General features: G+C 39.1%; 2 protein-coding genes across 5 annotated transcripts; one reads left to right on the forward strand and one right to left on the reverse strand.

The window, feature by feature from the left end:
- The first annotated feature begins 672 nt into the window (after nt 1–672).
- Nucleotides 673–55,095, forward strand: GLCCI1 (glucocorticoid induced 1). 4 transcript variants are annotated; one of them, XM_082499557.1, is made up of 8 exons: nt 673–1,161; nt 20,668–20,819; nt 29,653–29,739; nt 35,830–35,946; nt 39,013–39,165; nt 45,692–45,902; nt 51,015–51,135; nt 52,207–55,095. In XM_082499557.1, the coding sequence occupies exons 1-8, from the start codon at nt 702–704 to the stop codon at nt 52,553–52,555; spliced, it is 1,650 nt and encodes a 549-aa protein (XP_082355683.1). In that variant the 5' UTR covers nt 673–701; the 3' UTR covers nt 52,556–55,095. The 4 variants fall into 4 exon arrangements, with proteins under 4 accessions (XP_082355683.1, XP_082355684.1, XP_082355685.1 ...); XM_082499558.1 differs by having other exon boundaries at nt 35,833–35,946; XM_082499559.1 differs by lacking the exon at nt 51,015–51,135 and having other exon boundaries at nt 52,207–52,390.
- Nucleotides 55,096–69,021: 13,926 nt separating this feature from the next.
- ICA1 (islet cell autoantigen 1) lies at nt 69,022–131,205 on the reverse strand. Its single transcript, XM_082480109.1, has 14 exons — nt 131,168–131,205; nt 126,328–126,499; nt 124,288–124,360; nt 122,268–122,391; nt 119,799–119,997; nt 95,256–95,381; nt 94,970–95,068; nt 87,361–87,455; nt 85,253–85,302; nt 81,505–81,567; nt 81,343–81,384; nt 77,126–77,407; nt 71,824–71,919; nt 69,022–70,041 (listed from the first exon to the last, which is right to left on the reverse strand). Exons 1-14 carry the CDS (start codon nt 131,182–131,184, stop codon nt 69,920–69,922), a joined length of 1,560 nt encoding a protein of 519 aa, XP_082336235.1. The 5' UTR covers nt 131,185–131,205; the 3' UTR covers nt 69,022–69,919.
- Nucleotides 131,206–144,179: the final 12,974 nt, after the last annotated feature.

Consider the following 144,179-nt stretch of genomic DNA (forward strand, 5'->3'; position numbering starts at 1 on the left):
CCCGCCGGCGGGCCCACCCCGCCCCACCGCCCCGCCCCCCGCCGCGCGGCACCGCCCTCTCATTGGTTGAGAGACGAGAGCGACGGGGCCGCTGGACAATGGAGGCTGAACTGGCGCGGCGGCGGCGCCCAATGGTTGCTGGCGGCTGCCGCCCCTGCCCGTCGCGGCCGGGCGTCGGGGCTGCGCGTTGCCATTCGGAGGCAGGGCGGCGCGGGGAGCGGATGGTGCTGGCCGCGGCTCCCGGACGCTGGCGGGGGCAGGAGCAGGAGCTGGCTGCGAGCGCCTCACCTGCTCCCCACTCCACCCCCTCCGGCTGCCTGCGCCCTCGTCGCGCCCCGCCGCCCACCGCCCCCTGAGCCGGCAGCGCTGTACGATGTGAGCGGCCGCGGGGCTCGGCAGCGCCCCCGGTGCCCACGACGCTGGGGCGGGCAGCGATGGCCAGAGCCTGGCGTGGGAGCAGCCGCCGTCGCCGATAGGAAGCGCCGGGGGCAGCTGGGCAGGCGGCGCGGAGACTCCCTCGGGCCGTGAAGCGCTTGTCCCGCCCCGCCCCCTCCCTCCTTCCTTCTCTTCCCCCCCCCCCCCCCCCCCCCGCCCCCTTTCCCCCCCCCCCGCGGCCGGTGCATGCGGGGCCCCGGGGGCCGAGCTCGGGCCCCCCGCAGCCGCCGGAGCGAGTGACCCGCCGGGTCCTGCGCATCCCCGCCATGTCCTCGTCCAGCTCCTCGCAGACCCCCCCGTCCCACCACCAGCCCCCGCCGCAAAGGATGAGGCGCGGCGCCGCCGGGTCCCCCACTGCCGGCGGCGGCACGGGCGGGGGGCCCGGTAACGGCGCCGGGGGAGGTGCGGCGGGGACCAGCCGGCTGCTCCAGCCCATCCGGGCGACCGTCCCGTACCAGCTTCTGCGGGGCAACCAGCACAGCCCAACCCGGTCCCCCTCCGCCTCGGTGGGCAGCAATACCGGGCCGGGGGGCGGCGGCGGCGGGGGTCGCGGCGGAGGCAGCCCGCCGCCGCCCAGCGCGACGCCGCCGTTGGCGGCGGGCGGCGGCGCGGCGGAGCCGGGCAGGGTGAAGGGCAGGCAGCGGCGCTCGCCGGAGAGCGGCGGAGGCGGCAGCAGGAGGAGCAGCTCACCTGAGAGACGGAGCCCCAGCTCCCCGGTGTACAGAGGTAAAGCACCGGGACAAAGCCGGCCTCCCGCTTCCCTGCCCCCCGGGGGTGCTGGCCGGGCCGGGGCCGCCCTGCCGCCGGGCACCCCCGGTCCCCCTTTCCCTCCCTGGTGTGGGGGGTGCGGGAGTGGGAGCCCGGGGGGCTGCCGGCCCGGCCCGGCCCGGCGGGAGCACCCCCGCTGGAGTCTCAGGGAGCGAGCGGGCAGGGGGTGGTGGCGGCGGTGGTGAGGGTGAGCCCTTCAGGGCTCCGTCCCCCCCGCGAGCGGGGCAGGTGTCGTGCCCGGGTTTGCCCTGCCAAGCGGGGGAAAGCACTTCGTCCCGCTGCCTTCCCCTGGGGAGGCGGGGGGGCCCCGAGCCTTTAAATGTCATCCTCCTCCTCGGGCGAGGTGGAGATCCAGCTTGGGAAAAACATCCCCGTCCTCCCCCCCGCGCCGCCTGCCAGCGCCGGCACCGGGAGGAAGTGCCTCCCCGGCGGAGCGGAGCGGGGGCCAGACCTGTCGCCCTCCGGGGCCACCGGCGGCTCCCCTCCCACCCCCTGGCCCCGCCGCGGAGGGCAGCAGCCGGCGGCTCCAGCCACAGTGCTCCTGCTCCCCCTTGCCCGTACGTGGAGGGGTGCCATAGAGGAACGAGTCCAAAATACACCGGCTTCCCCGTCTACAGGTGTAATTATTTAGTACGGGTTGTTAACGGGTTAGATGTATATCTGTGGTGTCATAACCCAGTTCCTAAGCGTGTGTTAAACCCAAGCCTCAAACGTTCTTCCTTTCTGCAGAACTCCGTTTTTTAAAGACTTGCATTTCGGTAACATCTTGGGTTAAAATACGTAATGTTTTCAAGCACAGACTCCAGAACAAAAAGGAAATTCCCATATTGAGATGCTTAAAAACAAATAACACGACCTGCCTCCTTGTGACATTTAATACTGAATCCTTGAGACTGTAAAATAAAAACCAACCCGATGTAGCCAAAATAGGCCTTTAAAGTTTAAAATGTAAAAATGATTTGCAGCAAGTCCAACTTAACCTGCGTCAGGTTGTCTGTTAAATTATTGAATGTCTTAAAGTGGCAGTAGCCATCTTACCTCCCCCCTCTCTTGCCCCCCCCCCCCCCCCCCCCCCCCTTCTCCCATCACTTTAGCAGCTGAATGAATCAGACTAAATGCACTTTTTATGTTATCCTGCTGTAGCTATCGGGTATCACACATCATCTCTATCTGGGAACGTTTTATGTGGTTCAATACCCCTCACTTGTTCTGTCCCTTCCTTAAGTCTTACTGTGTTTCATTGCTGTGGCAAACTATGGTCTGTGGTTGCCAACGTGTTTTGTAGCAGCAGAATCTGTTACCTTCTCCCCCCCCCCCCCCTTTCTATTTTAATGTGTAGTAAAACCTTACAGTCTGTAGTATGTGTAACTTTGGCACATCTCTGTCATCAGAACGATCCTAGTACATGGGCAGCATTTTGTAAATGGGCAAAATGTCACTGCCAGTTACGCATGGAGTTAATTTACGCTACACAGTATTTGTGCTTATGCAGATGACTAAATTGGTTGTGTTATAATCTGAACAGAGACGCTACATACCTTATTTCTCAAAAAGATAATCTATCCAGAAGTTTTTGCATTTGAAAATGGAACTTCATCCAAGCTCTGCTTAAAATTTTAAAGATCATATTTTTCCCACTGTATGAAGTACTAAATGTAGATTTCATTTTTTCCTCCTTCTTTTAACCTTTGGAAAATGCTAATGGGAAACTAGGCAAAACAAAAACAATTGGTGTACATGAATAGGGATGGTGCTGCTGCTGAATACTGTAAATTATTTAATTATGGGAACCCAGAGCAAAACATTGTAGTGGTGCAGTGTGTAAAGGTCTGCGCTTCAGGTGTATTGAAGAGGGAGGAATGTGGGCAGTTACCTGCAAGCAAGGAAAAATACTGCAAAGCTGTGAAGTATTTCATTATTACATACGAATTTTTTGTTGGAGGGGAAATTTTAATTTTACAAAGTGGTTTCAGTCATTTTCATCTGTGGGCTATTTTAGCCTTAATAAATCAGACTATAAATTAGTACTGAATGACTTTTCCGTCATTAAACTTGTTTGAGCTTGCCTCACAATGAGACGCCTTAGCGGCATACACGGCTTGATTTGGTTTAATGAGCGCAGTGTATAAAATCATAAATGGTCCGTCAAGAAATGCACCCTGTAATCTGTATGCGCTGCGAGGAATTTGTTCCCCCTCCTCCAGGTCAAGCCAGCTGCTGCTGCAGAAGCTGACATCCTCCAGCAAATCCTGAATGAATGAATGAAAACAACGTGATCGCCCTAATAATGACCACAATTGCACACGTCAACAGCTTTATTTTACCGAAATACAGGCACCATTTTCTAGCAGGCGAGGGTAATAAGATACCCTATGTCTTTGGTCTTGCAAATGAAAAAAGGTTACCCCCCACCCCACCCCAAAACCTAGGGCTGTTTTTACACAATTTGGAATATAGTTGCATGCCACGGGGCAGGATTTTGTCTTTGTTTCCCTGCTTGTTCTCAGCATTTTAGTATATTATGTATGGATACTAAAAACGCTGTTTGTAGTCTATACAGTTGTAGTAGTATATAGAAAATCAATTGCTGAACTAGAGGACTGCTGCAGTAATAATGGAGGACTTGAAAAAAATAAAAATGTTCTGTTTTCAAACATAGACCATCTTGCTGCAGCTTGTTAAAACAATGTGCTACTCCAGCTATTTATAGTTGTTGTCAGTATGCAAGTCTTGGGGAAGCGACTAGATTAAGTTTTCTTTTTTTTTGTCAGGTTTTTCAAAACCATTTCCCACTGCTGTAAAATGTGAGCTAAGGCTCTAGGTATAATCCTGTTGTTTTTCTCACCAGTGCAGGAGATCTGTTTGTCTTTGGCTCTGCAGTCTGACTTAGATTGTTTCACGAGTATGCTTGTACTGGAGGCTGTTTATGATTCTGATGGATAGATGTTTTTCTCTTCTCGAGACACCTGCCCCTTCCCCACCTCCTTTCAGCCTTTTCTAGTATAGATTCCTTGAATTGGCTATCCTGCTAAGCCATTTTGTTGTGGATATTTTAGTGATTTGCCGGAGGTTCTTTTCATAAAGGAGATTTGAGCCTCTACAGGTCAGAGCAACTATCATTGCAGGCGTTGACATCATTACTACAGGAATGGAAGCAGCATGCTCTGTTTCTTCTCCCATCATCATCTTTTCTCTCCCTTCTCTCTAGGATGCTGTAAATGGTTTTGTTCTGCAGCAAAACCCTGTGTGTTTAGAACGGAAACCTTAAGAATTTGATGATGTTTTCTTTAAGCAAATGTGGGGATTTGTAGTTCTTCAGAAACCATCGATGCCAGTACTTGTATTTGGGTAGTATTGAAACTGAATGGATGAGAAATCATGAATGCGATGTACTAATTCCAGGTTGCTAAAAAAGGAGAGGGGAAAATCTTCTGATATTGTAACCTGCAATGTGTGAGTCTACTCCTTCCCTCTTTTCTTAAACATGTTTATTCCTCACTAGTACCTACTTTTTTATAGCCTGTATTCATGTTTTAGAGAGTTGGCAATGTAAAAAGTGCCTGGCTGAATGTAATAACACATGGTTTTCTAAGAGCGAATGTATCTGATAGATCTCTAATCGCATGAATCTAATGTCAACAGAATGTGAAGCAGTGTGGTTTATGACAAAGGACGTTTCAATAATAACGCAAAAACATCCTTTCAACTGGTGAAATACAACGTATTACTTGCTTACGAACACTTATGTTTTACAGAAAAAAAGCAAGTTGTTTTCTTTCTTGCCTTACCTGAATAAAATCAGTAGTTTCTGTTATTATGTAAAGTAGCTTGTATAAATATAAGAGAGTGGGTTTCCTGTTTAGTTTGTTTTTTTCACATGGTATGCAATGTTTTGTATACAAGGAGGGTGTAAAAAAATTCTGTATGATTCAAGCTCAATGTTGCTTTCATCAAATGCTTGGATTTATTTAGTGTTAACTCTAGTGGTACTGTAATATTATGTTTCATATTTTTCTAACTTGCACTTACATAGTTTATAATATAAACTTTTTTCCATGTCAAATTTTGGAAGCAAAGGTTAGTTTTAAGGACATCTGAAAAATACTGTAATCAGTTTGGCTGTTAAGGGTTCCCAATATCTTTTACTTCCCCAAATAACTCCTGAAGCATTGCCAATGTTAGTAAGAGAAAGGAATTAAAAAAGATGCAAAACAACTGCCTAACCCAGTTCTGAGTAATAAGTATGTGTATCTGTTATGCTAGTAGATAAAAGGCTAATGGAGTGAGGAGTTGAGTAAGGCAATATTGCTGATCTTTAGACTTGTACGGGATATTAGTATTTTAAAAACCCAAATTGAGACTTCAAAAGGCAGAACTATTTTAATATCCTGGATTCAAGCCATCCAATATTTTGGCATCAGAAGTATTTATACCAGAGATCAAGATGATCTTTCATTTATTTCTAACAAATGTAGGTAAGGAAGCAATTTTTGTGGCGCTTCCTATTTCCTGATGCCTGAATAGTAGCAGTATTCCTATAATTGTATGACCCAAACAGTTTTTCTCCAGCTTTGTCACTCTGTCTTCCAAAAATAGCTTTCATTGGAATATAATATGGTGAAATAAAAGACACTGGCTAAATTTGAACCGGTTGTCTTAAACTCAAAGGCTCTTTAGTTACATGTTTTAACATCACTTTAAATGAGGATAGTATATTAGATGTCCTCAATAAGTATGTTTCATAAGACAGATTAATTGAACTCCTTTCAGGTGTTAAAACAACTGTGGGAAAGAAAGATGGAAAGGTATTTTCTCCCTTGAAGCTGAATATTGTAGCGAGGCATTAGCTATTAAGAAAGCACCCACCTGCCTCATGGAAAAAATAATTTACAAAGTGTATGTATATATCTATTTTAAATCACTACCTGATCTTTAATTCTTACTCTTTGGACATATGCAAGTATTAACATGTTATATATGGCCAAACTGAAGTTACTTGCATAGTAAAATAGTGGCTAATACTGGAGCTGTGTTCTGAAATTCATGATTCTTGGTTTTTTTTGTCCTTTTCCTTCCCATGGTGGTGGGGTGAACGGAGGTTCTTAAACTGTATCTTAAAATGCAGGCAGAGTAGGTCAAGGGAATGTGTCTTAGAATCTTACAAAAAAGTCAGTGTTTGCCAAGTATAGACTGACACATAATGAGTTGTTGAGCTTTGCTATATTGCTAACATTCACAGTGGAAAGCTAGTTATTTTTAAAATGAGGTTTATGCTACTACTCTAGATATCATGCAAAAAAAAAAAAGATAACTGATGCAGTAATTCTGAAATTTCAGTTCAGCCTGGACTTGAAAGCAATAGTTGTAACAATGCAAAACCTATTGGAAATGAAGTATATGCTCAGTCTTTCAGTTTAAGTGAACATTTGAAATTCTTTTTTCTAAGGGACTTCATCAGTTGAGTATTTATCTTCATCTGAAGAAAGTTATAGTTGTTTTTTTCCTCGGTGAAAAATGAAAGTACCTGTTTAAATCAGTTGGCAATATCTTCAGTAGAGAAAAGCATTGCGAACACTTGACACAATAGTTAGTTCTCCATGGATTTAGCATATGTTGAAGAAAATTTGTTAATATAGTAGAATTTAAACAGAGTAGCATTTTTTAAAAAAGTATCTTTTATTGATGGAAAAAAGGACCCTGTAATAAAGATAGCTGAAAAATTTTGCTCAAGACTTGAGATAGTTAACTGTGTTAATGATCATCATCTTGCTTTAATGTTAATATTTAAATGCGTTGAGTTCTCCCTTTCAATGCTGCCTGCCTTGTAAACCTGTAGTGTGTAAACAGTGGCTTCAGGCATTTTTGGGCAACTAAAATAATATTTACCTCTCATCATTAGAAGGGATACATCCACAGTGACTTGTCAGTCTGAGATTATCCTCTTTTCCTTTGTGTCACCATTTTTAAGGTGCGGGCAATTGCAAAAATGAAGAGAATTGGAGATTAAAGGAAAACGGGTGTTTGTACTTAGTAATCTAATTCTTACCTTTTGAGTGTTTATTTACTTCTCCCAGATTAGATTGTTCTTCAGTTATGCTTTAGTTTTTCCCCTCCTTATTTGACTCAAGTTCACCACGACTAATTTGTATTATGACTGGTTTTGAATCAGAAATTAAATCCTAAAGCTTGAAAATAGCTGATGGGTACTGAAAGGGTTCACAATTTGAGACTTCCGCATTATGGATACCACACAAAGTACCATGATACAGTGTGTAACAGCAATCCTTCTGAATGGCAAGTCAGTCTCCCCAAGTCTTACTTTTCCAAAGCTAGGATCTCATCCATGGAAATACTCACCCATGGTTTAAGCTAAAATACATGCTCTCTCAGCAACCCTTTCCTGCTCTCCCAGCTGTGTGAATGTAGACTTAGGACCAGAGCCCTTCCCTTACGTGGTCCCCTTGGACTGGGTGACTGTGCTCCGACTACGTCTTCTGCTGCTAGTAAAACAGAAGAGGGCATGTAACTTCTAGAAGCTTATCTTGGGGAAGGAAACCCAACCATGCTGGGGAGTGCCCTCAGCCTGCTGTCTCTGGCCTTGTAATGCTGCCTCTGCCCCGGTCCTGTTCGTTTGTTCTCTACAGCTTTCCTGCTCCTTTGGTATCTGCGCCACTGTCTTACAAGCTGCTGCTGCAGTATCCTGACTGCCACAACTATTGACTATCACCCTGTTAAAAACAGATTAGCTTTTTCAAGTGTGGGGGGGGAAAAACCACCCAGAACGTGTGGATGTCTTTACTCAAGCCATAACCGTTTTCTGCAGAAACGATTTGTAAATAGGGATTAACCTAACCAGTTGGTGGTGGGTCAATGGAAGATGGTTTTGATGGAAAATTTTCTTTTTTTGTGGTAGTAGGTCTCTTAATTAGCTTTCCATGTTAGATATTGCTGCTTTGGAGACAGTATCTACTTCCCAGTAGGTCATAAAATGTTATGAGCTTGGGTTTTGAATCCTTAATGCAAGATACTATATTGGTTAGACCTTCTTATTTAGTGTTGCATGTGACACAGATGTTGTTTGTAAGGATTTAACTTGTACTGCTGCTACTATTAAATTGAGAAGTAGCTGTTTGCAGTGGATATTATTCTCTGAATCAAATACAAATGGGTGATTAACAACACTGGTTCTTACATGCAACTTGTTTTGCACAACCTGAAACTAGTTTTACCCAAACTACACATTCTGTTTCCTCTTTAGGAAAAATATGTCTTGTATTTTGGTCATAAGTGTGGTGACTAAGAACATTACGATAGCAGTTCTGTCATGGTTTTTGAATAATCTAAAATCCACTGTGGAATATTTTCTTCTCACTCTGTCTTGAAATATGGTCTAAACTGGGATAATGATGCAAGTGTCCCATTCCTTCAACAGCGCAAGTCATGTGTTTGAACAAGGTTAGCTTCATCCTCCTTTCCTACACTCTCACCACAAGGCATTAAGCAAGGAGATTAGTGGTAGACAGACTTCTGAATTTCAGGAATTAACGCTCATATCTAACTGTCTTGACTGGTCATTGCAAGACTACTGGCACTCGTACTACAAACTTGAAACTCATTTCTGTAGCTATATGAATTTTAATATTGTTTTAGTAAATCTGTCTTTTGGAAGTGTTTCTGTAACAGTAACGACTCAGTTGTGCACTGATTAAATGTATGGCAAAATGGGTATTGCTATATAGTGTGTCTTTTACTCTCTGGTGTTTCTCTGTACAGTGCCTATTCTGGTGTTCTGATAGAAAGACTTGTGAAGGTTGGCTAGCTGGATTCCCTATATATATGCATTTTTTTAGAAGGTTTTGTGGTTAGAAAAAACCTAAACACTTTAATATAGGTGCATAGGCTGCAATACTAAAAAAATTCAAAACTGTAATGATTTGTTGACATCTGTCAGCATTTGGAAGCCAAACTGTGATTTGGAAAGAATATGTGTTCTTACCAGAAAACAAATTCTGGTTATTCAGTACTTGATTACTAGCTAATTCTGTTAATCCTAGTCTACAGAAGTTAGCCCGTAAGTACAAAGCCCACTTCTTCAAAGTATGACATGCAGTCAGCCATTGGCTATTTGGAAGCAGATTGCCTAAGTGCAGATATAAATGCCTAGGGTTGTGAACATATGGCTTCCAAGGATAACAGTAGAGTTGCTTTCATTAGATGAAGCGCTGAACCCATGCTGGATCAGAAATGTTGCTGGATAAACCTTGAAAGTTTTTCACCGTGTTCCCAGAACTCAGGCTACTGACACAGCGTGGAGTAGCCAGTGAGTGGCTCTACAAGACCTGCAGGTCTCTGTAGTTATTTAACGTGGTCTCACTACAGCTCCTTCTGCACATCACAGCAGACCTCATTAGCCCAGTAGGACTAGAAGATGCTGATGATTATAGCAGGTAACGGGGTGGTGCAGTCTGTGCTCTGGAAAGGTTTGGTGAGTGCAGTTCTCACACGCGGAGTCAGCTTCAATTCAACGCCACATGTCAGCTAATCAGTCTTACTGGAGTCTGAAGCACTGGAAAGTACATTGCAAAATCCAAGTGGCTTTGCAGTGTTGACTCTGTGCAGTTAAGTGTTATACCTCTGTATCCAGTATGTCATATATAATTCAAAATCTTTGTTATACATGATATCTCAGCTTTCTATTATTAAAAGGAATGAAGAGTTGACTTGCTCACTAAAAATTAAACCCGAGTTTATGCTGAGTGTCCCAGAACAGACTTTGTACAGTGTGACTCTAAAAATACCAGCTAACTGCTGAAGAATGCAGAATAAGACTTAGGTTTACACAGCAGCTGGGAAGCTGCCAGGTTAAAGGAGAATCTGTCTTCACGTAAGTAAATTTCAGTTAAGGTCTTCAAATTTTCATTCTTAACTGATAGCTGTGTTTGCTTAATTGTGGCAATCGATAGTGGAATACCCTTACACATCCTTTCTCTCGTGCTCTGATTTCTCTGGTATTTCACCTACAGTGGCTGCTTTGTTGTACCTGATACCCTGCCCTGAATAATCATCTTTGCAGTGTTTTCTTCCCCACAAAGAAACCATAAAATACCTTTGGAATACTTGATATTCTTTTCAAGGGCAAGAAGAAAAATTTCTCATGGGCAAAAATGTAATTAAATCATGCATGTTCAAAAGTAATGTGTGTTTGAGAAACATCCATACAAGGAAACGACCAGAGGGACATATTCAACTTTGAATCTTTAGTGTGGACAACTTCCTAAGAACCTTTGGGCATTACTGTAGAAACAGAGACATTCATACTTTCAAGTTGTGTATTGAAGTGTGCAGTCCATATATTGTTTAAAATATAAATTTTGTAAAACTGTTGTATACATCTACCTTAATTTCTTCAAAAGAAGGAACCTAGCCTATTAAGATTATTGGGGTCTCATGATTTTATTTAGTGGAGTGTAACCTTTAATACAAAGTTGGAGGATGCAGGAAGGTCTTTTGATTGCAAGAATTATAGTGGAAACTCAGTTTGGCTGCACCGAAGATAGGATTTACCAAGTCTAGCAACTCAAAATCTGGGAGAAGCAGAAGAAATGTGTGTGCTGGCACTGTATATACAATAGATGTTAGATGTTTTTGACAGCTAGGCCTTTTTTAATCATGCAAGTTTACATGCATATACAGTGAAATAAAAAATCCTACATAGAGGTATGTTCTAAAATTCATAAATCTGAAGTTTCAATTTCAGAAGGAAATAGTTTGAAAATTTGGCTAAACATGGTTTCTCTGACTTGAATATAGAGAGGATCTGTTTTAATGAAAAATGTTAACACTATTGAAATCTTTTAAACATCAGAAAAACTCAAGGGTGTGATCTTGATTGCATGGACACTTACCTCAAAAAGGCTGCGAGGAATAAGCAGAGAGCCTGTAAGAAACAGCAGGAAGAACTGAGAAAAGAATGTCACATTATCAATCAAAAAGTGAATCTTAGCAGAGAATTGTTAAAACCTGAACAGACTTGGACTTTGCATGCTTTAAGACAGACATTAGAAACACGCAAATAGAAAAATAAGGAATAAGGAGTTGCAGCCATTCAGTACCAAGAAAAAAGAGATTTAGGATAATCTGAAGTTGATGTGCTGGAATGTATGGTTTCAAAATCAACTCCAAGGAATAGTAGTGAAAATCTCAGAGGAAATAGTGCAGATACTTATTCAATGCTTTGTGCTCACCAGGACAAAGTGAAAGTGATCAGTTTTCAATAAGGACAGTGATTTTTAACCAGGAAGATACAAAAGATGACATTTTAAGGGAGAGGGTAATTTGGAATTACCAAGACTATGATAAACACAGATTGGAGATTTTAATGAAGTCAGTTCAGTGATCTCCATTGCAGAATTCTAGAAAAGCCCGCTCAGAAGTTCACGCTTACCTCAACTAAGGCAATATTCTGAATAGGCGGTGACATCATTTGAGAACACATACCTGACTATAGCAGGGACAATGCTGATGTTTTTAAAAAGTGAAAAATTTTGAGCCCAGCTCTAAAATGTAGAGATCCCTTGGTCTAACTTCAGCTATAGTTGAAACTTCAGAAGAAATTCTAAGGGGTGGTGGAAAGCAGCAAGAAATGTTAAAGTGCAAAATGAGCTTTCCAAATTGTGTCATGCTAACCTGGTGGTTTTGATAAGAGAACTGATTTTCTAGACGGGAAGTAGATCTTATCTGCTTAGGCAAATTTTAAAATTAAGGTGATGAAACTGTTGATGAATTTTGAGAGGTTTAATTAGTACACAGGAAGATTATGCAACAAGAGTTGAAGGACCTTGGGAATTGAAATAATAATTTTTGAAATTGAGATTTAAAAGCAAAAAATGGAAGTTAATTTATGTGAGGTTGTACTTGAGCAGTATATCTTTTCCTCTAAGGGAAAACATGTAATGTGAAAATGCTGGAGGGTGGATTTGCGTGATGGTGGGATCTCTAAACTGACAGCATAAAGTGACTGAAAAAGTACTGGACATACATCAGGTTTTTCAGAAATGAGCAGCCCGCTGTGTAGGGGCCTGCTGAGACATCGTCTGGGATACTGCGCATGGGTTTGGGTGCTCCGCAATTGAAGAAAGGTAAAATCAAACTCGGGTAGCCTCAGAGAAGGACTACTAGGTTAGTTTAGCCACGCAATGATTAAAAAAAATCTGCTCTGAACAAAAATGCAGTTGCTTTCTCTGAATCCAAGTGAGCAGGGAAGGGGATGGAGAGGCGGGACGAAGGAGCTGTAAGTTGGTGCTGGGACATGAATGGGTGGATTGGTTTGACAATGTAAATGTTTTTGTGGAAAACTATAAGAAGGCCTGAAACCATTAGAAAAAAAAATATCTTCCTGGAACGTTTTTCCAGTAGGAATTGTGGGGGCAAAATACCAGGTGCTGTAGGATTGAGTTTGTAATCTGTTTTTAAGTGATTATGTGTGCTTTGTCAGTGATAGCTGAGAACTAGTCTCCTGATTTAGGAAGTTGTTTCTACTCCTTAGTTTCTATGACTTAACTGATAATGAAAAGATAATTTATTTAATCAGCAAAATTGGGCAGCCTGATTTAAGCAATCAGTTTTAATCTGGTTTTACGATTCTATATTTCAGTATTTTTTTCTGAAAAAATAGTATTCTTGTTTAGTATAATTAGCTGTAGCTAGGAGAATTCTTTCTATCTCTGATCATTGGTGATCATTATGATGGCATTGTATAGCCTACTGTGCATTGATTACAGTTCTTTGTGTATTTTGATTGTGAAAATGGTGAATCATGCCTTCTGATTTTTCAAGTTTTTTTTTATTCACAATTATGGCCACCTGCATTTTGATGGAAAGTGGAATTACATTAAAGGTGTACAAACCACTCACGTTTCTACATTTTGTTAAATTGTAAGTATTATTATTATTATAACAAAAACCCCTTTCAGAGTCATCAAGTTTATCCAACAAAGGTGGTATTATCTTTAGTTACTGAATTAATTGCATGCATTTATAATTTCCTTCAAGATTTTAATTACTAATACACTGGAAGAAAAAAACCCCAGCTTTAATGCTCTCTTTGGTTCCCAGTTCATTTCTAAATATTGGATAAATTTATCATTCAACAGATCTAAATTAATGAACTAAAATAAAGAAAATTCTCTGTACCTGCTGAAGTGCACAACAGTTAATGGTTGTGTGTTTCTGTGTGCTCTTTTTCCCAAATACTTAGCTGCTGAGCTCTAATCAATTTTGTTTAAACTTTTTAAAGTAGGAACATTTTTTAGAAACTTTATTAAATGGTACTAAGTTTATGTATTTGCATAGTGTTTAAGTTTGAAGTGATAACCTGGCAAAGAAAAATATATTATAAAAATGTGAAATACATAAAAATCTGCAAGGTTTGGAATTAAAGTTTTACCTACCTGGTGTCCTGTTATAGTGCGAACGTGTAGGTTACATTTGTTGAACAAAGCAGGCTTTTGTGATATTAAATGCTTAGTCTTTTGTATACAGGTCCTGTACATGCCAGCAGTAATCTCTGTTAGAAGAATAACTTAGCTTTAGAGGGCTGAAACTTTCTTCCTTATAGTTTGTTTACTTCTCTTACTGAGATTAGGTTGTTCTTTCTATGCTTGATCTCTAAGGATAATTGTAATTTTAAACACGGGAGTTTTGCTGTGAACAAAACCTGACTTCTGAAAGGTAAACGTAGTCACGTTTTACTTGACCTGTAGTTGGGTGGAATAGGGACATGAGGCAGAGACCATGTTTCAACATATATGCATAGGCGACCAAGATTTTGAGAGTCAACTGTAGGTGCAATGAAATTGGTATGCCTACAGATTCATCCATCTGTCCCTCTTCCTCTGGTATCTATAGCCTAGCTCTGGGCACTGTGCCTTCCTGTGCTCTTAGGTGAGTAGGGCTGTACGTCTTTGAAGAGTCATGCATAAAACCCCCTTGATGGAGGGAAATGCCTTGATCTACCTCTTGGATTCAGTGACTAATCAGGAGACCTCTTGCCTTACTAGGTGGCTTAGTCATGGCTACAAAAGATAACTCAATATGGTTGAATACCAGAGCCCTTACTGTAGGTCTTTGTCTACAATTTTCCTTTAAAAGAGCAAACTGGTTTTGTTTCGTTTTCTAAGTACAAGCTACCTCTTGTATTGATAGACTTGCTGTTTCATGCAGTTCAGTTTGAATTCTTGTAAACCTTGTCAAGTACAAAATCGAATTTGCCCTGACTAAAAAACTGTAAAATGTAATTGCCTATGTGGAAGACTGGTTCCCCTCATTTTGTTCCCCCCCCCCCCCTTTTTTTTTTTTTTCTTTCATCCTCTCCTGAAGAATCTTGGATGCAGAAGCACATCATTCATAGACCTGAATCTCTGAAAAGATCTCAGGTTTCATGAAGTGGACTGCTTTCTGCTTGCTCAGTTTAGTTGTTGGATTGTTAGTCTTGGTTAGATTATGGTGCTTTTTTATGCCCCTTTTTGGTCAGCTCAGTGTTATGGATAATGAGAAGAAATTAGCTTGGATTATGTCAGTCTGTTCAGAGTAGTTACTTCAGAATGTCATCCCCCTTCATTTTTAGTCATCCTCTGTCTCAGTTTCTGAAATAGAAATTTGGGAATAATTTCTGAAGTTGATAGAACTGAATCAAAACCAATGCGGTGCATGTAATGAAGACGGACATTTTACAGAGCTGAATGTGCAGCATTTTTAGAGATGTATCAGAAGGTAACTTAAAATGACCATCTCATGTTATGTCCCCTTAGGAATATCGTTTTGGTAGCAAAACACTTTACTGCGTTTTAAATGTTTGAGCAAGCTAATATTTTGCTTTATTTTAAGCTATTAAAAAGATTAAGCTGTTTAATTTGAAATTATAGAAGGGAGAGTGCGTAACTTCATCTTTTTTCCATTCAATTATATATTTGGGTGTTGTGTTTTTTAAGCTGCTATTTAAAATCCTATTTTGGGTTTGGTTTTTTTTTTGTATGAACAGTACATGGCAAACAGTGTGCTCTTTGTTGTTCTGCACCACACTGAAGCGTTAATGCAGTCATTCAGTCAGTATGCAGACTGGGTCAGAAACAAGTCCGTTCAGTCACTGGCAACTGGGAAATGTCTTTTGAGCCAGTAGATCTATCCTGTGGAGTAAAACTTCTAGGGACCCCAAATCCCTCGTTAATCCTTTTCTTGAGAGATTTTGGCTCCAGTTACAAGAGAAAATCCTTCTTGAGAATGAAGATTGAAATATTTTTTTTGAGTGGCCTCTAAATCCCCATTATTCAATCTTTTTTTTCCTCAAAATGTCATAGAGACAAATTCTGCACATAAACATGCACCAGTTTGTCCATCTACCTATGTAATCGGAGCAGGAAAGACCAATCAGATACACATTCAGGAATTGGCACAATATCACTATATACTCATGTAAAAAAAACAACAAGGGGGTGGGGGGGCAAAAAAAACCCTTGACCAGACTCTTCGGAGAATGTTCCTCCTCTTGTATCTGAAAATCTTTTTTGTAATACTCAAGGAACCTAAAGCAAGCAAGAGCAGAAGTATCCCTTTTCATGCTTGTAGAAGGTGTAACTAAAGAGGGGACTTTTGCCTAAGTATGTGTGGGTCAGTCATCAGCAGCCACTGCTGTGGTAAAGATGACCTAAGTGTTGGACCATCGTTCTTAGTAGTTGCTGTGGGCCACCATTCCTTAATATTCAGCTTTCCATTTCTAGTTCATGATGTCCCATGCAGCGTTCCTATGTACTTCATTATTTAAGAGGCATTCACACAGGCACTTCTGAATCAGTGGGTTTGTAGATTGTTGTAAATTCGTTGTCATCTCTAGTAGGAATGCGCTAGAAATATCTGATTCTCCTTTGTAATGTGATATCTAGTCTCTGCATCTCCTTCAAGACTGACTACTTGAACCCTGACTTGGGGCTCTTAAAAAGAGTCTCAAGCAGACTAGGATGTCCATCGAAGTGAGTCCTTCCAAGAGTCTAGTAATTTGGGAGAAAATTCTTTTGAAGTTAGTATTCATTTCCTAGGTGAAATCTGAAATTCTTTAGGAACGGATGAGATCTGAGCTTGGGACTCATTTCACTAGTAGCTCTGAAGGTGAACCAGAAAAATTCTGTGGAGCGTTAGCAACTGAACTGAAAAGAAACAACATCTTATGAAACTTTGTTGTGGAATTTAGTACTGATCTTTCGTGGTGTCATGACTTGGCTGTCTTGGATAAATAGTTTAAGTTCTAGGTGAACTTTCAAGAAAAAAAAATCAAGATATTACTGCAAAAGTTTTGTCTATCGTTTTGGCAGGAGAGTGTCACAGCTGACATTGATAGCGAGATGACAATATTAATACTCCTACTTTTAGGGAAGAATTAATTTTATTTTTGTGTTTTTCATTCAACTTGAAAAGAATCTGTGTCATCTGAGAAGTTCTTAGGATAATTTTAGTCTTTTTAAGATGGATATATCCATGCAAGAATGTGAGTGGAAAAATTTTGGCCAAATTTGAACTGCATCTGTTAACTGCTGAAAGAAAGATGGGAAGAAAAGATGCTGACAGATGAGCTCTGGTGGATTTAGCTGAAGCAGTTTTTATAATGGTACCAATGGTAACTGTCAGTCTTGTTCTTTTGCTGCAGGTGATTTTCCTCATTGTACGCATGGCAGAAAGCATTATTTAAGCTAAAATGGACTGTGAACATGCTTTTGAGACTGTGTGCAGGTTAGCTGCCTCTATGTTGGATGGGAAGGCAATCTCTTCATTTTAGAGCTGTAGCAGATGGTTTTATTTGAGCCCTATGTCCTTTTCAAAAGAGCTGTCATGTGTTAGTCTCTTACTAAATTACATTTTGCTGGCAGAGAAATGGAAACCTTTTTTCAGTCAGTCTAGGTGGTATAACTAGAATTCTTCTGGCGCTCAGTGCAGCATGCAGAACCATAATTTCATGATTTCATGCAGTTTATTTTAGTTGATTCCTGCTGGGAGCTGGGATCACGCTGAATTTCACCAGCTGTAGTATTCAGGTGGACCCTTGCACCATTTTAAGTAAAATAATTTATAACTAGAAATGTGTAGCAATAGCTTCTAAATACATACCATTAAAACCTGTGGCATATTTTAAATAAAACATGAAGTATTTTGCTTTCCTGTGAGCATACATCTTGCTTTTGTAATTTCTAGCTAACTTTTTCAGGTAACATTATGCTTCTTAAGTACTATGTTCTAAAGTTTACTTGCTCTGGCGGTAGAGCTGAGCTCCTTGTGAGATATGTCACACATCAATGAGAAAGAGAAGAGAATTATTCTGACTTACCACTGCAGTAAAATCCACTTGTGCACTCAAATACTGTCAGAGGTGGTAAAATCATTCTGTAATTTTAGAAATTTCTGAATATTGATGAAGCCATTCTGAATGCTGAAGTCTGTTGGCTAACCTCAGGAGCTGTTGAAGTGCTTCAGATATCGGGCAGCACTTGCTAGCCTTTCTTTTTTGTTTTTTGTTTCTGTGAGAAAACCAGAGCGTGAGGTTTCCATCTGGACAACCTGTTTGGGGCTGGAGAAGGATATGCATGATAGGGGCATCAAAATCCCATTGATAGTGAAAGTTTGGGGAGAAGTGAAAGTTCTGTAGTAGCTACTAGAATAGCAAGAAGCCAGAGTTATAATGAGGTGTGAAAAGCAAAACTAAGAAATAAATCGTGAGAGCAGTTTTAATATTTAGAAAACAATTTAAGCTGATCTGAGCCACTGCTGTCGTGGTCCAGTTCAACTCTGCTCTCTGTGGCATCCATTCATCTTTAAGTTTGTTACTGTAAAAGACAGTTTGTCAAATGCTAATTTGTAGAAATTCTTTCAAACTTCATGCTTGCAGTTCCCTTTGCCTTTATGTTTTATGGCCTAATGATATATATCATAAAAGGGTGAGAGCCAAAACTGTTACTGAGCAGACCTCAGCACTGCTGCAGCCCTGTTGTTCCTCCTGACTCTCATGTGGTTGTTTCTGCCCATTATATTATGCCAATCTGCCTGTAATGGGGGAAAATATGGGTTTATGACTTTTTTCAGGTAGGTTTTAGTTTTCTTTATGTTTAACTGGGTGAATCACCTTACCAGGTGGGTTCAGAAATCTGCGCATGCCATCTCAAAGTAAATGGACTGAGCGCAAACAGCAGTGGAGCAGGGTAGGCACTACGATAGTGCTCACTTGGATTGGTTTGTGCGGTTGAGAAGTGGTGTCCTTGGTTTGTTTCCTGTGATTCAAAAAAGTAGTGAAGAGTAGTAGGGACTTAGGAGACTGTGTCTTGAACTTTCCTTCTTCTCGCTTCAGGGTTTGACGGTGTCCTGCAGTCCGCTTCCAAGGTTACCGTAGAAAAATACAAATGTGACTTCTGGTGGTGTTTGTGTCGGTTGTCATTGTAGTGCAATTATGCGAGTTGTTAATGCTGAGATTGCTGTTGCCTTTCCTTGGGGTGTAGACAAGACACAGACCTTAGATCGTTCTCTGGGTGTATATATTTTATTTGTGTTTTGGACTTGTGTATTCTTCTGGGTTTGTTTAGTTTGGTTTCGTTTGGGTGTTTTTTGCTTTTTTTTTTTTTTTTCAGCAAGGCTTCTTAAATGTAAAGTTTGCAAAGGTAAACTTTGCTTAGTCCTTATTTCCCTGTCTTCAGACATTGGCTTGCCAGTTTGTCTCTGTGTGGTCTCTAACTTGTTTTAAAAGGTTCTTTTTTTAGAACATACGTAATTACTTATATATTTAACAGATTCCTGATAGATTTTCCGCATGTAATGTATTTCTAATGAACAGAGCTTTTGGAGGAGTTTTCAAAACTCAGGCTACCTGGGGCAGTAGCGTAGTGCCATAGCATGGCAGTGAAGGTTGGAAGAATGCTTTGTAGGTATGCACCCTTTAGGTACTTTTGTGTTTCAGTGCAAATGTAAATACTGGTTTCATGTTTAAAGTTTGTCACCTTTCTTCTGGATTTTAGGCTTTCTTATAGTTCAAAAATCTTTCTTAGAATGTCAATTTGTCACAATTGAAATCCTATGAGGATAGATGTGTTTGAAATTGTAGGGATTTGGTTTATAGATAACATTGCAGTCAAAACAATTATATTATAAAAAGGCAGTATGATATACTATCATGCTTCCAATTCACAGCATTATTTAGAACCCTTCACCTAAAATTAGTTGTTAATGAAGTGTTTCAGCAGCTCTACATTTCTCTAAAATGGTTTGTTTTAACATTATCATGTTCCCATATCATACTATAAGCACGCTGCATCAGTGCAAGCTGTACCTTAATCATTGTGCTGAATGCTATATAAAACACTGATGATGGAGTCTGCCTTTTGAGATCCAGCAGTTCTAGATGATGTGCAAAGAGAAAATGCATGTGGAGGTCAGCACCCATGTTTGGTCTCAGGGGTGTGCTAGCAGACCTGATCTCCAGCTCTGAGGAGCGAGTAGGGTTTTGGTGGGTCGGATCAGTGCATAACGTGACTAACTTGAAAGTAATCTCTCTTGCAAACTTCTCTTAGTAGGGGTGAGCAAGATAGACAGTGGCTGTAGTGCAGAGCTTAGGTTGGCTTATGTAAAGTCTAGAAAACGAGTATGTGAAGTAATTTTGCCTAAAGGACAAAGTGAGATGATCCAGAGAGCCTGCTATAAAACTCTGATGTGGGAAAGAACAATCTCATGAATCACCCTACTCTCCGCTTTCCAAATGAAATGCAGGAAAAAGCATTCCATGATCTAGGTGTACGGGGAGAGAAGTACAGGGAGGAGTCAAAGATTGCGGGCGCTGTGATGAGTGAAGGCAAACACGGTAGCTGCCTTGACCTGAGCTGTGTCGGAGGGAAATACACAGTCACACGCTTCCAGCTTGCTAAGGCCTGTATTAGGATCTTGTAAATAATATGGAATGACGTACGTGAGAGCATGAAATCAGATATGCATCTTCTTAAGAGTCAAAACTTTTGTCATGGTTTGTGTTTTAGTACTTAGACAGCTAAGCAAGCTGACTTAAACAAAAAAAAAGTAACCCAACACTGATACTCTGTTCTGTTTTCTGTTTCTGTATGTGTGGCTTTCCTGAGTTGCATCATCACTGTATTTAAATTTGCTTGATGCTTTTTGTTGATGAAAATATATCGCATAAGTAGCCTGGTTCTTTGCAGATATGAACACTTTAAGCGTTGTTGGGTTTTGTAATTTAAGTTTTCCCTTTTGTATTTTTTTCTCCTTTGTCTGATGTTATTTGCTTTGATGTGATGGCATTCTTTTCAGCTTGACATTTAGACAAAGGTTTCTGATGTGTTCTTGCCATTGTGTGTCATAGCTAGCTTTTAACATTTCATATTAAATTTAGCCTGACTCTTTTGTTGATTTTGTTCTGGTTTTCTACAGTGGACAGGCCAAAATCCCAGCAAATCAGAACTTCTGGTACCATAAGGCGAACTTCTTCTTTGGACACAATAACAGGACCTTACCTCACAGGACAGTGGCCACGTGATCCCCACGTACACTACCCTTCATGTATGAAAGATAAATCTACTCAGGTAAAAAGCTGTAAAAAAAGACAACAGAGATATTTCATATAATGGATGTCTTCCTGATAATAGTTTTATCACCTGGTCTGGAATCTTGCCTCAGCTTAATTCTGAAGATACACGGGTTCATTTCATTCTGTTATAAATATAAAACCCTAAAAATAGGGTACAGTAGCGTTTTTTAATCAGTGTCAATTCAGTGACATGGTATGCAACATATAATATTTTTATGCTTTTTAGAAAACAGTTGTTAAAAATAATTTTCTGTGTGTGGGCAGATCTGTTGAGGCTAAATAAGCAGATTTCAATCTCAGCCTTGTATCTGGTTTATTTTGAAGCTGCTATATGCAAAATTGTGCTGACTGCTACTTAAAAAAAAAAAGATTCCATAATAGTAGGGGCTGACACACTAAAGATTTTACTAAGTTGTGGTAACAAATCTGTGACTCTCAAAAAGTGTATTTGCATGGGGGAGGAGGAGAGAGGTTACTGTTTAGAAAGATTGATCAGTTCATCACGAGAGAGGAAACCAAGAAGAGGAAGCTGGGAGTGAGCATGTAACGTGGTCTTGAGATGTTCCCTTTGCTGCTTACTAGCAAGATAAACAAAAATGCTCTGTGGAAGAGGTGCCTTTTGAAGCCAGACATCAGAATGAGAGCATTACCACCAGCTACAAAGGGAAGGCTACTGAGATTATTTATGGCCTGATACCCTTGGGTCCTCCACAGGGCTCCATCCTTAGCAAGAGCCTCTGGCAGGTAGGCTGCTGTGGCATTCATGTGCTCTTTGGCTGGAAAGCTGAATGTTTTTTCTTGCCCGATTCCTCCTCGTGCTGGAGCTTGTTGCCCACAAAGATGATAACTATCAAACAGGTAAAAATTACCTAATTCTAAACCCCCCAAATTATTAGGAAACGGGTTGCATGCTTGGTTTTTCAGTAGCGTTATTAAGATGTGGAGTAAGTCACGCGAGTTTGGGTTCTAAACTAAATTGGAAACTAGAAAAAAAACTATCTTCGGTTATATTTTCAGTCTACAGGCCAGGTAGGGGTGGTTGCTAAATCAGTTTTTTATCTCTTGTGCCATGATCCTGGCCCATTGTTATAATGGGTGTCCTGCAAAGAAAAACGATACTTCTGTCATCCTACCTTTTGCTTATAACTTTCTTGTGCTATTAAGAATTGTTTTTAATGGAAGCTTATGTTGTCACAATGCATATAATACCTTTAAAATATCAAGGATTTTTTGTCATAACTTCACTTGTAGGTCTATAGGTTTTGGTTAGTTTCCACTAACTTGCAACATACTTGTCACCCGTTCTGTCACCATTGCTTAGAGCAAATGCAGCAGCTCTTTAAATTGATTCTAGGTTTTAGTCTTTTGTGTAATACCGAATTTCTAAGGACAAGTTAAAATGTATAAATAATTTTCCACATCTCTTTAAAAACTACTGTAATGCAATGCAGGAAGCCCTCTGATGCGGGAAGGATAAGTGTAGAATGCTTAGAAAAGAAAAAAAAATCTGGCTGTGTGATCCAGAAATCCTATTTAATGAATTTGGGAATCTTATGATTTAAATTGTTCAAGGAAACTTATAGGAACTGTGGTGGGACCCTTTAAGAAAATGCTCTTTTCACGTCGTACTCATTCATTTTGAAACCAACCAACCAGCCAGCCAATTTTAGCAAAAAGAAGAACAAGCGGTCATCTTTACTGTCACGAAAGACCTACCTAAAAAGCTGTTAATCCTGGATTTACTTCCAAGGTGCCTTCCTCTCACAATACCATGCCTTGAAAGTCTTTCTGTTTGAAACTGTAATTTCCATTCAAGAGTTTTATGGTAGCATGCTTTGTAGTTACTGTATTTGTTAACCCCTCTCTCATAAAACATGTATCCATATCAAACTTCGCAAATACCCTTATGAATAGAAAATTCAGAATATTTAACCATTCACAAACAAGCCTTTTCACTAGTTACAGAAAAGAGAAACAAACTTGTTCTATAAATATTTGAGCTCCAAGCATTTGGCAGTAAAATTGCTTTCCTAGTGAGCTCAAGTAAGTGTTTAGGTTATTTGACCTGTTGGCTGCCACCCTTTGCTTCATTCAGAAACAAAGCTCAGGGAGGGGAAAAAAAATAAAAATGAAGTTTTACCTTTTCAGCATAACCAAATGTAACAGAGAGGAAAGGCAGTACCGTTGTCATTACAAGGTGAAGTACTGTTTCAAAGGGATAAGGGCAGGGAAGTTTCATGGTTTGGATTTGTGTGGATGTCTTCTAACAAGGAATTATATTAGCTGTCTTTTTATTCAAATTATGCAAAAATCAAGCATTTAGCAATATTTAAGTTGAGTTGAAAAATGTGTTTCTTGAATGCTTAGGACTATATGAATATGTAAAATGTAACAAGCATAGTGATTGGCACAGCGAATTTCCGTTTTTTGAAAATTATATATTCACCAGGGAGGCTTGTAGATGAACTTGATCATAAAATATTCACTTGAGTTATGTTTTGGTTGTGTGGAGGGATTTTTTTGTTGTTTAAGCTCTGTGTAGTTTGAAGTATATCTAATTTCAAGAACTAAGGATGAGTTCCAAGTCGTTGATAGGATGCATGCATGGCAAATTAAGTTAAATTAAATTAAAACCTTGTTCTCTGCCTGAGTACCCGCACAAGTACTTCCCTACTTCATGTTTGTTGGCTAAGTAACAGTTTAGCTCATGGGAGTTGATATAGTTTACAGTAGCTAAAAATAATAGCACTTGGTAGTTTAGCAGAGTGGAAGATGGTAACAAGCAAAATGAATAAAAACAAGATAATGAAAATCAATAAACTTTTTTTTTTGTATGAACGTGTTTCATTGGAGAATAAATTAGCTCTTGTTTTACTTCTAAACTCATGAACAATACTGTGAGTATAACTTACATTGTAGGTGGAATAATTATTTCTCTTTCAAGGGTACTTTTTGTCCCTAATTAAACATTAATTTAAAATCCAAATTTTGTGCAGTTTCGTGAAGGTGGTGATTATGGCTGTTCCAAGTTTCTTAGAATTCTTGTATTAAAAAAAAAGTCAGATTCTGGTCTTTGCTGTGATCAGATGAACCTTTAATGAGTTTTATTCCAAGTCCTTGTTTCCCACTTAAGTTCTTTGAACCTGTATAGTGCTCATGAATAAAATGTTTCTTCTTTCTCTAAAATCAAACTAGGATTTTTACAAAAGAATGCAATGATATCTTCTTATTTAAATAGAGGAAACAGAATTTTGTTTGTTTTCGTTTCTGTTGCATCTCGGAGAATAGTAGCTGTGGTTCATATTTCTGTCTCTCTCTTACCCACCTCAAGTGTGTTGGCTGAAAACACTGAAGAGAAGTGAGGTTGTTATGTTTGCTTTTGGAAAAATATACTGTGCCACTATGCATTGTGACATTTACACAATTTCAGATAAGAATTCTCCATGCGTTTATGCTTGTTTATGTATGCGTATATATGCATACAACTAGCTGGTCTTTAAGGAGCAGCAAGTTTTGGATAATCAGAGGTGTGCCATTTTATTTAGTAGTGTTTTAAGTGTTTCAGAAATGCAGGAAAACTTACCGTTATAGGAAGTTATTATATGTGTTGATATACTTTGTGATCCCCTTCCCAAGTTCCTCCAATGTCCTTCTTCCCTCTCGTTTTCATTAAAATTTGAACTTTTCATTAAGGCCATTTAAACTCAGTATAGCTTCCTTCCCCATTTTATCCATCTCTGTTGGGAGCACTGATAGAGCACTTTTGTATACTTCTCCTTCATGCTATATGTGTAAGTATTTCCCCTTTCCTCATGTAAGGAATAATTCAATGTTGAAAGGGTTATGCCTAACCTCAGAATCTTCAGAAACATTTGGATAACTGTTATGGTTTATTAATATAATTATTTGGCACTATAGTAACTAAATCTTTTAAATTAATTTTATAAAATTAAAAAGGAGAGATTAGGGATAAACATATGATGTTGATGTCATAACAAAGATAATGCCAGTTAAAGTTCATCTATGTAACCTTTCTTGATCTAAATAATACAAAGAAAAGAACAAATGACCAAGTGGAATATGATTCAGTGATTTCATGCACCACCACTACCCCAGTTGACTTCTTAAACTGGATTCCAGTATGCCTGGATATGCCGCCTTCATTGTATATAGCAATTACATATTACACAAACAGATATGAAGAAAGTTTGCAAAATGCCTTTCAGAATTTTTACTCCTCTCTGGTCTAAAGAATAACACAGAGTTATTAAACTGCAATACTTGGCTAAAATGTGGTTTTGTTCTTCTTGTGTGTGGGTCAGTTACTTCTCATTAGTCACCTGAGTAATGTTTTGTTTTCTTTTGGGTAGAAATTTTGTTGCTTGAAAATGAAGATCATAAACCAGGAAGCTCAATTACATGAAGCTTTTTTATTAGTGTATGAGTTATCGTTGCTTTCATGGAGTATTTTAATGATGAACTTTGGGGGGAAGGGACAAGGAGGAAGGGGTATGTGTCATGTAACTATGAATTTACCATTCTAATTTTTCTTAACCTGTTTGATGTTTAAGAGGAGTTACCAGCTATAGTCAAATTAACTTCTAACTCTTTAGACAGTTTCTGTAAAATTTCTAAAGGGTCTTTGAAGACTTTAGAAACATCTGAAGATTCATCAGACTTTATCGTCTAGTGCTGTTGTTGCATTTCTTTTTGAGTGTGGAAGTTCTGTTGCTTCCCCTGTAAGACCTAGACTTGTGTTCTTAATCTTTGCACCCATCCCCCAAAGTAGTTAATCTGGAATGCAGGCTAGATATAGTAATTAAAGTGGAGGGCTGGCAATAAAATGTGAGATATTTAGAGTAATTCAGTCTTATTTTAGGTTTAGGTAGGTTGGTACTCCATGGAGTCATTCTGATCTAAATGAAGTGGAAAGAATGTAGGTGTATATCCCTGACATGGGTGGAAAAGCAAGGCAGAATTACCAAACGCGTTGGAAGAAATGCTAATCTCTACAAGGTTGGGTGAGTTAGAACAATGGTAATTGTGATTTACATTAAGACTGAAGAGAGCAACCAGATGTGGCGTTCTCAGCATGTCCTATCCCATGCGTGTGCTTTAAGCATTGTGTCAGCTGATACTGGGACCACAAACCTTCACATTTTGAAATATCAGTGATCCTCCTCTTGAAGCTGCAGCATGTGTTACTTAACCTGTTAAAATGTTTTAAATCTTAGTTTCTGAATATAGACTTGCAGGAATAATCCTTCAGTTTCATGAAATTGAATTCATACTTAAGTGATGCTGTAAATTTGTTTCAGCTCTGAAATATTACCAGTTTCACAGATAGTGCCTATGACCTCTCTTACTGTGTTTCTGACTTGAGGTGCAGCAACTTTGGTTTTGTTTATTGTGATTCAGGATTTTTTTTTTTTCAAATAGTTTTGAGTTACTCTTTTACTTTCATTATTTTTTAGTAGGTTTAACACATGGGACATACGCTTGCAGCTTCAAATGAAGGCTTCTATGAATAAACCTGTTTTATAGAAGTTTTAAGTAAAGATGGGAAAACCAATTTTCATGAAATGTGGCATATCAAGGGTGCTGTACACCCCCGTCTTATTTGTGATGTAAATTACAACATTCAAATGAGATATGAGGTGCTCATACATGAGCTAAACTTACAAAAGCAGAATTTCTGTTTGAATGTAGCAACTGTAGGGTTGTATTTTTTTTGTTGTTTGTTTTTTTTTGTTTGTTTTTTAACAAGGCTTTTGCTTGAATATAAAGATTTTGGGTTACAAACCCAAAACTTAGCTTCATATAATGTGGGTTACAATATATTATAAGCAGCAATTTCTAGGGTTTGAAGAAGACTGGCTTGCTATAATATTCTAGTAACTGCTTATGTTGTGTTATTTTTTAACCTTTTTTCCTTTTTCCATCTGAATATAAATAGCACATTAATATAACATTGCCTGACTTCAGTACTGTGCTAGAAACATCATATAGTATTTGTAATCTAATACTGCAAATAAAACTGAGGGACACAAATAGTCTGCCCCCTGTATACTGATACTTGTATGTATATTTTGAAAGGTTGTGACTTGACTCAATTTACCAGAGATTGAAAGCAACTGTGGAATCCTTGTCTCAAGGGAGATAGTATTTGTGTGTAAGAGAGTGTCATAGCATATTTGAGAAAGTACAAAATTTAGTATTAAGTGAATGGATGTTTTATATTCATTATTTTTTATTTCTGATTAATTCGACTGCAACATAAGGATTCCCACCTCTCTCTACTAACAGTCACCGGTGTTGGTGATGAAATTCTTAAGGGTGTTTCTGTTGGTTTGTTTTTGTTCTTGCTATCTGGATCAATATCTGTGCTTATTAAAAAATACAGGGAAGCTCTTGCTTTCTACATAATATTTGTTTTGTTTTTTAACAGTTTACTTCTCATTCTTGAGAAATTCACTTTGGCATTTTAGATAGTCATTAAGCTGTAGTTGAAAGACTGTGAACTTGTAGTGATCTCTGGTACACCCTCCTGCACCTCCTAAGCACCTGAAATGCCTGTTTCTACTTAATCCTAGAGTTGTTCCCCAAACTATGGAGCAGTGTTGTATTCAGAATATGCTCTTTGGAATATAAATTTTCAAAGAATTCCCTTTGCATTGATGTTTTCAGGTTTTATATGAGGGTATGGTTCCAGCTGTACTTGGGATATAGTAAAATACTTTAAGAAAAGAGCGATTTAAATTGGAAAGTAAATTGTAATAGATTATGAAAGCCCATGCTTCTGAAAAAGGAGCGAATTTTACCCCCATTTTCTCTAGTTCTTTAGAAACCTGCAGGCCACTTCAGTGTTCAAAAAAAAAATTAAAAGCGGTAACAATGTCTTTCACACAAATTTCAGGTCTAAGAGAACACTTAATTATTTAGAATGTGGCTCCAGTAAAATACAGAGCAAGGGAATGCATGCACAGGTAGCGCGCCTGGGGCAGAGGCTCTGCTTTGGGTGACGAGACTTGTGGGTTGCCTGGCTGAGGGACTCCCCTCAGTGTTTTAAATAGCTGGTTTAACTCCACTCTCGATAACTATTTTATTTTTTTTTTTTTTCATAAACACATTATCTTCTGGCTTCTTCCCCAGACCCACACAGAGAGTCACGTAATAAATACGCAGAACCCTAACTTTTATAAAGAGTTGTTTTTTCTTCCCTGGGAACACGCAGCAAAAACTTTGTTACTGATTTTTTCCATTTTGCTTTCTAGTCGCCCACACAGCTTGCTGTGCATTTGGTGGAAGTATTCCTGGTGGTGTAAAAACAGTGGAGAAAAAAAACCCAACACCAAAACCATGGAAAGTGCAGGGCTGGCAGAAAACAGAAGTGGGGATATGTAGGCCTGTGCACACAAAGTAACTTAGCACATTAAACATTAGCACTTGTGAGTTAGGTGCTGGGATGTAGGCCATATAATAGTATAGGTATAAAGGTATAGCCTGTGGTCTGAAACTACAGTTCAGGGCTTAATGGTGCCTGGCCTGGCATGCTTGGCTGGAGTGGCCTGGCCCTGGAGGGCTCTTCCACCTCCCTTGGCAGGGAGGGTGAGGAGCTGCAGATGTTGGTTTTGTGGTGTTCTCCAAGGCGATGCCCGGCCTCCTTCCTGAGCAGAACAGTGTCTGCTACATGTGTGGGCACCACAGAAGTTGCTAGACCCTAGAGAGAAAGCAAGAGGAAGGAAAGCTGTGGAGGAACAGGGTTCCCATGCGTGAGAAGGAAATCCCTCAGGGAGGTGGATCCCAGATCCTACTTGTCCCTGGGCTGGGGTCCCTTCTCCCTTGGAGAAGTATCAGCAGTGGTCCCCTCCCTGAAAAACCTCACTGCCAAATTCTCGTCGTTTTCAATGGTACGGTTTTATTTTTTGTGGCCTTACTGTGAAGGATTCAGCTAATACTAGTAGGAATTGTTGAAAAAAAAAAAACAACTTTTTTTTTTTTTAATTCTTTTCACAGATTTATATATCTGCCTATAGCTCTGTGTTTTGTATGGTTCATACCCCAAACTCTCTCTGGATTTTAGGTGTCCCCATTACTCCTCTGACAGCTGGTGTCTCTCTTGTTCAGAAATGCTGGTGGATACCCTCGATTTTTGTAATAGTCTTGTGGTGAATAAGCATAGGAGTTGGAGATCTGGCTTCCAGACCCTTCTTAGTCTTTGGGGTTCAACGTTGTAACTCCTACATCCAAGGACAGTGCCCAAACTTCTAGGCTTGCTGGAAAGGGCTTGCTCTTCACTGTTCTGCTCCTGTAGGTTGGTGCCAAAAATAATAAAAGGTGTATCAAACTGTGTCAAGTCAGGGTTAGCAAGAAGGAATTAATTTTGTGGCCCAGTGATTAAGGAAGACAGGTGGGTGAAGTGAATCCTGGGTTTTGTTTTCTGAGTTTGTTTGTATATTTTTTTTAAATCTTGTGGTTTTCTAAACTGAGTGAAAACTAGAATTGGATACCAAAGCACAGATGGGAGTAGCCAGGTAAGGGGTTTTTGTGATTGTCAGGCTTCTGATTCCTTCTTCAGTAATGTGTGTTGTCCTCATCCTTTGTAAATGCAAGTTTACAAAGGCTTAGTTTTCTATATTGGTTTTTTGTTTATGTATTGAGACTATTACTGCTGCATATCAGATTCTGACATTTATTCTTCATGTATAATGCCTGAACTCCAACACTGCGGAAGGAGTCAAACAACAATCTGTGCCAAAAGTTTTTCTTACCTGGAGAATTCAGGATAGTACATTTTCTTTTTTTTTTTTTTTTTTTTTCCCCTCTAGACACCTAGCTGCTGGGCTGAAGAAGGAGCAGAAAAGAGATCACATCAGCGCTCAGCATCATGGGGAAGTGCTGATCAACTAAAAGAGGTGAGAAGTTTTGCAGAGTGGAGCCTTTCAAGTTTTGCTATGCCCAAGACTTTTTTTAATCCCTATCTGGAGTTCAGGAAATTGCACCCTTTCCCTCCCCTCTGTTGCTTTTGAAACAGGTTTTACCTCCAACGTAAGAGTTGTTGCAAGAGTGGTTGTTTTTTTTTATGCCTGTTGGTTTTCCTGCCTTCCTACTACACAGTGTTGGCTGTGAAGGAGCGGCTGGAGTGAGTGCTAAGGAACCAGCTTGTTGTTGCTTACTATTTTTTCTGTTCAGAGTTACCTTACCTAGCTTTCTGTTCTTCAACACTGAAAGAGGCGGAATGTAAGTTGGTATGTTAGCATATTCTTGTTTAGATATTTTGTTCAATGTAAGTTGGTACGTTAGCATATTCTTGTTTAGATATTTTGTTCGAGTTTAAGGGTGGAATTAAGAGAGGACATCACTTTCACAAATGAAAAAAGAGAGTAAGTGTTGATAGAGTCCCTGTTTAATAGGACATTCAAAAATTAGAAGAAATGTATAGGTTGTGTGAGGAGCTGCTATTACTGGCAATATATAGTTCTCTTCCTGACAGCCGTTGATAGGAAAAATAGTTGTCAAAAGGAGTGATGTAAGTTTAATTACTTGACTTTTAAAATCAGATTTGACAAATATGGAATAATCTTGCATTCCAGTGGTGGCAATAGCCTCATTTTTAAAGGTGAGTGCCTGGGCCAAAGAGAGGTCAATCCAAAGAGGGTCATCTGTTCCCATCTCATTGAGTACCTGTTATGAAACTCATCATAGCTGATTTATTAGTGTATGGGCCTTCAGTTGCCTGGGTGACTTCATCTGCAGCTGTGAGGGGAAGCACTCAGAATCACAGATTAAGTGTCCAGAAATAAGTGCAGAAGGAATTTTATGTCTGAAAAGTTTTGGCTTAAAAATTCCCTGCCAGCACAAAGGAATTGTAGCAGGAGCAGGAATAGCATCTGTATTTCCCGGATAACGCTTGCTTGCTTTTACTGAAGGACCATCCTTCATCTTCTGGCATTTCCCTATCAAGTTCTGCAATGAGCAGCTTTTCTTCACCACAAGGCTGTGACTGTCAGTGATAGTGAAACCTTCAGCATGTAAGCAAGTCTCTGCCATTTGATAACAGTGATCCATTGTCCAAGGTTGTCATCCTCTTTATGGACTGACCACAAGAGAAAGATAAGAAACATGTGGCAACTTGTGGCCAATGAGTTTCATTGGCTCCTTTTACAATAGAACACAGTAATGGAAAAAATGGGGTGTGTGGAAGGGAATTGTTTCTATCCAAATTTTGCAATGGTTGTTCACCGTAAAACCTGCCCTTGTCTTCTCCAGTTTATAGTTCTTTCCCTTCCTTTGTTTTCCTTTCTCCAGCTTCTCAAACCAATTTTCTTACCTTTTGTAGTTCCCTGGGTTCATAGTCCCAATGTCATTCTCAGCCAATGTGCATTATCCAGCCGATTCTCATCTGTCTTCCCTCACCTGAGCTGTTACTCAGTTACCTTCCAGCTCCTTGTCTGATCTGTCTCTCCATTGTTTGGCTTCTATTTTATCCTTTTCGTTTTCCTTTCCCTCACCTGTAAGTCCTGGTTCCAGCTTCTCTGCCTGTCTACTTAATGCCTGTGTGCTGGGTGTTAGGAGTTTGTTCAATACCAACAGTATCTGTGCACTCAGTTTCTTTGTGCCACAGTAATCTGCAGTTTCTGGAAGGAGAAATGTTTTGGGGCAGTTCTATTCAAACTGTAAAGCCCACTAGAGGCAAAAGTACTGGCAAATGTAGCTGCCAGTTCCAAACGTCTTTCTTGAATGTGTGCAAACTGAAATTTTTGTTAAAGCTTTGCCAAATGTAAAGATTTTTCTGAGGGAATAGAGGGTCACATTCCCAGCATAAAGGATCCCCAGACAAATGTTTTTGCGTTTTCTTCCAAAGTACGGGACAACAGAGCTTCCTGGGTAAAAACTACAATAATGTGTTTTAGCACATAATATGATAAAATGATTTCCATCCCCCTTTCATTTTAATCTCATTCTTAAAACAATTCTAATACTTGTGCTGAAATATCTGATGGGAAGGGGATAGGAGAACTGCAGTCGCATGGTAGACTTCAGAGAAAATTTGACAAAGCTATGGGCAGCTGAAAGCAAGAGCTTAAGTAATGGAAATAAAAGTATCACCTTTCCTGGGCAACTGCATTTGTTATGAGTAATATTGGTAACTGTAGTTCTACTCAGCAGTTTGAATTGCTTCCCATAGCATTTGACAGTAAACTAGTAGATAGCTGTTTACAGTTTCCTAGGCTTGTCTTAGCAGTTCATGTTCATGTTTTCTTGTTCCAACAATTAATGGAATGATTTCTAGGATGTATTTTTTTATTCTGTTGATACTGTAAACTAGCCAAATACTTGTATGCATAGTTTTAATTGGGTTTGATAAAAAAAGATTAAATGTGCTTTTAAGTTTTTTAAAAAATGGGTTTTCCTTGGTTAGTTTGAGAGCTATTAGAATCAAATGCATTTATTTAAAACAACTGGAAGCTCTTTCTAAAAGATTTACATTTAAAAACCCAGTCAATCAGTGCTTAGACTTCAGATAACAAGCAAGCAAATGAATTCTGTATTACCACATAAAAAAAATAATTCACTTTGGGGCAGTTGAAAATTATTTTGCCCTTGAATTGAAAGAGGTGGGTGTCAGGATTGAATCTGTCTAGCAGTGAAATGGGCAATGCTTGCTTTCTTGTAGTGGGTCTATTAAAAGATTTACAACTCCCCAGCTCTCAGTATGAGCTTTGTAATTACAGAGTGTACCGTTTTTGTCACCTCCTAACAAGACTTACATTTTGTTTGGTTTTTTTTTTTTTTTTTTAATTCTGAAGAGATCTATGGCTTGTTTTTATGAAGTCTTGAATGTAACTTGTTGTTGATAATGCCAGACTGCTTTAACATTATTTTAATAGATACACATCTTGACTAGGAGATAAAGATTGCTCTCAGAGTCTTTGTCCTGGACACAAACCACGTAGTGGCTTGAAGCACTGGTATTTTTTCCCCTTTCAACCTGAATTGTTAGTTTGAAATTCTGTTGAAGTTGAATAGGGACAATTTTAGTTATAGCGTATGAAATTCTGTTGAAGTTGAATAGTGACAGTTTTAGGTATCGCTTACCTTGAACTGGACTTTACCCAGAACTGGAAAAAGCCTGGATTTAAAAGGTTTTCCATTTGTCTAGGTGGTTAAAGACTTATTTCAGACAGCTGATTTTTCACTTCCCTTAAGCACCTCTGTATGCTGTATCTGTTACGCTGACACCAGCAACCCCCTATTGGAAGGTCCCTTTTGCTTTTACAGACTACTTGAAAAGGACTTTGGAATAAAAGAGAATCGAATATGAGAGCTTGCACTTTTTATGTGCTTTCACATACCAGTCAGAAGATTGTATTCAAAGCTTTTGGGTGAATTTCTAATGCTTGTTTTAGTCTTTGACCTACTGGTTAACTTGTTTATTAACAAGTGGTTCATGAAAGAGTTAGAGCTCGCTCTCATTATTGAGGAGTTTGACTTGCTCAGCAATAGGAAGTTGCTCTGTTGTGTAGCCTGATTTGTAGAAATACAACCTATTAGCTGGTTATTATTAATGGGCATTTGGACAGGAATGGTGAGATGTGACATGTTCCTTCATTATTAGTAGTCTGCATCTAGGTCTCTTCAAATGAAAAATTATCAGGATACTAAGATTATTCCAGTGTTGTAAAGAACTCACCTAATTTGCTTATTTCTCAGGTTTGTGCCATTAGACTGCATGCATATTACAAGTGGTATAGACGAGATTCATGTTTATTTCAAGTACACTTCTAGCTGTAAAAATATTCATGAAGCAAAAAATGTATTTATGTTTATTTTTTCCTAACTTCTTATTTGTTTAATAATCTTTGATGGGCATCTTGTAGTAGGCTGTATGACAATAAACCATGAAGGCTGAACTGCAAGTTTGTGTCCTGAGTGACCCGATGTAGGGTTATTACTGTCAAGATGCGCTGATCTTCATGTTTTCTTGTTGGTTTTTTTTTTTTTTTTTTTTGGTGGTGGTTTATTTTTTTATATATAAGTAACTTTAAAGTATGTCAAGAAAAGAGTCTTTCTGATATATCAACAATATTGCAGGGAACAGTCAATGGGAGAGGAAAGGCAACAACTTTCTTAATTTTTTGAAATATGCACAGATGTGTGCTCTGTGTTCCCCTCCCATACAGTCAGATGAGAGTACATTGCTCTCCCTGCTTTCTGATTATTCTTGTAGCCAGCTATCTCAGTCCACAGCTGTCTTCTGATCTGGGCATCATTTTTACATCTTCTGTTTTTACATTTTTAAAGGGGAAGATGAGGATTATTTCCCTGTTCTCCTCATTTTCCAACATTCTGATTCAAGACATAAATCTTTGTAAATGTATGTATACTTAACAGACTGGTTACCTGCTTGCTTTTTCATCTCTCTGTGGAGCTATGTTTCCTAACTGCCATTACTCCTACAGGGAGAATGGGGAAGTTCTGGACAATTTTTGTTGTTGTTTTTGTTAGAGATGAAGTATCTCTTCAGACTCTCTCAAAGTTTCTTCCAACATGGTGCCTGAGTTGCACCTTTCATCAAGAGATTAGTCTCCCAGTTCTCTAAATTTAGCTTATCTGTGTTAGAAACGGAGTCGTATTCAGGCTCTGTCTGTCTTGATGTATTCTACACACAGACCCTTGCGGGAATCTGAACTGTTTGTCTTGTTGCAAGATCAAAGTATTCAGCCATTTCTGAGTAGCGGTTCTCTGAATATGGGTAATGAGCTGTGGTAAGACTTGATATGAAGTCTTAAACGTGGATCCTTCTTTTGTGAGTGATACCAGAAACATAACAAAGAAAAGTCTGCAGCCTGGAGCAAAGCTCCATCCAAACCTTTTCACCAGGCACTGTCGTCTCTGACACTGTGAAGAGTGATGTGAAGTGATTCTCTACCACAGAGTTGCTTTGCAAGAGCACTAGTGATATATTTAACTACTTGGAGTTAACCACAGAGTGCATGTACTTGTAAGCTGTCACTCAAAACGAGAGGTTACTTTCCAGCTGATGAAGTTTTTGAAATATGAATTCCATGTGCATTCAGTTCTCCTTAGTTGCCCTTCAGGTTTTTAAAAATTGTGTCTCTAGCTGAGTTAAAAATGAAATGGGGCCATGCATGCTTTGCCTTATATGCCAGTGTGCTGAGCATGAGGAAGAGTGGGACTTGAGCCCAAAGGAAAAAATTATCCAGTCTTAAGGAAGTGTCTGTACCTGTTGTGTGAATTTGCACATAGTCTAAACTTCTGAGGCAATGCTTATAGAGGTAAATACTCTCTTTCATGTTGAAATTATCGTGGAGGAATCCCCAAATGAAATTCTTTGGTTTCTGTCAAGGAGCAAGTCAAATGGATAATGGCTTTAGTTGTGTTTGACCTTTAAAATATGTAACTTTTGATTAGACATCTTTGCAGCAGACAGCAGAAAAGATAATTCTGTCTGCCTGAAGGAATCTGACAATTTAGCCTGCAGGGAAATGCTATTAAATGTATTAAATAAGTTCTCCAAGATGAGCAATGCACATTGATTGCTGATTGGTTGTGAAGGCTTTTTGCTTTTATGATTAATTATCATTGGAAAACTTTGGTTCGGTTTAAGATCAAATAAATTAAACTGTAGGCTTCATAGTCCCCAGTTTAAACCAGTTGTAGGCCAGAAATTGCTACAAATGTCATTATGACTACTTTTGTTTGCATCACTTGTTACAGGGCTTGTTTGTAAATGAGGAAGTTGAGTAATTAAACTAAGCCTGCTGTCATATTCAGGTTGGCAAATAGGGCAGATACTTTGGAGAAAGTAGGTAAAAAGCAGAAAGAAGCTTTAATGCTCATGCCTCAAGGGAAGGCAATCCTGTATGCTTGTAAAATCTTCCAAAGAGGACTTCAAATGTCTGTGATTCACTTTATACAAGAAGATTTGAGCAGTTATCCATTTGATAACTCATTATCACTTCACCTGAACTTCTTTCCAGCAGATTGCCAAACTGAGGCAGCAGCTTCAGCGCAGTAAGCAGAGTAGTCGTCACAGTAAAGAGAAAGAACGTCAGTCACCTCTCCATGGCAACCATATAGCAATCAGTCAGACTCAGGTAAGTAGATAGTTACTTGTATTAACTGCCTTCTACCTTATCAGGGTTGAGTGAATAGCCTGCTGTTCCTTCCTGTCTTTCTACTGTTTGTTTTCTTATGTGGTACACTGAAACGCTTAACAACCTGATACCATTGCATCTTCACTAAAATTTATCTGATAGTCATCATATAATAAAATAAAGAGGGGTTGGCAGCAGGATAGCAACTAAAATATATTAAGATGCTGGAAAAATTCTGAGCATGGCCAGATAAGACTGCATTTCCAGGAATACATACTCGCTTCCAAGACTAATTTTTATGGTACACTTTCAAAAGTCTCTGCTTCTCTGGAAGGTGTTTGCTTATCAGTTTCACAACCCAATTCCATCTGAGCTGGTTAAAAAAAAAAAAAAAAAAAAAAGAAATTCCCGGGGTAAGCAGTCTGGATTGGCAGCCCAACAGTTGATTAGTCTTTGAGCAGCAAACAGAACACTAACTGGCTTGTTACAAACAGACTTGTAATTCACCTTACCGTGTATTCATCAGTAAGAGACGGCAACACTGTATCACCAGAGGTTTGAGGGAAAATCTCATTTTCTTCTCCCTCTTTAGGAATCTTTCTGATACTTTGCTTATTGGTCAGTTCTTGGCCAGAGAGGCGATTTCCCCATGACATCAAGGAAAACAATGTTGCAGTGTTTACTTTCTAAAAAGAAAGTGATTATTCACCTTGAATTTAAACTCAGCTGAAATCAAGATGGTGCTTGCCACAGTACCCCATGCCCAGTGAATAGAGGACTTGTCGCACTACGAGATAAAAGTCTTTTTCTTCATGGTTTTGTCTAGGACATACCTGTTGGTTATTATGGTAGTCCAGAATCATTGTCAATACAGGATCCTGCCTTCTAGCATGAGAGTTTGGTGTTGCAGTGGCTATGTTACAGTGCAGTTGTTACTGTATATTTTGAGCGTTTCCATTATATTAAATGGAAAAATTGCTATCATCACCAGCCTGTTCTTGTTCCAGATGCTATGACTCACTGTAAAACCTCAATCAGACATAATCTTTAGGATGCAAAATCTTATATCCGATCTATGTTGGCCATTCTTGTGCTCTATACCAATGGCCGTAGTGATGACAGTGCTTCTCTCCAGCCATCAGTCTATGGATTTGATATCCTTCTCTCTGAGACATCTGACATCTTCTGGTTTCTGTTGTGTTATTTCTTACCTATTTTTCAAAGTGAGTTTAGGCAAATTTTAATATAGCTGATCATTTTAACACTAGCCTGGCTAAGACAATTTCTGTTTTCAGGTCATTTTCGTGTTTCGCGAAGTTATAAAAATTTGTATGTGCTCTGAGTATATCTGTGTTTCTCCTGTTATAAAGATGCTGACACATATGAAGAATAGCTTTGGACAAATTACCTGGCCAAATTACCTGACCGTGAACCATTCTCAGCAGTGTGCAATGGAGGGTGCCCCATGCAGTGTCTGTTCCAGCCATTACAAACTGCCAGTGAAACTGAAACCCAATTACGAGTCCTAAAGCTCAGGCAAGGTTCAGTCAATGACTTCGTGAACCTTAAGCCACTTGAAGAAAGCAGTTAATCTTGTCTCATTTGACAATGCAGACATTTGAGTCCTGATTAAATTTTACCTACAGTGGATCCTTAACTTGGACCCCATGTTACTAATAGGCCACTGTTTGAACTCCTGAAATGTTGGTTCTATCATTGTATTTCCCGACTGCCTTTTTAAATAGCTGGTGTTTTAGAAAGAAGAGGTTGAGCTGTGATGGCTGATCCTTTGTGTTCCTTCTTCTGTTTGGATAAAAACTTGTGATTAAAACCTAATCTTGTGATGAAGACGTACAGGAAATTTATATTCTTCCTGAAACTTTTATGGTTCTATAACAAAGGATCCCGCTACATTTTGAGCAGAAAAGGGTTTTGCTTTCCATCTCAAAGTAAGCTGTTGCAGATACCTGTGCCACTCTTTATAGTCACAGTAAAAACATCTTTGACACAAACTGAAATCCACTTAGGGTATATGCTTTGAAGGAACATTCTTAAGTACTCGGAGCTCACTTTGTCATGGCTCATGCAACATTTTGATTTCTCAAGAAGGTGTTCTCTGATGAGGCTGGTGAAGTTTTCAGTTCTGGCACCGTTGTGGCAAGCTATCCTGCAGGCAGTGTGTTTTTTCAGAGCCAGAGAATGCCTCCGCACAAGTGACATGCCCCTTTGGAGCTGCACATTGTGCAAAGTTCATTTGGCACGAACTCAAAAAAAATTTTTACATTTTGTCTTCAGCATCCTGTGATTCAGTTAACAAGAGGGAAAACGTATACTGGGAAGTGAACTCTGTTCATGGCTGTCAGTGTAGGTGCATCTATGCTATGTAGACGCTGCCAAGGTAAAGCCTTTGAGGTTGACTGCGCAAGATGCATGTGCACTCTTGTGAATGGTTCCTGTTGGTAACAGAGCTCCACTCCAACAGGTTTTTCTGAAAACCATACTCGTATTTATTTACATGCTTGATTCTTAAACTCCAAATGATTTCTTTTAAGACCTTTGACATAAAGTTCTGAAAAGCTGTAAGCTAATGAAATTACACGTTCAGAATGAATGCTTTATTTTTCATTCACTGAAACCAACCGAAAGTCAATAAAAGCGCATTAAGTGAATATTTCAGTTGAGTGTTTAAGCTTTAGGAATGTTGGGAAATGGCTTTTGGATCCCAGTTAAACCATCGATATCGGCACCCTGCGTGCTTCCCACCCCTCTACTGAATATTTTGTAGTCTGTACGTCTGGAAAGTACATATACCTGCCTACTTACTGACAAGTGAAGTAGTAGAATGCTTTTATTATAGAACACTACTTTGAGTTAAGTAGAGGTGATTTCAGTGGCTTTTGATTTATGCAAGCATTTATTTTTATTTAAATTTGCCAAGTAAAGATGGTCTTCTGATAACAAAATTAATACACAGCTTCCTACTTTTTAGGTTTTTTAGTTCTGGTTTTGGACTTCTGTCTTTATTACATTTTCCAACTTTAAATCATGTTGCTCTCTACCTTCTAGGCTTCTATTTCCAGATCAGTCCCTATGCCACTGTCAAACATTTCAGTGCCAAAATCAACTGTTTCACGTGTGCCGTGTAATGTAGAAGGAATAAGCCCCGAACTGGAAAAAGTATTCATTAAGGAAAACAGTGGAAAAGAAGAAGTATCCAAGGTATGCTTATATTAATGTGTTTATGGTTGTTTTTTCTTCGTGATCTATAAACACATGGGAAACCTTCCTTGTGACAAACCTTCTTCGTGGCTGAAATTACAAATAATTTTCTTCAAAGAACTTTGTTTAAAAATTTTGTTTCAGTGTTTTAGGGTGGTATTTGGTCTTTTTGGTTTGGTTTGTTTTTTAGTTTGTTTTTTTAAAAGGGCTTCTAGCCGAACTTACTTTGTTTAAAATGCCCTTTCTGTTGAGAACTTGAAAGTTTTTTTGTGTGTGAAATGCAAGTGCTTGAAAATTTAGATACTTCAGGCTACAGTCGTAAGTAATTAGAGGTTAGAGGAGATGAATTTATTTACTCCATTTTGCATTCTTCTTCAGCAAGACTTTAGTTCCCTGTGCTATGCTCTGCTTTTTGGTTTTAATGCTTTTCTTCCATAAACTGAATGTGAAGCATTTTACCTCCGTGAAACCACTGTGATCTGTCATGGGAAATCTTCTTATGGGAAATATTGACAAATGGGACAGTTTTGCTTATGTGAGGGAACTGGAGTATTGGAATTTTCATTGAGGAGCGCTGGAGTACTTGGATGACACTTAAAATGTGAAATATTTGGTTTACAGCCACTGTTCCCTAAATAGCCAATGAAAGTTTTCTTCTGTGGGATAAACTGCTGTTTTTTCTAGTCTTCTCTAGGATGTAGATTCTTTTCTGGTGAATGGTCACGTAATAGTAATTCAATGTACAAGTCAAGCTATAAAACTTTAATCAAAGGTTAAGATTCCAAAACCTGATACCTGTAGTTCTTCATTTTGGCAGTAAAGTTGAAAGGCTTTGAAATAATCTTGGCGTCTCCAGAGCCTTAGTTGTGTGGAGAAAGCAGTCTTAAGAATGAAATACTGTAGTAGTATGTTTTATGCTAAGTTTGCTTTCCTAAGTCTGTCTCATCCCTTTAGAAGGGAATGTGTGTTGTAACAGGGAAATAAAGAAAAAAACAAACGCACAAACTGAAACAGAAAGCCCAAATCAATAAAACTCGTTGCACCATCTCCAAAGAGAGTATTAAAAGGTATGTATTACAGTGCCACCATTGATGTTGCTATGGCTAGTGTTTTAATCTCCTATGGTTAGAGGATATTTCATTTATTTATCAGACAAATCATCTTCATAAATGTTGTCCTTGGGCTTTAACAGCTTATTACTTGGGATGCAGACCTCAGTCTCATAAGTTACTGAATGTACTGGCTCTGATCCAGCGCAACAGTTAAGCACATACTTAAGTGCATTGTTGGATCGGGGCCAGAGCTGCTCAGCAGTTTACGCAACCAAGGCAATAGTGAACCCTTCCTCCAAACATCTAGCTGGGGAGAGACAGTCTTCAGACACAAAGGAAAGTCATAAGTTAGACATTGCCCTTGAAGTCAAGTCCATCTTTGTGGGCAGAGGGTTGTTTCCTGCTATGTAACTGTTAATTTCTAAGAAGTCTGGTCGAGTGGGACCTAAAGTGTCCTAGCACTGTCTTTGAGCTTACTAGATCTCGTAGCTTACTTATGGAAGGTCATAGTAAGAGTAATTTACTCAATCGTAACTGCTGGTGAACTTCCTCCTAACATGACAACTTAGTTTCTTTTTAGCCTGGGGGAGTTGGGGCAGCTGGGTTAAAGGTTAGGAATTACTGAACAAAAGATAAACCCTAGGAAACCACGCTTCATTACTTTCACTGCTAGTGAAACAATTTGTTTTTCTTTCAATTTTCTGCCATTATTTCTGGCTGTAACATTATGTATTTTTAGAAAGTGTTTTAAAATAGCAGCCAAAGGTGGTTGGTTGCTTTGGGTGATGTGTGAAGGATAAATTATTCTATAGACTCGCTTGTAAGATTGACATGCATCTAGACTTTCAGCTGGTTTCTCTTTAACCGGTTTCCATGTTTACTTTGTAGTTTTAACAGTGCATGTTCAAACCTTAATTTTCGTATTAATCGATTTATCCAGCTGCATAAAACACTTTGTGCCCTATTGTGAATGTATATTCATTTGCCAGGAAGGATTTGGGGAATAACATACAACCCGCTCAAAACACTGAGAAGGAATATTAGTGTTACTTTAGGTGCAGCTCATTACCTTTTTTTTCTTTTTTTTCCTTTTTTTTCTCTTTTTTCAAATTTAGGTGATACATTAGTAGCTTCCTGATTTCTTACATTTCATTTTGATAAGCATGTTTGGGCTGTCCCAAGTAAAATAAAATGCATTTTAATTCTGTTAACTTTTAAAATTTTATTCTAGCATTCTTGTTTTTTTTTCTATTAGTATTTCATCTCTTTGGTATAAACTTGTGATTTTATTTTTTTTTAAACAAATCGTTTCTTAGATCATATATTGAAATCAGACTAGGTGATATATAGGACAAAAATAAGGTTAAGGTTAAAGCAGTTTTATGGATAGTTTTATGGATGTTACTTGAATTACTTTTTAAATTTATCTCCCAGTTAAAATGAGTAACCAGTGAAACTTTCCTCCCAGTTTCATATTTCCTTGCTTAGACTTCAGATATACAAATCAACTGAATTTATTTTTTAGACTGTTTTTTTTTTTTTTTTTTTTGTAGGGTATGATGTTACATACTTTGTTTTCTCTCTTGCTGACTTGAATTTTTGTAATCCTACTTCTTAAAAAAATGTTTAAATTGATTTGGATATGTCTTCTGTCTTACCTTGTGCTGATGTAGGTTTTTTAAATAATACGTTAAAGATTATAGAAATTGTACTTATAGAAGTACAATTACTTATAAAAGTAAAAATAATTATTATAGACATTACTCTTGTTATTTTTGTGTTTCACAAAGATAGTTGGTGCTACACTAATGTTGTTAGCGTTTAATAATCTAATTGGCCATAAAGTTTAGAGGGATTGCATTGTAAGTAGTCAAAACATTCCAAATATTCCATTCTTTTCAGTTTAGCGATGTATGCGTATGTCTTTTCAAATCATTCATCTTGCTTAGTTAGCTGAAGGTGCTCTCTTTATTTCATAAAACAAAGTTAAAGTTGGCTTTTTTGAGTCCCTACTTAATCACCTCTTTCTCAGATTTTATTAATAAACTTTAATTCATTTTCTGATATATTTATTCAAAGATCCTGGATATATTTTCCTTCCTGTTTTATAACTTGTCGATTAGCTTTCCAGGAAATTGTGGTGGTGTGTCCCTGTTCCCATCATAACTTGTAAGGAATCAGCTTTTGGTGAAGTTGTGACAGGCTTTTGTTCTTAGCCTGTTGTGACTCCACAACACAAACATTGGAGACTTTGGTACACTAAGATGATGAAGTTTTGTAGGGAATGGGGAGCAAGAGGTTTCCTCATACAGAATACGTTGCAAAAATAATGGAAAGTGTCCTGTAGCTGGGCATGGACACACTCATAGCTCTCTTTAAATGAAAGCATTGAATGCTTTGCTCTCGAGAAGCTGCGTCCCAAGCAGATGTAAAGCTTAGGAAGAACAGATTCTTTTTAATGCTCCCATTGGTATATCATAGTAGCATCCCTGTTGCGACTAAGTACAGCGTGCATGTTTTTTTCCAGCAAAAAGATTGATACTGGAAACAAAGTGAATTTTAACAGCGTATTGAGAAATGGGTGCTGTTGTCAAATTGAGCATTTCCATACCTTTGCAGGGAGATGAGGGTAGTACGTAACTATGTCCAAGAACACACTGTCCCATAGGGGTTGGCAGCTGTCCTGTCAAAATGCATTTGGCATAAGGTTAGTACATAACTGGACACTCTTGCAAAAAAACCAAACCAAAACAAAACAAACAAAAAAAAACCAAAAAAAAACCCCAAACTAAAACCCACCAGTATATATAGAATGCACCAATTTCTAGTTGTTTTCCATGCATTGAGTGTTATGAAAATTAATAGCAGCTGTACCAGATTAGTTACCCTTCTTTTTATGTTCAAAGGTTGTGAGGACTTCAGTTTTTAGAATAGTTTAGGCATGACTCATGGAAAGTAACTTCTAAAGTATTTTTTTTTAATGTTGATCAGGTTTAATACATAAACTTTTAAAAAAGTGGAATACTTTTAGTTGATATTTTCACGAAGTTTTTTGCATTTGTCAAAACTTGGATTCAATGTTAAAGGAAAGATCAATACAGAAGCACAGTAGTCTAAAATATTTGTTGGCATTTCCTGTGCCTTAAAAGTTATTTTACTTGGAAAGAGTGATAAATATTTAGCTTTTTCTACTTGTGTGTATATTTAGAGGCATGTCTAAAAATACGGGTAACTTTTTGTACCTCAAATTTTAATTCAGTGGAGGTTGAAGTATGTGATTTGTGATATACTTCCTGACAACACAAGACTACGTTGTTCCTCCAGGTGTGGAAGAACATCTGTGTTATCCCGAAGTCTTTAATTATGTGATCACTGACTGGTTTTTTTCTCCTTTCCTGGAATCCTTGCTTTACCTGTTATGTAGAGCGTAGTGTATGCACTTAATGAGCAGCTGTTCAGTGTTTTTAAGTGTTTGTTTTCTCCTTGGTAGATGTGTCCTAATGCTCACTACTAAACCTTGCTTTCAAGTCAGAAATCTGAATTTCTTCCTGGGTTTTTGCTTCTTTATAATAGGGGAGTGTCTGAAATTTTGTTCTCTTTTTATCACGCTTGTGTGAGAAGAAAGATGATACTATCTACACTTTATGGATGGAGAAACAAATCCATCAGGCTTCTATAATGTGATTCTTCGGGGAGCTCAGGGTACTGACTGCATGCCATTTTAGAAATTTAAAGTGTAGCTTCCATAGTCTCCTTCTGCGTCTGTGAATGTTGAAGACTTTTGCGAATCAGTCCTATGTAGACTGGGCATCCAGAAAAGATATCATAAAAGAGGAAGGTTGGTTCAGATGACTTCCTGGCATCTCATAGAATTTTTGTGGCAGAGACGGAAAGGAAAACGCTGTTCTGCATGGCAGTTATTTTTTTGCTTACATTAATTACGAGGCTTTTCTTCCTACAGCTTCAGTCTTGTTTTCTACCTCTCTTCTGTTGGTGTAACAAATGATATAATGCTTCAGGTCTATCTTGTGCACTGAATGAGTCACGGCCTGTTGGGGGTGCTGGGAATAGCAACTTGTAGTCATGTTGTAACGCATATGCAATGTGAACCGAGCTGTTGGAACAGACCACACAGCTGTGTCCAAACTTTTCAGCATTTGATGTAGCAACTGTAATGTTCTCTTTATAGGGTGTTTCTTTGCTCTTAATTGAAACGTGAAATGGTATGAACTGGAAGGCTCATAAGAAGAAAAAGATCTTCCTGCTTTACTACATCTGCCTCTTTGTCTAATATGCGGCGGTTTTCTGGATGTGCTATTGCTGAAAAGGGGATAATGTGATACTCAGCCAGTGGGTTTCGTGTCCTCACTGCTAGCAAAAGTGTTGGGTTGAATTTTAGGCTCTGGAACAAGCTGTTACAGTTTTGTAATAGATGGGGAAGAATAAAGCAATGAGATAAAAATGTTCGCTTGAAGTGAGAAGGAAAAAGACGTATTTTTTTTTGTAGCTAGAACGTTTAAGCTGTTCTCTGTGGTTTGAATACAATCCTCACTGATGTGAGGATAAAAATGATACTTAAATCTTGCAGGCATTTTTCCTCTTCACTTTTAAGCAAAACTGTAATTCTGATTTGATTTCTTACATTTAAAGCAGCGCTGCCTTTATGATAAACTTAATTTTCCACTGGGAAGGACAAGAAAGTGGAGCGTGCCAGTCTACTACTGTCAACGTGTCTATGCAGTATATTGCAGAATGAGATGCGAGATCACTCTGGCCAGTGCCAACTAGGCTGATACGAGCAGCCAGCGCTTACCAGCTTTGGTTCAAGACAAAGCTTGTGAACCTTGTATAAGCCTGTGCATCATCTACTTAATTGCCATTTTGTCAGAGATCACCTATAGAAGCGAAGGATGGAACGTAGAGGTGTACGAGAGAATTAAGACTTCCTAGCAGAACTTGGATGGTTTAATTTATAATTGTAATTCAGTTGGTTGTTATGGCAATAGTATGCCCTTGCATTTGGCATTTTCTACTTCCCCTTTTATCCAAATGTGATCTCTGTCACAGTACTTGTTTTTCTTTTGTACTAACAGTGACCTTTATTGAAAATTGTATTACTAAGTATATGATGAGAGATCTATTTGTTGGGGAGGTTTGCTTTCTTAAACTATCATAAAAAATACAAAAACATAACACTAGCATGTGTTGAAGTGTAATCTGGTGTTATCTTTGCATTAAGAGGATATAGTTGGCTTGGAACATCTGCACATTGTCCCAGCATTCAGCATAATTAATGTATGTTGTGTCCACCGTACGTTGCATTATTTTCTTGTGTAAAAGTAGTTTTTTCAAAAATGACTTGTTTACTGTTCTTAAGGCTTTACCTCATCACTTCGGTTGTGAGTGCTACAGGCTGATGTTGTTTAGGAGTTTGGTCTTTTTTCTGTAACCTGATTTGCTTGTTTCTCTTTCAGCCTTTGGATATCCCTGATGGTCGAAGGGCCCCATTACCTGCTCACTATCGTAGTAGTAGTACACGAAGCATTGACACTCAGACTCCGTCTGTCCAGGAGCGCAGCAGCAGCTGCAGCAGTCATTCACCATGTGTCTCTCCCTTTTGCCCTCCTGAATCTCAGGATGGGAGTCCTTGCTCAACAGAAGATTTACTCTATGACCGTGATAAAGGTGAGAGTAGAATGGCCTGCCTTTACCTATGGGAGGCATGTGATGTCCTGCTTTTACAACTACCTTCATTTTACTCATTACATCATTTTTTGTTTTTGTTTGATGGTTGTGGAGGGATTGAGGATTTATCTTAAAATTGGTTTTGTTTGTTTACATATCTTTTTCCCTCTTGTTTGTGAAACTTCACAAACATCTTCCATAAATACGTCAGAGGAGCACAGCAAACAGTCTTAACTATTTATGAAGATTCTAATGTGAAGAATTCAGAGTGTAACATGTTTATGTTTAAAAAAAGGTTTGTGTTAGACTATATGTTCATCGTGGGTGAGTTACTGATCAAAATGGTGATGATGAAGTTTTGGACTGCTTTTAAAAGTACTCTGCTGCTGAACTCTTACATTCCACTTGAAGCTGTTTGGTGAGGAGCTCAGATGTGACTTTGAACAATCTGATGGAGAGTAATTACTTGTCTGTGTGTGTTACATAACAACCCAAAATTTCTTTATAATTTATGTGTTTATATGCCAATATTCTGCATTTTTTTCAAAGTCTGTAAAACGTCATTTGGTTTGTAAAGGGAGTAAACTGGAGTTCCAGTCATTTAAGAGTTAAGGATAGAACATGTAGTATGAAAATACAGGCACCAGTGTAAAAAGACTGATATATTTTTTTTTTTTTTTTTTTATTGGACAACTGTTTATTAATGTAATTATACTTGGGCTTCTGGTCAGCTAGCTGGAAACATGGACTTTAGTTTGGAGGGATGCAGGGTTTGGGTAAAACATGCAAGCTAAGAGTAGTAAGTTTCACAGAGGAAATGAAAACTTTTAAGGTTTAGCATAGATTTACTAATGAGCTTAAGACAGCAGTATTTTGAGTTTATAAGTGAGGTTAAACTTTTTTCTGTGAATATTCTCTTTTTGATAATTCTTAAAGTAATTTGGGAATAAGATTGGGGAGAGCAGCTGGAGAAATACTAGCTTTTCTTCGTTTCTGAAAAGTAGTTCTTTCCCATCGTGGATTTAAAAGGAAGTAGTGGAAAATATATCCACCTGCCCAAATCCTGAATTGGGGGTGGGTGTGTGCACGTGTGTAAGTTAACCACGTCAAAGTCTTAGGTCAACATGATAGTTGGCCATGCTCCAAAAATGACAAAGATATTAGCTCCCCATCCCCCTTCTCGTTCTTATAGTATGCATGTGAATTGTAATGTGTTGTCAAGACTGAATCACATCTGTTGTTGATGTTAATTGCTTTATAAAACAAAACTCACAAAGTTTTTCGCACCTTCATTTTAAAGTTTTTTGTGATGCTCGAATAACACTGTCATGAGTTTACTGTGAGGCCTGTTAAGTTTTGAAAACTGCATATACGTATAACCAAATGTAGACATTTTAAACCCAAGATATTTTTCTGTTACTTTTCTCAAGTTGAGGTTTTATTTTCCTTGCAATGGGAATAACTTGGCTTTGCCATTAAAAAATACAATTATCAGCTTTATGAATGCTCCTGACTGTGTTGCTGAATAGGAAAGGAAGGTTAGTAGCTTGACTGAGAGGCGTGAGCAGCGAGAGGAGCCAGGCCTCTGTACAGACACAGCACTGCTTTACATTTCTAAAGCATCTTTTATTTCTTGTGCAAAGCTGTGCCTTGGCCTGAGGCCCTCACAGCTGCTCTTTGGACTGTATCAGCTGTTTGGTTTACATTTCTGCAAGAAGCTGCTAAATCTATTGAGTTTTTCAAAAGAAAGTGAAAGCTAAATTTCAGAAAAGGCCCATAACACTGGTCCAAATGGAGCAGTAATACTACATGGTATTGATTGGAGCACAGAAGGAAGGGTAGGAGAGAAGGTGTTTTAATGGCACCTGGCTTTATGATTTTGTTTTCAAATATCGGGCTATTGCAAGGTAAGTTACTGCCTTTCTGCATTAAAGCTACCAGTATTTTATCAGAGTATTTTATGATATTCTGGTCCATGAGACTATAACTCGGAGTGCTACGTAGCATACTTAGCAGCTGTGACAGAGGTAAAGTTCAAAGGCATCCTAAGGTATAAGCAGATGAAAATCGGGGTTGTTTTCCATGCAAAAAAATAGATAGCGTAGCCTGGTTTTCAGGGATTTTTATGTAGGCGCTTTTGTGTAGCGTTGTGGATTCCCACTGTTGCTGGCAGGCTCTTACAAGCAACATGTTCATGAAGATAAACTGAAGATATTTTTTAACTTCTGGGCATCTGATTCATAGTTTTTAAAATGAAAATTGTATGTGAAATCTTTGGAAAGTCTGAAGAAACAAAAGTATTTTTGAACCTATCAAAACAAATCCTAAAGCTCGCTGGCGAAGTTTCTTGTTGCCTTTAAGTTTTGTCACTCAAAAACTTGTTTTACAGATTCTTTCTTAGTTTGCCTCTTTCGTTGCTGTAATATATGCAAACTAAAATTTGTGGTATTAAGTCTTCTGGTTAAAATAGCATTTTTAGCGTTCAATTACAATCTTAAACATTTTCGAAATAGCAGAATATATCCATTTTGAATATGCTTAGAAATTCTGTGTAATAAGTCTCCATATTGTCTGCTGTGTGCTTATGGTAACAAAACTCACTTTAAAGGTTACATCTGTTAATCTTCAATCATTGTCATCTTAATGAAATTTGATTAGTTGGTTGAAATACGCCAGCAGAGCACACCCTACTGGTGGAAGCGTGGAAGATGCAGATGTGTCCTCTGACACGAAGGCTCACGCATTGCAGCCTCTGAGAAAGTTAAAAAAAAAAAAAAAGTGTAAATAGCTCCATTTGAGAATACACACTTGCAGTGTCATTAAGGATTAATAATGTGACAGTTTAGCACTTAGGAGCTTACAGGATACACAAGTGGAGACTGGCTTAAGCTGTAAAGTCCACCTCTTACCACTTTAACTCGTGGCCTATTTTCCCAGTACCCTTCTGTTGTCACACTGCTGCTGTATGTGTAGGACCAACACCAAGCTTGTACGTGTGAGCCTCCTAATAACCACATGTATTTTTTAAATAGCGGTGTGGGGTGTGTTTGGTCAAAATGAAAAGCTAACAACTTAAAGAGCTTTAAAAGCAGGGAGGGTAAAGAGAGAAACAGAACAGTTAAATTATACAATACAATTTTTTCTACTCGTTTAACAGCTGTCTTGTATAGAAAGTTTCAGCCAGACAGGGCTAAATAAACCGAAAACTTGATTGAAAACTGAACTGGCTAGACAAGACTCTAAATCTTCCAAGAACCGACTTAACTTTGAATTCAGTTTGATTCTTTCCTTGGATGTACTGCCACAGTTTTCCACTATTTGGTGGAATGAATAGTAGCACATTTTATGTCTCAGAGTTTTTAAATAGAAACTTGGATCTTCAATTTTAAATATTAGAAGGAGGAAACAAACTGTCTGGGTTCTGTTAATGATTTCTGTGTTTGGAATGAGCTGCGTGGGCCAACAGTGGAAAGATGCCAACAGGACCATCGTGCTCCCAGCTTGGCAAATATCTGTATTGTCTCTGAGGTTTTTCTGCCTTCATACAGTTAACACCTAAAATTCCCTAAATAGAAGTTCTGTATTCAGTTTACAGCAGGAAAGAGCTGAATAATCGATACGCTACTGAGGTTCACTTCAACTATTTTTTTTTTCTTGTATCTTTAGTAAATCTCCAAAGGGAAGTGTTACATTTGAGTTGATTTGTGTCTTGTACAAGGAAGCAGAGATATTTAAAAACCTCTAATGATTAGCCTTTGTATTTGAGTCATGGTTATACAAATGTTTATGTAGTTACTGTTTGCAAGCTATGAAAGACAATCTTATATGCTTCAACGAATCTAGACCATAGTACTTGAAGTTTTGGTTGGTTTTCCACTGTTGCTGAAAAGGCACACATGAACAACAGCAGAATAAACAACGGTATCTGAGTTAAAAATGGTAAGGTACCACACATCGGTGGAAAGATTCAAAAGGACCTAAAAGAAAAGCAGTTATTTCTCTCCAAATAAGGTGTGTTTGTAACCTGGGGGATCCTTTTTAACCTTGGCATTTCATTTTGTTTTTTAAATTGTAACCCCGAACAGAGAATAGGGAGCCACTAATACTAGCCTGAGATAGGTGTTGCTCTTGGAAAAGGTAGAAGCCACTGTAGAGAGATAATTTTCTGTGAGTAATTATCTTTGTGCTTACTTTATTTCCTTAATGCATTGAATATCATGTTGGCAAGATGAGTGTTTAAAGTGAACCCTCTCATAGTCTTGATTTTTTTCAAACTGTTGTGCTTTTGTCATTACCAAGGGTGGAGTCTTATCTCGTACATTTTCCAAGAATTACAAAGAAATCTGCCTATTGCCTTGTGTCATAGATCTTCTCACCTTTAGTTCTACGCATGTCTAGTAGTCATCTGTAAAATATACACAGACAGCTAGAGTTAGGAAGGATACTTACATCATGTAGTTAGTAATAGTGAGTGAATTGAGTTGTGGAAGTTTTATTTTGGATACTAAAACAACTTCACAATTGCAAAGCAAATAAGCTAGGGCATTGTAATGATGAGTTATCAGTACCTATATTACAAGTGGGTTTTGTTTCTTTACAACTTCTGAACTATTCATGAGATGAATGAATATTCCAGTGAAGAATTCAATATTCCAGTGAAGAATTATGTTTTAAAAAAAGATACATGCTGTATATACACATTTTCAATAACTGTGTTTATACAGTGAGAAGGCGTATTATCATTACCACTCATAATTCTTCTGCATGTATTACTCATATTACCTTGTTCATTTATGTTTTTTTGAAATACATAATAAAGAATGTATTTGTTTCCAGGATCACAGCTCTGCTTTGTTCCGATGGCAGTGTTCTGGATAAAAATATCCTCCTGTTCTGTGTTGTTATATGATAGATTACTGCTGCACTGAAGCTTTTATTCAGAAGAAATGTGCTATACTAGGGTGTTAGAAATAGCCTGCAATAAAGGAAGCATTGTGGTAGAAGCAAACCAGCATAGTGGCTAAATTGTGAAAAAAGGCATCTTGTTTGGAAAGCGAATTTAATTAAAAAGCACTCTCAATCTCTAGTAATATAACTGCTTTAAATTTTCAGACAGTGGGAGTAGCTCACCGTTGCCCAAGTATGCCTCATCTCCCAAACCAAACAACAGCTACATGTTCAAACGAGAGCCCCCAGAGGGATGTGAGCGAGTGAAGGTCTTTGAGGAAATGTCGTAAGTAATGCCTTTTATATCAGCTGGTATCTGCAAAGCAGTAAACCTGTTTACTGAGCCTATTCAACTGCAGATGAATAAACTATTCCAGCTGATGAGTTTTGCAGGAGCAAACTATTCTTAGAGTTTGTACAGAAGAGAAGTTGAAGTGTTCACGTTGGTTTGAAGAGGAAATGGAGTCTTTTATACTTGAACTCTTTTTGTGCATTTGTAAAAGGCAACAAAAAGCCAAGCAGAAAGGATAAGGTACCTTTGATTTCCTAAGCATTTATAAATCTCTTTTCATATATTTTTTTTTATTAACGTCTTAAAATTTCATGGCCTAAAACAAAAACTCTCCTTGTCGTAATTCTTTATCAGTTTCAAGCATAGGTTACATTTTGATATGTATAAAACATATAAAATGGAATGAAACCTATGTAAAGTGTAGACAGTGGTATACTTATGGCATAGACTTTGCTCAATATTTTTGCTGAGCAAGAAGTCAGAAATGAAACTCTTGGACATCGTGTCTTTTTCCCCTAGACCCAGCAGTATTTGAGTACATGCTGTCGAGGTTGCATGCTTAGCTCCTGTGGATAAAAGAATTAAGGAGGGGACGTTTCTTGCTCTAACAGCATTCATTGCCTGCTGGATGGTGAAGGAGCAATGTTGGGTTGTGGAGGAAGCCTCCAGACAAATTGCAGAATATGGGAAAGGAGAGGTCTATTTCATGGAGGTTCTCAAAGGGACTTAATATGACTAAATGTGTTGTTGCTGCATTGTTTTTATTAAAGAAGAATTTGTGCCATTCTAAATTACTGCGGCATTTTTTTCATGTGCATATGTACTGCAGATTTTTCTTGCTGGAAGTTGCATGTTTATCCAGTAATTATCAAGTCATTTTTGTGACGGTACTATTTTTAATGCTGTGGATCAGTTAGCTGACTACCAATATGGAAGATGTTTGCCCCTCTGTCCAAATAATCCCATTCCTTGTCATTCACATTTTAGCAACGTGTAGAACCACAAAGTTCATGACGTATAAAACATCTTGGTTGCCCAGGTATATAATCTTTTTTCTTGTTGTAGGTCTCGTCAGCCTGTCTCAGCCCCTCTCTTTTCATGTCCTGACAAAAACAAGGTTAATTTCATCCCAACCGGATCAGCTTTCTGTCCTGTAAAACTTCTGGGACCCCTCCTTCCCGCTTCAGACCTGACACTGAAGAACTCTCCAAACTCTGGTCAAAGCACAGCTTTGAGCACCCTGACTGTTGAGCAGCTTTCATCTCGGGTCTCTTTCTCATCTCTGTCAGATGACACCAGCACAATGGACTCTACAGAGGTCTCGGTACAGCAACCGTCCCAACAGCAGCAGCCGCTTTTGCAAGAAATTCAGACTGAAGACCATTCCTCTCCTCAGAGCTACGTGTTAATCTAGAGCAAGGTGGAGCAGGCCTCTGCCCTGAAACAAGGATATAATAGTTCAGATACATCTGCATGAGGTGGCAACCTTTCAGAAGAACACGGAATACTTAGCAGCATTTGAAAAATTATCTCAACGCTGTTCTTGGCAGGGACAGAATTCATATTCAGCATTTTTTGTGAGAAAGCAGTAATGCCTGCAGAATCCATATATCATTTAGCGTTTTAAGTGGAGACTATGCATTTCATAGTATGTTTGACCAGATTAGTACTGTGTCCTGTGTTCTGTTTCAAATTCTACAGTATAAATAAGCTCTATATATATATAAAAAAAAAAAAAGTTGCCTGTCTGAATAGAAAATGTCTTGCTGTGTTGTGTCCTATGGAAAATACTGTACTTCAGGATTATGTTTACAATTGATCCAGGTGTTTATGTTTCTAACTTCTGTAATACACACAATGCAAAAAAAAAAAAAAAAAAAAATGGCCACAACAGTTGCACAGTGCCCACCCTATGGCCTAGCTTCAGGTACTTCTCTCGAAGTGTAAACTCAGGTAACTTGGAATGTATATCATATTGGGATATAAAATATTTTACAGCTACAAAGCTAAAGAGGGAACATCGCTCTTTTGCCTTTCCTTATTTTATGCATTAATATTTCCTCATTACATTCCACTTTCTTGGAATAAGTGCATTCAGTTCCAGGTGAATGATGACCCTGGACATGGGTGAACATGAGGAGAACCAGCAAATCTGTGATGTATATCACTTTGTCATGTGCTTACAAGTAAAACAACTGTTGCATTTACTGTCATTTCAATATATGTAAAAATGTGGCATTTAAAGGTTTCAGGTGTTGCTCAGTTAATGACTGTTAAACTGTTGCAAATAAAGTGTTCAGTACTAGGCTGTATACATGAGAAACATTCCACGTTGTGTGTGAGAGGATTTTGAAAGACAAGAATGTTTTTGTTCAAGGACAGAAATTCTTTCAGGTTTCGCAGGGGGCGATGGGGATTTCCTCTCATGTTTTTGTTGGCAGTTAAGGATGTGAAATGCTACTGTTACCGTCTAAAAGTCAAATTAATGTTTAGTTTCTCTTTTGGAAACGTTTGTTCATTTGCTGGTTGGAAATAGGTTTTCAGATTTTGTCAAGCAGTGTTAGATGAGCAGCATTTTATTTATGTAGTGAGTAATTGTGTTTGGATTAAAGTCCAAAAGTAGCAAGTGGGTGTTCTAAGAGGGGTGGGGAAAACAATAGTTTTAAGTTCATGTTACTTAATCAAAGCTTCTCCCATAATTTTCAGTTACTTAAGTTGTGTGTGTACAAGTGTGTTTTCCCCCCTCCTTAAGTGTGAATAAAACCAAATCCTTGTAAAATAATCCTGGTTTTGCAGGCTGGACACTTTCTCAAAATGGTACACGGCAAGAGCGGGTTAGTGGTGCTCTTCTATTGTACTGGAACAAGAGGAGCATTGCTTTCAGAGATAATTTCCTGTCATACAAAGAGGACCCCAAAGGCAAAATAAACTTAATGGTCTTGCTCCATTGCTTTCAGCTCAGTGGAACTACATTTATGCGGTCTGCTCCTAAGAGAATAAGGTTCACCTTTTCCAGGAATTGAAGAGATTAGTAGCCTGCAGCTACTGAGCGTTTAAACTTGCTGCATGATGTTTTTTTCCTCTTTTGAAGATGAGATTGGAGGGGGTGAGAGTGAGCCACCAATAACTACTCACTAAATATGTGCTTTCTTTGGAGATAAAGCATTGTTTCCTTTTTATTGCTGAGGCTTTGTTAGTACTATCTTACAAGGTGGAATTTGCAGCCTATAAAACAATCACTGTTTTTTGACTCCCCATGCAGAAAAAAAATAGGAGAGGTGTCTGTGTCTCACTATTTTCATGTGAAAAACCTTCTTGAAACACAACAGCCATCTTTAACCCTACTAATCTCAGGCCTAGGTGAAAACACTATATATTTTATAGACTGAAGATAAAGGGGAGAAAATACTCGTGATGTAAGTATCGATTCCTTTTAATATTTTTCTTTCTAGATTAACATTGCAGTATGATGACCTTTTTATGCTCTGGTTATGTCCAGATAAGAAATTGTAGTCTCAGTTATTGGTGTTAGGTTACCAGGGAATATGATGAATGGGGTTTAGATCAGTGATAAACTCTGTACAATATTTGCAATGCCTTTATCTGTTCTGTTGTTTTGGGTTTTTTTTCCACGAGAAACTAAATATTAATTAAATTGCACATTTGTTCTTAGCAGATTTGAAGGTTTTGAACCAAATGTGTTCAAGCTAATGCTTTGCCATGTAAATTTCCCAGCAGTTGTTTATCTCAATTGTATTCTACATCCAGCTGTAGAAATTTGTCAAATATTGTTTAAAGTTTTGTACATAGTTGTACTGTTATTTCTAGCCACTGTGCTGAACAGTATTCAAGTTATCACACAATATTGCTTTACACAAGGAAATGTGTGGCTTTTGTTTTGTATTTTTTTCGGTATAGAAGTTCCTGTGTCTTATTTAAATAAAAATTATAGTTAAAAAAAAGAAAAGTGGTGGGGATGACACACAGAAGCAGTGGTTCATTTATTTGTTTTGGAAACTGCATATGAAATACCTACCATAGAATGAGATTAAAGTTTAACATTGTTCCAAATTTACATCTAGAATAATCTCAACCAGCTATCTTTATGACTAGTATGCTATGTCTTGTTCTAGAACAAGATAATCTCTTATTGATTGTTTTTTGCATAATGCTGTTCTAGAAAGGGGGGAAAAGTTTAAGAATAGCTGAATGCTTAAATATGCTTAAAAATAGCATATTTTATGTCTGCATATAATGAGCTTGTTCTTTCTTCAGAGCATAGAGGGAAAAAAAATCAGTTAAGCGTTATTGGAAACTGTGTATCCACTGCTGTGTTTGTGGTATGGCTAATTTCAAGCTATCTGTTGAAAATTCTGAAAGCCATTAGATGTTTCACTATGTGAAACTAAACCGAAGCCCTAAAGGATGTGGTATAAATCTACTGACGGTCTTGGGTTCGTGTTGTTTTGTATGAGTCAAGTGATTGTCATTTGACTTGCAGAATAATTCTTTCCAGATGGGGGGTGAGGGGGAGGGAGGAAGAAAGAAGAATAATATTTAAATACATGTAAATCCTCCGAAGTCAGTGTTTACTGAAGAGCGCTATGGCAATAACCAGCTAGAATGGTTTAGTGCTTATCACCAGGAAGTGGAAATGTAAGTTTTCAGCATCCCAAAGATTACAAGGTTTCAATGTGATGATGTTGAAAACCTGAACTGAAAGTTAACTGTAAGTGCTGAAAGTCTGGAGCCTCAAAGGATGTCATATCCCACCCTGCTATGAAAATGCTTGATGTCCTTCAGTCAGAAATGGCTTGGTTTTACCCATTTCGTCATCAGTTTGTAGGGCTTGCTAGGAAAAGCTTTCTGACTGCCTTGTCCTCTAAATGATTTGGCTGCATCAGTTTTGGGCTGTCCCTGCGTGGGAGGGCATTCTCAAGAATTAGTTTGACAGAAGCATGTGGCTCACCTTGAAAATTTGTGATGCAACTTGTACCACATGTAACTTTTTCACCATCCCCGTGAACCTATAGGCCTCGCCTGGTTAGTTATGGTTGTGGTAATGTGCCGCTTCCACATAAACCACACTTTGAAGTTTTGTGCTTGCTGTAATTCACTGTGTTATGTCTTCCTCAAAGCCAAGACAAGCAGTCTGAAAAGCGCTGAGAGTAGAGAGCTAATGAAATGATTTTGCTTTGTGTCTCTGCCTTGTGACTAAAAGATCTTCCTCAGCTTGAATGTTGCGGTTTCTAGCAATTCATGGCTCTAGAAATGGACTATTCAGAGACTGGAGGACGGTGTAAGGGGAGCCCGTGGCTACGTACGCGGGGGGTAGGGGGCATTGGGTAGTGACCTGTTTGTTTTAGGAAGAAGGGTGTTGTCAGGGAGATGATTTACAGCTTCCTGAGAAATCAGCTCTTGAGAAGGGCCACGTATTGGGTAGAGCCTCAGTATCTTCACAGTATTTAAACATAAGCCTGGAGTAATACAAAATAAACACAAGAAATTGAATGAATTAGAGATGTTGGCTGACATCGCAGTTGCAAGCGAAGACCACTGAGGTTTAGCAATCTAGCTCCTGGTGTTACTCCATGTAATGGATTGGTACCTTCATCTGTTACTTGAGGTAAAATCCAAGCAGCCTGAAGATGACATATGACTAGTAGAAGTAGAAATCAATTACTGTTGTGAAACAGCCTGGCTTGCTTTGCAAAATCCAGCTATGCAAAGATGAATTTGAAGCTACATAATTGGGAGGGAATAACCATCGTTTCTGCAATGTGTTTCCACAACCTAAGTGCAAGGAAAAAGTAAGTGAAAGCTGGGAAAGTACATCTGTTACGGGGATGTACACATACAGCTATTCATAGTTGGTGCTTGGCTAAAAGAAGTTGTTTGATCAAAGATTGTCATGCAGTTAAAGTATGTGTCTCTTGTCTCTGTTTGCATTTGTGTAACTGGTCCTGGGAAATGATCTAGTTCAGGAGAGACTGTAAAAGGTTGGAGAAGGCTCAGGGAAGAGCTACAGGAATGAGTGAGGTACTGGAAAAAAACACACAGCAAAGTTTTGTAAGGAACACAATGTGTTTCGCTTGACGGTTGAGGAGTGACTTAATTCCAGTTAGTAAATACCTACACAGGAAATACTTCGTAACGAGCTCCTTAAATTTAACAGACGTGGAATACTAAACTCAAGCAGTAGGAATATGAAGCTAGATTAATTCATACTAGAAATATAGATTTATTTTAGCACTAAGAGTAATTAGGTTGCAAAGGAGGATTTTTTCAAGTACTGGTATGTTTAAAATGAGGTGATTTTACAAAGGATAGGCTCAAGAAGATGTTTTTATAAGCCTTACTAACTCATGATGATTTGGAGCTTTTCACATTTTGGTTGACTTTAAAGAGGTAGGGTTTTTAACTACCATAAGTATTCTTGTCTCACTAAAAAAGTAGCTTGCTGCAATATTTTTAACTAGAGGATTAACACTTTTAAAGCAAAACTGTCTGGAATAGCTCTTTGAAGATAGTTTCTGCCTTCTGAAATTTTTCAGTTTGTGTCACATGTGAATGAAGTCTCCAATAAAGTAGAGGTGGTTGAGTAGGTTTATAGTAGTTTTGATTCCTGTCACCTCCTCAATAACACTAATTTTGGAGAGGTGGCAAGAAATCGGGGAGTAGGTGGTGTCCAAAAGGAGTGCAGTAGGTCACAGAAATAATGAGTCACTCAAGAGGGGCCAATAGGAAAATGCTAATTGAGAAGGTAGAGGAGTATTTCCTCTGTAAAGAGCACATTGGAGGTGAGCGAAAATGCAAATTAAACTGCTAATTCAATTGACAGCAAGAAAGAATAGCAATGAAATTAAGCTGGATAGAGACATGACCCCTTTTCTAAGAAGAACTTGAAATTTTATCTCAGGTTGTAACAAGTTCTGATGTTAAATTGGCTGCCTTGAGCTGTAGCTTGGAAGCTCAGATGCAGAGGAGCTGGAAACCTGGGAGAAGAGGAAGTTGTGTAATCTTTCTCTTTTTTCCCTCTTGAATTAGGGACTGAGCTTGTTAATGAAGCACAATTAGACTAATAACTGCCTGTAGAAAAATAAGTTCTGGGGTTTTTAAATTTCTTTTTTCTTGGGTGTACGTGCATATGTGGTTGAGCCTTACAGTGATTTGTACAGCTCTTGGTTGAGAAACAGGGTTTGCTCAGGGCAACGTATGTTTAGTGATACCCATGGTAATCTATTTCTTGTACCCTTGTTTTTACTTTTATGTCTCCAAATAAGCTGTAGGTAAACAGCGTTATCTAAATCCAGACTGTTAGGCATAATGGTCATGTTAACTAATTCTGGTTGTCTAACTGCTTACTGCAAGAGGAGATGAGATCTGAGAACTCGAGATTTATGTGGAAGGAAGTTCTTTCTCCAAGGAGGAGAAAATTAAACTAGACTCCCTGTTAAGGTCTGGTGCCAAAAGGCTGGGTGATGCAATTACTCCTTTCTGATTTCTATTTGGATAAAAATGTCTAATCCTGCCCTATCTTTACGATACCGAGGTTTCTCAGGGAGTAACAACCTCCCTTTCCATAAGGTTGGTGGTATTTTTGGGCTTGTTACACAGGCAAGGAAGAACTCATTCCTGTGAAAAAATAAAAAAGTAAAAATTTTGCCTTTGGAAACTAAACCTTGGTTTTAGGAAATAATAAGAAAAAAAAGTTTGACTGCTTTTGTGATTCCTGTGGATTCTAATTCCTTGTACCTCCTGAAAACGCTCTGAAAAACATTCAGCATTTCAGTGTCAGTTGCTGAAAAAAGTAAGTTTTAGGTGTAGCCTTGCATCTCTCTGACAATGCAGAGATGGAACCATGCTGTAGGCTTTCACTGCATGGTTTTATTTTGGATGAGGTGTATGCGTGTGTGTTAAGGATTGCCACCTCATTCCAAGGGCTCTTGTTCATGAAATGAAGTTGGGTGCAATAGTGGACGTGAGTGTTGTCTGTTCTGGTGAAAAATGCCAAGGAGACAGTTTAGACACTTTCGGTGTTCCGTACTTCTGAAACCTGCTTCGCTCAAGGGAGAACTCTCTGTTTTGACCCCCTTCTGGAGGGGAATACCTAAACAAAACAACAACAACAAAAAAAAAACACACAAAAAAAAAAAAGATGGTGGTAGTAGGTCTTTTATATTTGAGGTAATTGGAAAGCAAAGGCATCCTAGGCCTTGCCTGTACCTGAAATGGAGGGTGATCTTACATGTGCATATTTGTACCTACAGGATGCTCTTTGGTTTGGGAAGACAGTGGATGCCTTAATACTCCAGAGAAACGTAAGCCTGGATAAATGTATTTCATTCTTCAAACCAGGCCATCTACAGATTGCAATCTGTCTCTCTTTGGTGGCATCCTAACTCAAAGGCTGTTGAATGCAGCACTGTAACATGATTTGGGTTTGTATCAGTAAATGACAAAATGTACCTACTAGACTGGACAACAAACTAGACCCTCAGGAGAAAAACAACAATGCACTTTACAACTACCTGAAAGGAGGTTGTAGAGAGGTGGGGGTCAACAACTTCTCGCTAGTAACAGGTCATAGGACAAGAGGAAATGGCCTTAAGTTACACCAGGGGAGGTTTAGGATGGCTATTAGGAAAAAGTTCATCACAGAAAGGGTTGTTAAGCACTGAAACAGGCTGCCCAGGGAAGTGGTGGAGTCACCATCCCTGGAGGTATTTAAAAGATGGGTAGATGGGGTGGTGAGGGACATGGATTAGTGGTGGTTTTGGCAGTGTTAGGCTGATGGTTGGACTTGATGATCTTAAAGGTCCCTTCCAACCTAGACAATTCTATGATTCTATAACTTGTTTGGGAATCCTGTGAGTACTTCAGTGTGGAGCATCGGAGCAGCCTGGGGTCTTTGGTACTTGTGTAGTTGTCCTGTGGTGCCTGTGGAAATGCATTGAAGGAAACTAAATGTCTAAAGATTTATGCGCCTTCAGGATTAGGGACTGTTGAATAGAGTTGTAAGAATATTCTGAATGCGGAAAGTCAATTTGTGGATGTAACCCTTCTGATCAAAAATGTCATAATTGTCATAAATGTCAGCTGGAGCAGGTTGCTCAGGCAGTGTCCAGTGGGGTTTCGAGTATCTCCAGGGACAGAGACTCCACGACCTCCCTGGGCAACGTGTTCCAGTGTTTGACCGCACTCACAGTAAAAAAAGTAGTTTGTTACATTTAAATGGAATTTTGTGTATTTAAGTTTGTGCCCATTGTCTCTGGGCACCACTGAGAAAAGTCTGGCTCCATCTTTTTTGACACCAATCCCCCTCCTCCCATTTCAGATATTGATCCACATAGATAAGATTCCCCCCTGAGCCTTCTACAGTGCTGAGTAGAGAGGAAGGAGGACACCTGGAGCAGGTGATACATGAAAATCAACCAGGTGTCCTGGACTCCTTTCCAGGGCTGTATCCCGTGGGATTCTTCCAAGCAGGCCCCTGAAGGGGCCAAAGTCTGCTCTCCTAAAGTCCACAGTTGTGATCCTGCTTTTTCCTTTTCCTTCTTCCTCTCAGGGTCCTAAACTTTACTGTCTTGTGGTAACTGTGGCCAAGGCTGCCCCTAGCCTTCATGTTCCTGACCCGTTGTTCTTTGTAGGTATGAGATCTAGCTAAGCATCTCCCCTCACCAGCTCCTTGACTGACTGTGTCAGGAAGTTATCAGGGTACTGCAGAAACCTCCTGGATTGCTTGTCTCCCTCTGTGTTGTCCCTTCAGCAGATCTCAGGGGGGTTCAAGGCCCCCAGGGAACAGGGCCTGTGAATGTGAGGCTTCTTCCAGTTTTCTGAAGAAAGTCTCATCTACTCCCTTGTGGTCAGGTGGTCTTGTAGCAGGCACTCACCACAATGTCACCCGCGTTGGTCTGCCCTCTAATGCTGACCCACAAGCTCTCAGCTGGGTCCCCACTCATCCCAAGGCATCCACGCCTTCCCACATAAAGGGCAGCTTCAACCTCCTGACCATCCTGTCCAGCCCTACCTAGAGAGCCCATATTCAGCCATGGCAGTGCTCCAGTTGTGTAAGATGTCTCACCACAACTGGGATCCCAGTGAGATGGTAGCCCTGTAACTGCATGCAGCCCTCTAATTCCTCCCATTTCATAGAATGGTTTAGGTTGGAAAGGACCTTGAAGATAGAGTTCCATTTGTTCCCCAGGATGCGTGTGTTAGCATACAGCCCTTTCAGGGAACCTCCCTGGTCTCCCAGAAACGCTAGGAGAGCTCCTCACACTTCTGTTGTCTCAGCACTTTGCTTATTTGGGCTCACTTGGGGTAAGCCCCTATTTTGTCATCTCTGAGGTCTATCTTGACCACACCACCCTGCACCCTTTGTTTGCCAAACCTGGACCACCACTTTGTCACTTGACCAGACAGGCCTCAGCTGTGTCTCCATAACATGCGGTCTCAGAGTCCCTAGCAAGCTGCAAACCTCCCTAGATGACAGGTTGTGTAGGCAGCAGAGAGTTGCCCACTGCTGTCAGTTGCTGCTCCCTCCTAGTACTGCTGCACGGCTCAAGCTTGGGACATGCAGGGGCTTCATGGGACATGGCTCCCAGCCCCCTGCCTGCTACCAGGACACTGGCCCTGTTCTGCAGATCTGCAGGTGGAGCAGGAGCCACCCTCCTGGTGCCAGAAGCCACCAGCTCCCAGCCTTCACCATCATGGGAGTCTCCATTTCCCAACCCAATAAGCACAAGATCTGTCTGCCTCTCCTGTGTGGGAGTCTCCTTTCCACCATCTCTGGTGACTGGGAGAGGTTTCCTCCTTCTCATTGCAAACCAAGAGTATGCGACCTGGTCTCCTGCAGCCTTCAGGACTTAAGGCAGGCAGCGTCATGGTGGTGCTTCGGGCTCTGGCAGCAAGCTGGAGACAGGAACCGTCAGGAGCCCACGGGTCGTGGTAAGACTGGCCCCAAGGTACTCCATGCTGTCAGGTGTGGTGTTTTTTTTTTTTTTTTTTTTATGATGTGCCCTGGTGCAGAGACTTGAGCGCCTTGATAGAGATTTTGTCAGTGCTGATGGTGTGTATATTGGATTGTCTTCCCAGCGGAAAGGCGCTTGCTTCACTTTGGCAATCCTCCCTGTGTGGAAAGGGACTTGTTTTGTTTTGGCAATGCTGCACAACAGGAGAACTTATTTTGGGGCCATAAAAGCATTTTCCTGTATCTTGAAACACTTTCCTTTTTTTCACTTGGGTAACAACCATCAAAGAAAACAACATTACGGACCTTAACCTCAATTAAGCCCCTCCATTAGATACTTCACGTGTTTATGGGGAACAGAGAGGGAACCCAAACCACTTACAAGCAATCTGTACTGTTCATTAAAAACCACGTCAGGACAGACAGTTCAATCTGCTCCTGCAAATCCCAAGTAGGAAAATGACCCGTTATGGATTTTTAGTATTTCCCGATTGCATTTAATGTTTGCTAAGAGGATGGGCTGTTAGAATGGGGGGGAGGGAGTGGAGGGACCTTGAAGCAGTGTCCGTGCTGCCTTTCTTCCTGAATGTCTCTCTTTCCTTTTAATCTTGTTTCCCTTTATACTTTGTTTTGGCAACGTTCCCGTGGCTTAAACTGCAAGCTGTGTGACGGACCTGCGCTCTCTGAGGTCTATCCAGCCTTTGAAGCACAGCGACAATAACTAATGTACGTGGCAAAGGCCAGTGAAGCCAAGAGCTCCCCTACCTCCAAGGAGACCTCGATCACGTTCCTTAAAAATGAAAGCAAAAGCTGCGAAGTGCTCAGTGTGGGAGGGGGAGGGAGGGTTAAATGTGGACAGAAAGAAGATTTGGTTTGATTAAGGCTTTTTGTAATTATTGTCTCCCCACGTGAAGAGCAGTGACGGCAGTGTGTATCTTGCAGGTAAGCTTGGCTGTGGTATGGTAACAAGTAGAGGTGACCACAGGCGCTGCCCAAAGTCTCCAGTAGCGCTACTGCTGCTGGATGCCCCCCCCCCCCCCCCCCGACTCGTGTGCCTGTGTCACCTCTGCTGACACAAACATTTTTTTTCTTGCTTTTTTTCCCCTTTTCCTTCCAAGTTTTCAGCCAGCTCAGTGCCATTACAGGCTCTTCTTTCAGTTGGAAAGGGGCTGCCAGGACACCACAAGACTGATGAGGGGAGGCCGGTGGCCCACATTTTGGATCGGTTTGGGATGCTCAGGCACCCAAGCCCTGGGAAGGCTCTTGTGACTTAACAGCATAGGCTGGTGTTTTGGGGGAAAAGCCTCAAATCGCTCATGTGCCTGTGGCTCCTTTGCAGCCCTGGCTGCTGTCACCAAATCCAGGGACAGCCTTGCAGAAAGGTTAGATCAGCCCAAGACCCAGCTGAACTGCGGATCAGAAAAATCCCTCCGGGGTTTGTCTCATTCTTCAGAATCTCTGTTGTCTTCTAAAAATCAAATCAAACTGTCTCCCTGCCGTGGTCAGGGCCACTCTCTCTTGTCAGATTGTGGTGTTCTGAAGCTCTGGTACTCAAGTTCAAGGCAGAGATGATCATGGAAGACCACACAGACCGCTTAGCCCAGGAAAATATGCAGCTGTAACAGCAAAGCAGCAAAGCCCATGATTTTAATTTCTGTATTTTATGTGTCAAGGGTTTATTCTGAGGATTGCACTTGGACTAATAGTAGGAGTTTGGATTTTTCTCCTTGTTGGATCCTGCTCCTGTTACATTCAGCATGTTTGTTTCCTGCAGCCGGCTGTTATCCACCCACCTAGATGGAGACAGGGTGGATGATTTCATTGTGTAGCACTTTTAAATAATTTTTTTTTCCTCTCTCCAGCCTGTTGATGAAGCAAGAATATGGCTTCCAGCACCTGTCCTGGGGCCTTTCCTACTGCCATAATAGCTGTGGAAGTCCAAAATAAAAGAAACACCCTACAGAGTAGGTTTCTGGACTAGATGAAAGACTTTCATTTAAAGGGAAGACTGGCTGTAACATCTTTAATAACTTAGGTAGGTCTGTAATCACTTCTAAAATCCCTTATCTACTTTTTTTTTGATATTCATTACCCTATAAGGATTCCAACAGCAACCAGTGTAAATAGCTGGCAGGTAGAATGAGCCAGACCTTCACGTCCAAGCTACAGCATGCTTCTCTCTTTTTAATTTAAATTTTGTAATTTTTTTGAAAGCAGCCAAAACTTCACACCCTTCCACTATGGGTTAATTACAAGGTTGGGCACATGAAGCTTTCGCTATGGTAGAACAGAGTTAAAAGCTGATGCAGTTGATGGGAGTTGTACACTGCTCCCTGGCAAATGGCAGCCTCCTCACTTCGTGATAGACTCACAGAACGGTTTGGGTTGGATGGGACCTTTAAAAGGCTTTGAGTCCAACCCCTGCTGCCATGGACATCTTCCATTAGATCAGGTTGTTCCAATCTGACCTTGAACACTTCCAATCATGGGCACCCACACCTTCCCTGGGCAACCTGTTCCAGGGTCTCACTGCCCTCATCATAAAAATTTTCTTCCTCATATCTGATCTAAACCCTACCCTCTTTCAGTACAAAACTGTTGCCCCTTGTCCTAAGCCCCTGGTAAAAAGGCTCTCTCCTTTTTTCTTATAGCCCCCCCTTATAGATTGGAAAGCCACAATAAGGTCTCCCTGGAGCCTTCTCTTCTCCAGGCTGAACAACCCCAACTCTCTCGGTCCTCCTTCAGAGCAGAAGTGCTCCAGCCCTCTGACCATTTCCGTGGCCCTCCTCTGGACCTGCTCCAGCAGGCCCAACACGGTGGGCTCCTGTGCGGGCAAATACCTTGTGTGACTTAAAGGGAAGATTATACTGGTTTCTAATTAGTCAATGAGGGGAAAAGTCAATTTTCTGCTTAGGAGAGCACTGTTAATGAACACCTGGGTAATAGGCTGATTGACTGCAAAGCCAGTCCGCCTTGCAGCTGGAGGCTTGATGGTTACCCAGGGCCAAACTTGCTGAACCTGCAGGGCCTGTTTGGCCATGGTACCCTTGTTTGCTGTCACTGGAGAGTGTGTGTCTCTGCGTGTGTGTGTGTGTGCACAGTATGGGCCTCGCTCGCTCCGCGGCACCGCAGCAGGGCTCTGCACACCCGCCGTGCGCCGAGCGAGGACGGCAGCCCCAACAGTGGGAAGCAGCTGGTTGGTACCCAGTTTGCCAACGCGGCGCTAGACTGTCTCAAGCATTTCTGCTTCTCAGCGGAGGCAAACCCTCTGCTGCCTGGCTGTTGGCAAGCCGAGTTGTTGCTCTGCTTCCTGCCTTCCCATATGGTGGCTGGTTTAAAAATAAGAAGGCACTTACAACAAAAGCAGAAATTGTTTGAGTAGGCTAACCAGAGGGGGATTTACAGGGAAACGCTAGATGAGGTAGTGCCTAGATGATGATGTGCCTAGGTTGCAGTGAGGGCTTACCTTCAGGTTACTTACGCACCTGTAGAGTTAACCCACCCTCCCCCCCCCAGAACTACGCTGGTCTCTGGCTGGCCATGGCTTACTGTGGCAGAAGTCCAACTCCTGCAATGAGTCCTCACGGATGAAGTGAGTGAGAGTGGCCGCAGGCTGCCCAGCCCACAGCACGGCAGGGCTGCCCTACGCTGCCCAGCTCCTCCTTGCCGGCCTGCCCCGGTGCCTCCCTGCCAGGGAGGAGAAAGCAGCTGGGTGCTGGATGAAGTGGGTGGAAGCAGTAACTGCATGCTGGGCAGAAGAGGAAGGGAGCTTGAAAAAGTGGGGAGGGACACAACACTGGCAGCTGCACCTTTACCATGTCAATGTCTCGCTGCTACTCTGAGTCTTTGGGAACTGCAGTGAGAGAAGGCAGGACCTTCCAGCTCTACTTCCTTTGCCCTGGGGCTGTTTCACCCCACGTGCTCTCAGGAACAAGCACAGACAGTACAATCACCATTCATTCCTCAGTGGTGCTCATCCAGTATCCCCTGGCACCTGTGGTGGGATGCGATGGCAGATGGTAGTGGCAGAGGCCCCAGGGAAACTCAGCACGATGCACAGCACCTGGATGTCACCTCCTGCTCTACTGAGCCTTTCCAGGCTCAGATCCTGGAGCTGTCAGGGTTTGTAGGCCTGCTGCTGTTCTCACTCAGAGCAAAGCTGCTGGTGGTGCTGCTTCTCCACTCACGGTCACCTTGTTGCTTAGGTGGTCCCGTTTTTTTCTAGCGTGTGCAGCCCCTAACGTTTGAAGGGCACCCATTTAGGAAGGGGTATTGGGGGAAAGCAGGTGGCTGCTCGTGGCCAAGTGGTCCTGCTTCAAAGAAGTACATCATTGTCATGGCCATGCAATGTTGGATATGGAAACAACAGAAGGGGACAAGGTAAGTCATATTCTGCTATGTTGGAAGTAAATTCTGATCACTTCAGAAGGGCAGAAAAGTTACTTGGAAAAGTTATTTGTTCGTTTTTCTCCATGAGCTGTTGAATTCCCAGGGCGTGCGCTCCAATTCCCCTGAAGCAGCTGTTCTTGGATTTCTAGAAACCTCGACTCACCAAAATCAATTACATAACTTTACTAAACTTCCCGATAAAGACAGTTAATCAATTACCACTGTTTTCATCTGCCATAGGGGTGTTCTGCAGCTGTTTTTGTTTTAAACCAATCCACTACTAAACCAGAATATGCAACTGGAATGAAGCACATTAAATCAAGATGAGCGTTATGTGTGTAGAACAATCAACCTGTAATTTTACCAGGGTGACGAACCACCCTGTTGTCCCAACTACTGCTGAGTGCCTGTACGCACGTCGCAGAAAATCCTCTCCCGACGGCACCGGGGCTGGGAGCGGCTCTGCAGCGCAGGCGGCCGAGAAGCGCACGCCAGACACTTCATTCGTGGTAGGGAAGCATTGTTTGTAACTCTGTAATTAAGATTTTTGCCTGAAAAACTGCCTATTTGCAGGGTGTTAACTTTCTGGCTCTGCTTTTCAGCTTCAATAAATGCTCATGATAATAACGCATTGTACACAGGGATTTCAACTGCTTTTCTTTAAGCAAAATTAATTATAGCTTAAATACCTCTGGCTCCTTTTTCTTTCATTTGAAAGTGTGAAAAAATTGCAGAGGCTAAAGACTAAGAATTCAAAGCTAACATTAACTTCCAAAATTACATATTGCAAGAAATTAATGCATAACATGAACTAATCGATAGTGCAGTTTGGGGGGGGGAGAGAGGAAGGAAAAACCCCTGCAGCTGTGGTTTCTCGTGTGTAAAAGGGATGATCGTTCAGCTGGTTTTCTACCTAAAAACACGATGAGGATTCAGAACATCTTTGGCTGAACTTGTGCAATGTCCTCAATTGTGCTAAAATTGAGATGGTTTTGTTTGTTTTTTTAAATCCTGGAAGTCTAGAATCTGTGACCTAAAAACCAAACGCAAACCGTTTTCTGAATCTTAAAGAACAGTTAATTAGCTGTTTTGAAGTCACTACAGCCTCCTTTTTGCTTTTATCCTAACTAACTGCTTTAGCTACGCAAAATACTAGAGCGGATTGTCCACAAGTGTTTTTAACAACTAGTGAGACAAACATAATGCAGAGCAAGTTTAGCAACCACAGACTTGCTTAAAGTTGCAAGAATCTGTTTAATGATTTCAGTGGTAACCAAGTTGGGCTGAAAACGCCAGCAGCCTCTCTATCCCTTGAGCTCCCAACACATTTTTGGCATTGCAGAAAATTACAATTTGAGATGAAGAGGATTTGGGGCAAACATCCTGCGTTATGAGTGCAAACTAGCACTCGTAAGTGTAAGTGCACCCTAGCGTGAACCTTGGGTATTTCCCAGTTAAGCCACTTTGTAGACGCCTTATTTGCTGCCAGAGACTGCAACCCAAAGTCAGGAGGAGTTCAGGCTCCCCATCTGATGCTCAAGAAAGATACACATCTCAGAAAACACGGCTTATTGAGCAAGGAGCTGCCAGTACCAAACAATAGGAAATACTGTGAAAGAAATCAGGTTTTATCGTTAGAAACAGTGAGGCATCCATGTCTAAATCAGCTTCCATGTCTTAATTACCAGCCTCAGTGCTGGGGACCTGGGTGGGCTGGGTACTGTGCAAAGAGAAGACCAGGCCCTCCTTTCCCATTATCCGTGAAAATACAGCACTAAACACCTGAAGAACTTCTCTGGACCTTGAGACTTCCACGCTATGAGGTGGGATTTTGAACACTGCAGTTTTGGACAGAGGTATTAAAAACTTGCTGAGGATTCAGTCAGATGAACTCCAGTCAGTCCACCCGCCCCATCCACTGATAGCACGTCACTTTTTAGCTAGGAGGTATCAAATGCACGTTAATGCTGCTCAGTGCGGCCATCAAATGATGTTCTGCTGTATTAGAGAAGAAGCAGGTCCGTTCGGTTAACTTCTGTATTTATGTAGTTATATATTTTTATATATAAACATATAGTTATAGATATTTTATATTAAAATATGTATAAATATATAATATACAATAATATAAAAATATACAAAACATATTTATACATATTTATATAGTTATGCTTTTCAGGTTTCCAAAGGATTTACTTAGTTATCTAATAGACCACGAGGCAAGGATCAACCGAGTGCCCAGTTAACTGATAGTGAAGAACTTCACCACCATAAAAGGAAAATTAACCCAATTAAAAAAGGCCAGACACAATAAATTGCAAAGCAGGTCTTATACAGCACATAGAGCAAATGCGCAGAACTTATAATCTTAAGTAGGTGCTGACGCATCCTTTTTACCTTCCTTTGCTGTGAAAGGAGAGCAGGGAGGCAAAGGGACACCGAGTGAGTTGAAGTTTTCTTACTGTCCTACCGGATTACTATTTGGAAACACCGTGAGGTAATGATCCGTATTACTTGGTACTGTCTAAAAACTGTTTGTCTGTTTTATCTTCAGGTGCTTGTTACATACCAATTCAACAGCATACCAGCATTCCAGCGGGAATAAAAGGTCTTTGTTGTCAAAATCATTTTATTAAAGAGTTAATGTCACAACAAGCTCAAAATAACACATGCTTCAGAAATAAACTGGATGAGAAATACTCCCAACAGAAATATGAACGCTTTGAAGGCATGGTAAAGCAGCAGTTGCAAGAAACTTTTGCAAACGGGTGCAAGTTCTGTCGGTACAATGGAGAAAAACCCCAGAAGAGAAGCCTGCTGTGCACGACTTCTGTTTATGTAGTGCAGTTTGCCTAAGAAGTTAAATCAGAAGGGGCACAATTTCCATGGCTGCACAGACCCAAATGTAATTCTTCAATAATTAGCCCCAGCACAGATTTTTCGCTGTGAGTACTAACAAAACAAATTCAGTTGATACCTTAACATAGCAGTAATATATATTATATACATGATAGAAGTTTGTCTCATGCAGCCTCCTCAGTTACATGATTTTTTTTTTAATTTACTCAAGAAACATTATAAAAAAATAGGTTTGCAATTTGTATTTAACTCCAGTTTTAGCTCCGCGTCACCTCAGGCAAAGACATTGTTTCAGCAGATAATTTAATTTGGCAAGAAATCTGCCCTAATTCTTAACCTCATTTTTGTAAATCCACGTAGAAAATAAATGCGAACTCTTTATACAAAACAAGAGCAAATAATTGTACCTATATAAAAGGGGATTCATTCCCTTCAGTTTTATTATCATGGCACATACTTTATAGTTTCACAACAGCATACTAATTTCCATTTAGTTTTTTTTAAACCCCAAAATAGTGTTGATGAATGGAAGAATGTGAGTTACCATAGGCAGCTGACTCATGCATTAAGCAATTCATGTTCTTTATCAGTTTTCCCAACAGCATCAGGATTGGATAATGGGTCAAGGTCAGCAAAGAGACTGAACCAGGCAGTCAAGTCTTTAGGATTCTTTGTAGGTTCTGGAGAAAAAAAACACAACAAAGCAAACAAAAAAGTACAGACTTGTCAGCTATTTTAAAACAAAACTGACTGAATGTTTGACTGAGGTCAAATAAACGCCATGCTATTGTTTGATTTATTACTAAGGGCACTTCTGACACGAAAATCAGAGTGAGCGATGGCATTTTAAAACACTACCTTTAACTGAATACGGAACTTTAGTAAGAATGAATGTTTTACATCTGTCTGCCTGTGTATTTTATATGGCTCCTGCCATGATAAGTACAGGAACACTTTAATTAAAAATAAAAACAATCTCCCTCTGTCTAGCTTTGTTTCATGAAAGGTATTTTATTTGCGCGTGCACATGCATGCCTGCAAAAAGTAAAAGGAAAGCGAAGGCAAATTTTACTTTCAACCTCTCTTACAGGACTACATTCCTTTCCCTAAATCCAGTTCATGTGACTGTTCTGTCCCCGCTGTATACGACCACACAAGGTCATTACTTATCTGGAATGAAGTTTTAATGGGAAGGTATTGGCTGCAGAGAGAGGGTGTACGTTTGATAGCCCATCCCAAGTACAGACTGTAACATCAGGGTAAATTTTTTAATCAATATAAAAAAAATGTGAACCAGGAATATGTTCCAACAGCAGCTGGAGTATTGCATCTATGTGTCTATATTGACATATAGCTGTCACAAAGCTCTCCTACCTTCTCTTATTCCAAAAGGGCAGACGTTCAAGTTAAAGAGGAGGTGAACTTTGGCTGCTATAAAGAAGGTACATTACCACTTGCTTTGGTTTTTGTGACCTTGTGCTTATTATAGCACGTGCATTATATTGACAGTGAAATAAGATGTGCTCTTCCACTCAGAGAGAAAACGTTGCATGAAAGCATTTGTTGAGAAACAAGGAATTTATGGGCAAAATAGGCTCCGCCTGGCACGACTTTCATCTTCACATCTGCAAAGCTGGAGCATTTGCCATTTTCACAAACACAGATTTAGAAGTAGCTGAAGGCTGTTCCTTTTTCTGCTGAAGGTACTGTAGCTGTGGCATCACACTCATTTCCAAAACAGTTTCCAAAAACACTTTAACCCTCTTTTTCTGATGGCTGAAACATGTCAGTCTTTTAATTCTGGGAGGCAGGGGAAGGAATACATATTGTTCCTTTCTTCTGCACCGAACATCTTTGCCTTAGCTACAAACTGGCAACAAGGATTCAACATATTTCTGGTTCACTTATCCAGAAAACCCCAGTCAAAATCAGCAGGGCTTTGTCTCGGTAGATGGCAGGACTATGCACTCTTGAGTCAGTTGCTAGAAGTGAATTAAGTTTCGAAGAGATGATTACTGATATGGTGTATGTTATCAACAAAATTTGCAATTAGGGCTCTTCTGCCTTAGCAGCGGCCTGTATTTTAGCCACAATGTACTCCTAGAGCTTCAAAACACTGCTCAGCTTAGCCAACGTGCATGCTGATGCTATTCTGCGTGACTCAAAACTAAAGCAGTAAAAGAAACTAGTTTCAGCTCCCTCATTATATTGTTAATTACTCTTTTGACATACTACTAGCACTGAAGCCTACCAAAAACATACTCATACACATCCATATCCTGCACATGGTCAATGCTGAAACAGAGTAATTAATTAGTGAGCACGTGATTCTTGGCATGTAACTACTACAAATTTTTTTTTTTTTTTTTTTATGATAGAGTAACTGAGAAGACTGGTAAGATACGTGAGTCACTGCCAAAAGGAAAAGCAAAGAAACTGGAAAAATTACATGACTCTATCACCTTTCACGGGCGTCTTGTTAGCGTTGACATTCAGGCTGTTTGGTTTCTGGGCTGGCTGTGGTATAGACGGTGGGCTCACGCTGTCAGCTGCCCATCCTACAATTCAATAACACAGCAGCATTAGCGTGAAGAATTACTTTAACTCTGACACCCCGCTGTCTGGCAGCACAATGCTCACACCAGAAGATGGAGCAGAATATTACGTTTACGGTTATGGCTCTTTGTACACATCTTTCCTCGTACACAAGAAATCAGCAGTCAGATGCTGCAGACAAGCATCATCCTTGAGAGAAGAGTATCTGTGGATCAGTTTCATCATCTCCAGATTCAGGCAACTGTTCCCTTTTCAAACCATTAACCTGGCTAAAAAAGATTTTTTTCGTGTTTCTTTCATCCAGTCACAGTTAATACTTGCTCACGGAGAGGCCAGTACAGTAATCGAGTCAAGCATAGCAGTGGGGAGAAGAATATCACTTACATTTGGGTGAAAATATCACACATACTAAACATTTTTTCCACCTTTCTTTACAGATCCAAAGACTTTCATCAACTACTCCAGAAAAAGCATCTTTAGAGACCCCAGATTTTTTAGTTAATTTTGAAATGATTAACTCTGAAAAAAGTAATTTCTTGCAAAACACTTTGAAGAATTAAATTCAAGATGCACTACTTTCAGTTAACTTACAACTAGGTTTTAATGGAGTATTTTTTTGTTCTTCATTTGAGAGAGTAACTATGCAGGAAAAAGTGCAATTGGCTATTCACCATTTTTTTTGCTCTTACATGCATATTCCATAGCCACAAAAGAGTAATGATAAATATAGTTAATGAGGCCAGATGAGCCAGACTGGCAAAATGAACTGCGGGCGGCATACCACAGGAAAATATTAGGAAAAAAATGGACCATTTTTGTCCCTAGCTTAAGATATTTAAATTCTTATGCTTTATCACATTTAAAGGACTGGAGGACGTATTTCTAATTTCAATAACATCTCCTTTAAGTATGGCCTTATCAACTATCCATCCATCTCAGGAAACTAGTATATCTAATTCTGCAGTATCACCAACAGGATCTTCATCTGTGTAGGCAGCCAGTATTTCCTTTTTCAGGCTCTTTTTTTCTACACGTTCATGCTCTCTCATCCTTTTCTACTCTTTTTGTCTTTCTCCCCTTACTTTCTCCTCTTTTGAGACCCCTGTCAGATACTGGTACCCAGTGTCCTGACAGTTACTGTAACAGCCATATAAGTCACATAAACCCTTCCTCTCTCTAATAGGTTACTCTCATTACTTTCTGATCTTACCTTGACTAAAAACGGTCTGAAGCCCAAGCTGTACTATTAAAAGGAGGCAAGAAAAGTGTTTACAAAATCACATGAATTAGGAAGGAAATTTAAAGCCACAAACATCCTCTGTATCTCTAAGGAAACCAACCAAAAACTTATTCAAAATCTGGACGCAGAAGGCTCACGTATATTTTGTTTTATATATATATAAATATATATATATTTATATATATATATAAAATATTATATATATATAAATATATATATATATATTTGTTCTAGGCAAAGGTCATAAAAGCCTAGGAGCTAGTCTGTGCCCCCTGAAAATGAGATTTTTAGAGTTTAATCATTCAAATAAGCAAATTCGAATCATAGATAATAAAAAATATGGCATTAACGCTTCAGAATGGCATGCTTTTTCAGGCATTTTCTCTGCCTGTGTTAGAACAGAAGAGAACTGAAGTGGACATTACACACAGCTACAGAAAACTGTAATGCTTTCGTTTGTTTGGAGATGTGTTGCGAGAAAATGTTTTAATGCGTCAACGGATGGTAACGGATAAGTTGAGTGGCTTAAGCAAACAGGGCCAAATCCTAATTTCATAGAAATGAATGGGAGTGCTGCCTGGAAACTTTCTGTGCAGTTCCCAGTGACTTCAGTGAGATCAGGAGTTGGCTCCTCGAGACCTCACTGGTGTTCATTTACACTGATGCGACAGACAGAGCACCGAGCGAAACACGGCAGAGCAGTTAACTCCTTTGGAGTTCTCCTTTTGAGTCCCTGGACTAAGGCTCGGTAAGCAGCGCGGCCGGGAGAGATGCTGTGGTCTGGTTCGCTGTTCATTGAAATGCAGGTGGCTCAAGTACCACTTAGAAAACAAAAAGAACCTAATGACAGCGACAAAAACATCCAACCAAAAATGCTCCAGAAAACGTGTGATGCTTTTGTCACGAACTTATCCCTCTATGAAGGTATTGGCAAACAGAATTTTTATTAAATACTTTCAGGAATTATGTCTTTAGTGAGCTACAGAGAACAACTTTGCCTTTCAAAAACAAACTGCGGCCTGTCAATTTGAAAGCAGTTGTTGGCCCTAAGCCTGTTCTGGTTTGCCTCTTCACAGGATAGCTTCGTTACGTGACTAGACAAAAGATTATCGCCGGGACAGCAAGAAAACCAAACATCTTACTTTTCAGCTAGCATCTTCACAAACGTTAACCACAATTAAATTTAGAAATGGAACCGGCGAGCTGCACATTTTTCTTACCAACTAGAATATATGCACATGTAGGTATGATAAAGAGGCCCTTAGTGGTATGAATAAGTAAGTAAATGAGGCCATAAAGGTCATGAAAGAGAAAGCCAATGCTCTCTGTAAAAAAGTGGAAAGGCAACCAAACTGCAAAGCTGTATCTGGAGGGGAATCTAAAAGATTTGTTGCGACCATGCTTTGTTTCTAACACATATATACATTTATATATATGTATATGTGTATGTTAAACCAGCACCTGGTAGTCCCATAGCAATTCGAAGTCCCATTGTGCTAGATCTCGCCTATAAATACAGCCAGAGAAAACTCTTGAGCTCGGAATTCCTGACCGTAACAGTTTATAACCTGCATAGCACTGTGCCTGTTTTACAGATTAAGATCTGAGGCAGAGAGAAAACAAAGCCCCAAAGATTTATGAGCGTGCTTAACGTAAAATAAGTGAGTAATCCCACTGAAGTTAATAGAAAAGTTAATGTGCTTAAAGTTAAGCATGTGAGTTTTAAGAATCTTTATGGTCTTAAGGCCAAATTCACACAGGAAGTATGTAACATCGAGGCTCCAGTGTAGCACTTCCCACTGAATAATTATTAAGCAATCCTACCAATTGGGGGTGGGGGAGGGAAGTGTAGGATTTGTATCAATTCCTCAGTAAAAATATCCATAATTCATATATTCTAGTATTTTCAACTTGTATGTTTAGATATGTTTATCCTGCAGTTAATATTTTGGGCTTTCTTTTTTAAAAATGTCTCTGTTTCCAAATTTATTGACAATGTCAAATCATGAAAGAAGTGCTGTGAAATGAAATGCAATTTAAGATTAAAGTTGAGATTTCACAAGATATAAAATGGACAGAATTTCACCCTCTGTTGAAAAATAAGAAACAAAAAACTTAAAAATAGTCTATTGAAAGCTAGTTTAAATAATGCATTTTACTTGGCAACTAGAGTCAGCTGGGAACATGCTAATTACGAGATACAATCATTCAGCTGATCAACTCTGACTTTTCAAATGCCAATATTTCAGCTACAATGATCTGCCAAAACCTGGGACATCCATTTGAAAGCAGCAACATATTTTGTTCTTCGAATACATATTATACTCTTTCTTATTCAAAAAGATTTCGGTGATGCCATGTTGACTGGAATGGATTTTCCATTTCTGGTGTTCCTTGAATGCAACATACTTGAGTTTTGATTTCAAAGTGCGAACAGTGCAGCCACTGCCAGTGTCTTGTGCAAATCAGAGGGATAACAACCACCTCAGAAAGGACACCCAGCCCTGTTGGTCATTTACACCTCAAAAATATTCTTCCTTCAAAAACATGTTTACATTTAAAAGCATGTAAAAGCTCTGAAAAAAAATCAATCCCATAGTATTTCTGTTGCTATTTTCAGTAATTTGCTTAAAATCTGTTTATGTCTCTCTATCAAAAAAGGTATTTTTCATTGTTCCTTTTTCCCCTTTCAATAGATACCACGTCTGCTTCTGGTCACAAAACGTTTAACTTGACAATGAAATGACTAAACCTTATGACTTTTTTAGCTTATATTTTACAAGGTCAAATCCTATGCTCTTCCAGTCCCTCTTCACGCTGTCAATCATACTCATATATGCATGTACCTCACCATAAAAATACATCTAAAACTGTGCATCACTGCAAATGCCGCTCCCTCAGTTTCCATCTAAGCGTTGAAGTCAGTGAACCCAAATATCTTGCTTTAGGGGTGCTGGTGGTAACTGTATTAATTATAAGGTAAATTTTACTTTCTCATTTTTGCCAAAATGCCACAGGTCATTTTACATCATGTACGATTGTACCAGTCGCATGGATTCCAAGAAGTAGTCTTCAGGATGGAATCAGTCTGCTAGTCTTTCCTACATCACTCTTCCTCAAATGAGATTTAAATGAATTGGTACAGAGCCCCCAAAGGCAAGCTCCTCCTCCAGCTCGCAAAGCCCTAGGAGAAATCTAGCTGGACTGTGGGGAGGATGAAGGCAGCTGCCGTTGGCTGGTTATCACCAGCCTGCCTTCCTCCCTTCCTTCTTCAAGGCCAAAGCAGCCGCAGGAAAGCTCTGCCCAAGTTCCCCTCTTTCCTTTCCTCCCTCCCAGCAGCAGCTTGGAAAGCCCAAGAAAGTGAACTGCATAGAAGAAAGGGGAGAGAAAGAGTTGTTACCTGCATCAGTAGATAACCTGCCTGCAAGAGGAATCCACCTGCGTTGTTGCTAGGATGAGACAACCCATTCTACCTTACCCATATTCCTACACACAACCATATGGGAGGATTGAAAAAAAAAAAAAAAGAAAATGAATGAACGCAATCGATTTTCACTAAGTTATTTAAAAATAGTGTTCCCAGACAAAATACAGTAATCATTTTTTGTTCTTTGGCCCCTTAACAGAGACAGAAGTGTGATTTAAACAGTAAAACCCACTCAAACAGATTTTCTGTTACCAAAAAAGAAATGTCTCAAAGGCCTACAGAAGATTTAAGGAAGCTCAATGAAAACATTCAAGGCAGTAATTTTGACTTAAGGCCTTCGGGTACTTCGTTCACAAAAACTGAATGAGCAGGCCTAGAAAAACAAATACGCTACCCATGTTCTTCTCCAGACCACTCCGCTTTAACTTCAGCGTTTCTGCCTCTATGGCACAACATAAGCTGTCACCACACTTCTGCGCAACAGAAAGCCATACTCTAAAACTTAAACCCAAAACACTAACAGAACAAGATGAGCTCTCACCATGTAAAGATGACTGCAAGTCATTCATGTTTTGGTCTAACAGCTGTGAGGGTAAGAAACCTGATGGTGTTGGTGCCACAGACGATGAAGTGTTCTCCACGTCTCCGGTCGAAGAGTTCATGGTGAGATCAGCAAGTGCAACCTGTCCAAAAACAGCTGTCCACTCTTTGCTGAATTCCCCCTCATCCAGGGAGGAAGCGTTGAGGATCTCATTCAGTAATACCATGTCATCCTTATCACCAGGTTCTGACTCCAAGGACCTCACAAACTGATCCTTTGAAGCTGTCTCAGAACAAGAGTCAAGACAAATCACGTTTTAGACAAACAAAGAAAAGAAGGAACCTTTTAAAATCATCCAATCTGGGGTTTGTATGTTAAGTGAGATGGAATATTTGCATGAATATTTGTTGTTTTCTCTTTTAGACCCAATTCTCTTGGACGTCTGGGCTTGTAGCTTACACAACAAGTAATTAATTGGTTATCTTAGATAACCTCACTGCTGTAAAGACTCATTTCTCATTAAAAACAATGCAAGTATGCTTAAAAATCTATTAAACGCCACACCAAAATCATTACATAGTCTAATATTTAAAACACCGGAGAAGACTACTTTTATGTTGCTTTTTGAAGCATTATATAAAACCGTCAACAAAAAAATCAGGTTGGCATAAATTGAAACGAAATAAGAGTTGGGGATTATTCTAGAATTTTGTGAGAATGTTACTTAAGATGGCCTTTATGACCTTCTGACCAACGCGTGAATTACTGGGGTATTTCCCCATGAGAACAGGTTACTCCACACAGAGTGACATTTCTACACTGCTCAATGCTGTAGCAGCTCTTTTTTGCCTCGCTTAGGCTGCCGAGAAATAACTGGGGCCACTTTCCTTCCGATTCCCCTTGCTAATTTTTCCAGCACCAGAACTGCAACAGAAGAAGCTCTTGGATCAACTTGAGCCGTTACTCCTTAAAAGCAATTTTTCCTATTTTAGAAATGTTAAATAGTTAAAATACATGAAGTTTGTAACCAGGACCGTAATCCTTTTCTCTAGCTTACAAAATATTTGGACAGTGAAAGAACTTTCAAGGAACCCCAAGTGTTATTTTACTTGGAAACATTTAGAGCTCCACTGTGGGAGTATGCAGAGGACAAAACCGGTGGTTAACAATGTTGATAATGTTACGTTATTGAAACCCAGATCAGTTTATCTTAATTATGCTTGTTTCAAACTTGTGGTAAGGCACAGAAGCAACTTCAGTTTTCCAAAGTTCAGACAGATCAGCTGAGCTCTGCGAGCTGCATACAACTTGCAAAGGTTTTTAACCCTTTTGGGTTGGGATAAAGATTTATAGTAGCAAAGTGGTTGCAACAGGCCATTTTATTTAAATGCAATGGCCTTCTCAGGCAGGTTCTCTTTAAAGAGTTGTAATAATTTATAATGAAATGGCTGAAGTTGAGTCAGCGGAGAAAAAAAAAGCACAAAACTGTGTTTTAAAATAGGCTGATGAGTCAACATACACACCTACGTGCTAAGAAACAAATAAACCAACACATAATATAAGGATTTTATTCATTACAAGACAGCTCTGAGATTCAGCTCCTTTCTAATTCACATTTTTATATATCCCTGTACTCCCTGCCAGGGTCCAAAAATTAGAAATAGAAACATCACAAACAAGACAATTCTCCTGACGTTCCCACTTGACTATAACTAAAACGGCATAGAAAACAATTTGTTCTCATGAATTTTCAGGCTGCTTTCCCATCTTCAGATAAACAGCAGAGAATGCTAAGGTTGTCCAAGCACCTACAATTCCCCCGTGTCTCTAAGCTATTCAGCAGGTGAGGCAGAGAGGTAAATCCTTCCGTAGGGGAAAGACACCTGCTATTTCAAAGGCACTTAAGAACTCTGCTCTCTATGGGGCATCACCACCTCAAAGCTGCTTTCAGGAGGCACCTTCAAGAACTTGGAAGGCTTACAGAGGGAGATGCAAAGAGAGCATCATTAGTAACAGATCTGCTAAGGCATACCACCAATGCTGTATCTAACCACGAACGACATTTACTGTAATGGCACAAAGGCTTTGCAGCAACACAGCTCAGAGCAAAGCTCAGCTTCATCTGGGTGTCTCACTGCAGTTGTCCCATTTTTACTGGGGGAGAAAGTACGACACACAGCTTTACATCTGAAGAGCAGCTAGGTCTTGCTGTAGTGCGTATGACCACCAAATATCAGAGGAGTGACACGCTTCTTGTCTCGGCAGTCTTTCTGATCTTCCTGCAGGGACGATGCACCCGGGGCAGGGGAGGATGGGGTGGTGCTTATGCTCAGGCTGCCTCGAGTAAGCAGCAGTAAGTTCTAGTCTTGTTTGCAATAAAGGTTATCTTGAAACCAGTCTTGCTTACCAAGATATTACTCGTGTGGTATCTCTGCTAGATTACTAGAATGATACGGACTGTCTCACCTCATCTGTAAACTTCTATTACTTCTTTTCCTGTTTCTCTGTTTTCACTGCCCATTTTCACAGTCAACATCCTTTTTTTGTCTGCACATGCTGCCCCTAACCTTATAAATGTCCACAAGAAAAACCCCCAAACTCCCCATGAAACACTGAAAAAACAATGTCACTATATTCTTTTTGGTAGTTGTTTGAACAAGCCTCTAGCAATGCTCATATTCCTTTGCAAACGTGCCTCATTTTGCTGGTATTTAAAAAAAAAAATAAATGTGAAGATAAACTAAAAATATTTACAGTGATACATGTTTGGAAACACAGGATGAAGACTTCCTTCTGAAACACACACAAAAGTGTACCTCTAACTATACTGCTGCACGTAAAATAATACAATATTCCTTAGCCTAAAGCTAGTGTGTAAAATTAGGGTAAATGGCTAATACTGTAATATTAATATAACCATCCTCATCTGATGAAGCCGCCCCACAACTGCTGTCATATGGATTTAACTATTCGACTAAAGGAAAAAAAAACACCAGCCTTCTAACTGACATAACTAAATTTATATGACCAACAATTGTATGATTATCTGTATCTCCACCAAGAAGGTCCAACAAGGAACGGAACTGCGTAAGAAGAAAACCAGAAGAAAAAAGGCCGCTATCAGACACGCACTGACCTTTTTCATTAACCACAGAAAAGAAGTCATCACTACCTTATCTATCCACAGATTAGGGGTGCTTCTGCACAGGCAGCTGAGGAACTTTCCCTGTTTCTGCCTTCGTGGGTGATGCGCCACATGGGTAATTTCCCAACACTGCAAGAGAGTGCCTGTGACAAATCCAAAGTCGAGGCGTTTGCAAATGCTCTCTTCCTCACCCACCATGAAGGCAGTGCCTTAAATACCCCAAATAACACTCTCAGTCTGACTGAGAAAACCGCACAAAGGGATTTTTTTCTTTGCTGATTTACTACTCGCTTTCTGAGTTGTCACAGTTGTTGTTGAGGGTTTTTACTCATTCTTCATAAATGAGCGAAGAGCAAATGAGAAACTGTATGCAAGAATCTTACTGCATATGAAAAATTATAAAACTTTCGACCTGCTCTTTCATGTGTTACATAGTAAAACAGTACCCTTTAGAAAAAAAACACACATCCCCTTGAGCTGCCACTGATCTAACAAAAGCATAAAGATAGCAGTAGAGCCTGGAATGAAAGGTTGCTTTCTCATGTGCGTGTGAGAACAGCGCAGCAGATATAATTAACTATCTGTTTGCAAGACGTCACCCGTTCTTTCATTTTTTTAAGAGGACTAAATCATTTGTTTCTGATACGTAAATTTCTGATATAAAATCTTGTGGTTACTAGCATATTGCCAAGGCTTGTGATACAACAACTAAAGAACCAAAAAGAAAAGCGTGTGAAATGTTAAAGGTTTACAGTGTAAAAATGTAAGGTTTACAGTGGGACCTCCTTCAGTGGGGCAAATGCAATATAGTCTAGTACACCTAACCTTGAATCACCTATTACAATGAGTTTTATCCCCAGTAAGGTTTACTTCACATTATAACATTAGGAATAGTGCCTCTGCATGTATATGAAGTAGAGTTTCCTTTAACACTGTTTAAGTACTGCAGCTGAATAATTTCATTCAGAAATACATCAACCTTTATGAAAACAATTAACATCTAAGATTAACATTATACTTGGTGCTTATAATTGAAAAGCAGATGAAATACACATGCACAAATGTTTCATACCATTTTCTTCAGGTTGCAGGTCTAATAAGTCATCTATGGCACCTACAAGCAAAAAAGAAAGAAAAAGGAAAAAAGAAAAAAGAAAAGCAACAAAGGAAGATCTGCAATACACCGACAATCACTATATACACAGCTAAAGGTAGTTTTCTTAAGTCTCTTCACCTGAGTTCTGCTTGTGATTACAGTTTCCTTGTAACGTGGATATGGCATCCTTGCCATTGTCAGCTGTAATCAAAATCCATAAACAGGTCAAACTCCACTTGGCACGAGACCATGTTTATAAACAACGTCACTGTAAGATCAACATGCAATGGTGGTTGGTATGCACGTTTAAAATGAACCTGGCCACAATGGATGAAAGACCCAAGATATAAGACCCATTTCTAAGTAGTGGGGCAAATTTCTGAATAATAACCTGGGAGGGATCTTCATTTGAATCACCGTCTGCCACACCAGGCCATCTCCAGGCTGAGTGCACCCAACTGAGGCAACTGCAAGAATCAGGCAGGTCTCTGCTGTCCTCCAGAAGCAGAGACAATTCTTTCAGAAGCTTGTATTTACACAGGCCAGGAGAGAGCACAAAAGTGCCTTCATCACTCCTAAAAACATCTCATCACTGCCTAAATCACCTTCCTTGGCAATATGTTCTTCCTCGTGGCACCAACTCTGGGATGGGGGAAAAGGTATCTTCCCCTCAAAGCACTCCAGGTCAGAATAAAAATACCACCACCTCCTCTCCCACAGGGAAATAAATAGGCTAGGACCAATAGAAGGGGAATTGTGTAGCTGAGGGTTAGAGACTATCAGAGGTGAAAAAACACCACTGTACCCCAACTATAATTATGTTAAGTTCTGAGCAAGTTTCTTAGGTTAGACATGGAGTCAAAACAACTGTCTAGATTCCATCTATCAGTGAAGAGAAAGGCACATCCCTCAGGTAATTCATTGCATTTAAGACACGTAGCAAACCGGAGGGATGAGTTACCTGCTGAACATGCCTTTCCCCATTAACTGTTGAGGAAATCTAGCTCCTACACAACTAAGTCTGTAGCTCTAAGGGTGAATGACGTATCGCCAGAACTGGAAGGTAGATGTGCTGGAAGCCTCAAGTTTGAGGCTGGAAAGGAGACAAAAATTCTCTATACAGGAATAAAAATTGACAGCCAAACCCTTTCAGGCGAAACTTCAAGGTGTGTTCAGAACTAAATGAAACAGAACAGCTTGCTTAATGTTTTAATCATATTATTTTAACAAGGCTTTGGCTAGCCCAATGGCGTGGAAATCTGCCACCAGCACTAGAATCAGCTGGTCATTTAAGGACCCACGATCACATCTGATTACACCCTATATAGACAGGAGAGGCATAGACACACATGGATGAATACACACGATGCTTCCATACAAGGGCAATGCACAAAGCAAGAGGGGAAAAACCCAACACTAAATAGACTGGCAAGGGGACAAAAAAATAAGAAAGCGAAGTTCAAGAAAGATGGGATATGTATGGCCACAATTCTGTAATGAAAAAAGTACAACTGCTGCTGAAAGACTGCCTTGTTCAGTGGTAAACACAATGGAGCGAACCTTAAAAACACCTATAGTATTTTAAAGGAAAATACAGAGCAAATGATAAAAAATGGGAAGTTATGAAGTAGTAGCAGTTGATGAGGAAAGCTAGAAGAAACACAGCTCCATCACTAGTAGTGCTACATCTGTCTTACTTTAGTCTGTACAGAATACTTTAAGGAAAAAAAAATATCTTTGCAATGGCACAGACCCACTAGTGTATGGAAATGGAAAAATTTAGCAGAGCAGGCAGAAGTATTCCAATACTTCAGCTCCTTTTAGGGGCGATGGAGAAAGAGACAGAACGAGGTATTTATATTATGGACGATGGTGAAATATTTTACAGCCCATAAGTAACCGAGATTCTAGAACACATCTGCTAAGAAAATATAAGTCAGATTTTGTATCCAAGAATATTAAAATATCTTGTCAAAGAGATTTTGTATCCAAGAATACTAAAATATTTCATCAAAGAGATAGCCGATCTAATTAATTGCAAAATGGGTGAAACTTCAAAACACTGGAAAAGTCCTAATATTGAGTCATTATTACAAAAAAACCCACCCAAACAACAACAATAATTAACAGGGTGACTCAAGTAATTGTAGGCAACTGTGGGCTGGTAGCTCAGCATTACTCCTAGGCAAAACATTAACCGAAGCCCATTCGGTACTGGATTCAGCAAAAGCATATGAGTATAAAAAAGGCTCCTATAATAAAAGGCGTTTTCATAGAAAGCAGACCTAATTAAATAAATAAAAAAAAAACAACAAAAAACCTAATTTCATTCTTTGATAAGACTATGAGCTTTCTTTGGTAAAGATACTTGTTTAGAAACAACTTGACTTTGCACTGCATAGCCTTCCAGCTAAAAAGTTAGCACTGCATAATATCTATAATGAACATATTGAATGGATTAGGAACCTGACAACTAACAGATGTCAAAAACCAGTTGTTAGGAGAAATAATTGCAAAGTAGAAGTGTTTCTAGTTTAGATCTGCAAGGTTCAGTGTTATATCCATTGCTATTCAATGGCTTTAGCAGTCATCTGGAAGTAAACACAAAATCAATCTCGAAAAAAATGTGCAAACAACTAACAGACTATCAGAGGTGGTCATTCAGGCCAGTCATTCAGTTTCTGGAGTCAGGTCTGGGAGAATTTAATACTACTAAGTCATAAGTTATATCCCTAGGAATAACAAATATAAGCCACACGCTGCAGAAAGGAAGAATGAGTCCTGGAAAGCTGTGACCAAAAGGAACTGAATCTTGATAAACAACAAATTCAAATATGAGCTCCTAACTTGATGTTGCAGCAAAATGAGATATCCTTAATGAATGTAGAAACAGAAATGTGATTTTACCTTCTAGAAACACGGTGGGTGAGACCAACATCAGAAATGTCTTGTACAGTTACATATTTCACATTCTAAAAGGGATGTTGGAAAGTGGAATGGAAACAAAAACTTAAAAGCCAAAGGACTAGAGAAGATGTCTTCAAGACATCAATACGGGAAGTCTATTGAAATGAAGATGCGAGGGGTGTCTTGATTTTAATGTAGTATCTTTTAAAGTACCTTCATGGAGGACAAAAGATAACTTATTAAAGGGATTCTCCACAGATTTAGTAGAAGAAGGACCTCTGGGGGTTATCTTGCCCAAGCCCTTTGTCAGAGCAGAGCCAGCTATGAAGTTAGATCAGGTTTCCCAGGGACGTGTCCAGTTAAGTCTTGAAGATCTCCAGGGATGAAGATTCCACAGCCCCTCTGGGCACTTTTTCCAGCACTTCACCACCCTCACCATGAACACTTTTATTTCCTAGTATGTAATCAGAATTTCCCTTCCCGTCACTTGTGTCCCTTGCCTCCCACTCTTTCACTGTGCACCTACAATTAGAGCCTGGCTGCGTCACTGGGTAATAACCACCCGTCAGGCCATTGGCAGCAGCTGAGTATGACTTTGCCTAGCTTTTAGGCAGAAGTTCCACTGAATTAATAACAAAGTACACGTTTAATCACTGGAATAAACTAGCAAGCTAAGTGGCATACTTTTCCTTGTCTTGACGCCCACTGATCTGTAGATGGCACATGCCCAATGTAAGAATTATGCTTTGGAAGACAACCTGTTTGACACATCTGAGAGTAACTGAATGAAATGCAATATATATTATACATAATTATACATAATATATAAGAAATTAGGTCTAACAGATCTCCCTGGCCTTAAGTTATATGCATTTGTAGGCATTTGCCAGGTGAAGTTGAACCTATGTGAAATAAAAAAAAAAATTAAAAAATATGTATTACAGCACTTATGAAGTTATGATAACATGAAATAAAATACCTGAATAGTTTGATTCCTTGGTATGGCTCTCCTCATCTAATGAAATCAACCTTAATTTGAAAGAATAAGAAAAAAATTGAGAAAATAATTCTAAGGGCATAGAATAATAATAAATGTTTCTCTTTTTGGTCACATCATTACAGAATCATATCAATAACAAACAAACAGTAATTCAGATGGACTCTTGCATTTCCTATATACGCTTGTCTGTTGTTAACTTTTATTGTATCATTAGCAGAAGTCTACTGAAAAAACAAAATTAGATTGAAGACCAACTATCAAAACCTACTACCTTTCCTTTTTTAATCTAACTAAATCTCTGTAATGAAAACTACAGTGTATTCTGCTTTTCCAGATTTGCTCTTTCATAACTATCAAGAAGGAGGTACAACTGTTCCAAGAAACCCCCCCAAACCAAATCAAACCAAACCAAACCAAACCCTCTTTGCACTTCTCTTTTTAACAGCAACTAATTAAAAATCAACAATCAGGTGAGTTTTGTTCCACATCAGCAGATTTCTAAAAAAACCAAATCAGCAGTGCTGACGAAAGAGCTCTTGACAGAAAAAAAACCCTGTGATTTACATGCAATTCTTAGACAAAGGTAATCTCCTCAGTGACGAATATATATTTTCTAACTGCTATTATTTCGTGTAAAGCCATTCAACCAGTAGGGAATGAAGCAGCCACAAGGCTGATGTGATGGTGAAGAGGACCGTGTAGGTGCATCCTTCCTATCCTCTAGTGATAGGACAGGCGGAGCCACCTCCCCTGCTTTTGAGAATAAGCTTTTGGGGAGCAGAGACAAATTAGTTTCAGGTCAAATTCTAGTACAATGAATGCTTACTGTGAATGCAAAATTCACGAGGATTTTAAAAGCTTTGCTTTGTGTAATTCTTCTAGAATCTTAGATGTTTGTTTATGGTTTGGTTTTAGACAGAAAATGGTGACGTATTTTTTTTCCCCTCAGTTTTATGACAGACAAGGAAAAGATAATTCATAAATAAAACCAAGTACAAACACGACAACGCATCCGATGCATTTGCCGGTAGGTGCCAATGCACACATCTTGCATAAATAATGCATTGATTTTAGAATTTATATTCAACATTGAGGAAAACAATTGTTTACTAAATTCTTTATTATTGTCACAAGAGATGCAGCAGATTCAAGGAACTGCTGCGGAGACAACCGCCTGCCAAATGGTACTTGGCCAAGTGCTTTCTAATCTTCTCAGCACCAAATCTGACCAATTTATAAACTGGTTTTGGTCAATGGTTCTGAATCTAAACAAGTAAAAGGACTGGAAAACCAAACTCTTTAAAAATCCATTAATATAAATAGCCAAGCAAAATCCACTAATTATCAGTCAAGCTGTTCTCTGCTTTTTGACACCTGATCCTCTGCTGGGTGCTTCATTTAACCAGGGATAGTCAAAACAACAGGTGGCAGTAGGATTATATCAATGTTGCATCTCCTCGCAACTGAATCCTGATGGTCCCGTTGGGGAGGGATCACATCTCGTTCTCCTGTTCTCCTCTCCCCATAGCAGCCCATTCATAAGTCTCTCTCACCTCAGAGCCACAGGTAACTCAAACCTTGACAGCATCAGCTCACTTAGACGTCCTTTTTACTAAGTACCTACTGCTTCATTGGATTACTAACCAATGCTGTATACATTACAAAAACTAATCGCTGCTCAAAGCAATCAGGAATCCATATCCTATTCCCAGGTGAAAGGAGATGCTGCTGAAGGGAGAAACACAATGCTTATACATCTTCTTCCATGTGTAGTAGTTTACCATTTGTTTTACTAAAGAAAAAACGAAGCAAAAGCTGAAAAGTAAAGAGAAGGCTAGGAAAGGTGAAAAACCTATAAAGGTTTTATGGGTATTTTTAAAGCTCTTAATTTCCCAGCGAAGTTTATTAGTTTTCATGTACACATCGCAACATTTCAGGAATTCTCGTATTAAGCTGACGATTAGCTGGTGTGATCAGACTACTTGTGTCTGTATTTCCATTTATAAACGTTTGGCGACTTTAGCAACCAGAAAGCAGATTATAGACAAAAATACTTATTATTTTAATATATAGGCCATGTGACTTACTGACTCTGCTGATCTTGTACTGATTTGGTGCTCTCAATCTGCAGGTCCTCCTTTTCGGCTTTTTCTGTTAATTTATTCACAGGATCTTGTAAGCTCTAGATTGTAACCAAAATATAAAAGAAGAGAAGGAAATAAAATAGAATCAGGGAAGCAAAAGTGTGTCATTTAAGGCCAAACCACACTACAGAACCTGCATAAATTAAGCAAGAATGATTTTGAGCTGTATCAAAACTATATCTGACTCAAAAAAGCAAAATAAAAAATGTCAGAAGATAATCAAATTGAGTCACATGAACACACTTTATATAAGAAGGTGACTTTTGGCTACTTCTAAACTCATGTCCTTTTATGAATATTTCTAAGTAAAACCACCTAGACTATGTTCAAAGCAGGCACTAAAAGCCTGTTTCTTTGCCATTTGGAAGGTTTACCATTTTTTTTTTTTTTATTTTCCTCCCTTTTAAAAAAAAAAGATGAGGAAAAATTCATTCTTTACATCTGTTTGTTCCATATATACTGCTTCTTTACTTCTTTATTCTCTTTTTTTTTCCCCGACACAACTATTCACACGACAGTGTACTAGGAAGGTACTACTTGTATCCTGAATCTGAAAACACGGGTTAAAATCTTGGATGATTAGTTAGATAGAGGCCAGGTCTGGTATTATGAAACCCTACTGTCCCTTTGCAATTTGAAAGCTATAACAATGTACAGTTTCATGGTCAGCATTTTTGTAACCAAAATTTGGACATGTGATCAAGCCAACACATACAGCATTATAGACTGACACTTTGTGATTACAGAAGTGATAAATAACTACTGGTTGTCCCTGTTATGCATTAATTGGGATTTCTGTATGAAAAATTAAATAACTGAAGATAGTAATTAAATAATTACAGATGTTAGTAATGTAAATATTTGGCTCTATCAAATGTTTTTGCTGTGAAGGTGAAAACATGTTCCTCTTTCCAAAGTCCAACTCAGTTTCTGAAAAAAATCCCCATGTTTCATGTGACTCGTCCTGGTCACTTGTAATTAAGTTTATTTATGTCTCACTGATATTCATAGTAGTGCATTTCACCCACCTTCTCCCCCCGTCCTCCAAGAAGCTGAGGCTAAAACAAATACACCCCCTTTTGTACAAAACATAATGAACACAAAAATGTAGTGGCTTTGCATCTGGTGTTTTAACAAAAAGGTAGTATGTTTCAACAGAATAGTAAAACAAAGAAAAAAATGCGGCTGCGAAGTTGATCTCATCTATTGAATAAAAGTTAGAGTCCCCAGCCCATCTGGTACAAGAAAGTATTCCCAGACATGTCGTAGGTCTTGTTTGCACTGCCCAGTTATCTGGGACAGATGAGTCCCCAGAAGGGGCATTCCAGTTTCCGCTTGGGTCCGAACTTGCCAGTATGAGGAAACGTACACTCCAGTGTTTTAGAAACCAACCTAACGGACCTGCCGTATACTGCAGTTGAACGTTTTTTTTCCTCTCAGTAAGTTAGTTCTTCTATCTAATACCACAAATTAATTTCTCATAAGCACCTAGAGCACTGCAGACACGCATCAAAAGATGAGGGATCACGAAAGCAGTAATAATAAACAGGGGCATTAAAGAAATTTACCTTATTCTGTGGTTGCCACTTTTTTTTTGGAAACTGTACCGGTGCTAACCACTTGGAAGTGTACTTCTTGTATTCTGAGTAATGGACACTAGGCACCTCAGCTTAATCACCTATGAATTAATGTTACCCATTAACTGCATTCGTACCAGGTATTGATTAGATTGCACTTCTTGTACTATTAAAATTGATGAGAATTATTCCATTGACTCCAAGAGGCCCTGCATTATTGTTCAAAAACATAAGAACGTGCACTATACTTGCACACTAGTGTGGTGCAGAGAAAGACAGCAGAGCTTTGCGTTACGGGGACTGTGGTGCTTTGGGCACTTGAATCATCTTGGACACCTTCGTAGCAGGGCACGCAGTTTACCGTAATCAGAAGGTGACGGTGCAACAGTTGTGGTGTTCTGCCTGCAGCACAGAGCCTGCCCCAAGAAGGATGTCATGGTTTTGAACAACAAACAGAACTATTTTAAGTACTGCCTGAGTATACAAGTCAAATAAAGTTATCAGAAGTAAAATCTTCTGCATCTTCACCACGAAAAATACAAAGAAATTAGCGTTCTTCTTTAAGGAACTACATTTTATGATGCTTCCTTCATGGGTGTTTCAGGAAATCCATATTTAAAGGACTGTGATCAAACCACGGAAACAGCATATAGAAATGGAGTTCACAAGTACCTTGGGAAGGAAATAGCATGATAATAATGGCAGTTACTATTTCCTGTATTAGAAAAATAAATATAGCTTGAAATATAGCTTCAGTTTCAATGGAGATTATGATAAAAATTGTTAAAAAACACCAGCTGTATTTTAATGTAATAATTCAATTTAGCAATTTAATTTAGACAATATTCCCTCCAATTCTGATAGCAAATAAGAAAATTATTTTCTTCTCTCCTGCCTCTCTCTACTCCACATCCCAATGTATACTACAAAGAGATATCTTTCTAAAAAGATTAAAAAAAATTATCTACAAAATGAGTATGAAATAAAACTGAATGTTAAAAAGCAATTGTAAAGTGTTTTCTAAACAAGAACCCATGGTAATATGATCGCTACTGTCAGCATGCGTAGAAATGAAACTCACATTCTGTTTATCGTTTCAGGTTACATCAGAAGAAGGGAAGAAGTCCCACCATGTAGAAAGTGTAGTGATTAAACAAGGCTATGAAGACACAGACTGAGTTCAGACAGAAGCAAGCACACTTCCCACTTCACTTGGGTGTATGAAGCATCCCAGATTTCGTTGGCTCAGAGCAGACAAATGTGTAACTTCACAGCACTCGGCCGGTTGCTCGTGTGGACTCACATGGACTTTGTTCAGTATGTGCCTGAAGGTAGGATTTCTCTCGTGTTTAGAAAGCTTTCTTCCCAGCTTCAGTATTTCTCTTTTACTATAAAAATCAGGGTAAGAGTACACCCGCTAGTAGAGCAAGTTCACAGTCATTCACTCTGCCTGTCTTGTCTGGCTCTACAACCACAAGTCACCCAGTGTATTTTGTTTGCTCCCAGTACTCAGACTAAACATGCAAGCCGACAAGGGGTTCCTCCGCCGCAGAGTTAACTCCGGTTCCAGCTCAGGCACGGTTCCTAGCCAGACTGCTACTCACTTACAAAATTCCTTCACCTACATCTGCGCTGCTTTCAAGTCAAGCCAAGATCATCTGGACCGCACACAAAACCTGCCCTTTACAGTTAAATCACCGCACGTTGGCAAGGTGCTCAGCTCACCCACAGTTCCCCCCAAGTGTCTTGCACAACTGATGCGCTTCCTCGTGACTGAGAAAGAATCAAAGCAACACAGCTAAGGGCAGCTCCAGGGGCCAGGGATACATCCCAGGATGTCACAACACATACGGAGAAGTGCAACAGCACTTAGGAGACAAAAACTTGGATATGTTTCATGTGGAGGGAGAGCTAAAAGGGAAGAGGAAAAGCAGGTAGTCTCCGAACTTCCTCATGGAGATTCACCAAAAAAACCCCTCCCAAAACCCAAAAAACCCAAACAAAAAAACCCCAGAGATATAAAATTATAGGCGATCTTGCCTACGAGTAAAGTCACGGTGCAACAAACAGAAACAAGAATGGATACCAGACTACAGCAGAGGTCAGCAGAAGGCAACAGTGGTGTAGTACCCGTTTGGACAGAGGTCCCCAAACCATGTAAGGAGCACAGGCAGCAGTGTTCCACTTTGCATAGAAATACATGGATGCACAGAGATTTACACCTTTTAACTGCCTTACAAAGGCTATTAGTATTTCCAGGCTCATACAAACTCTTCAGGAAGTTTGGTATTATAGCATTAAAATGTAAAAAATGCAACTAAATATTTATTAAGTAACTTAGGCAAATAAACAGAAGCAGAAATTAGGAAGAGTTATCATTCATGTAGGTAGTCCCTGAAATAAATTTCACTTCATTTTGATATACGATAATTTCAAGCCAATGAAACCTTACAGGTTTTACCAAACCAGCAGCCCATCGTCTTTAGTATTACAGCAATGGATACACTAACGGATACTTTCACATCACTAAACATAGAGTTGTTAGCACATTAATAATCATCTTTCATCAAGCATAAAACTTGCAGTTAGGAAATACAGCTGCAATAGCACAATTATACTACTCTCAGCATATACCCCGAAGCAAAGAATACAAATGGGCTGCTTTTCATTAAGGGACTTCAGCAAACATCTCTAAAGACAATGTTTTCTTTCCAGAAACAATCCCGAGAGGCGTTTAAGAGTCTCTCTTTCCCGAGGTAAACCTGGTACATGAATATATTCAGACTACAAAACACAAATAGTAATTTTCCAGTACATAGCACCTTCTAATTTTTCAGTAAGACAATCTACGTCTAAGTCAAATAATAAGTTTCTTTAAATTCTTATTTTAAAGTAAAACGCTTATCCTACATACATGTATGCTTAGTTTAATTCGCAAGAATCACTTGTATGAGCAAAATTAAGCTGCTAGGAATCATAAAAGACAAAAATGATTTGCAAGCACCACATTTAAAATTTTCTTTTCTTTTTTTTTTCTTTTATTTGAAGATATAAGACAGGGAAAAATATTCTAAAAGAGGTAACTCCTGACTAAATGTAGAAATGGGCACACTGAAACATTTTATGTATGTTTTAAACAATTACATATTGTGATTGTATATTTTTAATGCATAAAGTCAACAGCAGACACGGCATCTTCGCTGGGTACATTTTTAGACCAAGAGTTTCTCCTCCATCAGAAACTACACTTACTTTAGATCAGCTATAACCATTTATTACACTTCATAAAAAAATAATACCATGAAATCTCAATGTAGAATTAGCTTGCAGGTCCCTCTTAATAAATAGTTGCTCTGGCAGAACGTATGAAATGATTGGTAGGGATCAGTTCCCTAACCATAAACATCTACTGTTATGCCACAGCCAGGTCTAGCGGAGGAGACACGGGACTCGTGGGAGTCCCACACCCTTCGGAAATGACAAGTAGAGGTGAGTTGACTTACCCTAGGAAGGCTTCTGAAGTAGCAGCAGACACCTATTCTCTTAGGCAACAGAATCTCACCTGATGAAACCACCAGATTTTCCTTAGCAATTGTTTAACGTAAACAAACAGAAACTACTAACTGGGGGAAAAGAGGTCATGGAGGAGACTTCACTTTGGTATAGAAAATAATCCCACACTCTAGAGACCGAAAGAAATAAAGAACTGACACTAAAAAGCAGTAACAGTCTTATTCCTGAGCAGCTGCTTTCTGAAAGCACAGACTTCCGTGAAATTCGGTAGTATAAAACTACCTCCTGATTAGCATCATTTCTCAGCACACGTATCACTGCAAAACCAGGAAATCGCATCTTTTCAGTGCAGGAGGCCAACAATAAAAACGGTTAAGGTTCTCATAACAGAGTTAGGCTGCATCCTGAACGCACTACAATACTCACAACCATTTTTACAGTTACTCTTTGCTTCAAGGGAGTGCTTGTTGCATGTGTGTGGACTCAATATAGACTGTATTTCTTCATCAACCTAATTTCACATGTGGATTATACTAAAATCTTTCACAAGACGAAGTTCAAAAGATAACAAGCATCCCTAAATCTCTCACATCCTCCATCACAAGGGTACTTCACACGGCAGAACAGGTGCCTTTCCTGTACAAGTTTCTCTCCAAGGTGTCCAAAAGTTACTATACGTTTTGAAGCATAGTATGTCTCGTTCAAATAATCACATTTTTAGATATAAAAGAGAATAAAGAATAAAAACCCAGCAACAATACAGGCTGCCTACACAAATTAGACTGAAATTGGTTTGTATCAAAGCAAAGGGAAAGAATTCCTCAGAAACCTTCTAACACGAGGAAGTTATGAGAACAGCCCACCAACACGGTGCTTGCTGCTGAGCAGGACCCCGGCCGTGCTAAACCCGGGCTCTTAACTAGACATTGCTGCAAGGGGAGGCAATGGGAGGTAAATAAGGAGAACTTTCTGTTCTGGTTTGGAGTTTAATTGGTGAGCCTGTAGGCAATTACCAGCAATGTCAAGGTAACTATGCCCAACTGTCTCCTGCTGAAATCTCGACGTAAGCTCTGGCTCAAACCCATCTTCCATGACGTGGACTATGCAAGAAAGCAGCTTAGAGTTATGTTAACTTCACAGCAAGCGAGGACTTCTCCTGCAAGACAGGATTCTTCAGAGCCTGGGTAAGATGAAACGGTTTATGAGCCTGCTTTTATTTTTGTTCTCGGTCAGGAGAGATTGAGCTTGAAGTTTGTTCATTTTTTGGTCTGTTGGGATGTTTCAAGCTGCAGTAGTAAGAGTCTCCACTGTTTTGCACTTCAAAGTTCAGAAACTGCCCCCTCACAACCCACGTTCTAGAAAACAACTTTAAATATAGCATAGTCATGTACAGACAAGTTTGGTAGTCTGGGATGAACTAAACCTTACACCTTCAGGTGCTTCTTTTCCAGGAGCTCTGGGGTAACCACAGGCTACATAGCATAATGCAGCCCAGCTTCCACTTCTGTGTGTCCTATGCACAAGTGCACAATATGCACAAGCGTGTGGACTGAGGCTATGACTCGTAATTGTTTACAAACTGGGTTGTCTCTCCAAGCAAACAGTGGCTTTGCCGCAAGCTGTTCATTCCTCACTTTCCTCCCGATGGCAACCCTTCCATCAGACCTCCTTCAGACAAATGTTATTTTTCTCCCATGCAAATAGGATCAGGCAATCATGTTGCACAAAATAACTACAGGACAAAGACATCTATAGGGATAACCTGAAAGCTACCAAATTTTGTCACTGTTTTCCCATTCCTCTACTGAACCTCGAATTGCAATGGGCAAAGTAACTTCTTACGCAGGGGCAGGCACGAGCAGGAAAATACCCAGTGCTGAGTGATTATTTTTAGATATCCGGTGGAATTCTGAACTCAGACTTCAGTCAGATATTGCACATATTCCATATTTAAAGATTACAAAGGACCAGCAAATATAACTAGTCAAGCAAAACAGTATTTCCCAGACCAGTTGAGGGTTAAAAAGTCTGAGTACAAGTGTGGGAACCCTGAGCATCCATGTATTCATATTCAGCCCAGTAAGGTGTTCTTAAAGAGTGTGAGTTTTTAAAACCAGATGCAAAGGCAAAATAGTATTAATTCACTTGCGGGATTTTGGAGAGCAACATAAATGCCTAGTTCTGCTTGATTTTCTGATTCTTTAGGAATAATCAAACACAATCCCAGTTAGAACTTAAACACATACTGAATTGCAGCCCTGAATAATGTCTTCCTTTGAAATATTCCTCAGTCACTGCACTCTACATGCAGTTTTTGATCCTACTAACCAGAAGTACATCAAAACAGAAAACCTGTATTTAAATTGAAAGACAGGGCAGGGATAAAATTGTCAGACAATATACGGACAAAATGTGAGTGTGTGTTATCACTGGGCAAACAAACATATCTATATATTCCTTACCTTTAACATAGTGAATTCATATGGCTGATAACCTTTGAAACTTTCATGGATAGCTGCCATCGTGTGCGAAGTTTTTTCCCAAAAATGAAGTAGTGTTGTCTGTAAGGTAAGATAAAATTTCAATGCAATGTTAGTTTTAACACCAATCTGCTTTCAGTGCAAATTTCACATCTCCCCTCCAATACTAGTTACATATTCTTACAGTTTAATATTGCCATAGTAACCTCTTAAAAAAAGACATTAACAGGAAATCTTTCTTTTGGAGGTCAGTGTTTTCTTTGCATACCTGATATGTTGTTAACACATGAGAAAGGAGGTTGCATCTGCTCGCTCCCAAAAGATCCACTTTTTGACAGACATCAGTCTTCAGTTTGTCAAAGTTGAGTTTTGCATGTCGCACTTGAGCTTGAACCTTCAAACAAAGGGACAACTGTTGATGTAGGGATTTTTTTTCTCCAGTTTTCATGAAAGAGCAAACTAATACAACTTTTAGGGAAAACAGACAACTGAACAGACTTGATTAAAATTTATATAGAACTTTATTATAGCATCAATCCCATTGAAATTAAGATATGGTAGGCCGATATATGCTAAAATATGGCTCTTTTATCTTCTATGTTACTATTTTTCTAATATCTTCAGTGAGGAAACTGTGTTTTCTAACCCCTGTTTATAAGATGAATATTATTATTATATATACACTGAGAAGATAATTGGAAAACATATTCATTTTGGTATCTCTTTACAGAAATACCAATTCAAAGCCTGACTAACAAATTTGGAACTAAAAGTTTACTATATAATACACAGGCGAACCGGCAGAGACGTCTCCGTGTATCTACAGTAGGAGACAAATTACACTGTCAAACTGTAAAGCTGATCTGCAACTCTTGTTGACTGCTGAACTGCTACAAAAGTTTCGTGCATTAATGTTTTCCTTCTAAAATGGAGTGCTTTTCCTGTCTATTGCTATGAGAAAAAATATCAATTATTCAGTTCCAAAGGGTTCTAGTTTTTCAAATTATTCTTCTACCATTTGTAAGTATGGTATACAAGACACTGTTACAGAAGCTGCACGTTTGACAATAATACTGGCATTTTCATGATGAAGTGCCAGGGTAGAAAGTTGACGTAGGCATTTTGTACCCAGGATCCCCCATTTTTACGACAGGTTTGTACACTACCCGAATACTATATTAAGAAATATATTCCAGAGGTGGTAGAGTTCTTGGGTAGTTAGGACATGTTTTGGTGAGGTGGAGACAGATTTGAATTCCCTTAGGAAAGAGGAAATTGCTCCCCTGGCTTCCGCTCCTTAGGCAAGCACGACAAATGTTAAACTATGATATAAAAAGCAAGGAGCGGCTACTACCAAGATATCCTCCTACAAAAGACATTATTTTGTGAAAAGCCTCACCCAGTCAGAACCACGCTGGCACGGTCTGAGGCTGCCTCTTAGTCTGGGATCCTCAAGGGACTTTACGCTACTTCTTTTAGCTTGTGGATCTGTGCTTGGCTGAAGCCCCAGCGGAGGCACCATGCTATCCGTGCCAGGAGAAGTCCCATCCCGTGCACAATCGTCTCGTCAAAACAGCAGGTGGACGAAGAGCTTATGGGCCTCCAAAATTAGGTAGTAATGGAGGAGGATAGGAGCAGTGGCAGAGAGAGCATGGAGGCTTTACCCAGTGCTGGATAAAACACCTTTGTCCTGCATTAGGTCCTCAAATCCATTTCCTTTAGTTCTGAGCGACCGAGAGCACAGATTTACAACAAAAGGAGACTTGTGAAGAAAATCGTGGGCTTGTGTAAAAAAGGAGCTTCTAACTGAAATCCAAACATGAGATTACTTACATCTTTTGCCAGCAAGAATTGCTACAACAGGAAGGTATGTAAGTAAGAGATGTTGCAGGGCTTTGAAAAACCTAGCGAGACTTGAGATCAAATTCGGATCTCAGTTAGAGTCATGAAAATCCAGAGAAATCCAACTGATGTCAGTGGGAACGTGTCAAATATAAACCTGTATTTGACAACGGTGCAGCTGAGATCAGAATCCCTTTCCTATTCAGTATAACATAGCACTAGTGAAAGCACAGTAAGAACAGCTGTGGCATTGTAGACTGACAGTCTACGTGAGCGAAAATGTTAGTTCAGGGAACAGAAATACTGTGTTGGAGACGGTGGGCCACAGGGAGAAAAAAGTACCAGCAAATGTAGTTATTAATTTCTACAACTATATGTCTGCGCAAGGACTTCGTACAACAGACTGGGATTTGGGTCTACCTCAAGTCTCAAACTCCTTAAAAGAAATGAAAAAATCCAGAAACCAAAAACCTGTAAAGTTTCCCATGGCAGTCTTGCTGCACACCGTCTTCAGGAACATTTAGCAAGAAACAATGTCAGCATTTATCTTAATTTAACATGTAATCAGCATCTCTCTCAAAAGCTAGAGCATTCATAAAGGGTGATCCACAACACAACGTGGAATACAAACCTGTATATTTGACATGCCCATACAGATGATTCAAAATACCCAACGTAGTGCCGTGTTACCAAATGCCATAAACTTCTCTTGCCAAGCCGAGAAGATGCAATACTGTAAGAACTATTAAACTAAGGATGGTCTTAGGTTTTTTTGATACACTGAAAGTTTATTGAGCAGAAGTACTCTCCATTTTGCAGTAGTAGTGCAGGGCAGCTGAGAAAGAACACCACATACTGCATCAGCGTGACCTTTGCCTTTTATGTGTGCCAATAAACGCATTTTCAATTCAAATTATTATCAGACATCTTTTAAGATTAGTTGTGGCTTCAGGAATTAGGTATAAAACCTTAGTGCTTACAAAGTGTAATCTACTTAATACCATACAAGTTATCAGAATGAACCTTTGGTTTTCAACTCAAGGGAAAGCTGATGTAATACAGACTAATCTTCTCCTTTCTCTGCAATTACTCTCTAAGACATGAGAAACAGGACCTCATTATGGTCTCAGTCCAGCAAATTTTTATTCATATATTTAACTTCATTGTAGCTGAACATAGAAAACTTCTTCAAAATCCCAGTACGAAAAGTGTCAGAATTTTAATGGCTAAGAGAACTGCAGCAATCCAAATGCAACTTCGACATTTTACAATGAAAGAGCTCCTAAGCATCTTAAAACTGTAGGTGCTAGTTGTGAGGCTTATGCTGTACAAAAAAAATCTTATGATACTACTGACATAAAAAAGATTATTACTGTACAACTTTTTCTTTTTCTAAGCAACAACCTGGAGCAACTTGCTTTTAATTTCCCAATGCAAACATATAGGCACAATATTTACGGAATAGAAGTCTTTAAACAGAGCACATAAGAAAACATAAATTTGGAAAGCAATATCTTATAGTTTATCAAGCTATCAATTTAATAAGATAGCAGATAAAACTGAAATAATTTTAAAAGAGTGAAATAAATAAGCAAATAAATACATAAATGTTAAGATCCTAAATCCTGGGGGCTTGAAAGTCACGATTCTGGTATGCCTCATTGTACAGGCAAATGTTTGCTAACACAGGTTTCTAAACCTATATTCAAACAAAAAAGTTCCAATTTTCAAGAGTGCTAACATTAAAAAAAAAAATAAAATGTTCAGACCCAGTTAAAAAACCCTATTCATTATGTTCAGGTATTAAAATACAAATTTGTCATGTATTTTCAATAAATCTTTATGTCCTCTACAGTACGTCTGTGTTATTAGTTTCTTTTAGTCTACCATAAAATGTAAAATTTATTTTCAGTAGTAGCCCAATTTCAGGGACAATTCAGTTAGCGAAGCATCATCTCCAAAATGAACTTATGTCGGATAAATGCACCAACTCACTTTACATACAGTATATTTTTTGTCTCAGCATTTCCAACATAGAAGCAGTAACAGATGCTTCCAGTCTAATTTGTCACCCAACCTCTCACTTACTCGATCTGAAAAGCATGCACAGCGTGTGTATAGGCTGGAAGGAGGGGGGTAAGTAAATCAAGAGGGAAAAATGCCTGGAATATAGCAAACCTTCCTGTTGGGGTCTCTGGGTAAACTCTGCCAGCAGATGGAATCAGTATGAATCTCTGCATTAAATAAGTATAGCACCTTCTGGCATACCTGATCGTTGTAAAGACTACATAAAATTAACTGCAAACTGAAGTAGGCTGTAGTTTGAGCACAAAGTATTTAGCGTATAGTGTCTCTTACAAGCACTGCTGCATATAACAGAGAAAGCATAAGGAACTGGATTCCCAGTTCCCACAGAACTGTAATAACTTCATAGCTTGAGTGGTGTTATGACAAGAAGCATCCATTATACTTTAACACAAGCATATATAAGCACTTACTGATTTTTTTGTTGTTTTTTTGTTTTGTTTTGTTTTAAATTCAAGATTGATGCTGGGTAGCCAGAGAACAGAAAAAGTAGTGTTTTCTACAAAATAATGCCTGTAACTAAACTTGTCCACATGCAATATAAGGACTTCCAACATCTTGCAAATTACTAAACCTGGTTTTGTGTGCTTTGGTACGTTCTACATTTTGCAGACTATACTTCGACTCAACTGTTCCCTAGGGTTAGAATAGTATTTACTGCATTCATTAATCTCTGCTCTATCAGCTTGTAGGAATAACACATAAGAACAATGGTTAAAGAAGAAGAGGTAGCATACTTCTGTTTGTCTGCTTCAGCCCTGGCTATTAAAATCTTCATTTATGATCTAATGAGAAACACTGACAAAAACTAATTTTAGGAGATGAAATTTATAAAGTGAGAAATGCCTAGCTAAAACGGAAAACTGCTTGGACAGTAATAGATCATAACAAGTTCCAACGATACATTTCTTAAATTTGCCATTTTGGACTTAATTATGACCATCTGGCGCTTGTGTGCGCATCCCCATGCACCGCAACCTATTAAACGTGATTAAGCAAATTTGAAGTCATGCTGCAATTCATATAAAGGACTTCATTACCATTGTGTGTCTACCTGTCTCACTCTGGAAAACAACAGAAGTGGTGTCTGCCTTTCACGGAATCACGGAGTTTCAGAGTTGGAGGGGACCTCTAGAGATCATCTAGTCCAACTCCCCTGCCAAAGCAGGATTGCCCAGAGCACATTACTCAGGACTGCATCCAGGCGGGTCTTGAAAACCTCCAGAGAAGGGGACCCCACAACCTCCCTGGGCAGCCTGTGCCAGTGCTCTGGCACCCTCACCGTAAAGAAGTTTTTCCGTGTATTTGAACGGAACTTCCTATGTTCTAACTTGTGCCCGTTACCCCTCGTCCTGTCACTGGGAACCATTGAAAAGAGCCTGGCTCCATCCTCCTTCAACCCACCCTTTAGATACTTGTATAAGGTCTCCCCTCGGCCTTCTCTTCTCCAGGCTAAAGAGTCCCAGCTCTCTCAGCCTTTCCTCATAAGGGAGATGCTCCAAGCCTTTAATCATCTTAGTTGCCCTTCGCTGGACTCGCTCCAGCAGTTCCCTGTCCCTCTTGAACGGGGGAGCCCAAAACTGGACACAGTATTCCAGTTGTGGCCTCACCAGTGCAGAGTAGAGGGGGAGAATGACCTCCCTCGACCTACTGGCCACACTCTTCCCTATGCAGCCCAGGATTCCATTGGCCTTTTTGGCAACAAGGGCACATTGCTGGGCCATGGATAATTTACTGTCTACCAGGACCCCCAGATCCTTCTCCTCAGAGCTACTTCCCAGCAGGTCCGCCCCTAACCTATACTGGTGCCTAGCATTCTTCCTCCCCAGGTGCAGGACCTTGCACTTGCTTTTGTTGAACCTCATTAGGTTCTTCTCTGCCCAGCTCTCCAGCCTGTCCAGGTCACGCTGGATGGCAGCACGTGACCGCCACAAAAGAGCAATCGATATATCAGCTTTGAAAGAGAAGATATGTCTGTGTGAGGAGAGGAGTAACTGCAGGTACCCCTGCCATACAGACTGCCACCGCCTCCTTCTCCTGTGCAAGACCAGCAGAGCGGAGCTGCTACCTCTGACTCAGATTCCCAGTCACTACAGCAGTACAAGCAAATAACACCTTGAGAAGGCTGTTGAAAGTTATACATGTCCTGTGTTGAGGTAGTTTCATGTGGAAAGACAGTAGGTAAGTGAAAGCTGAATTAAACGTGTATTAAGCTCGTTGTGTTGTAAGAGATAAAAGATTCTGGAAAGGAAACTGGCACAACTTTCTGGTATTCTGAAGTGGTAGAAAACTCTCATTATATACAGACTTGTATAGAACACAAGACTGTCACAAGATACAATACAGCACGAAGACTTTTCAGCCACCAAAGACCATTTTTCTAGTGGCTGAAACATTCATGACGAGAAACAAATCAAATAGTCAACTGAAACACAGTGATATCCAACATAATCCAATGAAATCAATACCTACTCCAGTAATTGCAAATATCTACTAGCAAATTACCTGCCAAAATTACCCAGAGATTTTAGATTTAATTGAAGCATTTAATTCACTCATTCAGATTTCTCACTGGAGGCTGCAGCGTGTTCAGGACAGAACTGAACGTAAGCAATAGAGGATGAATACTAACGTACGGCAAAGAAAAATGAAAAAAAAAAAAAAAGGCAGAATCAGTGCTATACCACTCCATAATATAATATAGAGAAATTCAGCTTAATATGGATCAGTGTAGCAGTAGCAGCATTTCACTGTATTTACTGGGACCAAGAACAATCATGTTTCTCTGTTGAACAACTCAAAGTGAAACATTAATTGTCTACAAAGAGAATGACCATAAAGTCATCATACACTGGTAAATTTTTTTTTTCCTTTAATCACAGCATTTTTGTTTCCAGTCAGAACAATCAAATCTCTGTGATTTTAACTCATATTTGGCTTTCCTTACTCTATGACAAAGCAGTCTAGAGAAAAGAATTGGTAAAAAGTCACATGATAACTGAAATGTTATTCCCCCAAACCCATCAGCTTTCATGCAAACTTTGCCCTTCAAATCTGCTACATTTTAGCAATTTTCACAATCATATCCTATTTGAATTTGCATGATAGAATCATTCTCACGCTTAGTTTTCCTTCTCAAAAATTAGTCAAACCCAGGATTTTTCATCTACCTCTGCAATCAGAATAGGAGAAAAAATAAGAGCTGTAATACTTTTAATTCACACACAAGAACAATAGTCTCTGGTGATAATTCACATTTTCATTTGAATATGTGACTATACCCTTTGATTTTAATAGTATTGCTCGTTATTATTTGACATTTGCATTACAGCAGTTCCTGAAGGTTTCAGTGAGACTGAGTCCCATTGTCTTTGACACCAAAAAGCACTGCACAGATTGCAGGTCTGCCCCAGAGTTATGGAAGACTTAAGCACAAGCCGAAGCGTTTGAAGGACAGGGGTCTTAAATTAGGATGGCGCTGGGAAAACACGCCCTTACTGGGTGTCTACAGGGGCAAGTGACTTGCCCCCGGGAGAGTAGAGTCTTCCCAACCAGGACATTATGACATTATAGCAGTCACTTGTTCTGTTTTGCAAAATAAAACATGAAATGAACATCCCTGTCTGTTAAACACGATCATGAACAGCCTGCGCCATTTGTCATTTGTGTTGTACAGTTGTCTTAAACCTCCGCTGCACTGTACACATACGTACGTGCAGACACACAGACAGGTCTACTATAAGCTTTTCTAGCGCAACACCTACCAACTCACAAGCGTTAGAGCTGCCGCTGGCTGGCTGGATACAACACATTCAAACAAACTTCAGCCTTCAGCTGTGCTCCCAATCGGAGAATTTGGAGAGTTTGCAGGGCCTGGAGGTTTTTTTTCTGCTTATACTGATCTATAATAAAAATATAAACATATCCTGACTGGTGTGAAGATAAAGCTGAACTCTTCTACTTAAAATTCCAAGCTTGGGGGGGAGAAGGGGGGTTGCCATTTCTCATGGGTAAGGCCGTAGGATTTTAAACTCCTCTCTCCTTTTTCCTTCCGTCCCCCTCAGGAAGGGCTAATAAAGATGCTATAGACAGGAGAATATTTGTGTAGCAGGCAAGGAAAGGATTATATGACAGAACTAAATTTCACATGGACACTTTACACTGACACGTGATAGCTTTGATACAACGCAGAGCTTTAAATTAGTGTGTAGCACACAACTGATAATACAACACAATTTCTCAAGTCCATGAAATTAGTAGAAATAAAAGAACTGTTTTTGTGTTCTATTCCCATCTGTGCCTGCGATGCTGTATAATGCTATAGAACTACTGGGGGGTTAATTATTTTTTCATCAGGAAAGTGATCATACCCTGACAGCTCTTACTTCTGCCTCTAACATACCATGCTGCCCTGAGGCACTGAATAAATTATAATTTGAAAAGAAAAAAAATAGGAGCTTTTTAAGAAGCTATATTGAAGGAACTTTGCAAAGTCGCATTACTTAGAACCTAAACTATATATACATACATTCATAAATACATATATTTTTATCATCAGAGTATCATCTAACAGAATGGAACAGAACAGCCTGAAGATCTTTTAAGGTTGGATGATAATGTTCTGTACTTTAAATCTATTAGCAATTACAACTTTTAAAACCTTATCCACCTAGAAAACAATGTAATCATGTAATAGGGAAAGCTTAGTATATTTGTGTTGGATTAAGTTTTCTCAGTTTTAAAAACACATCGGTTGTCATCAGTTTTAGTTGAACTGCTTTTCAAAAATGTTGCAATTTCTTATACTATTTTAAATAAAACAAATTTATACTTATTTTACTTTTTTCAGTATGTTAAAAACACTTTATTAGAAACATCCAGGTATTTGTGGGTAACAAAGTTTTAAACTCCAGGAAGCACCAAAAAGGACCCCTGGATCCAAAGGATTCTCTGATCTGGTGATTTTCAACATATCCTAATAGGACACGGTCCATTTCAGCCCATTATAACTCCCATAGTAATCTTCAAAATTGTAGTCACTACTTTGGCTCAGTTTTTGCCAGAATTTGCCCCTGTGAACAGCAGGATTCCTATCCCCTTGGTCATGTGTACCTGACCCAGTTTAGAGAAGATCTGCAGGTCTTCTAGAAAAGCGTTTGTAGAGAGTTGCCATGTATTTGCCTAGAGAGTTTAAGGCCAGAACAAATCAGTAGATTAACATCACAAAATATTACTCCTGCACTTACCCTAAGGCGAGTCTTCCAAGGCACACGAGGTGTGCCTAGCTCAGATGTTGACAACCACACTGTTACCCTGTGATCTGTTTTAGTGGATGGAGATCTTGCCAACACAAGCAATCGACTCTAGAGTTTCTTTCGTGTTACCCTAAAGGTGCCCAGTTCTCTCCACTGAACTCCAAAGGGAGCTTTTTATGACTGGTTGAAGTGCAGACATCTACACAGCAGATGTCTGAAGTCAGGGGTGATGAATCCTAACCTTAGTGATGTCCAGGAAAAAAAAAACTATTTTCTTTATTGCTAATAATAACTGCAGGTATTTAAATATGTGCCTTATTTACTATTTCCATTTACCCAGCATGAGCTTCCAAGCCATGATTCTTGACAAACTCCTAACGAGTAGACTGAGGAGCCTCAGCAACTTACACACCATGGTCAAACCAATTCTCCATCTTCTCTTTGACAAACTAGACCTAGAAACACCTTGTCTTAAGTAACTTCCCCTAGTCCTTAAGTTACTACTCACACTTTTTGATACTCTATTCTCTTCAGTTTTTCAAGCCAGAGATGTGGACTGTGATCTCTGCTCACTCAAACTGTTTCACAAGAGACTCCTGCCGCTGGCTGACAGGTAAGCTACAACTTTACAGAAGATCTTGACAAAAACTGTTGCAGAAAACTTGCAAATCTTGTGGCAGAGCTGCAATTAGCAATTTGCTGCCTGGGAGGAGCAAAGAATTAAATATACAAAAGAGGTGAAACTGTGATTAAATATACAAAAGAGATCCTTAATCTAGAACTCCAAACATACGCTGTCGTGTTGTTTGTATCTCCAGTCACTGGGGATGTGGCCATTGTGCTCGGGGTATAAATATGTCCCAGACAAAATACTATGTCCATTGTCTGTTCCCTTCTCTGACTACAGAGCCTCCTATTTTTCTTTTTGCCTGCCTGTGTAGCTTTGTCCTAATTTCTAGCCCTGCCCTTATCCTCTCAGTACCTTGGGCCAGATGCCCACCTTTTTCTTCCTGGTTTGAAATCCTTTCCTACCATCCTGGGTCAAGGAGAATGTCATGTTAAGGTGCTTAATGAGCATTGCTGCATTTTTTTTTTTCCTTTAACAGCAATATAAAAATATAAGGTAAGAAAAGGTATTATTAGGTACACTGAATTCACTACAGTTATTTTTAAATGTCATTGGAGGGTTTTTTTCTAAAAGATATTATACAAATATCATATTTACCAAACAGCCGGGTTGTAGACACGCACCACGACTTCTTTGGGGATTTTATTCAATAGAATATGAAATTTGCTCTTTGTGTCACATTTATGCCACATTTTCCTCTTAAGTTTTTCAGTACTCAGCCTGTAAAAATTTTACTGCCTTGAGCCTGTTGGCTCACATGCCACGTAACTCCAGCCGGGCAGTAATGAGTAAACCATGGTCAAAACTGCTTACTTCATAACCACTGACAGTCAGCAGATGTGAGCAATTCTCTGACCCCTGGGAGGATATAAGGTTATGGCTGGCTTGAATAGTATTCCTTTTTTTCCTCCCCCCAAAACAAAGGTTGGTTCTACCATCTTCTGATATATTCCGTGACGGCTATCACAGAAATTGAATCCTACCAAGTAGCTTTGCCAATCCTTTATGCAAACACATACATATTTATCTTACTACTTTCTCTCTTTCTTTTTTTTCTACTGCCTCACTTCCTTCCCAGCCCTGTGTTTATTACTGCTGTTTTATAATGCACCTTTCAAATTCTCTAGTGCCTCTTTAGGCATGGGGAAAAATGAGAGCCTCCTCACGCATTATGCATGTGATTCCATAAATATTATATAGTAACACAAAGATATTATTTTTTTTTCCGGTCTATGTTTTTTCTTCCATGCCTAAACCACGACACAGCCAAAGCCAAGTTGGATCTGCAAGAGCAGATCAGTTCAGCCTTAGGAAGGGCGAAAAAAAAGCAGGCGAGAACAAAATGTTTGATCAAAGATGTAAATTAGTTTCTGGGAAAAGAATGCTAGATTAGGATTTTCCAGCCCAGAAAAAAAAAAAAAAAAAAGAGGTGACTAAGGAGTATGATGGAAGTCCATCAGACCACACATACAAAAGTTGGAGAAGACCAGACTTCGGCCAACACAGGAACCAGAGGGAATTACACCAAATTAGCCGTTTGAACTCAACCCAAGGACAGTGGATTTTTACACAACATCTGTGTCAGTCGGGCAGCTCTCTGATCACAGCGATCTGTTACGATGACCAGAATTTACATTGGTTCAACCAGCAACTAGACAATTTCATAGAAAAAAAAAAAAACAACAACAAAGACTATGTCTTATGACGCCTCCATTGGTCACAGTACTACAAGAAAATGCCACTGTGTATTTGCTCTGCGCAACTCCCTGGTTGCCAGCATCGGTCACCAACGAAGACAGATGATTTTGTTTAAACTAACATACCCATCCTTAAGAATAAGGTAACCCTGTTGCAGGTTTGAAGGTCAAGGTGGGTTTGTGAGTTTGCTGTGCTGGATTCAGACTGGTTCAGTGCCTTCCCATGTGGGAGAACTCTCTGTTCTGTGGTCTAAGGCAGCACAGATACTTCAAATGAGCTTTTCCAGCAAGGTAATAATCTCTTTAACACCTGTGTAACAGCTGATTTTCCATTACCAAAATTCAAAAGCATGTTGAGCTATAGAATTTTGTAACTATAGGAGTACTCAGTTTCAATTGCCAGGATGTATTCAAGTACTGCCTATGCCCAAACGTGCCTAAATAATAGAAAGCACATACAAATGCTTCACATATTTTAACTGTATGAGACTATGTAAGCTTTGCATTCACGCAGATTCATCTGGAGAAGGGGTGGGGGCAATTTTGAGATGCTCCAACATTTCTACAATTATAACTGTAGTGCAGAAAGAAGCTCAGATCTCAGTGCTTTATTTCATAAAATTTTGTATCCCCTTGTACAGAAGTCTACTTATATATTAAGATCTGGGGTTTGAATTTTGGAAATAGATTGCCAAAACCTACAGGATCTACCTGGACAGGCCTAGCTCAGCTTCCAGCATCCACTGCCCAAGCATGCAGGCAACGCTCTTCTCTCCTCTTTCAAGTCCTAGAGGGTTGTCTGCTAAGTGAAACTTTTACTCATGATATTTAAGAGGGGAGTGGTGTACTGAAGAGTGTTATTGCCTACATGAATCCGCTGGGAAAAACTATATATAGCTAATATATTTTCCTTCTTTTTTATTTTTAAGAAGGTGGTTTGCTAAAAATAAATATTTTCAGAGCAGTCCTACTACTGGGTTAGATATTTAATGAGAACAGGACCATCAACTAAAGATCCTCTAAATTCATATGCCAAAAGTCTTCCTGCTATTCAGTCAACAAGGTATTCTAATTGAAGATTTCTCAATAGAATGTGGGTTTTTTCCTTGCTTGTTTAACTTTTTTGACTTGAATTGGACATCTTTTCCTCCCTACTATCAATACTATGATAGTGCAAAGACCTGGATCCCAACATGTGTTTGCAGCACCAAAGTTTTGTTACATCCAAATCAAATTTCCCCAAGACATGAAAACTATCTGTGGCAAGTAATATTGCTCTCTGTGCTAAATAACAACTCTCTGAACAGCTGCCCTGCAGCAATAGGAATACACTTCCTCCTCCATTATTAAAAAATAATTTAGTCCCTTCATAGAAAAAAAAGAAACCCCAGTTTGAAAGGTACCGCCCAACAGCAACAGAAAACTTCTGAAGTTTTTTTTTTTTCTAAGGAATTACCAGGAATTAAGGAGATTTTCTTTTTCCTCCTCCCCGCTTTCTGCCCCTCTAGCATGGCCCAGGGCGGGCAGACACAGCACGGCATTTGGTGAGAATACAGCCTCTGCAGAATCCTTTCCACTTATCCAGCAGCTGGACACAGCCCTGATCAAAGTTACATTTCTCAGCACAATCCAGTAAGTTCATCCAGCCAAAAACTGGACAACAAAATCTTCAGCTTTAAGCCTCACAACAGCTTTCACAAACAGAGCAGCACGGTGCAATTCCAGAATGTGAATCCCATTGCTCTACCAGCAATTGGTTCATGTTGTTCATTACAACAAAACATAAAATGGAATATAAACAGAAAATAAGTCATCTTTTAAATAAATTTCTATCAAATACAGGATACAACCAACTGTCAAATATAAAACATGAATCACTTTCATAATTCCAACTGCTATTTACTGTAAAATGAAGGGAAGTTTGTTAAAGTTAAGAAGCTGAAAGCAGCAACAGTCTTCAATTTTTCAGAACCCCACTCAAAATCATTATTGAAATTAAGATCACAACACAACAGGAAAATCAGGCAAAGGAAAAAAATGTTACTGAGTTGGCCTGTCTTAAAAGATTCAAGAGCCTGCAAGCCCACAGCCCTAGCAATGGAGAACGCACATTAATTTTCTGCAGCTTAACTAAACTGTTTTTAAAATGATTTTGAATTAAACATACCTTAAGTATGTTTACACAAGACGTTTCAAATTAAGAGTTGTTTACTTGAATTTAGGCTAGGGAGAATACATTTTTAAGCTAAACTGATAGATGCTAGTCTCATAACGCAGTAAGTGTGCACCAGTTCAGCTTCATTTAGGCACCAACTTTCAGAAAAGCAGCATCTCTGCATAGCCCCTCTGGAAAAGGGGCTATGTATACTCTTGGCTTTTCCTTTCTGAAAATCTTCTTCTCCCACTCTCCAAGTACATAGTCCTGTGCCCCTTATGTGTTACCTACCAATTTCCCTATCTCCTGCTTGTGCAGAAAGAAGTCAGCTCCAAATGAATGTGTCCACACTATATGTGGGGAAGGGCCCAGCCTCAGCAGCTTGGACCCAAAGAGTTGTAGCTCTTGCTCCAAAGGAGGCTCGGGGGGGAAGCAGAGGGTTGCAGTCAGCAGCTACATCTCAGCTGACACCACTGCCAGCTTCATGAGGCTTCTCCTCTATTTTCCTCCAGCGTAAAGACAAATTACTTACGGTCAATCTGTTTAACTTCAAACTGCATCAAAGGAGGGAGTTGTCACGCAGTCAGATACGTGACAGGCGAGAGCAGAGAGCACGCAGCCTCTCCTCCGAGCTCATTCACATTGGGTCTTTAAAGGAATAAACTGTGTATGAGAGCAGCTCTACCCCTCAGAGCTTACACCTTCTGGCTACTCTCCAACCACCAGCCAGCAGAGAACATAACTTACTCCTCAAGCTATTAAGATGGAAAGGTTTCTCACAGTAATTTCATTCATTTTTACAGCTTAGCTCACTACACAAATTATTTTAAAAAGAGAACAAACATGAAATGACAACTTAAATAAAGGAAAGGCAATAAAGATATAGCTTCTAGCCTTGCTAAAAGGTCTGCTTTTTTTCTACTTTAAGCAGCCTAGATTCATGCCTCAACTTTCTGTTGGTAACAAGTTTCAGTATTAGTCAAAGCCAGGATGTGTACTTTACTAGGCTGAAAAGAAAAAATAAGTGTTGACACTAATACAGACCTTGAAGCAAGGACACACAAAGAAAATAATTACTGACAATTCTTCTATTCTTGTGACCAGGACAACAACAACAAAAAAACTGCAACCAGGACAACATTCATCTAAGCAGCATTGCTTCAGAGTTTGGGGACAGACTTTTAAAGTATGAGCCCCAAATGCAGTTCTAGTAGTGAGCACACATCTGTCAGTCTGCAGCTGTAATTACCACACCAACATGCTTAGACACATATTATTCTAAACTGCAAACGGGTGTGCATTTTTGTGCACAAATATACATTGTCTTTAGGGAAGAGTTTGGTCCTGATAACTTCAAATGTCTCATATCCTCAAATGACTATAAGGGAGTTGATAAAATCCAAGAGCTCTTTACATGGATGAAAATAACTTTATGTAGTCTGAAAACAAAGAGTAATATTTTTTTTGATTAAAATCTATGAGTTGTCAAAAATGATTGCAAAAATTTGTAGCAAGAAGCAGGCCAACCAAAATAAATGGCAAAAGCAAAGAAATAAGCTTTCAGGCCTGAAAGATCATGTTCGGCTCTAAACCAGAAGTAACCTCGACTTAGCGTTAAACGTGCTGAGAATTGCTCAGTTTATCATAACTCAATTGTGTTAATCATATTAGATAACCTGAGAGCACAGGATGGTTGACACACATGGTGCAGGGAGGGATACTGGCAAGTGGAGAGCAATTAGACAGCTAGCCCCTGCAGGAAACAGAGACAGGTAATTACTATCTTTGAACACTGAAAGACCAGAGGGGCAATGTAAAGAAAATCATTAATATAGCATAAAGCTAATCTCTGTACCATGTGCATGACTTTATTCATATAGTAATTACACAGTTAAGTTTATCTCATTTACTGAAGATATTTTGGAGGTCTTCTTAAATGCTTTATGTGGAATGTCCTCATAGTTAGAAAATGTCACATATTTTTCATTTCTTTCATCCAAATTAAACTCTTCAGGGCCTGAGCGGGATAGTTACTTGAGTCTGGGCCCCTTCTGAGTAGGCAGATGGGGGCAGTGAATAAGCCGGAATTGGGTAAAAGGATGCAAAAAAACCCAAGTCCAGGTGCAGTAACACTTTCCCCAGTGAAAGCCCCATTAAACAGTAAGCTGGCCTGCAAGATCCTTTTGGCCAACGCAAAGGGTGGTGGCACAAAGTGCCCCTGAACAACCTTGACACATTTGCTGCAAATCCTAGCTGGATCTGACACCAGCACTCCATGAAAGATATCTATAACAAGAGCACCAGGCTGACCAAGTTGCCTTTAATATTTAGTCCTCCCATGCTCTCACTGTCCTGACCCCAAAGCCACTCTGCCTACAGTGCTAATGCAGCAATAAAAGCCCTATGGTGGAAGCTTTGGGTTTTGTTTTCTATTTAACCTCTTTCTGCATGGAGTATGAAATGGCACCCACTAATAATCATAATTCACTTGTAACACAATGTCTGTTGTACATAATCCTGCGCGTTGTTATTGCTATTCCTGGTTGGCATTTAATACATCAATAAGCATGTCTTGTTTCCCTCAAAACAATTGAATTATATTTTGTCCAGATACAAACGTATAAAAACCCCTCAAATATTTGTGTAGTGCTCTTCAGACTTCACACTGTGTTATTACAGAAGAAACATTTGAAATCTAAGCAATGTTCAGGCAGAATATCCCTAATGAAATGATGAAATGGCGTATTAGGCATTTTTCTACTTAGAACAGTACCTTTTGTTTGTTGGCTTTTTTTAATCCTATCTTTAGTTTGTATCATTAAGTGAAGGAGAAAAATCAAACATAGCATCTTTGTAATCGTTCAAAGCCTATGCAGCATGTAAGTGAACAGCAAAGGCTTTATGAAGTAAAAGCAGATGGACTACATTATGTACATACCCAGGCATTTTAGGAAAGCATAAGAAGAATTCCTGGGCAGTGGCGACCATAGAAAAACTTGGTTCTCTTGTGTAAACAATGTTTTCCCCAACAGCTGTATTCCCCTTCCTGTTTATTCTTCTTTCTTGCAGAATTCTCTCAGTTCGTTCACATCTGTATTTAATTTATTTTTTAAAAATATTTCTTTAGCTATCTTCCTAGCCTTTTCAGATTATTAAGGCTGAGGGAATTTTCAAAATCTCATTTCTCCTTTCACAACCTATTCCGTTTATATTTTTACACTTCATTTAGGTTCTGAATTCACATAATAATCCACATCGGTTAGGGGCTTTGCCCACACAGACTGGTTTGCAGAGTTAGAGTCTTCATGTAAGCAATGGAAATCGTGTAGGAAATCAGCTTTTCTTTCTGATTTTAAGACCAAACCACAGCAGAATAATTAAGTGAAAACAGCATTCAGTTGTTCCTTTTTTTTTAATTTCAATATTACATTTAATGCTTACACATTTATATAATTATTAGACATGCGAAAGTCTTGGAGCTTAATTTTCATCACATATTTGAGACCGCCTTTTTAATATTGGGGCTAATAATTATTACATTAAAGTTGGACTTAATATTACTATTGATTTAAATCACTGATTTTTTTATATATGTATTTGTTGTAGTCTGTTGAAACATTACAAGTTCTGCTACTTATATGAACAGAAATTTTCAGGACGTGTCTGCCTGCCTCTTCTTGAAATACAGGTCTGAAAATGCAAAATTAAACCAAGTCTACCTTTTTTTATTTCAGCCAGGTTACAGGAAACAAGGTTGTTAAAAAATATATTGCATCTGTAGTCCATTACTTTTATTTTATTTTACAGCCATCTTGCTGAGTCTCACCTCAGACTCTTCTTAAAAATAACTGAACAGATGATGAATCGCCTCTCAAGGGCAAGCATCAATCTCTGGAAGCAACTATATTCTACAAGCAATACCTCTTAAGATGACGTAATCTGTTCCAAGAAGCCTGTTTCTATTTTTAAGTGGTATACTCTTATTATGCTTTTAAAAGGGCATCTCCATCACACACTGTTACTTTGCTTTTAACGCGATAACAATCATCACTGATATTTAATATACATGAAATGGCTTCAGATAATCATTGATTTTATCTTATTGTCTACCCTGAACCTTACAAATGGTACTTTAAATGGCAATTCAAAGTTATAAGACTATAAAATGCTGTGAAGAACATTTCTGCTTAAGGTCATGTTTTCAAAAAAGGTGCATCTTTCACAACTGCCTTGAAACGCTGGAGCATTTTGTATGTAAAGTATCTTGGAATGTTTTGGTTTTTCCACTTAATCTTACTGAATTTGACATTGGAGAACCTGGAAAAAAACATTACAGCAGAAACTGCAGAGAGAAACAATGCTCAGCACTGAAGCTCTATCTGCTTTTACAAGGAGAGACAATAATGACAAAGCAAAAACTACAATTTTGTATAAAAAGCACTTTTTTTTTTTTAATGTGCATTGTTTTTCACCACCATAATTTCTAGGTAAACCATTAAATCTAACATTTCTAATACCATATACTTTCATATTAAAAAGCCACTTTAAAACCCCCCATGTTCTTACTGCTATTCCCAACCAGAATGAAACCAAACATACTCTTGGTGGCACAGGCATGTCACAAGAAGTGATATATGTGTAGGTGTCGCTTATCATCATATCGTAAGAGCATGCTGTTACCTCTTTATCTCTGCCATCACATTGCTACATTAAGATGTGGATCTCAGAGTGCAGTGTGACACCATCTTACTAATTTTAGAGTACGAAGCTATCTTGTGGTAAGTATTATTGGATGTCCTGGAATCTCACCTATTCATCTAATGAGCAGCAGCAATCCAAATCAGCAAACAGACTGGGGTTTCTTGGGGCAGGGAGGGGGGATTTTTAAGGAAGATTTTGAACCAAGATGGACTGTCAAAGTGATAATTTTTATCATCTCACATTCCTAATAGGTATTATGAAAGCTAGCATTATATTTCGCATTATAGTGCCACACATTTTGTGTCTAATGCATGGTCTACTAAAGCTACCTCAATCTTTCTGACATTTCCCAAGCACAACAATCATCATCCACGCTCTCACATGCAAAGGCCTACCTACATTTTGTCACCTAAAGGCAAATGCGGTTTAAGTTTTCCAGATGAAGTTAACCTTGGAATTTAATGTGGAAGTATCACCTAAAAAGAAACAGAGACAACTACTGTCTACAACTTTTTTTTTTTCTTTAATTTTTAAAAATCAAAGTTGGTAAACAGTGACTACCATAGCTGGCTCTAAACATCACTTACACTGCTATTTGTAACTATGGCAGCTGAGAGTCTATTGATTACACCACTGCAACTGCGACGGCCAAAGACATTTTTCTTTGAGACGCTGGTATACTTTGCTGCTTGGAAAATCAAAAGACTTTCCAGATCACTATCATCTGCAGATGTAATTATCATTAGCACATTTCCTTTTGGTTGACTTTTTAATAATTGAACTAGAACATCACCAAGATCCACAAAACTTCTAAGAGTGTCACCCTCAACTGAATTATATTTATTAGACGTAGAAAAACATTTGGAAAATATATTACAAACACACAATTTTGTCCTGGCAGGAAGACAGTTTAGTTGATTTTTAAGGTATTTTCCATCTTTATATTCTATGATCCTCTGCAACTTTGTTTAGTAACCCTCAGCAAATATTCCCAGCTCTCAGCTCCTGAGAGCTCTTATTTTTCTAGCAAAGTTAAATTAGTTTTACCAGTAATTACTCATAAGGAATTTTAACAATCCAGATTTGCAATTTTTTCATACTAATTTAATAACTTGCTTAAAATATACAAAATGACAACAAAAAAGTTATAATGTTATTTATAAACCTGTATTGTTTACATATTCTTCAGTTTGTTAACCTCTAAATGCCTACAGATTTCCTTTTCATTTTTTTTTACCAGAAACTGAAATTAAGTTTACCAGGATGGCAACTGCCACATCTGTTCTTATTTCAAAGATCAGCATCATATTTGGTTTTTCTCCTTTCCCAGGCTTTTTGCATTTTCTCAACTCTCTAAGAGTTTTCAAGTGTAACACAGAATTAAAAAAAAAGAAAAATAAATCCTCCAGCACATTTCCACAGTGCCTCCAGGTTTGCAGGGCTGTTCGCAGCTCATGTTAATGGATAGGTGAGTAGAGGGAGAGTAGCAGATTACGTTGTAACGTGGTACAGACCCTTCGTCATCACACAAGCCAAAATGCACTCATACCAGGCAGTGCTAGTAGGCAAGGGGGCAGCAGGGGAACAGAGATGTAGGTCCTGAGCCTTCCCTGCAAGGCTGCAGCAGATGTATCTTATCTATACTTGCTGAGATCTTTACAATAAATACATATACTTCAGCATTTCTCTGCTGACCTTTTAATCAATGGATTTATTTAGACCTTCAGTATTCCCCAGCTGTCCACATAAGCTTAAACTTCTATTTCTTAAAAGATATTTAACAGAGAACTTGCATAGATGAGCCACTCCTTATCTTAGTACATTGATAAAAACAACAGTTTAAGCTATTGTTATATCATTATGAGTTCTTGTTGAACTTTCCTTTTTCTCACTGCCTCTCCTTTTCTCTTGCGACACTTATCTTTAAAATGCCATTGTTTCAAGTATACAGAGTGCTACAACTAGGAAGAACTTGAGATAAACTGCCCAAAAAACTCAGCTGCATGCTTGCAAGTTTCTCAACAGCTGCATGCAAAGTAACAGCTAGGCATTAAGGGTCCCACAATCATTTAGGACCTTTTGGGGAATATTCTGACAATTCTCTTTCGTGATAGGATCTATTCCACTTCTTTAGCACTACTGAAGTAGTTCAGGGCTCTGCACTGTGGGGTAGGGCCTTTCTAATCTTCCAGAACAAGGAGGCCCGGCACAAACTATGCTTCTTGTTCCCTCAATGGATTCCCTACAAATATATTGATCAAAACCCAACTCTTTTTCCAGGCAGTACCCCATCAAATACATACTGTTTTACAAACTCAGATATTTATTGTTGTAATATCCAAGTACCACAGAGGTAGATACAGGACTTGCACTGTATTCCAAGCAGATGAATCTCATTATTTACAAAGATCTGTTGCAACCAGCACATGCATTACTTCTTACCCTTACACAGCTTCAACCTATTCTTTTCTCCATCTGAGCTTTGTTTGGTTCATACAGAAGCAGAGCTCGTAGGAAAGCAGCTTTGGCAAAGCAGAGAGGACTAGACAACAGGGAGAAACAGACCTCAACCCTCCACATACCCAGTTGTCAGCACGCTGCTGCAGTGCAGCTTGCCTCAGGCACCCCAGCGTGGCCACTGGGTATTTACCAGCTTTCCTGAAGAATGAAAAAGCAGCAGAGGAGTAGAAGAATGATGGAAGTGAAAAACAAATATAGAAAGGATTAATTTGCTCTATTAATGTTGCATGATATTTACCTCGCCATGTCACAGATGAAATCTTTCTTATAGTTAGCCTAAAGATCAGTATGATAATTTTTTCAGCTCTCCCTTTTTACTTGTTATGGGTGGCACTGTAATGTCTAGGTTTGATGAGAAAGTCTATATTGCACTGTATAAGCATCTGAAATAGCTTAGCAAGTAAAACTGAACAGCAGAGCCTCTTCTATGTTCCTGTAGGCTGCACATGGGAAGGCGTTGCCTGGTGGCATAACCAGTTGGTTTGCACATTGGCGTGTTCCTTCTCAGGAAATGCATGAAAAAGCTTAACTTTTTCAGAGCTGGAGGAAGGACACTGGGAGACTATCAGCACTTGGGCCATTTGGTCTCTATTTTTACAGTACCACAGTAGAGCTCATGCTAAAGTGTGCAGTCACCAGACAGATAAAACAGCCTGGATTTAAGAACCTTAAAAACCTGATCAGTGGCAAGAATTTGGTAAAGGGGTATTAACTCATTCAGATTCTTTTAAATATCACAGCATTGTCAAGGCTCTATTTAGATTCTCTCAAGCAACACTTCAAACTCTGAACTTGGGACAGAAGACCTCTGTATCTAGAACAGCACTGATGTATCCATGAAACCTGTTCATAGAAAAAAAAAGAATGAAGGTACATAGTATTTACAGAACTCTGCAGGGAAAAGTAAATACTTCACCTGTTTCCTTGGTCTGACTCAAGTAGCTACGATCACATGGATGTCTTCAAATAACAATGTAAAAAGTCTGTTCTGCAGTGTCTGGGACACTTTGAAACTGGTAGTATTGCTGGGCCTCGCATATTTAGACTGATGCCTTGAGAACAGCATTGGAAAATTCTTTCAAGTACCTCATTGTTTTGAAAGAGAGTTAGAAAAATGCCAATGTTTTAACTCAGATTTTATCAGCTCTGAAAATACTGACTCAACTATTGATCTTTTAGCCTGAGCTGTTCTGAGGGAAGCTATGAAAAACCCATCTGGATTGATTTAGCTTTGGTCTCCAAAACCAAGTACCATATCTGTATACATAATAATACATTTAGGATTACCTTATAAAAGGCTACATACTTGAAAAGCAGTCCTACAACCAAGCGATATAAATACTGTTAATGCACTAGGTGCATTAAAGATCACTAAACCAGTACTGTTTACTTGAAATAAAAGAGATGTTTACTAAAGTAATACTTAGGATTTTTACAATAAGAAGTCTGAAGAAAACTTTCTTTCAAGTGCTCTGACATGATCAGCTTCATTAACTACTTGTTGTGTATCACTAGATATGCAGCCTAGATCAAACACTTCTTTCCAGTGATGGTATATTTTAAAACCAAAAACCTTACATCAGTAATTATGATATCTTTCTCAACACACAACTAGCGTGACTTCTTAAATTGTTGTTACAGATCCAAAATAAGCTTTAACAACCCAGCATTACACTGCCACACTATGGCACAATTAAGATCTGCAAGCAAGAATAGAACAAAAAGACAATAAAAGTAACTCCTCTAATTATTTAGGACTACATTATTCACCATTAGTTTTGTTTGCCTACTACATTTGCAAAGCACTAAAAACAAACTGTTGTGGCTTGCTCAGTAAGAGCTATCTAGGTACATTATGCCTGAGGATTTTATTTTTGTACTTTTTTTGTTTTTCCAAAATGAAAAAAGAAAAAGTTTTCTTTCTACAAGCGTTAAAATCTTCAAAAACTAGTTTGATATGCCTGTTGCACAGATGGGATATGTAGGGAAGTGGATACCAAGGGTATTTCTTTACTTTGTTGGCTACAAAATATAGAGCGTTTTGTTCTCTCCATTACAATGTGATCTGAAAGGTTTTCAGCAGACAGCCAGTCAGAGGAAAAAACAGTTCAAAAGACCTTCTCAAAGTTTTTTGGTTTTTTTTTTTGTTAAACTATTTGAGGTAACTACAGAATTTTAGAAGCTATATTCATTATTTCTTTACATCAGAATATAAATCATTTCAGACCTAGAAATACTTCAAAATACTTAGCATTTCCACACTTTTACTACTAAGTTTTGTGAGAGCTTTAAAAAAAACATATCTTATTTTTACTGACGTTGAAGCACAGCAACCCAAGCTGGCTGAAATTTGACATCTAACTTTTCTAACTACAGCAGCTCACTGTACAAAGCATACATTATTTTAATTACTTTGTCATTTATATAATTCAGACCTTCCATAGCATGTTTTGCAAGAAAGCTATAAATCAATTTTGTATCACCATTACCAGTACTGCTTTATTCATTCTGACATTCCATTTTTTAAGTGTTTTCCTAATAAATCTAACATTATACCTAAGCAATTGGCTGAGGCCAAGACCATACCAATTATTTTACCTGCAAGAACTTGCCACTATAAACATTTCCCACAAGGCATAATAAAATACATGTCTAGCGCCACAAGACTTACAGGAATATCCTGTACTGAAGCATTAAATAAAGATTAGATGACTAGCTGGGGTTTCATTTGTTCTACCCCTTCCTTAATTGCTATTGTCACCACTTCAGTTTACAAAAAATGGCATAGCCTAGATGCGTGCCAGTCCTTTCCCACTAGGATGGTTTATTCAAGTTTTAAAATCCTAAATTAAGTATCTTTCATCTCCAAGCGCTTTCAGTCACAGACTGCTTAAGCCATTGATGAACAGGGATTATCTTTTGTACGTTACCTGTCTCTAAGCCACTTGCACATGCATATATGCACGTACGCTTTAATACAATTTCTGTTCTTAGGCCTCTGCTTTCAATTGTCACACAATTTCTGTAAGATTTTTTACCGCCATTACTCAAACCACAAGCCACCATGTTATACCTAGGATCCTAACATCTCCTAATAGTCAAGATTTATAAACAGCAAACTGTGAACATTACAGTCTTTTAACAAAACCAGCTCTAGACCCTCACTAGCAAATGTGAAGTTCTCATGAGCATTCCTGAACCAACTGAGACAGAATCAGTCCAAATAAGTTCTAGACTTGCACTTGGTAGCAAATCTGCAGACTGCCACTGAGGACTTGTGATTTTGGAAGCCCTTTGGAGGAGTATAGCAAACTTGAGTGACACTGAATGAAGACAATTTATGGAGAGTACATACTTAGCAGCTTTAGTGTTTAGCAATTGCCCAAGAGTCATGCTGAACTGCACTAGGAACTTAAAAAAAATATTCCAAATTTGCAACTCCTCCCCAAAATCCAACAATAGCCAATTTTGAAAATGTTGGCCTGTAACTGCAGCCAAAAATTTAGCAGCAGATACTACAGCATTTCTGTTATTCTGTACCTTTTAGTTACAAAAATCAATTTTCCCTTCCCTGGCTGACAGCAGACATATCTTTTGCCATTAGACATTCAGGCATCACAGCTAAGTATTTAAAATTAGATAACCTTTATAATTTAAATAATACATATTTTTAAAGATTTAGGCTGAAGTTGAATAGACTACTGAAAAATGCTGTTTCTTACTACTGTATCTTTTCTTACAGCCCAGTCTGCGAAGGATACTGTATTCCATATCAGAGTAATTGGCGTTCTGTCACATGGAAAAGATTAGTTATGATAAAGGGCATCCTTAGTGCTGCTGAATTATGTCTTCCTCAGAAGAATCAAAACCACGCTTCATTGTCATTCATCAGGCACCCCCTTCTAGGAAACTACAGGAAACTTCATACCTTCCTGAACTTTTCCATCTGCTTATAAAGATCTGGATCCAGCTCCTGAGACACATCTTTCATCCAGAGTAGAGCCCCTCTGTATTCAGTCCGATACTGTTCCATTCGGTTTACTGTCAGCCATGTGTCTGAGATGGCCCGATATCTGAAAGTCTCCACTTCTTGATATAATCTACTCAAAGGAGTACGCAGCGCTAACCTGGGGGAAGGCATGAGGGAAAGAAAGGAAGGAGAGGAACATGTTAAAGAAGTTGTTGCACAAAGGCAGATGGATTAATACAACTGCTAACACTTTACTGGCCATCAAAAAAACCCCATACACAGCCAAAACAGTTCAATTAAATGCTAGTGTATGCTCAGATGGTTCTACAGCCTGGTTGGGGGTACACATGAATGGGGTAATTTTGTATGAATATTTTCTTTGCAACCTTCCTATTCAAATAGTGACCTTTCACTTACACATGTGAGTGGAAAAGGAACCCTTTCTAATGCATGTATGTATTTTAGTTAGCCAAGCTGCTTGTATGCATGCTATTAATGTTTCTTTTCACAAGTTGCATTTAACAACTCTAAAAATGTACTTGAGGTAATTTATTACTGGATATATACCATAGATGTATCGGGATGGTCATGTTAAGCCTCAGAAAAAGCACTTCCATCAGTGTTTTAATCTTCAAATGTACATGTAAACAAAGAAGTCACCTGACAGGTAGATAATAATTGGATTTTTTTCCTTCTTTTTTTGTTTTTAAGGAACGTAAACAATTCCTTTGAAAGACATCTAATTTTTGGAAGGATTTAGGCATTTTCTTAAATGTTTCTTCCAGCAACTACACTTTGGAAAGGCAGTAGGGGACACTGTTGTCTTCCCTATACCATCACTTTGGTTCCTAATGGAATCTCAGAACTAGACAGGATTACTCCAACATTTGCTTTGCTTCCTTCTGCTGCTTCTGCATTCTTCTTGGTTGCCAGCCGCCACCTCACTGGAATAAGTTCAATCAGTTCCACACCAGTGTAGAGTTAGTTTAATGTGCTACTTAGGGACTTCCTAGGCATAAGAGAATTTCTAATTTCAGCTCCAGTAACCAGCAGATTGTGTCTTCTTGATCTCCAGCTACTGAACTAGCTATTGGCATGCAACCTAAATAAGAGCAGTCCCAACTTCAACATAAGCTTGAAGATGGCTCAAGAGAAGACAGACAAACAATTGGGTTTATTACTATGTGAGTTTATTTTAAAAGATGCCTTAAAAATGCATTGAGTGAGAGATATAATAAAATGTGAATTTCTTATTGTGTCTTTTCTTTCTCCCCCAGTTTTTTTTCTCATTCTACAAGTACTTACACAACCATTCAAAGGAAAAGGCAGTTTACGTAGACATGTCATACAGTGGGATTTCTACAAACACTGAAGTTTTATAAAGAAGCAAATTATCAGGGCTTTTGCTCAAAGGTGCCTTACATGTGTTTTAAAGATCCCACTCATGGCTGTTACTGGATGTGCTAATGACCAAACTCTAGCTCAAGATAAACATATGAAATTCTCAGTGCTCTGCATGCGATGTTTTATTTTGAGCCAAACAGCTGCACTGTTAAGCTAAAGCTAGAAAGTATCACAGTAATTTGGAGCCCCAAAAAATCCTGTATAACATAACAGAACAGAATTTTCCCTTGGAAATGATGGTGAATTTCAAACCCTCATAGTCCCAGTACTGTTAGGAAAAAAAAAACGGCTTGTTAATACTCATAATGCCATCAAGTACTGTTACTCTTAAATCTTTAAGCAAACACATGGTCAATGAGACATCAAGGGCTCTGGGTAACAGCATGTGTTTGTGTGTATGTGTGACCCTTTGTATTCCTTACCTATTACTGATTTTCTTCTACCCAAACTACATGAGCTCAGTGGGGACCTAGGATCTTCTCCTGGGGGACTTCACGGTGTAAGGTTAAAGCAGAAAATGGCACCCAGACTCCTACTTTCTCCTCTGTCTACTTGAGGTATGAGACTCCATGGTCCAGAAAAAGGCATTTTCTTAACCACTTCCCTGCCCTCCCAGGACCCAGCCACCTCCACAATGGGCCTGATATAGCATTTCTTTGCACAGTGAGAAGTGCCACCAAGCAGGAGAAGAACCTAGCATCAGCTCCTTTACAACCTCACTGCTAGACAGGCCATGCAGATGCACCTGTACAGCTTTAGAACTGCTGAGCTGAACAGGCACAGGTGGGGGATCTGGAGATACACAGATATAGTACATCCATAAGACAAAAAACTGGATCAGGCAAAACTACACAGAGCAAGCCAGTAACGTTGCCAATACTACAGCAGGTTTGGTCAATAATAACTTTCATATCATTTGGTTCCTCACACATTTCAAATGGCAAAATGAACTACGCCAACAGTGAATCAACTACCATTATCCCATGCACTTTGTAAATCAGACAGTAATTCTGATGCATATACCTTTGCTGAGATGAAAAGCAGAGGGCCTTTCCTGTGGCTTGCATCATTTTTCCTGCTCTTGTTTTATCCTGAGAACCCTGTGATCGAAGAAATTTCCCCAATTCATTTTCTTCCTGAGATAGAACTAACGAAAAATAAATGAGTGGTCAAACACGTTATTTAATAGGTTCCTAACGGCTTTAAAGTTGGCCTAACATTAAATAGGTTAAGTCACTCTAAATCCAAGCACCACAACAAAAACAAATGATTTCATGGAATTCCTGCATTGATTGAACAGAAGATCTGATTCACTTGAGACATTTGTTGGTGGGTTTATTGTAGTTAACAAGAATCACAAAATTCCATCAGTGCTGAAAGACACCAGGAAAAACATGCCGTTTCTTTCCTGAACAAAAGAATTACATTGGTCAGATTACACAAAGGGCCCAATGTTGTAACTTTTTAGTAACTTTATACTAAAATAAACTTTATAACTTTTAGTTTTTATAACTAAACTTTATAACTTTTAGTTACTTTATTGTAACTTTTAGTCTTGGGTTTTTCTGTTTGATGTTTTTTTGTGGGTTGGTTTTGGGTGTGTGTTTTGGTTTCATTTTTTTGTTTTTGTTTTTTTTTTTTTTTAGTTTTTTTTAATCTTTTTTTGCCACTTGGACTACCTCAGCTGATCTTTGGTAGCACACTTTCACTGAGGCTAATTCTGAGTTATACTACCCAAAGCTCGTTCACTTACTTTCCTCCTGCTCTCCATTTTTCATGCTTGACTACAGAACTTAATTTTTCATATGAAAAATCTAGTACATTATTTTAAAGAACATTCATTTTCAAATTACTTTGCAGGATTATTTTACAACTTTAACATTCTACACAATTAAAACAATATTTTTTAATTTATATTTCAAATACCTGAAATATTTCTATTTCAAATTAACTGTTTGTTTTTAAACAAGAATGAAGAAAAATAAGTGTTTTGACACTGATTTACTGACTACTTCCAAACCGGGACTATGAGTCTTCATGATCCCTCATCCTCACAAAAACATTTCATTATGGCCTCATCTTTTAGTCTTCCAAAGTGGCTGTCTCCTATAGTACCAATTTCTTCCCACTATCAATAGGGAGAACGGATTAATATAATGAAAGAAGATCTTGAAGTCCTATTGTCATTTTTCGAAATGCTGACAGTCAAATCCAATGCAGACTCATAGCACAGTCTGGTAGAACATGCTGCATGCACATCTTTGCATCAGCTACTGTGCAACACTTCTTGAACTCAATAAACTACTATTCTGTACTCTAATTTTACCTCCAGATCCTGAAACATTATCTCTTGACTCTCAATAGACAGGCTAAAGAAAAAGGTAAGACTGGAAAAAATATGGATAATATTCCACAAAGGAGAGTAAATCGAAAGATGTCTCCAAAGCCAGATTCTCTTTTCTAGGCCAGAAATCACAGCAGCAGAGAATCAAACGATATTGATTGCAGAGAACCTTTAGAGGTCATTTAATACAAGACAGTGTTTGAAACTTCCAAAATGAGGTCCCTGTCTCTCACTAATGACTGCCACTAATTACTGTATACCTATTACAGCCAAGTCAGCATTATCAAATTTATTGTAATAGCATGGATTACTTAATTATAAAATTATTAAGCCAAATATTCTTCATAGTCAATCCTGATTAAAAAACTAACTAAATAAAAGTGTTCAGAACAGAGTTAGGATTTGTAAGACAAGACACCTCTAAATTTAAACAAGCCAAGGAAGCAATGGAAAAAAAATCTCAAAATGTAAGCTTTCTCCCATAATTATTGCTACCTATCACTGCATAATATCAAATATAAAACTTAAGAACTAGGAGATCTTCAAGCAAATAAGCAAGTCTGCAAGGAATGTTCTCTTCATTTTTAATTAGGATGAAACTAGTAGCTCCGCATTTTCACTTTTACTTTTTCACTTGTTTGATGATTCCATAATGCAGACCTCCTTATCACTTTAACGACTGTATTTGATCATACTTACAACAAATCCTTTTTTGATACAGTTCAATTGCTTTCAGCAACTCCATACATGTCCTCTGAATAGAATGGAACAGCTGAAGTTGAAACAAAATACACAAAAAAAATTGTAAGTGTATGCAAGAAACACAGACAATTAAAATACAAGAAAGAGCTTAATTTTTTGTATAAATTATTAGGGTTCATTATTTTCTTCTTGAATGATGAGTAATCTTTCCAGCTTGAAAGTAATTTTTCCTTATCAGTTGTGCTTTACTTTCAATTAAGTTGTTCACTGAAACTACAGACAGACCAATCATAACTTACAAAAGGAAAATAAAGACAAAAATAATTTTGGAAACAGATCTATTCTAAACGGCTGATAGTTAACCAAACTATTCATCTTGGTTTTGTTTTTTTGTTTGTTTTTTTTTTTAATTTATATCTTTGGATACATATGAAGATGTACAAATCTTTGGTCCTAAAAAATTTGCAGCAGAGCAAAAAGTTATCAAAACGTCTATCGTGTTTATCACATGTGGCAGTATGTGTACTGAATTTTAATACTGCAAAATCTAGTGGAACAAACTTGCATGGGTATGCCAACATCGAAAGCTACTGATTTAAACTGAACTTTTTACTGACATAGCTCCAGTTTTCTAACCAAATTTATAAAGCAGCAGTTTCCAAAGGAAGTACAGGAAAAAAACCAAACCCAGTCTTGACAAAGTTTGGAGATTGTTTCTAGGAAATTACTACTTGTTCTGTCTGTCCATCTAAAACCTCCCATCTGTAACTTAAACTCCACTGTATCAAGCATTACACAAATATAAGCAAAATGGACTACTGGCACAGTAAAGGTCTTCCTTTGCATCTATTTGACTTCCTGCACATTTACATGGGTCGTCTTTTAAACTGAGAACGTGAATTGCAGTTGAGAAGTTGTCTAAGTGAAAACATGCTTATAGTTTAACTGGTAAACACAAGGTTCCCTATTTCCATTCCCACCCGAGCTGATGAAGCACCCTTCCTGCTGAATCTGCAACACAGTAAGCATGGAAGAGTTCAGCTATATATTTACAAAATACTGTTCCATCCTTCCAGCCTGTTTTACATCAATACTCTTGATTTATAACCTATCATGAAGACCTCATAGCTAGAATCATCACCTTCTAAATTATCACTATTATAGCTAGAACTACAAAGACTTGTTGTAAAACAGCCCCGTGTATTTCAGCTAAAACGTAAATAAACTGAGAATCCTAAGTCAACAATCCCTTAAGAAACTGCAAGAAAAGCAGTAAGGCAAAACCTTTACCCTTATGTAACAAAACAATACTGATAAAATTTACTGGACACTAACTTGCTTATTACACTTCCAAAGTCCATTCTCTACCTTTTGCTTTGTGTTAAAGTTGTTCAAGCTCTTCAATTTGGAGAGCCTTAATATTTTTTTTTCCAGTGGGGTTGAGGTTACTGGCAGCAGGACTGTATTTGTCACGCAGCAGGATTCCTTCTCTTTGTTACACTCTACAGACTTTCAGAAGCTTCTTTGGTCATGTCAAAACTCACTTATCTGCACAGAAGCCCCAGAGAGCAGAGCGCACTCTGCACCTTGCTTCTTCTTGGTATATTGCATGTTTTTCTGATATACTTGGTATTTTATAACGGTATAAAGAACATCCTTTGTATATATTATACAATACTATTTTAAAAAAACTTAAACTGGTATAAGCAAAGGATAAGAATGAAAGATATAAACACAAAGGACAATTGCCTGCTCCCCACTGCCAACAACAACAAAACAACCCATCCCCAAAACATGACAATAGATACAAGAGATGTAGGTTCCAAATAAAGTTTGAGGGACACGGGTTTTTGTGTTACAATATGTCCTGTATTTACATAGGTACTTTTGTGAAAAATCGGCAAAGATATTACAAGAAAATAATGATAAAAGGTATATGCATTATTATATACTATATGTTCACATATTAGAGACTTGATGGAAATGAAAAAATTTTAAAAATTAACAGAGAATACATATTATGTAGACAATACAAACCTCTAGTTTTGCATCCAGATCTGCATCTGAAGCCACAACATGTTCATCTTCCTTTTTTCCTGTAACTTTTATAAGTGTTTGTTTTGTTTTCCAGTATTTCTGTTGCATTTTATTGACCACAGATTTTTCTTGGCTTTGAGCATATTGGTCATAAAATTCCCTTGGATAATTGCTAGAATATTAAGAAATAAAATTACAAAACTTCAATAGGATGCTTAAGAAAATAAGTAAAACATGCTAGATTAATACATTTCCATCAAGAATATTGTATTTGCATAGACACATATATTCTAACATGCATTTCCTCATTATACATTAATAACAAAGCAATTAAATTAGTACTGTATTTCCCATCCTACTTTGGAAAATAATACACAGCTTTCAGTTTGAATGTCTTTAGCATGAAGTACTGCCAAATAATCAGCTGCAAAGAATTCTTCCCAATACCTTATGGAATGATTTATAGCCCATAGAATCAACTTTCTATTTTTGTAACTAATAGAGGAGTTTCAAGTGAACCAGCATAGTTGCATAAACAGGCAGCAATTTTCATGCAATTTCAGCAGTGTTAGGATTTCACAAAGGTCATTTTATGAATGGAATTTGACTACTTCTTGCCCTCCATTTTTTACAATTGAATAATAAAGAATTAGATGAACATCCATCTCTTTTGAGCATGCTATGTGCAAGACAGATAGCTCACATCTTTATGCAATGACTACATGACTGTGGGTGTGTAACAGGTAATCTTTATTTCAAGGATTAATTTCTACTGACAGATGCTTCTGCATTCCTCTAGCAAACCTAATAAAAAGTGCAATCTAAAGACAAAATCCATATTACAATTTTTAAACCGTATGAAGATGGTTTAATAGAAAATATAGTCTTACAATGAAATCTTGATCTCTTTCAGGAAGAATTATTCCGTAATTAATTTCTGCAAAAGTATGTGCCCTTTCCCCTATGTCCATATACAGAAAGCTGCAGTGATTTTGCAGATCTTTAGAAGTAAACCCTTGCTAAAAATCACGATATTAAATACTCCAGGAAAATTAGAGGTTGACTTTACTTTGAAAAAAAACAAGAAAAAAAAAAGACACCCTCCACTTGTAGAGCGACAAACTATGGGACATTCCTGAGACACTGCCTACTAGCTCAGTTCACACAACACAGCTCAGGGATGCTACCCCAGCAGGTCCTCAGATCTAACATACACACCAAATTGCTTACTGAGAAACATAGATACATATACTTGCTATGAAATACTATGGCCATTCTGAAACAACAAGCCATTGGTAGACGTGTTCCCCAAAAGGGTGGCACATCTACCCTACATGGTTACTAGTGACACAGCATAACCTGAAAAGGAAGTTTGTTTCTCTGGATTTTGTTACTTGCTTTACTTATTTTTAATCAGCGAGTTAGGAGACAGCACCTTAATCACCATAGACATGGTAAGAAATTAAGCTGGAAGTGAGCAAGGACAAAATTCAAAATGCATTTATACACTGCACTTCTTGGCTTCTTCCCCAAACTTTAAAAACAAAGATATTCACCCATTTAATTCTACCCAAACATTAGTTCCAAAAGTTTAATTTATGGATTTCATTAAAATGAAAGTAAAGGCCTTTTTTGTGCTACAGCACAAAATAAACAACACATGCAAAACATAACACATTTCAAGTGGAATTCTGCACAAACCATTACACAATCTGACAACAAGACAGCCTCTCAAGTTAGGTAAAGCCTATATTGACCTGATACATGCTGCACCTTTAAAAGAAAAAATCTCCAAGCTTTAATAAATAACAAGAAGATCCCCTTGCATTATGAGAAAATATGACAGTTTAATAAGAACAGCATTACTTGAAAAATAATAATAATAATTAAAAAATCAAACTGCTCACGAGGCAGTAAAAAAACCTTAGCTGTCTGGCTAGTTGTGTGCTTTAACTTGTGCTACAGCTGTGCAAATAACTGATATCTGAGTTCAGCAATCAAGTGAAGAAAACACCGTAATTCATCTGATGTCAACCAGCCTTAATATCTACCACACTTGAGGTCACTAGAAATTCTGGGGGCATAGTGGGAGGAATAATAAATGAGTTATTAATATGAGGTCACAAAATAAACCACCTCACACCCCAAAATGCTGGGATTGATACAGATTCCTGAATTAGAGACTGATCACAGTATCACAGTATGCTAGGGATTGGAAGGGACCTCAAAAGATCATCTAGTCCAATCCCCCTGTCGGAGCAGGAACACCTAGATGAGGTTGCACAGGAAGGCGTCCAGGCGAGTTTTGAATGTCTCCAGAGAAGGAGACTCCACAACCTCCCTGGGCAGCCTGTTCCAGTGCTCTGTCACCCTCACTGAGAAGAAGTTTCTTCTCAAATTTAAGTGGAACCTCTTGTGTTCCAGCTTGAATCCATTACCCCTTGTCCTATCATTGGTTGCTACTGAGAAGAGCCTGGCTCCATCCTCATGACATTCCCCCTTTATATATTTATAAACGCTAATAAGATCACCCCTCAGTCTCCTCTTCTCCAAACTAAAGAGACCCAGCTCCCTCAGTCTTTCCTCATAAGGGAGATGCTCCACTCCCTTAATCATCTTAGTTGCCCTACGCTGGACTCTCTCCAGCAGCTCTCTGTCCTTCTTGAACTGAGGGGCCCAGAACTGGACACAATATTCCAGATGCGGTCTCACCAGGGCAGAGTAGAGGGGAAGGAGGACCTCTCTCGATCTGCTAACCACCCCCCTTCTAATACAGCCCAGGATGCCATTGGCCTTCTTGGCCACAAGGGCACAGTGCTGGCTCATGGTCATCCTGCTGTCCACCAGGACCCCCAGGTCCCTTTCCTCTACAGTGCTCTCTAACAGGTAGCTCCCCATTCTATACTGGAACCTGGGGTTGTTTCTGCCCAGATGGAGGACCCTACACTTTCCCTTGTTGTATTTCATTAAGTTATTCCCTGCCCAAATCTCCAGCCTGTCCAAGTCTCTCTGGATGGCAGCACAGCCCTCTGGCGTGTCAGCCACTCCTCCTAGCTTAGTGTCATCAGCAAACTTGCTGATAGTACACTCAATTCCCTCATCTAAATCATTGATGAATATATTGAATAATATGGGCCCCAGTACCGACCCTTGAGGCACTCCGCTGGTTACCGGCCTCCAACTGGACTCTGCCCCATTGACTACGACTCTCTGGCTTCTCTCCTTCAGCCAGTTCGCAGTCCACCTAATTATCCGGTCATCCAGTCCACACTTCCTCAGTTTAGCCATGAGGATGCTGTGGGAGACCGTGTCAAATGCTTTACTGAAGTCAAGGTAGACCACATCTACCGCTCTGCCATCATCCATCCACCTCGTTATTTCCTCATAAAAGGCTATGAGGTTGGTCAAGCATGACTTCCCCTTGGAAAAGCCATGCTGACTGCCCCTAATAACCCTCTTATCCTTGATATGCCTTGAGAGGGCACCAAGGATAAGCTGTTCCATCAGTTTCCCAGGGATGGAGGTGAGGCTGACCGGTCTATAGTTACCCGGGTCCTCCTTCTTGCCCTTTTTGAAGACTGGAGTGACATTTGCTTTCCTCCAGTCCTCAGGCACCTCGCCCATTTCCCAAGACTTGGTAAAGATGGTGGAGAGTGGTCCAGCAATGACTTCAGACAGCTCCTTCAGCACCCGCGGGTGCATCCCATCTGGACCCATTGATTTATGGATGTCCAGGTTGCTTAACTGGTCTCTGACCCAGTCCTCATCAACTAAGGCAAACTCATCCATTGACTTGACTTCATCTTCATCTGGGGTCTCAGCGGAACAGGACTCCTCAGGACAGCCCCCGACAGAGTAGACAGAGACAAAGAAGGCATTCAGTAGTTCTGCCTTCTCTGTATCTTCTGTCACCAGGGCACCCACCCCATTCAGTAGTGGGCCTACATTGCCTCTGGTGTTACGTTTTATCTGCCATGTATTTGAAAAAGCTCTTCCTGTTGTCCTTGACCCCTCTTGCCAGGTTTAACTCTAAGGAGGCCTTAGCTTTCCTAGTTGCCTCTCTACATCCCCTGACAGCAGCCCTGTACTCCTCCCAAGCGGTCAGCCCCTCCTTCCATGATCTATAAACTCTCTTCTTCCACTTGAGCTTGCCAAGCAGTTCCCTGTTTAGCCACACAGGTCTCCTGGCTCCCTTCCTTGACTTCCTACGTGTCGGGAAAAAATTGAAAAAATAAGAGGAATATAATTTTGAAAAAATAAGAGGAATATAATTTTACCACTGCAGACAAATTCAGCTTCTAATGTCACTTGAAGAATTCAGTGTTTATGCTTAAGATAACAAAATATTTATAATCACATTACCAAAATATTCAGTGGGCAATTTTTACTGGTAGACATTTGTCAATACTTTTTAAAATGTATTTTGTACCAAACAATCATGGACATATTTAGGTTTTTTTAAGCAATCAGAAAATATAACTAAAACAAGGATGTACTTTATTCTGAAATTGATGACCACACATAAACCTCTTGGAATATGACAGTTTATACATTTCTTTTTATTAAGCTGTCTTTTCCATTAATAACATATGCTATTTTTCCATCTAGGCAATTCACTTGTTTTTCCATTCTTTGGCAGTTTGTTGTTTGTTTTTGTTTTTTTGTTTGTTTGTTTGTTTGTTTGTTTTTTTTAAATTCTTTTTAAACAGAATGTCTACCAGTGACTTCGTATAAATACTAGATGCCAGGACATAATGTGTGATAGACTCAGGCAGTGAAAAACCAACATGTTAAACACCATTAGCTCTTTAGAGGAAGAAAAGATGATGAAGGTACTTACTACTTATGACCTTCCATGCTTCTTGTTTTCTTCAGACACTGAAATAAAATAAGAAATTATCAGTTAATACAAACACCTTTCAAATACAGTTTTCATGTTAGACACTAGAAAGCACATAGAAAATTACTATACTGTAGCACCTTGTTTACCTAAACCCCGACACTATGTTAGAAAACTTTTCAATCTGTGGACCAAATGCTTTCCTTGTGTAACACACAATTCTCACGTATATCCACAACAAAAACATTTAAGTGGTGTCACCGACATTGCCAATTATTATGTGTTAGCAAATTTTCCCAGCAAAAGCAAATTTACCTGGCATAAATTGAGTGACTTTTGATGAGGCAAGCCAAAATTATCCATGCTAGACATCTTCCTCAGTCAAGTTTCCCCCCCCCAAAGTTTTAGCCACAACATAGTTCAGCTACTTTTTGTGCCCATGTCCCACTGATCTGTTTTTTAAAAACACTAGCTACATCATGTCTTGAGCCATGGATGCAGAATTTAACCACCAGGTGTTTTTTCTGTGAAGGACAGCTCAGTTGCTGAGACAGAATATGATTTGTATGCTTTTGGACTCTACATTTTGTAACTTAGTATCTCCAGTTTGGATACTCAAGTCTCCCACTATAGGTTGAGCTGACCACAGGCATCACTTCCCAGCAGTAACTGAGCATATTCCTTCCAGGCCAAATTTACAAGCTAAGCTAGGCACTCCTTATAAACAACAAGCACCTGGCTTCTCCTCTGCTGCTTTCAGAGAGGAGTCTATTCTCCAGCATACAGCCAGCATGCAAATGGAGGCGCTGCAGCATGATTATAGATGAGACCAAAAAGAAGCTGGTCAGATGGTGGCTGCCAGGAAATGGCCTTTGGTAACACTTGCACAGAAGGAACACACCAACAGGCTGCCCTGAGAAATGAAGCTGATTGACTGAGAAAACAGTAATGGAAAAAGCAGCTAGGAAGGTAATGGTGCTGAAACTGAACTTTGGCATTAATCTGGGTGAGAGAGAAAAGGGCCTGCAAGGGAGATATGTGACACTGGAAAAATATCTAGCCTTGTGCTGTTGACAGACGGCACGGTTAGCACTGGAGTAGCAAAGAGACTGGAACAGATTGCAGGAACCTGAACCAGGGAATGCAAACAACCTGAGTGCTTCCTGCAACTGTGGAGCACACGCACTTCCATTTGAAGCTGAACGGAGCCAAATCCCAGATTTCCGATTCTAACCTCTCTACTGTCAGTACCTGTGAAACTTCCTGGCAAAGTTCCATGAGATGCTGCAAGATTGTATCAGAGCAGGAAATTTTCCAGAATTGGAATTTTTGTGAAGTGCTCATAAGCACTGCAGAAGAGACCACAAGAAAATTCATAAACTTGTCTTCAGAGCAGAGTTTAAATGTAAAGCCCAACAGACAAACAACAAAGAGGAAGAAAGAACCATTTCAGATTGCTGTTTGCACTATAGCACCACTGAGTCAGACAATATACAGAATGGACAGCACTAGTCATGGTTTTGCTGTAGTTTCTAGAGCCATAAGGCAGAGGCAGAATTAACTCCAGTTTTCTAAGACCTTTATGCTTGAATTCACTGTTTTAATACTGGTCCTCCTTAAGTCAACTGTGGGTGTGTGTGTGTGAGATAAGAACACAGGATTTAGCTTGTATACACATCCATGACTCAGTTATTCAGCAGCACACTTGGTTTGACAGGATGCAAAGAACAGTCTATCTAGATGGAATAACATGCACATTATGTGGAACAAAGTGTAAACAACCGGCATGGGGAACAGGTCTGAAGCACTGACCTTACACAGTGTACACGTCCACCTGACTCTCCTGGAAATCAATGTCCCTAAAACCAAACCAAAGCAAAACAAAAAAAAAAAAGAAAAAGAAAAATACATCAGGGTCACGGTGAAACAGTTCTCATTTGCAAGCACAGCTCACGCTCTTTCTTCCTAAACATCTGACCTTATATTTTGACTATAGGATCTTCTTAGTTATACTCCTCTAAGTCCTCCATAGCAGCCCTATGCCCTTAAGATATTATTTGTAGAAATGTTTTAGTTCAAAGTGAGGACTGTATCACAGCTATTAGGACAGTGTTTTCATGGTATGAAAAAGAGGGCATGTATTCCCTGTCCTGCTGTGTGACATGATGGCATTTGAGGTGTTTGAGGCTACAAGGCCTGCTGGGATAGTGTTATATGGCCAAATAGGTTGAAAGGAAAGAAAAGTGGAGTCTTACCTACACTGCCTGCTAGAAATGCTCCTGGCGTGTGGTATCACCCAAAACATGCCAGGAAAAAGGAAGGTCCCAGAGAGCTCCAGGTGGTGTAGACAAAAAGCATGCCAGGGAGACTGCCGCAATTAAAAAGCAAAAACAAGCAGCAGCCCTATGCTCAATCTCAATCCCCAGGCCTGTTTTATTTCCAGTACAGAGCTAGCTTTTGGTCCTAAATGAGAATTCAATTCGTACAAAGACAGCTTAGTGAGCACTGACATTGAGTAAACAACTGTGGTTGCTCAAAAAGAATCAGATCACTTTTGATAAGGCTTGTGGTATTTAATCTATAATTTCCACCAAGAAACGTTCCTGGATCCCATTCATTCCAGATGCTGCTCAAGGAACCAGTTATGCCTTAGAAGTCCCAGCTGACTTTCACCCTTCTCAGTGACTGAGAACACCCTGGATAACCTAGGTGTCCAGTACTATTATGCCATTCTTTTAACTGTTAACTTAGATGACATACATGCATTTGCTTTGGGTCCCACTGATCTCAATGGTACCCTAAACGATTTCCATTCACACAGACCTTGTTTCAAGTTAGATAACCTTGTGAAATATTTGCAGCACTGTAAAATAATTCATATTTCATGTTTCAGCATCACAGTTAAGGTCTACTGAAATGGAAATGGCATATATTAACAGAATTTAAAATCAGAGACAAAGGTAGAGGAACATAATAAAGGAATATTTACTTGAGCTGGATGTAGTCGATGTACTATTACAGGAACTCTCATGTTTGTATCTGAGTTCTATGGCAAATGCATCAATTTTTAGCTTGTAATATTAGGATTTTATTTTTAAGAAACATCCAGTCCTACTAGATATGTCATATCTGTAACTGGGTTTTCAGGAGGAGTTCAGGACAACTGTGTGATCTTTGAGGTCAACTTCCTCAAAGCACACAAACAACCCATTTCTATGGGTAGAAAGTTGAGCACCTTTGGCAGAAGGCCAGGATAGATGAATTTTAATGAACTCAAATGCAAAACTAATGCTTGTAGAACATGGAGGCAGGGACAGGTTACTCGAGAATGCAAAAGCATTGCCTGGGTACACAGGGATGGAGTTAGGAAAGCCAAAGCCACGCTGGGGTTGAACCTAGCAAGGGATATAAAGGGCAACAAGAAGTGGTCTGTAAAAACAGTGGCACCAAAAAGCAGGCTAAGGAAGACATGGGCCCGCAGCACGACAGAGAATATGGAAAGACAGAGGTACATTTTTATCTCAGTTTTCACTGGAAGGTCTGCCCTGTGGCTCTCTAGTTCTCCAAGCCTACTGTCAGGGCCTGCGGGTACGTATCATTACTGATATTACACAAAGACTGAGGTAAGAAGTACCTAAGCCATTTGGACATAGACAAGTCCAAGAAACCAGATGGGATCGAACTCAGAGTGCTGAGGAACCTGGCTTATGTCATTGCAACAATGTTCCCTCTGTTCTCCCTCTGTTCTCTTGGATATTATGGTGATCAAAAGAGGTGGCTGATGACTGGAGAAAGACAAACACTATATCCATCTTCAAATAGCATAGCAAAAAAAGAGTACAGCATGTTTTCTAATAGTTATCTACAGTATTTTCAGCTTTTAGTCATATTATTTTCATTCATAGCCAAGACTTTTAACATGAACAGCTTTCATTCTTCAGATATGGCTACATGTACAATGTAAACTGTCCCTCCAGTCATTTAACAGGGCCATTATTTATATAATCTGTAACTTCATGTGTTGTTGCTGTCTATTCCAAGTCCAGAAACCAAAGAGGGTTAAGATATTGGTCCAACTGTAACAAAGGACCTTATTAAAGGCATCTGGGATAGTTGAAAGCAGTGAGATTTTATAAAGATATCCCACAGTCATAAGTTTAATGACAAAAAGTGAGAGATACTAATAAAAGGGGACTGGAAACAGCCCAGACAACTATCAAGGAATTAAAAAGAACACTTCATAACCATGTAACAAAGAATCCCTACAGTTGCGAAACACTGGTCTCTCTCTGCAGCCTCAGCGCCAAGAAGTGAGCACAAAACTTTTTGACTACTTTAGGTTTTGAACTCTGTTATGCTTTCGAAGAACAAGACATAAATGTCTTGAACAGAATTAAGAAGAGTTGCTCTGCCAAAGCTGACTACAATGGAAGCACATGACACTAACTAGAGTCCACCAATATCTTCCCCAAACACTGCAGTCAAAATTAATCTATGTTATCATACAGTTTTATGTATAAAAAAAAGCTTAATTTGCCACAAGGAGTTGATGTAAGGAACTTTATTTTTCTTTTTTCTTCCCAATATATTAAGACTAAAAAAAAACTTTCTAGAAATAACATTATGCTGACATAAAATAGCATTTGCCACCTCATCGGAAAGTTTCCATTATCTTTAATGACAAAGAGTTAGGCAACATTTGTGATGACCGTGACAGACAGCCTTTATCTTAGCTAACAAAAGGTAGGGATACTCTAGGTTTGGCCCAGGAGCAAACACAGAGCACGCTGGGGAAAGCACTGCTACATTACAGCTGACTGTATGCAAATCCACGTTTATTGCTGCACAGTGCTGGATCTGAGGTTTCCCGAAGAAGTCCACACACAGCTTCAGTAATTCTGCAAGTGCTTTCCAGTGTTTTGAGACAGACGGACTAGGTGATCTCCAGAGGTCCGTTCCAACCCTGCCCATTCTGAGATGCTACCTCAGTTTCAGCATTAAACCTGAGTTGGCCCTATTCATAACAAGTCTGCCCAGAACACAAGGGATCAGAGTGCTGAAACATCCATTTCCACACAGAACCAGATGGGTTCATAAGCCCTGCCAAACCCTTGGAAATCCCTAGCACGCCCTCTGAGGAGCCACCAAGAAACCTCAGCATCATGTTCCACAAACCTCCCTGTTTGCAGACTGACACCAGAGAGGACTGTCACAGCCTATCGGCCTGGATGCTGTGAAACACAGCCGAATTGTTTCTAGACTCAGCCTGGCTTCAGAAGCGGTACAGCTGCATTCATGCAGTGCTCTGCCACAGCTAACAAGACATGCTGGAACCAAGATGGCCCTGCAAACAGCCAACTATGGCACCTCTGCATCTGTGGCTGAGTTTATCTGGGTTGTATGCTATTTACCCACAAATTATTTCCACAGGTAGCCAAAATAGCTGGAACACACACAGAACTTCATAATATTTCTGGCACACTATCCTGTTTTCCTACTGAGATATTTTATTAGCCACAATGCTGGAATGAAAATTGATGGGAGGGCACCCTCATTAATGAACAGCATTTCTATTCCTACAGAAAAATCCTCTGATTCTGTATATTCTCCAAGACCATCTGAATATACCACCTACCTTTTTCTGTGCAAACAAGAAAATGTTATCACGGTGCTTTGAGTGATTTAAACTCCAGCATACCCTACAGGCTTACCTTCCAGCTCATGTTCTATACAACAGTTGCACATGCTTGCTTCTCTTTTTTAGCTTTCTTATACTTTGTTGCAGCTTTCCCATGAGCTGAACAACCTCATACAAGTAGTATCTGAAGATTATTCATTAAAAAAAAAGACAGTACGAGTGCCTTCTCTCCAACAGCTAAATTGATAATAAACAATTCTGTACATCAATGTCACTCAGATAATTTTTCTTTTCCAGCAAGCATAAATACAAGAAGCATCATGCGGCAAGGTGAAATTCAGATTTTATGCTTACCTAGGTTATGGGGAAATCAATTAAAAAGCAAACACATTTTCCCCTAATTCAAATATCTGTCCTTGGCTGAGCATTGGTTACACAGCTCTTACTGTGCTCTTAATAGCTTAGCCAACAGATCCTATAGTAGAATTCAGGAAGCAACCAGAGACAGCAAACAGGAATCTTTTTAACTGTGAAGACTATCTGAAATGAACTGTTGATCTAATCACAACTTCTCAGAACCAAGAAATGAGCTGAAATCCTTGCAAAAATGTAACAAATGCTGATCTACAGATCAAATTTAACATCTAAAGCTGACCTGCCATAGTTATGTAGGAAGGCAGTAGACTGAACAACACATTTTTCTGAGATGCATCCAGAAACAAAAGGGAACCGAATGAAAGGCAGAACAGAATTCAGCACGCCTTATGTGAAAGTAGTGTTAATCAAAAAAACCACAGAAGAGTCTGCACTTTCACTGATAGTACTGTCCTCTCAGTTTACCATCCTTTCAAAGCAGCTCATATATTCCGAGGTTCTTCAAATCCCAACTGTCTTTGCACCTTAAAAATCCTCCAACTTTTAACTTCAAATATGACAGACTCACACATTGCATTTGATTTACTTAATATAACAGTTTTATTAAAATGAATAATCTTCCAAGAAAATTTTAATACAGTAACAGTAGATTGGTACTAAGTAACAAAAAAATAAGAATTTTAAGGACTTCAATCTGTAACAGTTAAGAGTGATAGTTTCATTTATGTAAAATACTCTGAAGGGAAGAAAATGTGCTTAGGTGAGGGAATCAATGCCATCTGTGCCTCTTCAACAGCTCTTGGCTGACAACCTATCTCCCCCACTCTGCTCCCTGGAAGCTGTGATCAAACTGAATCAAGTAAATGGGTCTCCAAAGCAAGAAGCAGTCTCACTGCAAGACAAAGATTAGGCAGGGCACAGTTGTATCTTCTCTGGCTATTTGTTACAAACATGCAGACCCAATGAGTCAGGAGCTTCAAACCACATTTCACTTTGCCTTTTCCAAGTAAATGAGAATAGAGCAGCCTATTGATCTGAATTATATGTATTGTCAATGCAGGAAAAGAGTGACAACGGAAGTCTATGTCTATATAGGCATTCGGCATCAAGATTATACACAGACTTACAAGTATTCCTACTCTAACTACATGAATAGCTACCACTGTAATTCAGCTAAAATGAATCTAGAGTTTAAGTTATATAAATATGACAAATGACAAGATTTAATTTTTCCTCTAAAGCTCTTAACACTCATCACTGATGTTCTAATCCTGCAGAATCATCCATGCTTAGCTTTAAATCCAGAAGTATTTTCATTCTGTTAGACTACTCACTGACACACTTGTTTATTAATTCAAAAAGTCTGCAGAATTGGTGTACAAGTGCTGCATTAGCAGTTCCTTCCATCCACTGCAACATTTCATCTATTCCTTTGCCTCAGACAGATCCACAGCTTTGCTTCTTGTCCTGGGAAACATATATCTTAAAGATTATCCACAACTTCTCAGAAGATATATTGCAATCTTATAAGGGAGAAGTTGTATCAACAGAATTTCAGGAGTTGACATCTAAAAAGAAGTTTCATACATTCTTAAAAGCAGCACAGGGGAAATGGCATCTGTTATACAGAGAGGGATTCCTGCTGTATTTATATACTTGTGAGGTGCTGAGGTGGAAAGAAATTCATGCTGTTTGACCCCAATTATCTAACTGTGCTGCCTAAATTACATTACAAGCCTCTCAATACTAAGCACTTCCACAGACAGTAGATAGAACTAACCTTCAAGGAGCAACTCTGAGCACCTCAACCAGAACCTCACCACTGTCCTCTGAGCACACAGAAATGACTGTTTCTGCACAAAACACCTGAACTACATGGCTAAATCATGCAGTAAGAGCACTTTTCTACTCTGTTTCTCTTAGATCTGGGATTTCATGGTGGTCTGTTGAATTACTGGGAAAAAAGATACAACAGCATACTGAGTAATTGGGCTTCGGACACAGCCATACCTCATAAACCCACTGGAACCAATTTTTGTTTTCACTGCAAGCGCTTCTGGAACTAACATTTCTATACACAATTTCTTCCACTTCTTTCCCCTCTCTATCAGGGTTTACGAGACATCCCAGCAAAAAGTTTGTTTATTCCATTCCATTTATTCCTTTGTCTTCATTCAGGCTGAGAGAGTTGGGGTTGTTCAGCCTGGAAAAGAGAAGGCTCAAAGGAGACTTTATAGCAGCCTTCCAGTACCTAAAGGGGGCCTACAGAAAAGGTGAAGACGGACTCTTTCTTTATCAGGGAGTGTAGTGATAGGCCAAAGGGTAACGGTTTTAACCTGAAGAGGGTAGATTTAGATTAGATATTAGGAAGAAATTCTCTACTGTCAGTGTGGTGACACATTGGAAGAGGTTGCCCAGGGAAGTTGTGGATGCCCCATCCCTGGAAGTGTTCAACGCCAGGTTGGATGGGGCTTTGAGCAACCTGGTCTAGTGGGAGGCATCCCTGCCTATGGCAGGGGGGGTTGGAACTCGATGATCTTTAAGGTCCTTTCCAACTCTAACCATTCTATGATTCTTCACAGGTTCAAAACACCAAAAAAAAAAAAAAATTATAAATAAGATTCAACATGCAGAAAAAACCCAACCATGTACTGAAAACAACAGAAGTATCAGAGAAATACGAGTCATTTTTCCAAGGAGGTACTTTGAGCCAATATAATACTCCCTTTCCCTTCTTTTTCAAGCTAGTAAATTGTGTGGAGAAAAATCGCAGTAATACAGGCAGGTATCTTAAAGGTCTAAGACTGTGTGATTAAGGACTTGCACCATTAGAAAACATACACAAAGTATGAAGATATCTGGATGTTTTGGGTCTTCTTTCTGTCATTTTGTGACACTACCTAGGCATCCATCTGCAAACAGTACATCCAACAAAATGAGTAGTAGTACTATTGACATTAAGTATATAAAGACCTGTCTTTCACTGAATTTTACACTGACCCTTAATACTCTCTATGCAGGGCAGATGACCAATAGCTACTGCAGAGAGTACTGTTAAGAGTTACTTTATTCCAAAAACAATTATCATGCTTCTAATGTTTCAGAATACACAATTACCATAGGAAATTATTCTGCTTAATTTCCTGGTATAGTCTAAAGAGAGGATGATATCCAGGGCCTCTTTTCTTATGCGATCATTTAGTCTTATTATTCTACTACCAAGTCTGATATGTACAAGTTAATAGAAGACAGTGGCAGATAAACGGAGCAAATTTGCACATTGGAAATTTAGAGTATCAATCCATCTGAACTGCACTGGTTTTCAGTACTCAAGTGGTTAGAGATAAGTTTTAGCCAACATGAAAAAGTGGAAATTTGCCACTATGTCACCATGTTTTTTAAAACCTGTTTGCTCCTACAAAGTGCAAGAACCGAGTCAACCATTAGTATTCCTCTCAAAAAAAAAAAAAAAAAATTGTGTCTATTCGGTACTATATGCTTGTCATACTATTCCAAAGTCTGTTAAGTCAAACTTACTGGCATGGGTGATCTTCTTTCTAGAGCACAACATGCATTGCAATGACACTTGGAGCTGAGGTGGGGTTTTTTAGTTTTTTTTTAATATTTGAATGACAAATTCCTAAGAATGCTGGTTTATCTCAAAAATACGGATGAGAATGGCATATGTAGTCTCAGAACAAAATATTTCAAATAAATGCAAGCAGACTCACAGGTGGAAGATTGACGAGCAAACAATAGCTCTTTCCAGATAAGTTAACTTGCATGCAGAACTTCATCATTTACATAGACACAAATATTTAATTACACATAAAATTAATTTTAAATTCTTTTTTCAGAATATACTGATTTTTCAGCTGCTTATTGTAAAATAATACAAGAACAGCATGTAGTATCAGTTTGCCTTCATGTAATATCTTTTACTTCACTACTAGTTTTCCACTTATATTTGTGAAGAACACTGAGCAAATGCCCTTTGGAAAGAACCAGGTAAGTATTGTAAATACTATGTGCATTTTATGGAAGAACAATTTGAAAATAAGTAGTCGAGTCGTGGGTCTAACCTCACTCTGCAAATGAGCAAAGCTGGGGATATATGCAATCTAGTATTTAATCTCATTCTAAATGCAGACTTGCTTCATTTCTCTGAAATGACTATCAAATTGTTTTGTAATACACATTTGTTCTCCTAGTTGAAAAAACAGTATCTTTAAATTTAGTAGCCAAATACTATTAAATAAAATGCCATATGGAACACCTGCTGTGCACAGATTATAAAGACAATATGAAGATAGTTTTTGTGACACATTCTACACATAATCAGCCTAGAGTTAATCTTAGGTTCTACAAAGGGAAGGTTTCCTATCAGAGAAGCAGCAGATGTACAAAAAAAAAAAAACAAACCACACTAAACTCTTTTCACGTGTGTACTATAATAAATATGAACAAATATGGTTTCAGAAGTTCAAACTAATGGTTCTCTTATTTAGATACCCTATTTGCTGACACAGCCAACACTCTCAAGTTTCTGCCTGCCTCCTCCCTTTTCATCCATGCAGAAACCAGGAAGCAATGCTATTATACCCGAGGGGAAACAATGCCAGGGGATGGAACTGGGGAAAATAATTTTCTCTAGATCCCCTCAGGAGATCATTTCACAGCCATGGATAAGAGATTTGATTAACAAAACAGTTTTAGCAGGCACAGCAACAACAATACAGAATTATCTTCTTTCATTGCCTTTTGAGAAATACCATGATCAATAGAGACTGTATATTCATGACAGATGCATAGTCCACCCAACTTTTATATTACTGTTCTCAGATGTTGGCACACCAGCCGACTGTTCCTAAAGCAGCGGTGATCCCTATGAAGCCACTCACAAGATGGACCTGAGTACTGTTTCAGTGACTCAGAACAGACAGTTCCCAAGGTTGACGTAAATGATTGCATAACTGGTCAAAATGCCCCTCAGTTTGCCACGGCTAACAATAGCCACAGGAAAAACTACCGTGAGACTATTATTACCAGCAACACATAAAAGGTCAAATGTTTCTACTGTTCTTGACTGCTTGGTTCTTTGTTTAACATTCTTCACTCTCCAGGCTTTTGTATTTTTAATGCTTCTGCATCATGTGGCATAATTTTGTCTTTAGAGTGATTTTATGGTTGAGAAGTGGCAAAACATCTTGAAGAATCAACTACTTCAGAGCAACACTGTTGGAGGTGATTTTGAAAAAAGTATTAAAAAGAGTCTTTGAGGACATTTCTTGACTTCAGCTGAGATATTAGCACATTTTTTTCTGCCAACTTGTACCAACAGCTTTCAACACTAGTTTAAGAGTGAAAAGAGCTGTTATTATTAATTTCTTCCAGAAAAGGTTACTTGGGAATTCATCAGAATAATATAGTAGCCCTGTACAGTATGGATAACAGAGAAGAACAGGCAAGACAGGTGGGCTTGAAACTCTACTAAGGGGAAAAAACCCAACCCTATAGTAGAGTTCAACAGGAATTTTACTTTGTACTATGTGATTCCCTCCACATCCCAATAATATAATCTTGTGAAAGAAAAATGTTCAAGAAACCTTCCCCCTTCCATACAGTCATAACTAGTCCTCTTGAACCTGCAGACTTTCAGTAATGAGCATAGCTGAATGAACTCCCACAAACACGATGGAAGAAATAACTTAATTCTTTCTCATTTGAAAAGGTGGCAAATTCCAATTACCAGCATCTAACTTCTGAGTACACTGTTGTTTGAACCTTTCTAGAAATAACAATGTTTCACCTATGAAGATTTGACAGTAAAGAAACTTCGGAAACTATTTTAGACCAAGGTTTCACAGCATTTAACTGCCACATCATCTTCCAGTAGAACTTGCCACAGGAAAAACATGACTGGTTATACCAGTTATGGCAGTTTACTACACAAGAGAAGATCTCTGTGGCTTTACGCTAAATTCCTTCTTCAGTGGTACTAACATAAACCTTAAATCATAAAGTCACTCAGTTTAAACCCATTGGCTACCCTATTCAAAAAGCAGTATAAAAATTGCTAATGTCTAAATGAGATATTCCTGGACTTGACGCTAAGTACTGCTAAGAACTGCAACTCCTAGAGCAGTGCCAGGCAGACAGCACTACAGTGGTACTTCCATTCACTCCTTGGGAACCCTGGACAGACAAAGTGGAAAAAGAGTAGATTACCAACAAAATTAGGTGAAAGACCATAACCAAAAGCAGCCTGCACTGCATACTCTAAAATCCAGCTCACCATTTTCTCTGCCCATCACTTTGGAAAAGTGATCAAACACAGTTTTTTCCTTACAACAACAGCCTTGCTAGACCAAAAACATGAGAACAATTTATTTCCAAGAAGACTGCTCTGGAACAAGAGCCACAGCTACCTTCTGAGACCCAAATTAAATAAAATCCATCCAGAAACTGAAAGAAAGACAATAATAGAATGAAATATGGGAGAGGAAAAAACAAACAGGTGCTTCCTGGAAATAAACAGTCACTTTGGTTTAAAGCAAGGCTTGCGCAGGCAGGAGCAAAATATTACAACCAACCAAACAGAACAACCACTCCAAGCTTCCAAAATATTCACACAGTGTAACCTAGGGATAGGGGGGTTAAAGGATGTACCCCTGAAATTACCCAATTCAGTTTTGCATTTATAAATTGGAACTGAGGCAAAACTGAATTACTGTTTTAAGAGGGTCCATGCAGGACCTTGAGCTTATCAGCACTACCCAAACCAGCGTGGAACAGGAGACTTATTTACATTTGGTGCTATACATACACACAGCGATACCGAGGATAAAAAAGCACTGTGCCCTTCACCCTTTCCCTAAAAACTGACCCGATGTTTCAAGTAATTTGCTTCCTTCCCTTCTTCTTCTAAATGACTGGAACAGATAAACAACATTAACGTGCCAGGTGGATGGATGCAGGTCAAACCTGATTACCAAGATC

Source organism: Vanellus vanellus (genome assembly GCF_965231255.1).
Source record: "Vanellus vanellus genome assembly, chromosome: 2".
Lineage (NCBI taxonomy): Eukaryota > Metazoa > Chordata > Aves > Charadriiformes > Charadriidae > Vanellus > Vanellus vanellus.

Excerpts from the sequence above, each read along its gene's own strand:
- ICA1 (XM_082480109.1), bottom strand. Across the intron at positions 122,392-124,287 it reads GTATCAAAAAAGGATTTGTT|TTCTATCTCAGGAAGAAAAT; the intron begins GTAAGTATGATC and ends ATTTTTCGTTAG. Across the intron at positions 70,042-71,823 it reads TAACAAGACGCCCGTGAAAG|AACCTACAAAGAATCCTAAA; the intron begins GTGATAGAGTCA and ends TTTTTTCTCCAG.
- GLCCI1 (XM_082499557.1), top strand. The coding sequence starts at position 702 with ATGTCCTCGTCCAGCTCCTCGCAGACCCCCCCGTCCCACCACCAGCCC. Across the intron at positions 39,166-45,691 it reads GAAAAGAAGAAGTATCCAAG|CCTTTGGATATCCCTGATGG; the intron begins GTATGCTTATAT and ends TTTCTCTTTCAG. Across the intron at positions 45,903-51,014 it reads ACTCTATGACCGTGATAAAG|ACAGTGGGAGTAGCTCACCG; the intron begins GTGAGAGTAGAA and ends TTAAATTTTCAG.